Source organism: Sinohyriopsis cumingii, chromosome 6, assembly GCF_028554795.1.
Source record: "Sinohyriopsis cumingii isolate HCF-2022 chromosome 6, ASM2855479v2, whole genome shotgun sequence".
Lineage (NCBI taxonomy): Eukaryota > Metazoa > Mollusca > Bivalvia > Unionida > Unionidae > Sinohyriopsis > Sinohyriopsis cumingii.
Genome location: NC_142966.1, coordinates 66,129,081 through 66,273,259, shown reverse-complemented (window position 1 = coordinate 66,273,259; position 144,179 = coordinate 66,129,081). Strand labels below are relative to the sequence as shown.

General features: G+C 38.5%; 1 protein-coding gene across 2 annotated transcripts; it reads right to left on the bottom strand.

Moving 5' to 3' along the window:
- Positions 1–42,210: 42,210 nt before the first annotated feature.
- On the bottom strand, positions 42,211–116,925 carry LOC149797116 (uncharacterized). Of its 2 annotated transcripts, none has more exons than XM_089961790.1 (4): positions 116,695–116,925; positions 108,110–108,172; positions 101,665–101,733; positions 42,211–42,301 (listed from the first exon to the last, which is right to left on the bottom strand). In XM_089961790.1, exons 1-4 carry the CDS (start codon positions 116,729–116,731, stop codon positions 42,249–42,251), a joined length of 222 nt encoding a protein of 73 aa, XP_089817916.1. In that variant the 5' UTR covers positions 116,732–116,925; the 3' UTR covers positions 42,211–42,248. The 2 variants fall into 2 exon arrangements, with proteins under 2 accessions (XP_089817916.1, XP_089817915.1); XM_089961789.1 differs by lacking the exon at positions 42,211–42,301 and adding an exon at positions 80,240–84,622 and having other exon boundaries at positions 116,695–116,850.
- Positions 116,926–144,179: the final 27,254 nt, after the last annotated feature.

Genomic DNA, 144,179 nt, shown 5'->3' with positions numbered 1-144,179 from the left:
GTTACAGACCAATAGATACAAGATTACAAAATATCGACGTCGATATACCAGGACAGGGTAAAAAAAATCTTGTGTTGAATGATATCGTCGCTGTTGATATTAATTTCGTTAATGATATGATAAATGCAGAAAAATCACCCTGGAATCTGGGATATGCTATGACGATACATTCTTCACAGGGATCAACCATAACCGATATTCGAGTTTGGATTGTAGATGATAATATCGGATGGTCCAATTTGGTGTATTTAGCCGTATCTAGAGTGAGAAAAATATCTCAGTTGGGTAGAATAGTCTTAGATGGATCGGTTATTAATGACGAAACGAGCGAATACGTGATTAAAAAAAATTATTCGGTTATAAACAAACTGATAAGAAAAATAATCATGAATTCGACCTGGATATGGAATTCATTTTATCGCTAAAAGAAAAACAAAATAACCATTGTAGCGGTTGTAATTGTATTATGGCCTGGACGTATCAAAAGAATGATTCAAGACAATTCACCGTGGACAGAATAAATAACAATTTAGGGCATAACAGAAAAAATGTCACTCTAGTTTGTTTAGAATGTAGTAGACGCGGTGTAGATTATTTAAGTGACTGAGGTGGTAATTGGGTATCATCAGGAATTACAAGTAATTCTTCTCGTGTAAAACCTCGTTGAGGGGCGAAAACGTCTAGTTTGTATATTGCTGGTCTACCTGATGATCTCGTTACAGATGTTATTTTGTGTTTTGTTACACTCCAAATAGGATCTGTTGCTCTTTTTCTGCCACCCTCAGCCTCACCGTGTTTATATAAATACCTGACTAAAACATCACCTAGTACCGGTCGAATTGAAAAATCTTTCCTGATTATCGGTATAAAATTTTTTTGTATAGCTACTGCTGGTTTCATCTTTATTGTTCTTGTTATTTCGTTATTTATCGCTGAGATAACACTGGGTAGCCTAATGACCCAGTCGCTAGATCGTTTATCCTGAATTAATTCTCTCGCGTATTGATAACCAAATAATTTTTCAGCTAATGTTTTGTTGAATCGTTCAGCAATAGCCTGATCGTTGTGAATATTTACTTTTCCTCGTCGTATCGCTACATTCTTCTTGTTCATTATCTGAGTAACCGCACCAAGAAATTCTCGTCCGGGATCAACCTGAAGTAATCTGGCCACGTTAATGGACTTCGTTGATATATTTGTTCAAATGCATTAGCTACCTCAGTCGCTGTTTTCGTTGCTAATGGTTCAGCTTCTTTGTATCTGCTAGGGATATCTACAACGGTTAGTACGTATTTGTATGTTTTATCATTAACGGTATCGTGTGGCAGAAACATTATATCGGCCTGATGAACTTCATTTGGAATACTGACATCAAAGTGAGCGTATTCGATTCGTTTAGGCGGCGGTAGATATATTTGCCATATAGCTTGTTTAGATAACCACGCAGCAGCTACTGATGGTTTTACTTTGGCAGCCTTCGCTAGTTTCTTAATTGCTGATTTACCTCGCCAAAATCCAACAGGAGAATAATAAATCTCGTCCATATAATACTAACCAGCACCGAAAACTAATTTACTTTTCATTGCAGCCTTTATCGCCCAGCTAGCTAATCTTTCTTTGAGGGTCTTATCTTTTATGGAATTTATCGCATGAATTAAGTTTACATCAGCTAGATGTCGCTGTTGCAGATCCTTACTTCGATATGCGAGATCATGAATATAACATGCATGATCAATCGCATTTACAGGATCTTCACTAGGATTCGGTTAATTTTGATCATTTAGTCTGATATCGAGTCTTGTTCCTGGTCCGCAGTAATTATATCCGGGTAAATGTTTTTCTCCTGAATACTTGGACCAGAAGAATCCAGGCAGCGATGATAATCCTGAAGCAATGTCACCCCCGATTCTTCTTCTTTTTTTATCGTTTTTACTCTGGTCGGTCTTTCAACAGATGAGACGAATCTAAATTTCTTTGTGTTACATATTTCGCATTTACCGGTGGCGGCTGATCTATTATTCTTTGTGATGACATTAACCACGTCCACGGTTGGAGTTCGTTTTCTACATCGAACACAATATAAATCCATAATATAATTATATCATGAATGTAATTGATTTTTCGGCTACAAAAAAATCTACACCTGTGAAACATCACGCTGCGTTACCTAATTCGTTTAGAATGATCATAATAGGACCATCAGGGTCGGGAGAAACGCAGTTATTGTTGAATCTGATCATGAGATGGTTGAAATGGGACAAATTATAGTTGGTTGCCCCATCTGTAGATGATCAACGATGTTATCAGGTACTAAAGGAATTTAATGAAAACGCGGCGTTGTTGAATAACAGTGAGAATATAATTGATTTTATCACTGATGTAGAAGAAGCGCCATCAATAGATGTTCTTGATGGTTCGATAAATAATCTTGTCGTTTATGATGATGTCATGCTGGATAAACAATCTAATCCCGCCAGAATATTTTCTCGTGGACGACATAAGAACACCGATGTTGTTTATGTGACTCAAAGATATACTCAGATACCTAAGGTGATCAGAGATAACTGTAACATGTTGGCGATCTTTAACGGCGTGGATACACATACACTAAGAAATATTCAACAGACGTGGTGTAGCGGCGACATGGATATAAATAAATTCAAGAATTTCTTTGGGCGAGCTCAATCCACGCCGTATGGATTTGTCACTGTGAATTTATGTGACCCAAGAACAAGATATCGAGTCGGCCTAGACAGAATCTTTTGACAGAATAATCCTATAAAATTCATTTAAATACGACAGCAGCAGGGAGGGCGTCTCAGTATAGTCTGTCGACAAATAACCAAAAAAAAAAAAAACAAAAAAAAAATCATTGAACGTAATTAATACGCAGCTAGATCTTCGAGCAGGTGTTGCTAAGTGATTGCGGATCAATAACGACGTAACTAATCTTAGGAAGCTTTTATTCGGTAAATAAAATCTTTCTCTGGGTGATATTTTTCTGGTACTGTTTTTGGTCCGTCGAAATGTCAAGGTCTGTTCACCCTCCCTGCTGCTAACTGCGTGATTTTTTTCAGTAGTGGCCATGTCATTTATTTTTCAGATACCAATCCTTGGGATGTTGTAAATGTCCAGTGATTGTTAAAAGTGTGTAAGTACTTGTGTCAACTCAGAAGATAGTGCCTTTGATTTTATCATCTGCTCCTGAAGTGTTTGATAGGTTTAAACCATAAAGCAACTTTTTAAGTCCTAAACATGTCACAACTGTATTACTCGTTTTGCTACCTTTAGGAATATACAAGGCGAAGCCATATCACTATAGTAGTTAAAACAATGCAGACTTGTGTGTTCATTGTATCGGTTTCAACTAGTCTGGTGTCTGTCTTTAGTGAATGGCTGTCATGTGCGTCTTGTTTTTCTCCATGTATTTCCGGCATGATTTAGAATCTAATGTTAGGCTTTCACTCATGTTGTTGATGTAGTTGTGTGAAATTTGAATTTTAAACACACACACACACACACATAAAATCATTCAGCTCTTACCCGTTTCCATTTTGTTCTAAATGTTTCATTGCCGGCGAATTCATATATGGGTCACCCTTGAGCCAGATGAGAAGTTTGTTTTAAAAATTACGCCATACTGTAGGTTTACATAAGAATCACTCTAGACCCAAACAGGAATTTAACATTGTGTGTTTCTGAAGCCAAACGGGAATTTTGGGAATGATAATGTCATCTTTTTAAAGATTAAAATCTAATACGCCACATTTACAATCAATCTACCTGTTTTGTTTTTAGTGCCATACACGCGTCCCATAATCCTGCAACAGCTTTTTGATCACTATCCAAAGACACAGACTACAATCCAGCAATCTCAATAAGATCAAGTCTCCGCTGTCAAACGTGAGGATATGACGACGACCGTTTAAGGGTCATGTTCTGGTGACCTTTGAATTTGCCAATAGAGATGCAGCTTTAAAAATCTGACAGTGAATCAAATCGTTCCGTACACATTGTTATTCTTCATCCAAACTGCTCAGTCTCCAAACGCAAAGATATAAAGAGGGAGGAAGAACCCAGGAAAACCACAGGAAATACCACCGACCCACGAGAAGCTACTGGCAAGCTTTCTCACATACCCACATTGGCCGAATCCTAGACTCGAACCCACGCAGACAGAGATGAGATGGCAGTGATCCGTAACGGAGAGAGCTTTAGACCACTCGGCCACTCCGGGTCCCCATCTTTAGTTGAATATTCGCACGTTCATAGGTTCTATATTAAGATATCATTAACGTAAAATTGAATAGTTTCTATAAATAGATTCTGACACGCGTGTATACTGTTATTAATAATAAAATTAGCAAATGTATTGACAAGTTTTGGGTTGTTTCCTACTGGACAGGTCGGTTAGGTGGGTTCTTAGAAGAAATGTTATTTCCTATTTGATAGATTAGATTACGTAAACAGGTATTTTGAAATGTCAGATTAAGTAGTTAGATCTGTACCATGGGGTGTATTGCGACAAATAGTCATAATAAGACTCTTGAAGGTTCAAATAAGAGAACTGAACAAACAAATTCATTCCTATTTTCGATTATAATTTCATATATTAAAATGAGTTTGCAAACGAATTCTATGTCGTATTTAGCTATTATTTAAGAAGAAAAACAGTTGTTTGGATTATTCAGTAGGATAGTTGTTGTTGTTGTTGTTGTTGTTGTGGAGTTTAATGCCATTTTTCAGCACATGAAAGGCTATGCACGTCGGCCAGTATTAATGGTGGAGGAAGAACCCGGAAAAAAACCCGGGAAGAACCACCGACCCACGAGAAGCTACTGGCAAGCTTTCTCACATACCCACATTGGCTGAATCCTAGACTCGAACCCACGCAGGCAGAGGTGAGATGGCAGTGATCCGTAACGGAGAGCGCTTTAGACCACTCGGCCACTCGGGGCCCCCAGTGGAATAGAACGGGTACATTATTTATTAGTGCTAAAGAATAAAGACAGCTATTGGGAAAATTTATTTCTTTGAGGTCAAGGTCATTGTCATGTATTGGAAAAATACATTTGCTGGGTCAAATAAACACCGGTCAGATTATAAGGAGAATTTATAAACCATTTATGTCAAAACGTTCTTCATCACTCATTGGTGATTGGGTTAATCCTATCCCAATAAAATATTAACGGAAGCAGGAGCTTCTCACAATATTTTATTATCAGGTACTCTGCCTTTGTCTGAGAAGTCTTCTTCTGATGAAAGCGTTGTTGTTTAGGGAGTAGAGTGCGTTTTTCTTCGAATTCGACTCCATAACGTTAATTTGTATTCACATCTAGTTTCAGGACCAACGACTATCAGCGCTGTGAGTTCCTTGCCCATTGAGGATGTTCATTTATTGATAGGCAACTACTTACCTAGAGATAAGGTTGTGGTTAATCCACTTGTAAAAAATCTGATCATATTGAAAACGAAATCCCTTATGTATACCCTTCTTGTGCAGTTGCTAAAGCTATAGCAAAACACGCTCTTGGGAAAGATGTTTTTCAGGAAATTATTCCTTTGCCTGACACATGCGTTGATCAGACTTTTGATGAGAACACCTTTGCTCCTGTTACTGATCAATAAAAATGTATTGATCAATGTGATCATACTTTAACTACTCATTCTCTTATTTTTAATCAGTCTGGCAAATGACATTGACTTGTCGACGAAAAGGAAAATGATCCTGATAGCTCCTGTTTGTTTCAGAGGGTTATTAGTAAAGCTGTTTCTGCAAATGTAACAGCTTGATAGTTTTGGAAAATGGGTCGTTATGATAAAATCGAGACCACCTGAGGCACCCGCTGGCGAAGAGTAGTCAATGAGCTATCAAACTGTTGCTCTTGTGTCATATAGGCAGGACATTCATAGTTTAGCTCATGAAACTATCTCGGCTGGTACTTTATGAGTCAATGAAACCTATCAGAAGTTCTTGCATCATTTTTACATCTTCTTACATCATGTTTCCAAATATTGTAGATCTTCTTTAATTTGTTAATGTTTTCAGTGTCACCACTATCATCATCATTGCAGTATTTATTCATTTTTGGGTTCTCTAAATGTTAACTGCTTCAGTTCTTTCCTGTACAATATCAATGGACTTTCCAGGATTTTTTTCTTCTCCCAAGTCATGTTTACCGGTATATCATTGCTACTCCAAGACAATTTCTAAGTTTAATAAATTATCAATATGTCCAGGCTATGTCTTTAACAAGTCTCTGACTAATCTTTATGATACATTTATGTGAAACAGTTATTTAATCTTTAGCTGTAGCATTGTTCATCATTCACTGATCTGGTAAAATGAAACCACAATTTGATATGTCAATACATTCTTTCAAAATACTATGATATCAATCTGCGACTTTTTGCTATTTATACATAGTGGGGTAATTGTTTAATATATAAATATCCTCTGCTGCAGTTTGTATAAAATAATTTCAAACTACCTCTGCCACAGAAAACAAAATCATTGTAGTGGTGATCAATATTCGTATTTCTGCAGTCATACAAGAATTTTTAGTTTAGCCACAATCAATAATATAGGCCTGATTGAAAACTTCAGATATGTGTGTAATGCAGAAGGGTCACTTTCTTTACCACACATGTATTAATGCAGATCAGGGTCATAATGAAAAAAATGCTTATAAAAGTAAAGTCATGAAGGTCTTCTGTCCATCTTCTTCTGAATAAGACCTTGTCAGACCCTTTGCGTGTGTACATGGGCTCAACTGATCTACTTAATTTGTTTGTTTCATGAGTCAATGACTGGTGGTAAGACTAATGAAACCAAAATTTACATGGGAAAAGCACAGATGTAAACGAATACAACCTTCCGATTGAATTGATGAGACAGAAAACATAACCAAGACTGAAAGGAAGAAATGTGAATGAGCATGTCAATTTATTTTCAATAAATAAAAATAGCCTTTTCTTTTTTCCAAAATCACCATATTTAATAATAAAAATAAGCTTCTCTAACTCAAAACCGTAAAACAAACATTCACTGTTTTAAACCTGAACATGTTTACAAGGTTGACAAGTCTGGTTGAAATTAGTGTGTCAAGATTAATATAGCAGTTGCCGAGGAACACAAAATGATGCACGAAGGACGAAAGACAATACCAAAGCACAAAAAGGCGTTAATAGCAAAAGCTCACTTGGCTTTACAGCCAAGTTAAGTAAAACACGAGCTCCCTCAAACAATGATACTCCGCTTACCGAAATGAATTTCCATGAACCAACGACCGTTTCTTTCTGTTCACTCATGTGTGGAAACTATCTCTGATATTCTGGAGGAAAAAGCCAATTTCAAAATGGCCACCATGAGAACCATAATGGATGCAAGATTGGGGTAATTTTTTATGTGAAGTTTTCTGGTAAAATCCCTATGTTGTTATGACCATTCATTTAGGAAGAGTAGAGATACAATGTTTTTCAAGATAGTCATTGTAGCAATCATACTGTCTGTGCAGATTGGCATCATTAAAGACCAAGTCATAGGGCTTGACATTAGGTAACAAGACCAGGTAAAAGCAAACAAGCATTCAAGTCTTCCAAAATATAAGTTTACATAAATAAAATATAAAATCAAACAATGTGAGAGAAATAAAAATGCTTAAAATTTTATGATGGCTGTAATAGAGGCCATTGTGGATGTGACCAGTAAAAGCCTTTTGGTGAAAACCAAATGTCTATATTACTATCCATTCAGAAGAAACCAAAAAAAAAAAAAAAAAAAAAAAATTAAAGATGGCTACAATGGTAGCCATGCTGATTGGAAGATTGGAACCATTTTCATTTACTTTCATATAGGCTTGATAATAAATCATCTGGTGCAAAACCACATGTCAATATAATTTTCCATTGATGAGATGACATTAACAATATTTCTATGATGGCTGCCATAACAGTGACATCTGATGTCAGATCAACACCACAAGCAAAATAAACAAGTTGTTTGGTTGCTTTCACCAACTCTCGCTTAATGTGACCTATTTTTACCAGTTATGAATGAAAACGTATATACATGTAATGATGAGTGTCATGATTTTTTTTATACAGATAAATATGCATTACTGTTCAATAATATGTTACTTCGACCAACTCTTGCTAATAATTGGTTCAGTTAATAAACATAAAAATAAAAATGTTTCATATTTCAACAGGCAACAGTATCCAAGATCTCAGAAAGTCAGCTTAATGTAAACAAAGAACATAATTAACCAAATCTGAAATGTAGGTCACGGTCCTACCTTTGTTTGCAAATGGGTAATACAAACTCTTAAAATAAATAATCAAATTTCATGACTGTATAACAAAAATTGTGAGGAAATATTAACTAAAGGCATAGCGATATATGTAGTCATGGGAGGATGAGACCAGGTCACTGTGACTAACTTTGTCAGTTGATTACTGTACAACAAGAGTAAAATTGTTTCTGTGTATCCCCACTGTCGAACAAGTGGTTGCGAGTTTCATCTCAATTTTGTTTTTACTTTTTTGTATTTTTATCTTCAGCATCCCTATTTGTTAACTTATTCTTATACTTTTTCTTAAACTTCCATACCAGTACAGGCAATTAACCAAGGTTTGAAAATAAATGAAGCCAGTCACACTGACGAATATATGCCAGTAAATGCCCATATTGTTTCCTCAAACAATGCTGTTTAAAGACAGTACAACTTTCTAAACCTTAAGAATAGGAGCAATGCAGATATATTAATACTAAATTCCACCTCCACTTTAAGCATAATCTTCATTTCAGCTAATAATACAAATATTCAGTGTACAGTTGCTTAGTTATAATTTCTATAAAACTTTTTAAATGAACACAACACTATATGATAAAACAGTTAAAAGTTTTAAAGAATCATGTATAAAGCCTCATTTCATGTAGGACTAATAAAATGGTTACCAAGTGCAATGAATCTACTCAACTATTTTCAAATATTTTGTATGAAGAAATGAAAATATAATGTTCCTGGTCACATTATAAAACAGCAATGTTTTACCCTGCATACAAGAATTATGACATGGATGAACATGTTTCAATGAGGATAAATAGCCAGCTGTCTTTCCAAAAGGTGGAGCAAACAGAAAAACCTGGCCCCAATATTTGGTTTTCCTTGGACTTTATCATTCCTCAGAACAATCTATTATTGATCAGTCTAGATATGTTATTTTAATTAACTATTATAAGACAATTAAAAATGCAAAACAACTTTGAGAACAGTTTCGTATTTAAACCTTGATATAGTGTCAAAACATTGCATTTATTTTGGTGAACAAATGCGAAATACATGGTCATGGAGATGTAAATGAGACTTGGTATAAATTTACAATAAATACTTTTGACAGAGCCAGGCAACAATATCACCGATGCCTAGTTTACTTAACCTATTATTAACTCATTTTTTTTTTACATACATAACTAAGCTCGTCATTTAAACTCTCTGCCGATAATGTCCATGATCCATATGATTGAGAATTTTGCAAAGCAAAATGTAAATGCTACAGCAAGTATACCGCATATAATTTTGGACTGCTTTGTTCCATGCTGTCACCTATCAGTTGAAAGTGAAGATAACTAGCTATGATCCCTTATTATTTGATGCATATTTTAGGTTGAATCCATCTAGATCGAGATGATTTTCAACCCCAAACATTCCCCCCATCTCCTGGTATATCTTGTTACTGTAACAAAATACATTAATTTCTCTTGCTGATTATATTCAGACTTTGCAGTTAGATCCTAACAAGCATGCAAATTCTGTGTATCACTATTAAATGTAGTAAAGCACATGCCCCAAAAATAAGCATACACATAAGCACATAAAGGAATTCTAGGTTTGTACAATTTTAGGTAACACCATCAACAACTCTATGACGAAGCTTTTTGGGCAATACCAAATCACTAGAACTAGTTATGCAAACTTATGAAACTTGTAAGGAAGAGCAATCACCTTCCCGTTATTGGCATTTGTGGTGGTGTGGCAAGAGTGGTAGGGTAAAGGCCACCACATATTTCACACATATCTGAGTATAATTTAGCTCAACCAGTTTAACAGCCAATTTTTCCGCCCCCCCCCCCCCCCTCCGCTGGACTAATTGGTAATAAGCATAATGTCCACATGTGAAATATCATACATGTAATGGGTCACTTAACAAATGGGGGGGGCTGAATCAGCTAACCGACTTTTCCCCACTACAACTAATTGTTTTTTTTCATTAAAAGACTCTTTCTTAATCTGCTTAAGGGTGCACATGTGAAATATAATACATGCAATAAGTTCATGTAACAAACTCATTTAGGATTTATTTCAAATGAGCCATTACATTAAACTTAATACAGATTACAATTTCAGACTAATAACCTTTCACAAATCACCTACATGGAATGAAATACAGCTTTTAATTATCGTTCATACTTCTTCTTAGCAACCTAAAACTATATTAAAATGGTCACGTCCAATGTTTTGTAACTCTTTTCCCTGATCGATAGGACCAAGGCGACATATGATATTAAGTAGAATTTTTTTTTTACTTCATCATCACTTTTGTTGCGGAGACCTTCAATCTCAGACCATTTGAAAAAATTATCTGTGACTGCAAGAATATATTTGTTCCCACTGTCTGTTATTGGAAGACGACAGATAATATTGATTCCAACTAAACTCAAATTTTGATGGCACTGGTAAAGAATTCAGAGGAGGTACTGCTTGTATTGGCGTAGATTCGCTCTATAATATTTATTGCAGTCACTGACATATTTTATTACATGTTGTTTCATCCCTATCCAGTAATACCCTTCCTGGCATTTCTCATGTTTTCTTATGTCCACCATGTGTATTTACCTGCTAAAATGAAAATATAACAATTCAATTATATTCAAAAGTACAAGAAAAGAATGTTTACATTTAATAATTATGTGCTTTGTGTACCACAGAGAGAAAGAAAAGAGTAAGAGCAAGAGCTATAGAGAAAGAAGATGAAAGGAATTGAGATAGAAAAAGACAGGAAGGGAGAGACAAAGGGAGATAGAATGACAGGAAGAGGAGTATATGAGAGTTCTAGAGGCAGATGGTGAAAGGAGAGAGAAAGAGAGAGAAAAGGTGAGAGAGGAAGACAGAAAGAAAGAGATAGGAGAAGAAAGAGAGAGCGAGAGGAATAGACATAGAAGAAAAGTGAGAGAGAGATAGAGGAAATAGAAGACAGAGGAAGAAAGAGAATAGAGGAAGAGAAAGAAAGAGGAAGACAGACACAGAGGAAGTGGCAGAGAGAGAGGAAACAGGACAAGAGGAAGGAAGAAAGGGAAAGGGATTAAGAGGACAAGAGAGATGACAAAGAGGAAGACTTAAATGCGAGATTGAGGAAAGAAAGAATATAGAATGGAAAAGAGAGACAAGAGAACAGAAGAGAGGGGGAGAGAAAGGAAGATAGAGAGATTAAGAAAGAGATGACGAATGAGAAGACAACAGGCAGCAGACGGGGCGAACAGACCACTTTTCTGAAACGTCATTTGCTTAAAATATAAGCTTCTTCCGAAATAAAAAAATAAGGTCACTGCTAACCTGAATGAAAGTTTTTATCGAAATTTGTGTTTACTTACCGGACGTCTCATTGAGGTCCCGCCCCCTCTGCTGCTATTAATTAAAAATTATCATATTAATAATGCCACCAGCTAAGGAATCTCACACTGCTAGATTAGCTCTAGGGAGACTACTAGTAATCAAAACATTTCTTCCTGTTCGTGATTCTGTTTGACAAAATTGCAAGAACATCAAGAAGCCCAAGTTGAATTTACAGAAGGCACAGAACAGTTATTTAAACCCATTACAACAATTACTGAAAAAGCTGTATGGGGAGATTTTAAGGATGATGAGGATTACGAGGATGACGAGGACGAGGAGAAGAACAAGAAGAAGAAGGGTATTCTTCAAGTATTAAAACAAACCGCTGCGCAGACTAAAATAATAGCAGAAAGAACCAATAAAACATAAAAGATTTTACGAGACCTTCCAACTGACATAGCTGCAGCTCAACCTCAACCCGTCGATGAAGAAATACTTGAGGGTATTGGTAAAGTTCGTACTGAAATCGCCGACTTGAAAAAAGAACTTACGTCTAAACCAATAAAAGAAAACATTAATCAAAAAATTTAATGAAACATTTATCAGAGAAATTATAAATACTGAAGAAGATGACATACCTGAAAAAATAGTAACTGGTATGTTTGATAAATCCAGTATTTTAAAACCCGGTCGTGAAAAAGTAAACAATGATGATCTCATTAGGTGGATATATCGCATATATAAAAACAAAAGCAAGCCAGAAATGATAATTTGGAATATATAGGTGTTTGTGACGAAGTACAAATACTTTATGGAGAGAGAGAGAGAGTGAAACAAGCAGAACAACAACAATCTTCTCCACCGCAATCCCCCCAGCAAGAGCCTTCCTATCAGCTTCCTCAACCTCTGCAACAGATAGAACAACAACAATCTTCTTCACCGCAGAAAGAGATGTTGAAACCATCTAGATAGAAAAGGAAACAGATGGCAGAAGAAATAAAGCAAAAAGTAGAGGAAGAAGGGAAACGAAGAAAATAAATATTTAGAGATGTGGAAACTAAACAGCAGGAAAAATTACGTTCATGGGTAAAGAAAGATATCCTGGCGATGATCCTCCTGGCGCTACTGGAAGTGGTTTAGGAAGTGGTCTTATTGTTTGTCCTAACAGTGTTCGTTCTGACGTAGAACGACTAGAAATACTGATTGAAGGAAAACGTGCAGGAAATAATTCTTCAGAAATTGTTAATGAAATATCTGATATTTGTCGAAGATTATCTGCTGGCGATATTATGGATAGCAGCATTTATCGTTCTCTTATTGATGAAATTGGTGATGATTATCACAGCGACTAAACAATTAATTATTCAGTATATAAAAATGATTATACACACTGCTCAATGTGGACCGATCATGGCCAGGGTAGTAAACTCACGACTGCCAAATTGCAAAACAATTTACGGAGATGGACTTGTTGATGTTGTTCAAGGTCTATTTAGAAGGATGGCTCCAAAAGCAATACCGATTGCAAAACAATTAGGGATGAAGGCTATTGAGGCTGTTCGTGATAAAATTCCTGGCACTATTGGTAATCTTGCCAGTATAGCGTTCTCGACAGTCAAGGACAGACTAGCGCGATTAGTACGAAGAAAACGGCAGCAGCCAATGAAACTGGCCAGCACTGCAGTTATGCCCGCAAATGTCAGTAAAATAATAAATCAAGCCGCAAATAAAAAATCTAGCGGAATTATCTGAAGAAGCAGAAAAAAGTGTAGCTTCAAGTTTAGTAGCAGGAAGCGGTCTTCGTGTCCTTGGCAAGTCAAGGCGACCATGATTTAGATTATGGCAATTATAATAAAATGTTCAAACGTGTATCCGATCCAGCGTTTGATATAGACTCACCGGTTCTCAAAGACGAATCATTACGCGATTATCAATTTTATTCTTATGACGCACAACAACCAAATCAACGTGGTCGAATAGAATTACAAGTTCAGGATACAAGTAGATATTTCTTACCTGCCGAAGCGTTTATTGAAGTAGAAGGTGAAATTATAAAAGCAGATGATACTGAGTACGGAGGTGATGTTAGAATCGGTTTTGTTAACAACGTTATTATGGCGTTGTTTGACAGTGCCACATACATGATTAATGGAAGAAATATTGAATCGATTCAAAAAGACGTTGATGTTGCCACAGCGATAATAAGTCTAGCAAGATATTCAGATGATTATACAAGATCAGCCGGTCCGACAATGATGTTCGCCAAGGACACTTCTGATCACTCAGATCACAGACAGCATAGTATAAGACGACCAAGAAATTTTGCCATTAACGCTGATGCTGATGTGTGGCCAGTTGTTCATGATGCTAATTCAGAGTTCAACTTAGGATTTTCATCACGACGATCGATGTTAAGGGGTAATCGTAGAAATTTCTCATGCGTGATTCCATTATCCAATATCTTTGGATTTTGCAGAAATGTTAGAAAAGTTATCTTCGGGGCTAGACATACAATTGCACTGGTAAGAAAGGTTGATGATAACGATGCACTCTGGAGACCTGCTGGTGATGCTGGTAAAGTAATACTGACAAAACTTTCATTGTGGATGCCAGTAATGACTCCATCAATTGCTGAGGAACAAAAATTACTCTCTTTTATGGATTCAGGCGGTAAATCATTGTTATCATGGCTGACAGAGACCACAGACAGTATCCAAAGTTCTGTTAATGGTTTATTTACATGGCATATAGCTTCACAGCAGGCTGTTTTCAGGATTTTGCGCGAATGAGTTTACAAACACGCAGTCATATGATATTTGACAAACTTGGAGTTAATGAAGTTTCTTTGCGGATAAATGGACATCAAGAACCAGCTGAAGATATATTGTTAAATTTTGATCAAAATCACGTAGCGCGTGCATATCATCGTTTGATGTCATTTATGGGACGTGGTCAAAATATAGATACTGGTCTGCAAATATCACAACTAGATTTTACAACATTATATCCGATTTATTATTTTTCGTTGGAACATCTTGATTTATCTAGAAAATCTGTCGTCGATATTCACTTTCGAGCTCAGGTAACACAACCTCCTGTTGCCGTAGTTGGTCCACCAGCTATTTATGGCGCTTACAGAGTAGTTGCTGTTATATTTAGTGACAAATCAATGTTGCTTGATGGTGTTGGTGGGCGAATGAGGGTTATTGATGCGCCAGTGGAAAATCTTTAATCATGTTATTTAAAAACACGAGTATTATTATAAAATGTCATATCATCACGTTAGTGTCAGTCTGACTCCTGATCAGATTAGAAACCTTCAATCAAATTCAGCAAAAAACTGCGGAATGAAATTATCACTAAAGAGAGATCAGATCACGGATGGTCAAAATAAATTATCATTATCAGAACGTCAACTTAAACATTTCAACAGCGCTAAACAATCAAAGACAGGCGTCAAACTTAATCTCTCTGCGGGTGCGGTTAAAGACTCAGTTAAAACAGGTGGTATTTTTCCACTTCTCGTGGCTATTCCAGATTTAATTGCCGCAGCCGCACCTGCCGTAGCAAAAGCATCCGCATTAGGTGCTGTTGGAACCGCTGCTGGAATGGCATTAAAGAAAGCAACAGGGCGAGGATTAAAAAAGGAGGTACCGGATTAAGATTACCGGGATCTCGTTGGGGAAGAGGTCTGAGGCTTCGGGGATCACTTCTTTAATTATTCCAGCATCAAAGTTTGATTTACTTGATGCTGCTAAACAACTAAAAATAAAAAACTTCAGAGGTGTTTTTATGCGAGATCAATTGCCGGACCGACCAAACGGGTATCATCAATCTTGATGAGAATTCAGGACCCGGTACTCATTGGGTATCATACGCGGTTGATCCACGTGGAATCGTTTATTTCGATTCGTACAGGTTAGCTCCACCTCGTGAGTTTATCAAGTATGTCGCGCCACTTCACGCAGCGGTTTGGTATTCAACGCTACCAACACAAACAATGACGGATCCGCCAATATGCGGAAGTGAAGTAATTAATGTACTCGACGCTATATCAAAGTCCTCCGCGACACCTCATAAAGTCGTGCATGATTATACAAGTAACCACTTCGTTTTGAACGGATCTTAAATTATAATGGTTGATATTTACGGAAGATCTTCTACCAGTAAGAAAAAAATCTGACCTTAATTTGTCGAAGTACGCGACTAAAGATGAACTTGCTGATATTATGAACCTGGCTGGATTTGACCCAGATGAGGTTTTTATTTTTCAGGACCGATACGGAAAACTAAAAACGAGCAACATCAAATGGAATGATATAGTTCGACGAGTACTCGGTGCGGTCACGGATAACATCCCTTTGTTTACTGACGGCGGTAGTATCAGGGATTCAAGTATATCGTTTATAACCATCAGAGATGAAATTGCAAAAAGTGTTGCTAATCGCTTAAAAAATACCAGTGACATAATGACAGGTGAACTCAACATGAACGGAAACAAGATCACAGTGTTAAGAGATCCAACATCCGACGAAGATGCCGCGACGAAAAAATATGTGGACGTTAACTACAATACCGTTGACGGTAAATTATCCACGTTGCGGGCCGTGTATGATGTGCACGTAGGCTCTTTTGGAAGATTTCGAAGAAATTTTCAAAAAACCGATGAAGCAATAGATAAATTCTTCGGCACTCCGCACGCCGTTGACATAAAACTTTCTGATGTCAAAACTAACCTAGACACAACTAAAAAAACACTCAAAGATGTCGTAAGTGGAATTCCTGATATCGTTAACAAAATTAGTCTGATTACAATTGCAGCCGGAATAACTCCCAGGCATATTACCAATATCGTATGCACAGTATCATCTGGATTCGCAACATGGTCACAGCAAAATAAAACTATTAAATATACCGCAACAGTCACTGGCGTGTACAGGATGTCTGGTGTTCAGTGCTGAAAAATTCGAGATTTTCACAACGTACCCATGGCGTCATTCCACCGACAAGTTTTCTGGAGTTGTGTCTATCATATTAAATAGCGGAAACGAAGAAATATTTATTCTGGAAGCAGCTGATAAGAAATTAACCGCAACATCTTACTGGTGGTGTCTAGAATTTGTAGCTGAAACACCTCAATTGGTTACTGTATAAAATATAATGCGTACCTCAGCATCGCAACATTACAGGTACAATCAAGCACGTGAATGGCAAACTAACTTAAAAAATCGAGTCGAACAATACACGGTAAAAATAAAGAAATATCGACGACCATTAGTTATTGTCGACGTAATCGTTTATTCAGTATCCGCTGTTGTTGTGTCCACCGGCGTATAATTATCAACGATAACAATGATGGCGCCAGTGGTCGTAACAATTAGTATTTTAGCTGCAACATCAATTGCAGGTGTGCTCAATGTCATTGCAAAAAAGATAAGTACTTGCACGAATAAAAAATTATCCGATTACATGATAAAATTACACACAGTGACGGTATCATACTCAAAGTTATCTTCGTTGTTGTCAACAGGTCTTAATGATGGAACCATCTCCGATTTTGAGTTTACAGAAATGATTAAAATATATCACGATAGCGATGGTATTAGAGGTACAAATATATTAAATAATGACATCACTAGAGCTACACCAGCAGATCGTGACAAACACAACTCCACCTAAAACAGCTATGATATCAGTAAGTTCGACTAATACTGAATTTAACGTTAGTTTTCCAACTGCGATTCCAGCAAAAGAAATCGCACTGGCAGAATTACGAGTATATTACAGCTGGCCAAATATCAGATCGAAATCATTTAATGGTACACCAGCAAATAATTCGCTTGTATTTGCTAATAAAAATAAAGATGATGGAACATCTGACTGGAACTTTATTGGGATACCCACTGGCAGTTATGAGATTGAACAAATCAACGATGAATTTGCGCGTAGAATAAAATTAATAACCGGAAAAGAAGCAAAAATATCAATTAACGTTCATGAGCCGACGCTATCTTCTGCGGTTGAGATACATTCTCCTGATTATGCCGTTGATATTTATCAATCATCGATAAGATCCGTACTAGGTTGGCCTGATATTGCACCAGAATATCATGGACCACCAGAACCACGTCGGGATGATTTTATCACAGATGAAAAGAAATTTATAACAACTCCTAAATACCGAAATTTATATCATGTAATGGAACCGGTGCATATAAAGTTTATACTTTTAGTGGTGAAATAAGATATTTAGAAGTTTATGAAATGTATTCCGACCCTATTAATTCTGAAGTCAAACAATCAATCGACAATATGCAAAATTTGGTTTTATCGTTATAGCAACATTATAATGATGATATAAAACAACAGATCATTGAGTCAGTAAAACATCTAAATCGATTGGAATCAGATTATAATTATGTTAATGAAACTTTCACTGAGGAAGTACTTGTCCATGCTATTTCTTTTCCCCGCCCTAGAAAGCCATTTATTAATTATTATAGAATAACAGAAAAAGAATATGAAGGCGAAGGCGATTTTATATTTAAAGTACCAACATTAAAAAAGATGAACTAAAAAAAATTTTGATACAAATTTTCGTTAAATCATCGAATCATGGAGAAAAATAGCCCCACCTCCGCTTGTTCTCAGACATGACAATGATCCATACGGCGGCGGCAGAGATATTTCACCAGGAATCGTTAATATAACATCGACAATCGCGGTTAATCTAGTTTGTGACGTAGTCGATGGTATCTATCAAATAGATATTGGAAAATCAAATCAGGCTCAACAAGGATATATTTTATACACGTTCACAGCACAAGTACCCCCTGGAAGTTTAATCGTGCAAGTACCAACCAATCCTGTTTATCTGCGGTGTCATACTAATATGTTAACACGAATCAATAGGATGCCTTACAAACTCGTTGTTCATATTTTGCTCCATTTATATAATAATAGTATTTGTTTAAATCATAATTTGCCTGAAAACTTATTTAGATAGTCCTCTACGGATTTTATAGATCTGTCACTGTCATTCTTTTATCATAGTATCTTTTAAGCTCGCGATACTTTTTCCACCACACTTTGCGCATAATTGTGTTTTCTTCGTACTCCAACACCACATCGCAGGCACCTTATTGGTCCCAAGCTTCCACGGTGAACGCACTGCAAGTGTTGTCCGCAGAATTTATTTTTACAAGATTTATTACAAGGAGTCAATGAATCGATCATCAACCATTTGCATCGAGACATATACATAATATTTTGATTTAAATACTTGTTTGAAATATAATATGAACGAGTTAGATAGATTGTCCCGAATCAAGCCCTGGAGCGCAGATAAATTTAATCTCGACAGAATATCTCCCGACCTACCGATGCGAGATCTGGTTGATCCGAATAATAAAAGTTTGATTAATAAAATTCACGGCGCCAAGAAAGAATTTCACACAGATGGTGCATCTCATGTACGGTCAACGTTCAAGACTATACGCAACGGTGTCATCGACGCTACGATGAATGACGAACGAGCATCAGCTATCATTAATTATATTGATAATTGCAAATATCTTTTCAGAATAAAATTTGTCGTGCTAACAGAAACAGGTAATTGGATTATCCTTAACAAATATGATCCTGTACACAAGGGTGAAAAAACTGTCGTACTAAGTAAAGATTGCAAACCAGGTCTATTGACTAGCATTGACAAACAGTATTATGAGCGGGCGTATCCTGTAACAGCAGTTATTTATGGAATCTATGTGATAAATGAAAAACCCAGTGTTGATAAACTGGCGCCGTGAAATTTTCAAAAATAAACTGTGTGGCTGAACGAGTAACAGAACATTTTACCGTTTCGACTCGTGGAAACGGCTTAACGGATAAAAGACGTAAAATAATAAACATGTGGGGAGAAGTGGTTAAAGATACCGGGGCGTCAATCCAAGATGTAGCTGAGTTAGGAAAAAAACCGAAGTTCCCAATAACCGTAGCGACGATAACTGGAAAAATATTATATGAATCAAAATATAAATCAAAAGGAGCTTCGATTAAAGTTATTGATCATAACTCGCATGTATGGACCAGCGCAGTAACAGTGTTTCCACGAAATCGAACTGTTAAAATTTACCGCGGAGACATGTTTGATTTTATTAACAAAATAAGTAAAGACGATCCTGTGTCAGTATGGTTATTTCAGAGTTCTAACGACAAATCATGTGTGGAAGAAAAAAGTAAATTTAATCAGTTTGTACGACCTAATGGCGTTATTTATCGAAAAGATCTTCTCCACGAGAAAATGAAAAATCTTGCACTGCAATATACTGATGATACTGACGAACTATTGAGCAACTGTTTTACTGTTCCGTCAGTTGCGGCTCATTTTGCTAGAAAGAAAAATTCGTGGAAACCAACTAGATTTGATTTTCTCAATGACATAATATCCAGTTGTGTCAAATACGGACACGGTGGATTATGGAATACTAAATACGACCACAGAGATGTTATTTCGCTTGATATGGTCTCGTGTTATCCCGGAAGTTTTCTCGGGATGGGAGATTGTTCTGTAGACTTTAAAAGATTCGGTCATCTGACGCACGAAATGACACCAGTATCAATAAATGGAACATTACTGGATTTTGACCTGACTGGATTCGTTTGCATCGATTCATTCGAGTTTGCTATGGCTCTTCATCCAATTTGTTATGTTTGGTTTGGAAAACATTTTTGAGAAAAAATGTGGGTACCAATAGTACTGTTACGGTATATGCTTGATTGTTGATATCATTGATTGTAAACGAAGCAATTATATCATATCGGAAACAAACCGAAGTTTGGTTACCACAACAAAAACAGTATTCTGATGATGAAAACCCGGATAAAACAGATTACAAGAATAAAATTACGAAAGATCTTGGCAGAAAAATAATTGGCAAGTTCACTCAAGGAGGATCATACCATCATAAACGACATTGTGCAAGATTGATCGCGGACGATGCTGAGTTAGATTTTATAATCGCTGATACAACGAGTAGAAACACGTTTATAAATCGAGAAACAGCTTTCTTGCCAAATGGAAATAAACTAGGTACAATTGTGAACTATATGGACGGTGAGTCACCGAAGTTTACTCATTTAAGATCCTCAATGCTCGCATATGTTTCGATAAATCTATTATCGATGATAAATAAGGTTTCTAAATTTGCTGTCAGAGTTGCTACGGATTCGTTTAATATCAATAAAAAATGCTTAGAATTGCTAGAACAACTACATATCGATACTTGTGCACAGTGGGGTTCGTGGAGAATAAAAAAAGAAAACTTTCTCGATTATTTCGAATCCGCTGATGTTACGATTAAAGATATTTATTGTAAAAAATATCAAACATTAAAGCTATCTTCTGTACCATCGGTGTACGATCCAATAACCAGAAATTAAACGGTTTATCTGAACGGACCGGGAGGTTCTGGTAAGACGACTCGAGCAATCGAATTATTTCAGAACTCAGATATGATTGTTTTAACGCCTACACAAAGATTCGCGCGAGAGATGAAACAACGAGGAGTGCAGTCGTGCACCTATCACAGCTTCTTCCGATGGAAGGGTGATGCATGGACTTCTTCGAGGATGGGAGAGAAATATATTCCAAGGATTATCGTTTGGGATGAAATATGTACAGCGTCATTAGAAACATTAAAAACATTTCTTGATTGGCTATTAACAAAAAATACTGCTGTTATATTGTGTGGCGATCACGGTCAACCAACACCTTTTGTTGGACCATCTCCACATGATTGGCTGAAAGATTTTGTTGACCACTTCGAAGAAGTGGCTGATGATCATAGAGCACTTGATCCAGAATTAAGTGAGCTTAAAAAATTAATCAGACTACAGCCGAATAAAATTCAATGTGACGTATAGCGTGGAATAATTTCAGAAACACCCATGAAAGACTTTCTGCAAACGTGGAGACCAAACGATCTGATAGTTGCAAGTAGAAAGATGGTCAGAGACACACTTCAGCAGTGGTTGTTTCAGTTACATAAAGAAAAGTTTCCAACGTTGCCAGTGCCGTTGTGTTATCGACCAGATGATACACGGCGGCAGAATATTGATGTTGATATACCAGGACAGATCGAGAAACAGAATTTAGTATTAAATGATATTATCACAGTTGATGTCAATGTTGTTGAGGATGCACTAAAAACAAATAAATCCCCGTGTACGCTAGGATACGCTATGACGATTCATTCATCTCAAGGATTAACTATTACTGATACAGTTGTTTGCACCGTCGATCATCGTATCGAGTGGTCAAATTTGGTTTATCTCGCAGTGTCTCGAGTCAGAAGAATATCTCAACTACGAAGGATTATTACGAACGAGTCAGTGATCAATGATGATGATATTGACAGCGATATAATAAGAAAAAAATTAGCTGGTTATAAACAGTGTGATAAAAAAAATAAACACGATTTTGATCTTGACGTTGAATTTATTAATACGCTGAAACAACAGCAGAATAATCACTGTGCGAGTTGTAATTTGTAATGTTATGGCGGTACCTGAAAAATGATCCAAGACAATTTACCGTAGATAGGAAAATTAACCATCTTGGCCATACACGAGAAAACACGATGTTGACCTGTCTTGAGTGTAGGAGTGCTAGTTAAGTGATTGCGGTGGTAATTGTGTATCTTCAGGAATCACCTACAATTGTTCACGTGTAAAACCACGTTGAGGAGCAGTTGAATCCAGTCTGTTGATTGCGGGTCTACCAGTGGATCTTGTTACGCTAGATATCTTGTGTGTCGTAATACTCCAAATAGGATAAGTCGCTCTTTTTTACCACCTTCAAGTTCACCCGGCTCATATAAATATCTTACGGTGGTATTACCCAGTACTGGCTGCGCTGAAAAATCACGTCGTTGTATTGGTATATGTTTTTTAGTAATTGCATTAATAGGTTTCATATTGGTTGTTCGAGTAATCTCATTATTTAACGCAGTTATCACACTTGGTAATCTTGCAACCCATTCGCGAGATCCCTTGTCTTGAATGAATTCCCTCGCATATTGATATCCAAATAACCGCTCAGCAAGTGTTCGATTGAATCGTTCAACAATTGCCTGATCACGATGAATTGCAGTGTGTCCTCGTCTGATTTTGACATTATGTTGCTTCATTAACGATGATACTGGACCAAGAAATTCTTTGCCAGGATCAACCTGTAATAGTTGTGGCCATCGTAATTGTCCTCGTTGATAAATTCGTTCAAACGCATCGGCTACTTCAGATGTTTTGGTTGATAATGGTTCTGCCTCTTTATATCTACTTGCAACGTCAATGACAGTTAACGCGTATTTGTATGCTATTTCACGTCTACGTACTTTAATCGTATCATAAGGTAAAAACAGAATATCTGCTTGATGAACTTCATTAGGAACACTAACATCGAAATGTGCGTACTGAATTCGTTTCGGTGATGGTAGGTAAATTTGCCATATTGCTTGTTTGGAGAACCACGCTTTAGCAGTAGAATGTTTAACTGCTGCTGCATCAGCGAGTTTACTAATTGCTGCTTTACCCCTCCAGTATCCCCTTGGACTATAATAAATTGATTCCATTTATAATTAATTACCAGCTCCTAATACGAGTTTACCTTTCATTGCAGATTTTACTAACCAGTTAGCTAATGATTCTCTGATATTTTTATTTTTTATGGAATCTAGCGAATGAATCAACTTCACATCTGCAATATGCCTATGTTGTAGATCTTTATTTTTATAAGCCACATCATGAACGTGACATGCTTTATCAATATCATTTGTGGGATACTCACCTGGTTTTGGTTGAACCTGATTGTCAAGCCTGATATCAAGTCGAGTACCAGGACCACAATAATTATATCCTGGTAGATGTTTTTCTCCAAGGTATTTAGCCCATGGGGTTCCTGGGAACTTTGACATTAATGTAGCAATATCATCACCGTTATTTTTGGGTAAAAACGAAAACTTTTTTTCTGTTACATGCTGCACATATTCCACCATATGGTATTCTTTTATTTTTTGTTGTAACAGTAGATAGATCATTAGTTGAAGTTTTAGCTCTACAACGTAAACAATATAGATTCATATTATTTATGATATGGATATAATTGATTTCTCAGCGACACGAAAACAAGAGCCAGTTAAACACCATCCTGCGTTGCCAAATTCGATCAGAATGATAATAATAGGTCATTCTGGATCGGGTAAGACGCAATTATTATTTAATCTGATAATGAGATGGTTAAAGTGGGATAAGTTGTATTTGGTAGCACCATCAGTTGATGATCAAAGATGTTATGATGTACTGAAACATTTTAATGAAAACGCAAGATTACTGGACGAAGATAAAGATGTTATCGAGTTTATAACCGATATTAATGAAGCGCCGAGCGTTGATGTTTTAGATGGATTTTTTAATAGCTTAGTTCTATACGATGATGTGATGCTGGATAAACAATCAAATCCTGCTAGGGTTTTTTCTCGAGGTAGGCATAAAAATACTGATGTGATTTATGTTACTCAGAGATACACACAAATACCAAAAGTGATCAGAGATAACTGTAATATTTTAGTTATTTTTAATGGAGTCGATACGCACACGTTGCGAAATATTCATTAAATTTGGTGTATCGGTGACATGGATATAATTAAATTCAGGAATTTATTTTCACAAGCACAATCAACCCAGTGCGGGTTTATAACAATAAATTTACATGATCCTAGAACAAGATATCGTATTGGACTTGATACATTTTTGGATAAATTTATAGCAGCAGAGGGGCGGGACCTCAATGAGACGTCCAGTATGTAAACGCAAATTTCGATAAAAACTCTCGGTCAGGTTAGGTGACCTTATTTTTTATTTCGGAAGAAGCGTATATTTTAAGCAAATTACGTTTCAGACAAGTGGTCTGTTCGCCCCCTCTGCTGCTCAACAAGGAATACGGAGATATGAAGCTATGATGACAGGGAGGAAGAGTGAGAAAGACAGAGGGGAGACAAGAGAGAGAGAGAGAGAGAGAGAGAGAGAGAGAGAGAGAGAGAGAGAGAGAGAGAGAGAGAGAGAGAGAGTTATTAAGATAGAGAAAAACAGAGGAAGACAGAGAGCAGAGACAGATTCCACCCCCTGGAATAATGATGGATAATTGATTTTGATAGAATATGGATGTATCAATATATTTAGTAACTTAGCAAGTAGTGTTATATTGGGGGTTTTTGTGGACTACGGCCAATAAACCCAGGCTCTGCACATGTTATCTGAGTATCTCAGAACTGTGCATTAATATTATATCATGATTAATAATTTTTAAAGTACTACATACCAAAATGAAAGCTTACTAGAACTGCTGATACTTCATTTCTTCTAAGAAGTCATCTTTATAAAGCATACCACTGCTTGCAGTAGAGCCTTTAACCTCAATTCACTCTTTCTTTTACTGAGAGCTTTGATAGCCGCCAGGTTTGATAGGTAGGTGCCATCATTAGCATCCCATACGATATCAATGTATAACTTGCCATCCATGATTGTGAGTCAAGAAGTAATATTAAGGATATTCAACTTTATTTATATCAAGATTGTATGCCACCAGATGCTCTTATAAATGGGATTATAGACCAATTTCCTGGAGGGAACAGCTGGAATTACCTGTGATAAGTACTATGTAAAGAACATATGACATTTCTGGTGGGTTTTGCAATAGACAAGTTTTGTGGCTTTATTGGTTTTCAAAATCTGTCCACCCTTCCCTGATCTCCTGAACCCCCAAAATATCAGTTAGAACAATAACATTCACCTGTAATCATCACACCTGTGACAGTCATGAAATATACATAAGTAAGGAACACCTAGAATACTTACAACACTGGTTGCAGATTTTCTATTGTTTTCTTTTTAATTAGCAATTTCAATAAAATAAAAAATTTTATACATACTAATAAAAACTGACAAATTGGATCAATCATATTTCTTCCAAGTGAGACCTTACAAAAGTTATATTTCCTCATCTTATATTCTAATTATATATAAAATCAAAAAAAAAAAAAATAAGAAAAACTTATAACCCCCTCAATGAAAAATGGACATATATATATTTTTGTTAATATGGAAGGATGTACTATAAATATTATTTTAATATGATTGGCTTTAAAAACAAATATATTCATGGGGGGGGGCAGAGATTTGTTTTTATAAAATTTTTAAATTAAGTTAGTATCTGTTTTTATAAATTTAGTTTTGCTATTTAAATGTTCTAATGGTGTAATTGGCAGGGGGGATAATCACCTAGCCAATTCCTTCCCGGGAGTGGGTGTGGGGGTGGGTGGGCGCAGTTTCAGCTGGAAGGGGAAATAATTTGCTAGCCTGGCAAAACTTTCAGAGCTGAGTAAATATTACCACTATACCTGTACTTTGAAGTTTTTGTGCAAATGCATAATTGCGACAAATGGATCAAGGTTTCTTTCAAGCAAATTATACAGCACCTTTCGTGAACAGATCAGACAGGTAGCTTACAAGAGGGGCACAATCTTGATTTAGAGGGGAGCCTAGTCATTGTGCTATCAGGTTTCTTTTTTTCTTTAAGCTCTACATGAATCCTAAATACCTCTTGTGTGAAAAGTAAAGTCTGAGAAACTTGCAATGCAGTCTTCCATCATGGTACCTGAAGTTCTTCGATTAATGGCTACAAACACAGTTCACAGTGTAATAGATATTTCTATAACTCCATGCCACAGTGTTGTCTAGTGAGTTCAATCTGTTATAAACAGATAGATACAAACAAAACTTGCATGCATGTACTGTCAATCTGCACTGACATGCTTAAACTTTGGGCAAAGAATATTGCTAGTTACAAAACCATGCAAAAACAACTCAGTTAGAATTAATTTCATGGCCATAAACTGTTATAACAAGTTTGTAAGGGATCTTACCCTCCTTCCCCTTTCAACAATATGTTAAACCTGTTTAAGAGAAACTCAGTATCCATTCTTTTATTTCCAATTTAATCAAAGAACCAATATGACAATTTGCAACTAATGCAATCTAGCTGCATTTTTTGAATATAAATTCATAATTATAAAAAAGTATACAAGTACTAGGTTTTATGCAAAGAAAAACGGCACTATTATGCCAGTATTGTACATCTCCTTTACACCCCAAACCCCCAAAAACAGCACTGACTGGTGTTATGTCTCTATGGTCTTAAACTAAGTATCAGAATATAGTGAAAACCAACAAGTTTTTCATAAAACTCAATAGATAATTTATTTCCCAAGAACACAAAGAGAAAGTTTAACAGGAACTTACACTACTGTGAATTACATCCCAAATAGTCCCTAAACATTCTAATTTAAGTCCAATGAGTATCAAGTATTTCAAATGAAGTCCAGTAGTATTCCAAAAGAAATTCCATATTGAATGCACTGATGTGCCAGAAGTCTGCAATAGTGTGGATGTGCTGACAGTCTCGATGTAACACAACAATATAATCCAAAATATCCCTGAATAAAGTCACACTTATTCCAAGATAGTTATTTAGTCCTAAAATCAAAAAGCACTTTGAAATTACAGTCAATAATTGAAATAAATGAACTAAATCTTCACAAAATATAACTGAACACAACTAACTCCACTAGACTGATGTTAAGATATGGAATGAATCATTCTGAAGCAAAGAATATATGTATATATATATATATATATATATATATATATATATATATATATATATATATATATATATATATATATATATATATATATATATATATATATATATATATATATATATATATATATATATATATATATAAATATATATACATATATATATATATATCTATATATATCTCTATATATATATATATATATATAATAAAAGCCAAGACACAATAACAGAACCTAGATGAGGGTCAAAAGTTCATTTTCACCATTAAATTCACAATAAGTATACTAATAATGAGGACTTTGTATAGCGCCTAATCTTTAGACGCTCTAAGCGCTTTACAACATTAGACAACACCTATAAGATAAAAACATATATAATGATATGATTACAAACACAAACACCATAAATCAGAAAACATAAAAGATATGCTGTGAATATTTAAGGTAAGAAACATTATTAGGTCTTTAAGTTCCTCTTGCAGCCAAAATAAGTGAGTTTTGAGAGCACTCTTGAATGTGATCACTGTGTATTTGTATCTAAGTTCAGTTGGCAATTCATTCCACGTTGCAGAACCCTGGTATGCAAAAGAACGCTGTCCATATGACTTTGTTTTCATAGTGGGAATAATGAGTATAAGATTGTCAGAAGAGGAGCGTAAGTATCTTGCTGGTGTATACACATGGGTGAGGTCGGATAGGTATGTTGGACTAGAGTCCGTCAGTGAAATTTAGCACAGAGAACAAATTTTGTGTTTGATTCTGGATCGAATGGATAGCCAGTGTACGGTTCAGAGCAGCAGGGAGGTGTGCACTGATCATGGTACTCTAAGTATGATCCGAGCAGCTGTGTTTTGAACTTTTTGAAGGTTTCGGAGTAGATACTGAGATGAACCAGACATAACTGAATTAAAATAGTCCAGTCTTGAAAGTACTAATGAACACTCAAGTGTTTGAGTGGCATCAACTGAAAGATATCTGCGAATGGAGCTAATGCGTGTCAGCTCAAGCTATGCAGCCTTGCATATGTTCATGACCTGTTGTGAGAGTACTGTCCAGAGTAACACCTAGGTTTCGTACTGATTGTGTGAATTTAATGCTGGTGTTGCTGATATTCATTGTTTGAAGTAAAGGATGTGAATGAGAAAGTCTTTGTGTTTTAATCAGAATTGCCTCAGTTTTATCATCGTTCATCTGCAACTTGTTACATGTCATCCATGATTTTACATCAGAAATGCACCTCTCTACACCTTGGATGGTAGCATCAACTTCAGTTGGGTGACTAGATTTGTATATTTTGGTGTCATCAGCGTTCAATTGGTGAGACACTGGATGATGATCTATGACACTTGAGAGCGGCTGAGTGTATAGAATGAAGAGAACAGGTAAAAGAACAGACCACTGTGGAACACCAAAACATAGATCAACTGAGCTGGAGTATATTCCATTTCCAGACACAATTTATGTCCTTTTGACAAAGTAGGACTTGAACCACAGTAAGGCTGTATGATGAATGCCAAATACATGCTGGAGACGGTGAAGTCATATATTATGGTATATTGTGTCAAATGCTACAGACAAATCAATGAGGGTGATGACTGTAATCTTTCCGCTATCCAAAGCAGAGACTGTCATTAACTACGTTTAGAAGTGTATTTTCAGTATTGTGGCAAGGGCGATATGCAGATTGTACATTGCAAAAAAGACTGTTTGAATTCAGATGAGATACAAACTGGGATTGAACAACCTTCTCTAAGATTTTTTATATGAATGAGAGATTAGAAACTGGGCGGTAATGCTTTAAATCGTTATGGTCGAGTTTTGGTTTCTTCAGCACAGGCTTTACAGTGACAGTTTTGAAAACTGATGGAAATTCCCCTGATGAGAGAGAGGTATTAATAACATCAGTTAGTGAAAGCAATACTGGATCTAAGCACTCAAGCAGCAGTGATGTTGGAATTGGATCAAATTCACATGACTTTGGTACACTTTTCATCAGGATTGTACGTACGAAATCCATAGAGACAGGTCCAAATGCTGCTAATGGCTGCCGCTCAAATTCTGTATCCTAAATGCGTGATGAAGAGTCAATTGAAATTGTGGTGTCAAGCTGGTCTCTAATAGTTTGTACTTTGTCACGGAAGAAATTTGCAAACATGTCCAACAGGTCGCCTGGAGAGAAGGTAGTTGGAAGTGGTGTAGATTTGTTCCTTGACATTAGCTTGTTAGTAATCTCGAAGAGCTCTTTGCAGCTGGAACTTTCCATGATCTTAGTAGTGTAGTGGGCTGATGTCGCTGCATGGACTATATTAGTAAAATTCTTCTTAGCGGCTTCATAGATTTGCTTGAGAATAATGAGTCTGGTGGAAAGCCAAAGCCTTTCTGCTTTACGGCGGTCTCTAGCTTTTAGCAGTGCGAAGCTGGTAAACACTGATATACCATGGAGAACACGTTTGAATTGATAATCTGCACTTGGTAGCTGGAGCATGTTTGTCGAGCAATGAACGCAGGCAGTTATCGGGTTGTTCTGCTGTAGGAGGTAAGCAAGTTGTTAGGTTTGCTTGTATGTCATGCATTAGTTTGCTAAGTTGCTTCTAGAATATACTTCATTTTAAAAAGGAAACAGACCCTTAACTCAACATCTGTAAACATGTTTATCTATAAGTGTTAATTATCTTAGTATATAAACTTAAATCGCAAACAAAACTTAGTAATGTAATATGTTGTTTACAAAAGCAAAAACACAACAAACATTTCTGACAAAATTTGAAAACTGTCAGTAGTAACTGCATCACCCAAAGTCTTCCTAGCCATTTTATGTGCATCAAGAAGCCTCATTTTCCTGCACCAGACATCACGCTAAGCCTTTATTCCATCATCCTGAGTAGGCAAGATATTTTGTATGCCTTGGTTTGAATTCTATACGATCCTGATATTATGCAAAGAATGTTTCATATCGCAATGTGACAGATGTCCCATGCTATATTTTGTAAAAGTTTTCATGGAAACATCTCTAAATATGGCTGAAATTATACGACACTTTACTTTTTTCATTAGAAATGCAAAACTATTCTTAGCTCCTTAAAAGGCAATATCTTGCTTCTGACAAACAATAAAGCATGGTGGGTAGGACAAATCCACTTGATCATGTTCTGAGATACATGGTTTAAGTTTTGTTTTGCTATCACTACATGAGTACCATAAATGGTACTCTAAACAATCTTTCCCAAAATTATGAACATCATTCAGTGCATTCCCCAAGAATCAGTAGCAGCGCTTGTACCTACATTATGGTGGGTGGCACCTCAAAAGTCGTTACCTACTATATTATCAAATACCTCATCTTTCTCAACTCAAATGCAATCAAATGACACTTTTGGTCATGGAAATAAAGGAAGTTTTCCTTTTTTACACAGTCAACCCAGTTTTCTTCATGGAGTAACTGTGTCCATCTGACTCCAATATCAAAACAGATTTTTGTTTATATCATGAAATGGAAGCCAACAAAAATTCTGACCAGAGTATGGGATGCAGATCTCAAGTTCAAATGTGTCAAGACGGGTAATATATATTCTTTAAGTCAATGTGACTTTGGAGTTTGAGCTCAAAGCCACAAAATCAATAGATGTATTCCTTGTCTAAAATGTTAGTCATCCACACAATTTGGTCAAATTAGGTTATAGAGTACTTAAAATAATTTGTTGAAGCTGTATTTGGGGATCTTTGCCCCCAAATCAATAGGTGTCTATAGTCTCAAATGCATGATATCCGCAATCTTTGGTTTATAGTAGCTAACAAAGAACAGAATATATTGTCAGTAAACGATATTTTCCTAAATGGTCAATGACCCTGACTACAAATCAATGTAACAGTATGAATTTTGGAAGATGATTATTTACCATAACTAAGTGGAATCTTGTTGCACTCAAGGAGACATGTAACAATTAACTTTAGCGTATAGGCTTGACCCGCAATAAATAACTGCCTGTGAAAGATGGGGTGCTCTGCTGCATGGGATAGGCATGCTTGATTTTTAATTAGGACCTGCTGGAATAATGGTTAGAGATATAGAAGAGGCGACATTAACGTGGAGTTAAGTGGCAGGAAACGCAACGTAGAGACAATGCAGAGACAATTCTGTGTTATTTGGATTGTGTGCGTGTGATTTGGAATTTTAATGTAGCTTTCACAGTTTTACAGTCATATCGCTACAATTCTGCAGATGGAAGTTTATAGTGATGTCTAGCACTAGGTATCATGCCGCAGACATGTATCATGATGTCCCACCCAGTCACATTATAGTAGGCTGACCAGTCCTAACACTAACCTCTTAATGCTAAGCGCCAAGCAAATCGGCTGTTAGAAACATTTTTATAAGTCTTTGGTATGCCTCTGATGGGGTTCAATCCCTCAAACTCCCGCATCTGAGGCAGACATTCCAACTACTAGGCCACTGGAGCAATCTAGTGCCATTTGTAGACAAGTTTTAAAATTAGTTTTTCCTGAAGTGTTATTAATAAAGGCGGACTAGAGAGAATCATTTTAAATTAAATGAGGAGTGTGCTTCCATGACAAAATTCAATATTTTAAATATTTTTCCCCAAACGTTTTGGCAGTCCACAAGTTTTCTGAGGAAGTGGATGCTCCACTCCAAGAAAAAGAGCAAGTATCTTTTCTTATTAAAACATTGTCCATGGGATGGGTGTCTGGAAGTGAGGGACACGAAGACATTCAGTCATAGAAAAGAGAGCGTGTCTTGGAAAGCCTAAGGGGAAAAGAGCTCTATATGTAAAACAGTGGGGAAAGAGAACAGACAACCAGGTTATGGCAGAAGACCCAAATGAGGCTGGAGAGAGAGAAAAGAGGAAAAGGAATACATTGAGTCTGACCTCTCACAAACACTGAATTTGGAAGGAGACACAAACAGGTTATGCCGGCATGCTGAGCAGTGAATTTTATTGTTCACTCGACTCTATGATCAAATTTGTTTTATCGGTATAACAGAATGGATAACTGCATTTCTTATAAATTTTGAAATTCTATTTCTAAGAGAAAGTGTATCATTCAAATGTCATGTTCAATTTTATATTGTTTATGTAATTGATTAAAGTGTTATTTTTTAAATGGAGGGGTGGGGGGCTTTTGTTCTTCTATTCTATATCTCTCCTCAGATCTCTGTTATTGCATCCATTAATTTCATATCTGACATTGTTATTTACACAATCTGGGCAATAACACCACAGTCAACCGTCTCCTAAATAACAATAACCAACAAAAGCGCCATGTAACAGGTGGGGCATTCTCTCTCAATCAATTAGTGTCATTCTCATCACTTATGTGGGCCATTTACATGGTTTGGTCAAGGCAGTGAGTATTCACGTAGATAACCATCTTCAGTCTTTCAGTCCTAGTCACCTTGACTTTTGATACCTAAAATTAATCAGATTCTTCCCAAAGGCATGCTGATCAAATAGTTTGGTAACCACCGACTGTACGGAGCCTAATTTATTCCTAAGAAAATAAAGAACAAGCAGACTGACATCTGGAAAACAGGTTCATGACATCTGGAAAACAGGTACACATATAATATTATTACATGGTTGTTGTATAAAAACTAAGAAGAAACATTAAGGTTGCATGCATTACTAGAATGTACAGCTTACATGTTTCTTGTCCAGAGGTCTCAGACTGATGGCCCATGGAATTATTTCCTGCAGCCCGCAACGACACATGGAATTTGTTGTTGTTGTTATAGGGTTTAATGCCATTTTTCAACGCAAGATAGGCTATTGGTGGCAGCAGTATAAATGGTGGAGGAAGAACCTGGGAAAACCCCAGAAAAACCACCAACCCAAGAGAAGCTACCAGCAAGCTTTCTCACATACCCAGACTGGCCGTGCCTCAGACTCAAACCCACACCGACAGATGTGAGATGGCAGTGATCCATAACAGTGAGTGCTTTAGACCACTCTGCCACTTTGGGCCCCACGGAATTTGTAAATTAAAAAATAATGCAATTTTTTTTTACAGTCCGCCAGTTTGATACAAATTGGATTGTCACATCATTTACTTCTTGTTTCCAACATTTCAACTAGCTACCATTTTTGTTTATGTGAAACACTTTTGACATGTCAAAACTTATTAATCTTTGAATTTCAATAAATGTCGAAACTCATTAGCGTTTGAATTTAAATGTTGAAACTATCCAAGTTATATTTATTCCAAACGTCAGACATAATGTAGTTTTAAGTTCAGCTATGGTAGTCATAAAATGAAAATTGCAAATGCAGCTCAGTGGTTGAAGTTTTCGTGCTCACATTTGTGATTCTAACAAATGAAAGGATGATGTAAATTAATGCAGCAATATACTGATTAAACACTACCAATACTTAATTATCATTTAAAAGTTCCAATTGCAACTAGTGTATCATTGGAAAAATATTTCAATATAAATTAAGGAACAATCCCTCACTTTTTATTTGTGTTGTCAAAACCGGTGAATTGGAAGATCCAAATTTCACCTTTTCCTACTTGAACATACAAAAGTAAAATTCATAGTGCAGTACGCATTTCAGTTATGTTTTTTGATCTAAGTATTTTTGTCTCTTGCTGGGAGTATACTATGCAAAAATAAGAGCAACTCCTGAGTAACGTCTAACTTTCATGCACAAAATGCATTGTCATATTCCAGAAAATAACAACAACAACAATCTCCCAGCAATAACAACAAATACTACTTTTACTACAATAAAAATAGCAAGAGTCCCTAGAATGAATTGATGCTTTTCTGAGTGAGAAGAATTTCCAGGAATTTAATACAAAACCATTTTTTGGTAAAGACTAAGTAGACTATTATATATACTATATTAATGTTTTTAATGATTATACACTGTCATGTGTTATTTTGTAAAGAATATATTAAATAGTAATTTTGTCCTTGAATATGGGCTATTACTTTAAGATAATGTAATTTTGTTAGTAAAGATGTTAACTTGGATGTGAATTCAGGACATTGGTATTCCCCTCAGAAAAACATGATCTACCTGTTCTTTTCTTTACATCTTGTTAATATATTTCTAAACAGATCTTTTTTTACAAATTTGATGGAAATTCTACTAAGATGACAGACTATTTCCCAAAAATGGTTTATTGCAACATAGGTCAAGAAGGAAGGTATATACATCATACATGTTATGTTGTTTAAATCAGAATTACTATTCATATCTTAACATTTGTAATTGAATTGGTCTTTTAGAAGTGTTCAATTATTCTCTGAGGAGATTTATTTATTTTAATTACCAGTATTCATTGGAATTACAAAGTTGTCATTGACTTTAGGATAAAATCACTCTTTAAGGATAATTGTGAATTCATTCAAGGACATATTCTAGGTTACATCAAATTGAAAAAGCAAGACCATTTGCAAATTCAAGACTATTCACATACAAGAACATGCAAGATTGAAATTTATTTGGAACACCACTGGAAATCATTTGGAACATTTCACTTTTGGAAATGTGATAGAATTTATATGACTATTTAGGATTTAATTCACAATACTGTCGAGTTCCTTTTATTAAAATGAAATAAATTGTCTGTTGAATTTTACAAAACTTGATGATTTTTTATCATTTCTTTTACTTAGTTGAAGACCATAGAGTTGTAGCAAGACAACATTAAAAGTCTTTTAGTGAAATTCTGATGACAATATAACCATCCTTGCTTCTGGGGGGGGGGGGTAGTGACAGCAACATTTTCAAGACAGCCAATGTAACATCAATATTGGATCTACCAATGGCAACATTTGCACTTAAAAACAGCTAGGTATCATAAGAAGTCTGTTGGTGAAAACCCTATGTTGATATAGACATACATTTAGGAGGTGCAGAGATAATGACACTTTCAACATGGCCAGCACGGTGGTCATACTGTGAGTCAGTTTGTATTGTTTTCATTCAGGACTAACTAGACATCAGAAGAACTCTTCTGATGAATACCTATCTCAAAATGACTTTCCATTGAAGAGTAGAGCAAGAATCTCCAAATGACCATTTGGGTCATCAGTTTAGCAGCATTGTCATTTATGACCAACTAGACATCACAAAAAGTCTTTAAGTTAAAACACCATGCCGATATGACCATTAAATTGGTCACTGTGGTGGTCTGAGTGGCACCATTTTCATTAGACACCTTAAGTTTTTAGTAAAATCCACATGTTAATAAGAAATCCATTTAGCACAAGAAGTGATGACCAAGTTCTCAAAATGGCCACTATGATAGCGATATTGGATTTGTGAACAGCATCATTGTCACAAAACTATTTGCTATGGAGGAGTAATGATAAAAAGCTTTTAAGATCAATCAATACTGTGACAGCTATAATGAAAATCAGATCAGCACCCTTTTCATGTAAGACCAACTTGACAACATGAGAAGTCTTTTAGTTAAAACATTATATCACCATCCATTGAGAAGTAATGACAAGATTTTCAACTAGACCCTGAACTAGATGATACCTGTATGTTAAGACTTCTGGTGAAAACTCTGTTTTCATATTGGATGTCTGAGCAACAGCGTCTTCATTTAGGACCAACTAGACCATGAGATGAATGCGTGTATAAGAAAAGGTTCACTGCCATCCTCAATGTAGTTTAGGAGATTTGATAACAAATTAGCAGTAACATACAAATGGATGGATAACAAATAATGCATGATAGACAATCATATAACCTCTTCTGTTCTATGACAAGTAAAGCTAATAACAAGATTTAATAGTGCCTAAGGTAGTGTAAACCATGCCAACCCACCCCCTATCACCCATATGTAAATAAGCAGATCTAAACAAAAGTTTAGCAGTGATCCACCGATTTTCACTGAAGTAAATTAAATCTCCCATTCACTACTGAAAACTCTCTTTTCTTTATTATGATCTTTCTTCAGGTAATTTCCACTATCTGATTTGGAGTCACTAAAGTCTGATCATCAATGACAGATCTAGATGGGGCTAGCTGGAAAATTTTGTGCTTGTTCTGAAGGTGCAGTAATCATTTTTCAGAATGATCGCTCATCATTTGTTTAATTTGAAAATATATGTCACACGTTACGAGTTGATAATGGAAATCACTGAAATATATAGTACACGATACCAGTGGACTCCATCATGGCAGGCCAATCATGTGACTATGTCAGTGCAAATCCAAACACAAAGGTGGCAATGATCCGTAACGGAAAGCGCTTTAGACCACTCGGCCACTTGCGGCCTCATAACAAAAGAAAACAAACAGGTGTTATTTGAATGATGGGGTTTTAGTATTTGGTGATTGGGTGTTTAATTAACTGAGTACATTTTAATGGATGTCAGGAAAAATAAAGTATAACAGTGGGTTCTAAAGTGTCACATGGCTAAAATGATAGCGCAGTAGGAAAGCTACCATAATTTTGTGCCCAATGAGAATACACAATACTTTCAACTGTTCCATATATCAAGCAAATAAATTTACTGTACTTTTCCAATGATAAGCCCTGCTGTGATGGACATTTTGGTCATCAGATTAGCACAGCTTTCATTTAAGACCAACTGGACATCATACAAAGGCATATGGTGAAACCCCCAATTCATTATTACTTTCTTTTTAAGTAGAGATGCGATAACAGAAGTTTTAAGATGGATGCCATGGTGGCCATATTAGGTGTCAGATCGGAACCATTTTTATTTAAGATCAGCTAGACATCTTAAGTAGTCTTTTGGTGAATACCCCACGTGGACACAACCATCCATAATGGATGATTAGAAATAACAATAGTTTAAAAATGGCCACTGTAGTGGACATACTGAACTTATTATCAGTACCACTGTCATTTAAGCCCAAGAGGTTTTTTAGTTAAAGCTCCATGATGATATGACCATCCATTCAAAAGTAGCAATGACAAGACTTTCAAGATGTCTAATGTAGCAGCCATATTGGATATCAGATCAGTACCATTTTAGTTAGGACCAACTAGACATTATACAAAGTCTCTTAGTGAAAACCCCATGTTGATATGGACATACAATCAGAATTAGTAGCAGTAACAAGATTTCCATGATGGCTGTCGTTTGGGCCATACTGGAAGTCAGACTGGCACTATTTTATCAAGAATAACTTGCCAGCAACAGACTTCTTGTAGTGAAAACAACATGTTGATATGTCCATTCATTCAGGAGAAGTAACAGTAACAAGAATTTCTAGATGGTCAGAGGCAGCCATACTGGTGGTACCTTTTTCATTATGGACCAGCTAGACGTCATGTGAAAACAGAATGGTGATAAGATCATCCCTTTAGGAATAGTGATAACAATAGTTTTAAGATGGCCACTGTGGTCACCATATTGGATGTCAAAGCAGCACCATTTTTTAGACCCTGGGATGAATGTGATTGTAAAGATTCAGGACTATCCTAAAAGTAGTTTAGGAGATGCAGCAACACACAAACATTTGACTACTGAAGACAGTCAACAGACCATCCAAAATCACTTCTGGTATATGACCAGTAAAGCTAAGAAAAACAACATAATACACGTATCTATTATTTTAAAAACAAATTTAATTATTTTAAAAACAAATTTATCTTGAGTTAAAAGAAAACAAAATATCCTATTGAAAGCACCCTCCCCCCACTACTGGCTGGTTCCTTGTTGGATTTCAAAGATGGTCACAAATATTCAACAGTCAAACCATACCATCTTTTATGTAATGAACTGAAATTGTGGATCAACATTTTTATAACTAATGCGATCATTACTTTGTAAAGTAAAAGTTCAATTAAAAACAGTAATAATCAAAGGTTAAAAGCCTGAAGATATGCATGTAAACAACATAGATAAAAAGGTGGGGGCCAGTCAGTATGTGCATATAGTGGGCATTTTTATATTTAACAAAATTATATTGCAACTGCAGGTACTTGTAATTCCTCCTGGACATCCATCATATATGATATCATAATTTTGCATTTCAACTGAAATGCCTACTATTATGCAAGCTTAGTTGTGAAATGGGTATCTCAGATAGATACGATTGTATTTTTGTCATTGACGGAATAAACAAGCAACAGTCACATTCAGTCAAACTGCATGATCAACCAAACTCTTCCATACTTTGGAATATTCTTCCGACTGGCTACACTGCTAGATCCCTGTTAGGTCTACAAATCCATGCATTACATTTGCAATAATTACAATGTGCATTCGGTAAGGCAATTGCAAATCTGCGATTATTTTTGAAAATATTGAGACGGCTTTTCCGGAAATGTGTGTATTGTATAATAATTACTGAGATCGTTAAGTCATAGAGCCATAGTCTGTCTCACTTTCTCTCTCTGTCTCTCTCTATCTCTGTCTCTGTGTCTGTCTCTGTCTGTCTGTCTCTGACTGTCTCTCTCTCTCCCATCAAAGATCACGATTCGTGCGAAAATGTATGAAAAGACTTGCGTAGATGATTTTCTCTTGGATTTTCGCTCGTCATACGACGATGTCTCTGGACCTGTGAATTATGGTAAAAGTTAAGTCAAACGCACCAAAGGAAGACAGACAGAGACAGACAAACAGAGACAGAAAAACAGGTAGAGATAGGGACAGAGAAACAACTTTATGGTCAGTGGTAATGTTAATTAAAGCAGAATAATGACTTAGATCAATTGCAAATGTATCAAATATTTTAATTACCTCTTGCTGGTTTGTCATTTCAATTACTTTCTACGCTGAACTTTATGTACAACGTCTCACATAACATGTTTACTAACAAGTCAAGATGTGCAGTTGCTCGATATTCCCTTCAGAGGGTGTAACAAAATTATATCTATTTAAGTTTTGATGGTGTTCACAGCTGTGTGATTTCATGCGTAAAGCCACTTTGTCATTGTGCTGACGTTGTGAGTTTACATGTCTGGGAAAGCCATTTGGTAATTGTACTGACTTTGTGATATTCAATGTGTGGAACATCTACTTGGTAATGGTACTTACATCGTGTGATTACATATGTAGAACGGCCACTTGGTAATTGAACTGACGTCGTGTGAACTATATGTGTGGAACAACCACTGGTTAACTGAACTGAGGTTTTGTAAATTCTAAGTATTGAACAGTCAGTTTGGTAATTGTACTTAGGTTGTGTGATTCTATATGAATTTGTGGAACAGACACTTGGTAATTGTACTGACGTTGATATATATATATATATATATATATAAATATATATATATATATATATATATATATATATATATATATATATATATATATATATATATATATATATATATATATATATATACACACACTACATACATTTAAAAAAATAGCATTTTAAGTGTTGGTGTCAAGCAAATTGGATATACCAATACTATTGTTATATCAAATTGTGATCCGCCCATTGTGCAATAATACGAATATATACACATTCTTTCAACCGCAAACCTATAGATCAATGATGAATTTCTACTCATTCATTAATCATTAATGACATATGAAAATAACGATAAAAGGTTTTAATGGTCCCTGTCTTCTAATTGTATTAAAACGGTACACAATTTCATTGGCATCCTTATTTTGCCATTCCCTCGCGTAAATGACAAAATAAGCACAAATCTGGAGTGAGAGAGAAAAACATTGCGCTGGACGTAAACGTTAAAACTGAACTGAATATTTACGCTCTCCTTGGGATCTATTTACAGTGTTCATAATATTAATGATACATAGTGTCAATAGCTAGTGACACTAGGTCTATATTTTAAATTTGTCGGTTACAAGGCACTTATACTGTATTGTGTTTTAATCCTTTGTTGTTGTTTCTTAAACCTATTATTATGTTCTAAAAATCGATTATTAATTATTAAATATAACAACTTCCAAATGGTCGCTCTTTTTGGTTCGTCATTTCACTTAGTTTCTATTCCACGCTAATTTTCATGCGCCAGTACGAGAATGCCTGACAGTACCGGTTCAGTGTACAAGAGGGTAACCGTGTTCGCAGTGCACTACTTTCTTCATAAAAAAACACATTTCATGTTTAAATCATGAGTGTGTCTTATATTGATTTAATAAATGTGAATAAAAATAGAAACTGAAAAAGAAAACAATAAACTTATCAATTTACATATGTGTTTGTGAACAAGAAGAAAAATCGTAGAACTACATTTTGAAGCAGTCACACTCGTAGGGATGTGAGGAGTCCATTCACTCGGTCAATACACAGTTGTCAGGATCATATCGTAACTCCATTCAAAGTGCAAATACGTGTATTTGTATGTGATATAAATAAAATGTATATATAGCATATACGCTGTATCAATGATATACCACTCAATGTACAAAAGTGTCATTAATATATATATATATATATATATATATATATATATATATATATATATATATATATATATAGATATAGATATATAGATATATATATACAAATAATATTATCATACAGGTTAGATGATTTTTCATTCGTACTCTATGGGGATTCGAACCCACTTCCGCGGGTAAACGGAACCCATCGCCTTGTCTGCACACACGAGTCCATATTCCCTCACGACTAATCACGCATCACCTAAAAATGATGTTACTCAGTCGGTGTTACATGCAGGAGGCACACTCGCATGACGACCTAGCAATTAATTATCATGTATCTACACAGTCATTCTGGATTCCTATGAATGAAATCAAGGTATATAGAATTAATTCTAGAGAATTATAAATATACACCAGACAGAATGGAAAGTGGTTTTCTGTAGGATTTCGTCGGAATCCAGGGATAGCACTTTCAGTTCTGTCTGGTGTATATTTATAATTCTCTCTCTCTCTCTTTATCTCTCTCTCTCAGACAATTGTTTGGGGGTGTTTGCTAAAATGCAACATTCCTTTCAATAGTCATGATCCAAGACTTATTCTTTTACTAGCTACGACTAGTACTATCAACGTACCACCGAGTCCGTCTATGCTTTGGAAGAAGTAACAAATAAAAAATAATAGGTTTTTAAGCGTTACTAAGAATCATTCCCTCTGCCAGACTAATGTAGTTTGTTATTGTATGTACTCTTTTGTATGTATTTCATCCTGGCTTTTAATATAATGTTTACTTAATTACTGTAAAAATTGCATTATTGTGCTACTGTTTCATGAAATCTTTATTGAATTACATTCAGTTTAGATGATGCTTATTATCAATTATTATTAAATCTGATAACAATATGTTTTGGGTACGGTTATATGGTTTTATATGTTCACACATGAAAGCTGTACTAGATTACTACAAAATCATTGCATTTGCGGATTTCCACCAACAAAACATTGCATAAAGGAAAGAATGTTGCTCTGTTTTATTCGAATTAGTTACGTGGTTTTCACACGTATTGAGAAAATTTGACTTTCAAGATCCCGATTCATTATTCAGGGATGAAACATTCATCTTTCACGACAAAGATTGTTTTATAAAAAATGAAAGATTGAAATCCTTTAATAATTTTCCAATATACTATAGTTAGCATTTATCATGATACAAATATACTATAGTTAGCATTTATCATGATAAGTTAATTCCCCACTGGGCTGTGATTAGGATACATGCACGCTAATAAATGTCTATATCACATTGCCATATTAGGCTGTAATTGTGATACACATGGTAGCCGGATGCTAATTATTTGAAGTCTCGGACTACCGGGAAATGTATTTGTTACTGCTCTCTCTCTCTCTCTCTCTCTCTCTGTGTGTGTGTGTGTGCAAACTGTTTTGGGGATGAGCAATTACAGGATAATTCCCATGGAAATTTATAATCACGATTGTTGGAACATTAACAATATGTTAAATGTATGAGAAATATGAACACCATTGAGATTATCTTTTGTTTATGTTGGATTAGTTCTATTTCTTTCGGTGTCTAATGTGTTTCAGCCAAGCCTACTTTTAGAGGATTCTGCACTGGGATCTTCATTTGATGGAGCTGAAAAAGATGTGAAATTAATTTATAAATGTATACATCTTAGTTCAACTCATCGTGATGTAAATAGGTTATAATTTTTCAATAAATATTACTATTCAATAGTCAGTATGGCATTCTACGCATGCTGCACGCGTACTGTAAATATTTTTTTTAAACGTTTACAATTTTCCTTTTACTTGTACGATGGAATAATTATCCTAAATATTTTTTCTTCGTTTTGATGCTTCTGTACCAAATTTAGTTCAAGAAATATCACTACATATAAGGACAAATGAATAACCTAAATATCATCTTTGAAACCAACAGTTATACTTTGCAACAGAAAGTATGCTTGATATTCGAATCTCAAACAACCGAAAGAAATTATGAAATGTATCCATAGATACTGCCAAGAACTATATACTACACATAATACCAATGTTATAACTGACTATCTTAAAGATTCCAATGTGAGAACTTACTTCAGAATTCTATCAAAAATTCAGACAATTGTACTTGAGAAACCGAACGGATATATATAGAAACATCCTTCCTTAAAAAAAAATAGAAGTACCAAGACACTTTGGATGTATCAAAGAAATTATTCTAAAATTTAGAGACAAAAGGGAACTTTGGGAACTAGAAAACACTAAAACATATGAATGGGTTAATGATGATTTAACAAAACATGTTAGGTGTAAAGTGGAACAAGACAATTTGGGAATGAGATGGGAAAGAGTGTGGAAAATTGTGATTGGAACTGGTTGACTGCCTATTAGTGGCGGTACCAGCTAATACGTGGGCCAGAGTCCACCCTTCCCTGGAGGGAGAGAGGGTCTCTGGACAAGTTCTAAATAAATTGTAAATATTGTATGTATATTTTAATAAACTTAAATATAATACATCTTGAATGTACTAAAATATATCTAAATAACTGCGGAAGGAAGAGACCTAGTATGTATATATATATATATATATATATATATATATATATATATATATATATATATATATATATATATATATATATATAAGCATGCAACTACTTCAGACATAGTACATATGATAGAAATAAGCTGCATTGTTAGTAGTGAATAGGGATAGTATAGCGTCAGTTGGACTTAGCATTAAAAACACCCCCTGGGACAATATAGCGTCAATGGAAATTTAACATGGGAAAAAATCGTGGGACAATATAGCGTCAAGGGAAATTTAACATGGGAATAAATCGTGAGACTGTCTAGCGTCAAGGGAAAATGGAACAGGGTCGGGACCCTATTTTAATACGGTTACGACCTAATGGGTCTATGGAAATGGAACAGGCGAAAATTGAAACAGGAAGGGGTCTCTAGTTTTTTTAAATAAAAAAATATAAAAAAGGGGTAGGCAATTGAAAGTCTATCTCTTTTCGAGAGATTGGAGTGGCCCTGAAAAGGGCCTTTGGGTTTCTTCTTCTTCTTTTAACTCCTCCACTTCTTCAACCATCTTCTCACTTTTGTCACTATTCCTGTCTTCTTTTTCTCCTTTTCTGGCATCCAGTCAGGATGGCCCAATGCTCTGAATTTTTCCTGGACTTTGATCCAATTTTGACTGAGCCTCTCAAACTCTGCCTGTTTCTTTTTGTTTTCCTGATCTTTTCTTTCTTTACTCCATGTCTCTTTAATCTTCTCTACTTCTTCCTCCATCACTTTTCTCATCAGATCTTCCCCTTTCTTTATCTTGTCCAACCCCCATGTTACATTCCTCCACTCTGTCCAGTACAATATCTTTTCTAGGAAGCACCGGACTTGGATGACATGATCCAGTGCTTCCTTCAAACGTCCCACTCTGACATAAGGTGGGTCAATGAAGCCTCTTGACTTACTGACTTCTTCTTCTATCATCCCTGCGATGATATCTCTGGCTGCCTTTAGACCTTGAACTTGACTGGTTACCAAGTCTTTCATATCTCCATTCCTCCATTCCTTTTCTATTATTTCCACCACATATTCTACATTCATTATCCAAAAATAGATGTCTCTCATTAGACTAAATAAAGCTGATACTTGAGTCATTTTGTCTCAGTTATTCCGTAGAAAAGTGTGAACGACGAATTCTGTGGGTTCTTATACGAAAAGCGCGGACGTGAAGGAAAACATCCCCAAGACAAAAGTTATCTTACCTAGATCACGACCAAACAACGCGCGGACGTGAAGGAAAACATCCCCTACTTTTCTCATTTCATATTATCTACTATCCACATACGTGAAGCAGCAATAAACTAACCAAAAATCTACTATCACACACGCAAAGCATTAAAATAAAACCCAAATCTATTATCCACACAAACCAACTTAAGCGCTTCCAAAACCCAAAAATCTACTATTCACACAAACGTACGTGAGCGCTTACAAACATAAACACATACAATCACACCAGAAAAGAGTCAGTGTTTATATTCACACTACTCTACATACACACATTAGCAAATAGATTACTATATCTTTTCTAAAGGTTTGGATGTTTGTTTTGAACTCCAGGGCACCTGGTTAATGATGGCACCTTCCAGGCCTGGCACCACACACACATCTTCTACTCCAGTCTCTTTTTACTTTTTTTGTTGGGAGTGCAAAGGCGGGATAAGTGGCTTCAGAATTCCAATCTTCTGTCTCTGGGATTCTGAAATTTCCTCTCTCCTTTTCCTCTTCTTTTTTTCTTATTTCCTCCTCTTTCATCCTTCCCTCTTTTACTATGGCCTCCGCGGCCAGTTCATTTAGTATGCGCCTGGCATATTCCAGGTGAATCTGGAGTTCAAGAAGTTTGCTATTCTGGTATTCATTGTCTTGTTAACGAAGGAACAGGGTAGCGATTTTCAATTTATACTAAAAGCGCTTACGTGAAGGAAAACATCCCCTAAAACAACATTTATCTTCCCTAGATCATAACCAAACAACGCGCGGACCTAAAAGAAACACTCACTCACTTTGTTATACTACCCATCACTATTCTAAAAAAAATTTATTAAACAAAATCGTGAGTGCTTACAATGGCACAAACACACACACGCACTTTCTAAGCAAGATAAATAATTCATGTGCTTATACACGCACTTCTATATTTTAACTTATTATAGGCAATCGATTGTTATTTCTTTTCTAGAGATTGGGGTAGCCCTGAAAAGGACTGTTTTTTGTGTGCGAAGTTGAAGCTAGGGCGATCTTTTATATTCTAAGAATGCGACGTCCTCTGACGATAGGTCTGCTTCTTCGGAAAGAGAAGAAGAACTCTTTGGTGTCGATACGACAATCGACAAAGCCTCTGTCAGGTTCAGGTTGCTGCTGCTGCTGTTCTTGTTGCTGTTGCTGCTCTCTCTGTTGTTTCTGAAGTCTGTACTTCTCTGTCCATTTTTCTTTCTCCCTGTTCATTTCTTCTCTGAAGAGCTCTTCTATCAGGTCTTCAGTGACTTTTAACATTCTCATATTCTCTATCTCTTCTGGCTTCGGTATCAGACTGTATCTGACCCTATGCAAATTCACGTAGGCTTCGTTTAGCTTAGCTAGTCTGGAGCACATCTTCGTAGGAGGATGAGTCGACAATGGATGTTTAGACTGGAGGCTACCCCGCCTTTAAGGTCAAGGCGCGGACGTGAAGGAAAACATCCCTCCATGGTTTTCGAGCCGGAGCGTTCAATGAGTGTCATGAGAGGGATAGTAAGAAGTCAAAGAGCATGAATCAAGATTCCTATAGCCAAACAAACCACAAAGGCATTTTTTTCAAAACACAACATTTTTTATTCAAAATCACTTAACACTAACAAACAACTATAATATTTTTAACAATAACCCAACAATTTAACATCAAACATTTTTTTCTAATCACCAACATTTTTTCAACTAACACATTATTTTGGACAGGGTTGACAATGTTGTGAATGAAATTGTGATTTCCACTGTTGGAAGTCATTAGGTCATTGATGGACACTACGTTTCCTAGCTTGAGACAAAATATAAGCATAATGGTCACAAAACCATCGATCTACTTTCACATCGTTTCTAGAAGAAGAATGAGGATCAAAATGAGTCACTAAATGTTCTAAGGAATAGCCCAGGCTCCGATGATGCGGAAAATACACACAATATTGCCCACACACCAAGGAATCTGTGCCTTGTAATTTCACATTATTGAATCGGATGGTCTGAGCATTTCTTCTCATAAAGTTAATGATATCGTCTTCCAAAGGAGGCAATCCATAGGAATCGAAATATTCCACACATCCTTCTTGAGGAAAGTAGACGGCTACCCAGTGGGTTCCTGGGAGATGACTGTCGTCCGTGTTGATCACATAAGCTTGATGGTCTTGAGGTTTGCGATGAGGGAGTTCGTCTTTAGCACAGACGACAGGATTCCAAGAAGCCGTGTACGAGCTGTGGTTCAAAAGGTAATAAAGTTCCCAGGTATCCATGTTTTGTGTGTTTTTTTCTTCTTCTTCTTCTTCACAGGTAATAATAAGTGATCAATTCGATCCTGACTTTTTGCTTGAAAATGTCTGACAAATAACCGTTTCTTCGCTTCGTCTCCCCACTCTGATTCAGGAGCGTTTCGATACGATGGATCTCTTGAGTGGTTAATGGTGGACAAGAATGTTCACGCAAGTCTTTATACCACTGATGCAACACGACTTCGTCCGAGATGAGACTCCAAGCTTCGTCCAGATACCAGTCCAATTTTTCTTCTTGACTCAGCATCAGGTATTTATCGTGTTGAATTTGACTGGGATGATCGTTTTGACATCCATAGCAATCTTTCTTGATCAATTCCGTAATTTTTTCGACCAAGTGTTTGGCAAAACAGGAGACTAAATGGGCTTCTTGTTCTGGCCATCTTGACTTCATCATGATAACTTCTTCCACAGTCTCCTCACATTCCATCTCCAAAGTTTCTCCTCTAGGTAAAGAGGGATAACAGTCTTCCATAGCTTCTAATAATCTAGAATGACTTCTCTCAAACTGTTGATTTCTATCGTATTATCAAATTCTGCATACAGGATGACGTTCACCTTATCTGGTAGATTTGTAGTAAACTGAATTTCCACACGAACCTGGTAGGATTTTATAGGATGGAAATGACCCTCGTCGCTGCCTTGGTCTGGAGTGAAAACAAAAGCCCACAAACCATAGCCTCCTGCATAATCGTCGTACGAAATACCGTGATTGGTGTTGGTTCCTAATTGTCCCGTGGCTTCGTATAGGGACAAATAATATCTCAAGTAATTCTTCTTGTCAAAGTTAGGTTCGAAAGGTCGGGTACACAAGGTCTTGCCATCGCGACTGACTTCGATCTTGGACACGTTAAAGTGTTGAAAGTGGAAAGGATTTTTAGCAATAGTTCCGTTGAAGGCTGCATTCTCGACGATACCAACGATGAAACGTTTGGGTAACTGTCCTTGGAACAGATGACCTTCGATCATGGATCGTTGCCCCGTAGGAATGGTGAAGGTTTTCACTTCCACGCGTCGTATCGGATACTTAGCGGTCGTTCTGCTCAACGTCTGACTGATGTCGTTTCCCACTTTAGGTAACACTTCCACGCGTCGTACGTAGAGCCTGGCTTCCTCGATGACAGTTTTGCAAGCAGTAGTACCTATCAAATGGAAAGCGGCACTGCTACGATTCAGTCTCAGGCGGACATTCACCCCATTCAGCAATTATTTCTCTTGCAACCACATGTCCAAATGCAAACGATCCATCAGTTCTAAACTCTGTCCGTCTTTGATTTTGTCTCCTCGTTCTACAAATCCCTCATTGTGTGCTTTGCTTGTATTAATTTCGAATTCTTCAAACTGGCCTGCATCGTCAGCTTCCCATACCACGCAGGCATTGAGATGAGTGTTCTTGGCGTCTATTCCGTACGTCAAGAGATTTTCCAGGTACGCACGACAAGGGTAAGTATCGATGCTCCTACTGACTAGTTTGTTATTCAAGTACAAGTCCACTCCATTGAACAAGGAATGCATGAAATTGTTGACGGGAGCTATTACCTCATCACCTTCTAGGGGCGAATTGTCCTCATCGACAACTTTAACTTTCAGGTACAAGTAACTGCTATTCAGATCGATGTAACCTTCGGGCTGTCCTTTGATTTCAAACTCGATGGAAGCTGAGGCTGTAAAGGAAGAGACGGGGTGAAATTCCAACCACTGGGATTCTTGCATGGTCATCATGGTGGGTGGCATGGCAAACAGATCCAGTTCCGACTTGGAACAAGCGCAAGATTCTCGGTGCATCATTTTTTTATGTTTCTCAATAATCGAAAACGTCTAAGTCTCAAACGGTTCTTCTTTTGTTTGTCTTTCTAGCCTTAGAAGTGTGTAGTCTGGTGAAAGGGTGTTTTCTTCGTCGTCTCTTTCTGCATTGTCCTTGCTGAATGCCTGACTCGGTAGCGTGCAGGGCATTTATAGGTGTTTCTCGTCGGCCCAAAAGGTCTTTTCCCGTTTGCAGCAAGACATTTTTGCCTGCCCTCAGAAAGCTTGTTTGGGGTTTTGTTTGTCGATGATGACATTTTGGAGAAATTCTTTGCCTTGCGTCAGTGCAGCATCTTTCAAGGCGTGCAATCCTCGTGTCACCATCGGTTTCAACACCGGGGCCACCGAACCAAAGGCCGATTTTAACATATCTCCTAAACCGTTTCTTCGTTGTCGAGCAACACCTCGGTACACTGGATACATGACTTACGATTCGTGCGAGAACCGTTTTCGAAAATGGAGTTTCACCGTGACTTTACCTTTGGTGAATGGAATATTTTGTCCCAGATCTCCTTTTATAGCAATGTTGACCGTGTCCAAATAAGAATAATTGACAGGCAAATAGTGAGGATGTACAAATTCGCGGTGAACGTGATAAGTGTTTCCACTTTCCTCGTCAGCGTCCGTGGCAGAATCCACTTTGAAAGGAATGACACGCAGTAACGGCACAGAGGTGTGTCCCACCACGTTGTACTCCACTACATCTGAGTACACAAACATCAGATTCAGTCCTTGGTTCAGTTCTACCGGGGCACGAAATAACTTGCTAAAAGACTCGTTGTCGTAAATGATAGGTAATTCGTTTTTCTTGATCATGGCCATTCTCATGTTCATGCCTCCGCCCAACATGTCAAACAATTCAGGACAAAATAAGAAAGACATGATTTTATCCCCGTCAAATTTCATCAAGAAGCGACGAGCTGCTTCGTGGTATTCCATAATGACACTTTTTTTTTGACACTTTCCAAAGCTTTCATAAACACGACATTAAACCTGGAGGTTATGGTGCTCACCAGATGTTGACCACTAGAATAATAGCCTGGGGAATGAACAAGTGATAGGTGGTCCACTTTTGATTTTTTGTATCAGGGGTTTTCTTGTCATACTTGACATGGGTATCCAAGTACTGTTGCAATTGTTCGTCATGAACTTCCACCTCATAAAAATTTTGATTGGGAAGGACATTGAAGACTTTGGTTGGGTGAATGATTTCTACTAAAGCCACTTCCCAATGGGCTTCGTGATCTAATGGGATGGCCTGAGGTAATTTGGGCATGAAACAGCACAACGTGTTATGGGGAAACACCTCCATGGAACTGTCACTGGGTAAGGTTAAGTAAAATTGGTTTTGGTGACTCATAATTCCAGAGTTCTGTGGCTGTCCGAGGGGTCACTGGACGTCAGAGGAGTGTCTCCGCTCAAAATGGGGTTGTTGTTGTGGTTATTATTGGAGTGGTGACTGACACTGGCACTGGACACAAGGTTCCCGTTGTTCCCGTTGGAAGAGAATTTCAGGGAGGGATTGAGAAGCAGGTAACCGATGCAACTGCTCAATAAAATGGTCCACAATTGTTTGTCTCCTTGTTGCAAACTCAGATTGGCGATGGCTGCCCCGATGACACAATACACCACAAAGATTTGACAGAAAAAGACGATTTGCGTTTTAGGTACACGTTCTCCACACCACACCCACAAGGGTTGTTTTTGTAAATCTTGCAGAGAAGAACTGGATGAAGGAGTTGCCGCCGTAGCTGAGTCTGTGTGAAAGGGCATGATGGTCACTTCTTTTTATAGTCGGTGACTTGCGAAGCGTCGATCCAAGAATCAAAACTGGGTGGGTATTCTTTCCAACGTACTTTGACTTCTTTGACACGTCGTTTGCCCACTTTACGGGTTCTGCGTTCGAGAATGCTTTCGATGTCGTACACGTCGTCTTCTTTTTTGGTGACACGTTGTAACTCGGGCAAATAAAACGTTCCTTTGAGCACATCTCCGTTCATGTCTTCCAATTAAAGACGGCAGGATGACGGCCATGCACTCGTCCAGTGACACGAAACAATTCGGTAGTCCAGTTAGGTAAGTAACCTTTGTCGAAAGTGCGTTTTGTTTTGCCAATGCGTACCCAATCTCCTACGGTCGACACTCCACTTTTCTTGGGGACAGCCCTTGTCGGGGACGTACCAAACAGGCGCTCAAACACCAGCACTTCGTTCTCGGGAGTCATCTCTTGCGGGGAACGTCCGATGCTTCGATGGTAAGATTGGTTGTACGCTTGCACCATGTGCGGTAAGATGTCGATGTACTTCAGGGTGTGGTGATGCGTAAAATATTTCCACATGCGTTCTTTCAAAGTGCGTTGATTCGTTTTCGAACGATTGGTTCAGAAATTCGGTGCCTTTGTCCGTTTGCCATCGAAGAGGGTGACGACCGCTTTGTTTCAACACCCGTTGCAGGGCTCGCACTAACTCACTGCTCGATTTGGAAGTTAAGGGAATTACCCAGGCAAATTTGGAATAGACGTCGATGACACAAAACAAATATTTGTAGCCACGATTGTAGCTGGCCAAATGAGAGACATCGGCTAAATCGGCTTGCCATTGATGATCGATGCCTTCCACTCGGGTGCGACTTCTGGAAAACTTGCGTCGAATGGGTTTGTGTAAAGTGTAGGTAGCTTGTTCTTGTCACCATCGTTGGACTTGAGATAAACGGAGACTTTTCAGTCGAGTTTTGGCAGCACGATACAATTTTTGAACTCCTGCGTAACCTGCAGGATGGGAGGGATCGTAGTAAATGCTGGCTAACACTTTTTCCATTTTTTGTGTTTGTTTGTCAATAAGACACCCACTCTTGGAGGATGCTACTTTTTTTCTCTTGGGGTATTTTGTTGGATTGCAATGCTTTGCGTGTGCGACCTGCGATAGGTGTCGAGGAGGAGGATGTCTGAACAGGGGATATCGGTTCTTGTTTCACTTCTGTCTTCACCTTCTTTTTCTCTTGTGATGAAGAAGCGGTGGTCATCATCTTTTTAATCCATCCAATTCTGGAGGTAGGTGGTGTTGTTAATTTGCGTACTTTTTCTGGAGGAGTTTGAAACCCTTCTTCTTCTTCTCCTTTTTCTGTCTTGGTCACTGGTAGTGGTGGTGGTGGTAGTGATGATGATGCTGGACATTTCATCAAGGTCTTAAAATCTTTCAGAGTGGGAAGAGTTGTTTCGTCTGAGGCTTTCTGGTGAAAGAGTTGCAGTCGTTGCAAGAGTTGACCGTACTTTTGCGATTTTTCTGTTTCGAATAAATCTTGGCGATCCATCAAGGACTGCAATTCGTGTTGTAACTGGGACATCTCAGTCAAATGGGGATTGGGAGGTAAATGCGGGGTGCGTTGTTCTTGCCAACGATGGTATTTCATCCATCGTTTGTAAGGCACTAAAGCTAGTTTTCGTCCTTCCATGGGATGTCAGGGGTCAATTCTGAGATCTTGGGTCTCCAGAGGGCCTTTTTATCTTGCTCCCATCAGTCCTCCCAACATGGTTCCCAAGACTCCTTTCAGGAATGGGCCTAACAAGAGGGGTAAAATTCCTCCACGTTGGACTAACATCTTCTTCTTTTGACGAAGGGGGATTTTCTTTTGAACCATTTGGCGAAGAACGTGACGATGTTTGCCTAAGCATTGTTTCTGGTGTTTGGACAAAGGGATCGTGCCTTTCAAGACGTTCAAACAACATTCGTACACGGTATCGATGACCTCTTTGGAGGCTGATTGAATGAGTTTTTTTCGTAGGGGTGAAGAAGCTTTGGACAGGACAGATAACATGTCCCCATGTTTGACTGAACGTGGAGGCAGTCCTTTCCTTTTCTTTCCTTGGGGCTGTTTAGAAGAGGGATGTTTTCTTGAGGGTGACATCTTCAGGAGCACCAAAACACTGATACCCCTGCTTCGTCACACACCTTTTTATACTGGAACGCGTCGCCACTGATTGTCTTTACGTCGTATCAACTTCAGGACAGGCATGACACGTCGTGCAGGGGTACGTAACGGACTAAATCGAGCCAGTTCTTGCTTGGACAAATCCAGTAAACTTTGTAATATGCCCGATCTTTCTTGAACTTTGATTTTTGGAGCAGGTACTTTATGAGCAGGAGCCACTGCCACTAAATTGGAGGGTCCTGCCACTGGGGAAGTTCTTGGGGTCCTCAACGGAGAGGTTCTTGGTGTGATCAACGTCTCCAAGTACTCTTCAGTTCTTGGTGACATCAACGGGGAAGTGAATGAACCTGAGGCTGCCGGTGACGCGGTCACCGCCGTTGCAGGTCGTGGTTTGCGAGTGTAAGGTTGCGTCCTGGCCGAAGTGCCTCTCTTGCGACTAGTTTTTGTGGACTTTTCTTTTTCTGGGGACTTTTTCTCTGCTTCTTTTTCTGGGGGCTTCTTTTATTTTTTCGGGGTGGTGTCTGGTAAGAGGAGGGTCCCGCCACTAGAGCAGTTCTTGCAGACACGGGTCTCCTTGGGGACCTGCTCTTTTTCTTCTTGTTCTTGGAGCTTCCTTTGACTTTTTTCTTGGTGAGAACTTTGGGGGCATTAGGATCCCATCTTAAGAGAGAGCGAATGATGACCCCTCCTAGAGTACCGCTCCCTCCAGGTTTCAAAATGATTTGTTTTTTGGTTTGAGTGTCGATGCGAGGATCGGCCAGTTGGGTCAAAGCGACTTTGTTTCGATCAAAAAAGCGTTTAGTTTGATGAGGAATCTGAATGATCCCTTGTAGTAACTGACGTGCTGTCACCGTGAACCATCGTAAGACTTCTTTGAGACTAGCTTCTAAGACACGAGCCCGTATTTGTGGATTTTTTCTCGACTGATGCCATACAAGGCACGAATCAATTTGACGGGAAGATTCGACTGAAGGGACGTCATGTTCAAACTGTGTGAGACAGACGAAAAGTGTCTGAGGTTTTTATACATTTTTTTTGTTGAGTGAAGTTAAGTCGAGGACGGAGACGTGAACAGGACAGGCCCTCCGTCTTGGCACCAGTGGTGAAACAAGTGGGTACGAAATCGCAAATCATCGCGGGTCGTAGGTTTCAAATCGACGAGTAAATAGGCGTGTGGAGTTTGACTAGCATCGTCGTACGCCTGAGTCAGCCAAGGCGTTCCTAACTGTTTGCCTAAAACTTGCACTTGCGATTTATCTCGAGGGCTTTTAAACAAGATCACGTAATGCGCATTGAGACTGATGGTGCGATGGGCTTTACTTTGTTGAAACAAATTTTGAGTGATGTAAACGACACTGGCATTATGATGATGCCCTTTGCTCGTGAACCACAGTTTAATTTCTTCTTTGTCTTCTCCTAACATGTCGTCAAAAAGGACCAAATGGGTTTGACGGGAATCAGAGACGATGCCGTCGTCTTCTTTAGGAATGCCTTCCACAAACACAATGGAATCGCCTTGACATTCTCGCAAGAGGCTGTACGCCGATTGCCACTCTTTGTAACACCACACGCTGCGTTGAGGTGGTCGATCGATCAAATGATGTTTATGTTCGATGAAACGTTTGACGAATTCGGTTTTGCCTGAACCGCTAGGTCCAGCAATGAGCATGTTAAAGGGATGGCGAAGATACAAAGCCTCCCAACTGGCACGATCTAAGTGTTCGTCGATGACTTTGACAGTGGAGGAAGAGGGAGCACAGACAGCAGAGGTAGCCATAGTGTTAGGAATGTCACTTGTGACACGAAAACAGACAAGACAAGAGTTTATATACTTTTTCAGAACACGTTTATTGAACGTTTCGAACATGAACACGAAAGACAAAAATCCATAAAAGCCAAAGGCTTAAGTACAACGATAAAAGGCACATCAAAACCATTAACGTGGAATAAACACAAGTGTCTGTACAACATGTTTTGGGTAATGTTCTGACCAGTTATATAGGGGGTAAGGTCACACAAGTGTCTTCCCGAAAGGTTCTTTCAGGCATGTCCACAACAATCCTGTCCTGGGTGACGGGTTCTTCTTCTGGTACTGTCACTAACACAGGTTGAAAAGTAACTTTTTTCCTTAAACAACTCTCGTGCATACTGGGCCACTTCCTGGGTCCAAGCCTCAAAGCCCCCTTTTTTCCAGTCACGGACATCTGTCCAATGGGGATGTAAGTCACAAGCTACACACACATCGTTATACACGTCTTCGGTAGATAAAAGTTGACGAATCTTTTTTTCCCGTTGAGGTCGAGAAGAATCCAGATGAAAACGCAAGGCTTTGAGTAAAAGGAGTCTTTCGTGACCATTTAAGGACATTGGGGTGGTAAGTACTGTTCGTAAAGAGTCCACAAGGAATCGGCTGGTAAACGAAATCCTAGAAAACAAGTCACTAAGACACACACTATGCGTCGTCCCAAATTGATTGGATACAGTTCTTGTAATAAGTGATGGTAATGATCCACGGTTTGAATATGGTCATTGAGTTCCTGCCACGGAATCTGTTCAATTACATGTGATAAAAACCTCGGCATGACAGCCTGTTTTTATATTCTCTTTTTTTCGGATGCAATACACGTACTTTCTAGCCAGACATCTTCGTTCTCCAGTAGGAAATCTAAATCTTGCATACTCTAACCTACACTTCAGAGTTCGTTTAGGAGTTTCCTCTTCCGCTAAGTAGATTCCACGTAAAATATGTCGGTAATCCTTTAACTTGTCTTCCTCAATGCGTTGCTCTAGGTGAATCTCGAAGTAACCAAAATTATGAACATGTCGATCATTGGCGACCTCAAAGTTTTGAACAATGTCTGACCACTGAAACAATTTCTGACGAATCAGTTCTTTTATACCATTCAGGTACCAGTGGTTAAAGATGTGGTGACGTAACGGATGCAACTGTTCTTTACGCTTGACTTGTAATGTGACCAGCTCTTGGTAAATGCGTTCTCTCAACTCCACAGGCAAGCCCAAAATGTTCTCTTGTAAAGTATCCATAAGTATATACACTGTTTTTGGAATCCTTGGGTGGTGGCCAATAGCCTCGTTTACCTTTGTGCCTGATGTAATATCCACTCATAATCAGTCTTCTTATACGTTGGAACAGAGCATAATTTAAAAACGGATGAATAACTTTGCGTTTGCGTTTCACCTGCATTTTGATCAGTTCTCGGTAAATGCTTTCTCTTAACTCCACAGGCAAAGCACAAATGTTCTCTAGCAAAGTATCCATGAATAGGTCATACTAAATCCTCTTTCTGACACAAGAAATGTACCGTTTGCACAGACATGGTTTTACTTCAGTGTCGAATTTAAATCCTTTCATCACTAATTTACACATTACAATTCGTTCAGAAGTTTCCTCTTTCACTAAGTTGACATTGTGTAAAAGATGTTGGTAAGTCTTTAACTCTTCCTCTGGAATTCGATGCAGTAAGTTTACAATGTAGTAGATAGAATCATCAATAGCAAACCAATCCTTTTAAAAACTAGGGGGTCGTTGATCAATGTCTGTCCAATTTAACACTTTCAACTGAATCAGTCCTTGTATAGCATTCAGGTACCAGTGATTTAAAAATTGGTGACGTAACGGATGCAATTGTTCTTTACGTTTGACTTGTATTTTGACCAGCTCTCGGTAAATGCGTTTTCTCAACTCCACAGGCAAAGCACAAATGTTCTCTTGTAAAGTATCCATTTAAATATATTGTCCTACTAAGGGTAAGTAATGACAACTGGGAGACCATCGAGCATGTTCCAGGTAGGCTGAATCTTGCGGTTCCCAGTGGTGAAGTGACACACCGCAACTGAAACACTTGACTTTATCCCCTTCGCCCAAGTAGTAAAATCCGGCTCTGGCTAATTCTTCGGGGGTAGGTCCTCCCAGATACTTAGGCCATTTTCCTTTGAACGATTGAAAACGATTTTCAAAGTCGCAGTATTCCGACAAACGCACAGGGAACGAATATTCGTCTTTCACAGGTTCGTTTCGATGAGGGCTGGGTGACATGGACAGGAGTTTCCTCAGGGCTGGATGGCACTCGTAGGGAGGGAGACGTGAAGGTGGACATCCACATTGACCATGAAACCCAGTAAAGTGTCCAAGAGGACGAGCGGCATAGCTTTCGCATCGCTCAGGTTTGACACGCACAGCATCACTTTCCATGATAGGGGCAGTGAGAACAAAGTTCCCATGATGCTTTACGGCATCGCTAAGGTCACAGCGTACAGCATCGTTCCCACCGCATTCCACTTCAGAGCTCCCAAACTTGAATTGTACCTGTCTGAACTTGTTTTGTGTTTCTCTGAAAGTATTCATCTTGTTCACTTGGTCTTGGTAGTCACAATGAACTATCGATCTTGACCATAGCCCCTTTTTATACTAGTCGCAATGCAGTCTCAAGCTTGTACATCGTTCCTCTTTTGTGTCTAGTTTTGGAAGGTACCGTCTCTAAGGTACCGTCATAATTGTACCGTAGTGTGATGGGTGGAAAGGCCATAGAAAGGTAAGGGCAGTGCGGAGACCATCGAGTATGTTCCAGAATAGCTGAATCTTTATAGATACATAGATCCATTTGTAAGTTCAGTCCGCAAGCGAAACACTGTACTTCGTATCCCAATCCAGATTCAGGTCCCAAGTAGACAAATCCTGTTCTAGCTAAAACATGCGAGGTAGGTAATCCTTCCCTATCCGTAGGCCATGATTGAAACGTGTCCAATCGACGGGCACAAGCACAATAGTCAGGTAAGAAGACCGGAAAATGGTAGGGTTTGAACTTGGAGTTCTCACTGGATTCTTGCTGTGGTGAAGTCATCCTTCTGGTGGCTATCCTCTTACAGTCAATGTTTTGTACCGACATGTTAATACGGTAAGGTAAAATGATTGGGAAGTCACACTCGCTTCTGGTACACGATTTGATAGACTTTTTCCAAGGGTCGACTGACGATGTGGTGAGTGGGTAAACGTACAATCTTGTTCGGTTGATAGGTGATCACTTTAAAGTGTTCATCTTCTCTAGACTGCAAGCCTTCTTTCAATACCCCAAAGTTTACCACACGACTGGTACGATAATTCAGAGTCAATCCATTCACTTTACACGTCGTGTGCACTTTTCTTTGTTTGTCCCGGTATTCGTAGCCGTAATTTTTTGGACCACCACTGACGAAACTTAGAATCTTGTCGTCGGGATTCTCGTCTGTCCAGGCTCCTAAACGGTCTCCTTCGATATCAGGGTGATGTTGACTCGGGTGATCAATGTAAATGCAACTGTCCGTGTCAAAGTACAGGAAACGTTCCCCTAACAGTTCTAAAGCTTCGTACAGTTTTAAGCGAGCATGAGCTGTCACATAAGCCGCAATGATGACATTTCCAAAGGGGTCGTCTTGTACAAAGTCCAGATCTTCTTCGTAATTGACCAAAATCAAATCCTCGCGAAACGACGTCCACGTGTTTCATGAATTTGGTTTTGTCGTGAATCATCTGGAAGTAGCGAGAAGGTTCGGTCAAATACTCCGTCTTGGTTAAACACGGTCGTTGTGCCATTTTACCTCACAAGCAATTTGACATCACTTTGGCAAACGATCGCCTGCCTTCGTTTTTCTCGATGTAGTCTAAAGGAATGCCTTCTTGTGCCCGGTATTTCTCTTTGAATGTCTTTTGGTCTTCGGGAGTGTGACACCAGAAGGATAGCCGCTGGCTTCTTGCTTCAGTTTCAAAAAGGCATCCACGTAGTCTGCGAAAATGCCTTTCTGAGTGGGGTCACCCTTGTGATATTGTTCTGTCTTGGGAAAGTGGTAAAGTTCGTACACTTCTAACAGTTGGTATCCCATGTCCAGAGCTTTGAACAATTCTACGCTGACCCACGCCCCCGTCAAGGCCCGTTATTCCTGGGTGTGATGACAAGGTTGATCTTGGTTGCACGTTTCGGCACAAGTACTGCAGAAAGGAAACATCAGTTTGCCTTGGCAATGGTGAGGTAAGACGGGATGGTACAGGTTCGTGGGAGGCAAAACTTTGCACTTGATCAAGCCTTCGTATTGTCGAATGTTTTTCAGGTCGATGTGTTCCGTCAGCAATTACGGGTGCCCTGCAGTAAAGCGACAATATTTACACACCTAGGGATACAGCGAACACACGTCCAAGTATATGATTTCTTCTCCTTTCTCTTCGTCGGCTTGGTACAGCAAACAGGTGGCATTGGTCCTTCCTCCGTACAAACTGTCCCTCGCGTTCAGGGGGTCCATGAACTGGTAACTTTCCACGAGACGTTTAAACTCGAGATCGGTTTTCAAACGGTGATCGTATTCGTGTTCCCACATTTCCACCACTTGGTATCCTTGCTGTTCTAACTTTAGGCGTCGCTGACAAGTGTTCTGGTACAAGTCTTCTATGGTTCGTTGCAAAAACTGATTTTTAGTGCCACGGTCAGGGTAACAGACGGGACATCCGTGAAATAAGCAACCGTTAAACTCGTACACGATCTTTGGGTTTTCTAAGTCCCAGCCATCGACCGAATGCGTTCCGATGGTCTTTTCGCCTCCTCCGTTGCGGGCATGCTGTATCCACCTGTCTTCCTTGTCGCACAAGTAATGTAACCAGCGTAGGGCTTTGACTGAGTATTGACGTTTGACATAGTTGGTCGTTTGAGGACTGATGACAGCCACGGTGTTTTCAGGCATGAATCGTTGCCTTTACACTAAGGAACACGCTTTAGCAATGGTGCAAGCTTCTTTCAAAGGATCGACCCCTCCGTGTTCCATGAACAGTTCTCGAACTTTTCCACAGCAACGCCGTAAAATGTCCACGTCGGAACGACAATACTTTAGCATTTCTTCCTGAAAGTCGAAAGGGTCCGAGGCGTGAGCCTGGTACCAAGCGTAGAAAGCTTCTCGTTGTTCGGTACGCATGTTGTCGGGGTCGTAATAGTGAGCCTCAGGTAAATGGGGTAGAACGGCGTGTTGATTGGCTTCCGTATTGAAAAAGTGTGGAAAGTACCCTTTAGCCATTTCTGTCATTCCAAACATTTTAGGCATTCGACTCAAAGGCATGGCCAAATAGCTCATCGAATCTTTAAACTGTACTTGTCCCACTTGCATGAAAATGATTTTGGCTCCGTTCAAAGTAACTTTAAGACGTTCGGTGCCATGTTCTGTATAGTATTTGAGAAGAAACTGTCCATCGTATCCGGAGAAGTTGTGAGCCATCACTGTGGCATGGCGATGACAATCTCCGTAACGTTCGATGTCCTCTTGGCTCCACGTCTTGTCGATGGGGTCTAAGACCCATCGAGCGAAATCGGCTAGCGTGTTCGGTCTCCGAAAGATTTTTTCACGTCCTCCAGGAATCTTGCTGCAGTGAGAGCAATGACTGAAGATAGGTTCTTGAATGCACTTCTCGCACGCTCGATGAGCCACGCAGAAATTAGGAATGTGAATGCCAGTCTCTTGCATGCATTCGAAATCGAAAAAGATGAAATTGCCTTTCTTCTTGTGACCATCTTCTTTCTCTGGTTGGGGTTGGTATTTTTGCACGTAGCATCCGTGTTCCAAGTCCACGATGTGGTGACAAATGTGACATTTTTTCTTTCCTCGACATACGTGTGCCTTGGTACTGTTGGTACATAGGCCTTGTCCACACGTAGGGCACAATCTCAGCAGTTGACAAGCACATTTCTTCTGTGAACCTTGTGTTTTCAAATGTTGTTGGTAACAGGCAGGGCTGACAAACGTGCGCAGACAAGCAGGACAATGCACTGGTTCTTGCCCTTCGTTCAGACACGGTGGAGAGGCCAAACATCCTGAGCATTTCGATCCACAATGCTTGTGTTGCTCTCGATTGTTATAGCCATAGTCACATTTCTCACAGTAATAACCGTATCCCAGGAATCCGGTGATACTGGTATCGAAATGGTCATCGTGATAATAGACATGAATGTATTTTCCGTCCTTAAAGTCTTTCCCTCGAAACAACAGAGGTCCGCGCACTTCTTGAGGGTGCACTTTCAAGGTGTATCGTGGAGCTAGGACATCTTGCAATTTTTGCATTTCAGGAATGCCACAGGGTTTGTCTTTGGGCAAGTCGGCTTGTTGCAACAGGAGTTCTGCTTCGTTTCGTTGTTTGGCTCGGTCAGATTGTTGAATAGTTTTCCAGGTTCTTTTCCATTCTACCGTGTCGTTCTTGTTGGCATAGGTTCATCCCACCACGATAGCCCTGGCTAAACACATCTGGTCTTGAGAATTGTGAATTTTGACGAGGCTACGCTTAATGCTGCGAAGCTCGTTCATCAATAACATCTTTTTGCGTCCAGTCCCTTGAGGAGGACAGACGTGGGTCATGTCCAGTGTGGCTTTTCCATCGGTTATGTCAAACTGGTCATTGGATTGTTGTACGTGTTGAATTTTGTCCATGACTTTGGAAGCGGTCAGTTCTGCAGGGCTGCTAAACTCGATCCAAACAGGGGATTTCAAGCCGTCGTGTTGTATGGAAAGTCTCAAGCGATCGTCTTCTTTGGGTTGACATTGTCGCTTGAGTGTGGTGAGCAAAGAATCCCACATCTCGGTGATGAACCCTTCTGCTTTCTTTAACGGTACTTCGGACTTGAAATCTTTAAACTTCACCGTGTATTTGTAAGCCGTAGTTCTAAATTTTCTAGAGGGACGCTTTTCTGTCTCTCGAATGTCATAGTACTTTTCAGGGTTGACTAAGGGTGATGAACTTTGTTTAGAGGGTTCGGATTCTGGTTCACTCATGTCCTCTTCAAAATCACTGGCATGAATTTGTGCCAAGACTTCAGCCCTGGTACGAGGCGATAGATCACGTTTCTGCCTCTTACTTTCTTCGTCTTTCTTCTCAAATGAATTGGATCGTTTCATCTTGATAGCAAAATGTCAAATGACTAAAGTTTGAACACCATGGGCTAATTTATAGTCCTGGCAGACCAGCATATATAGAAGGGTATGTGTCTTGTCCTTTCACTATTCATTTCACTCTCAAGCCGAGCACAACGATGGAAGAGACTACCCAGATCGAACGTTTCATCAGAGCTTTGCGAGGGGTCATTAGAAAATTCTCTTCAGACCAACCGACGGACTACTCTCCTTCCTTGCGAGATAAAAGTCAAGATACTTGCTATATCTGTCAGAAGAAAGGGCATTGGTCTTCAGAGTGTCCAGACCGTCAAAAAAGAAAAACGGGTTAGAAAAGACAAAAGTCAAGATACCTGTTATTATTGTCAAGAAAAAGGACATTGGTCTCCAGATTGCCCAAATAAGAAACAAGAGGAGTCAGAAGAAGAGAGGGATTCTTCAGAAGAAGAGAGGGATTGTTCAGAGGAAGAAAGCAGACAAGTGAAGAAAAAGAAAGAGGAGAAGAAAAGAAGAAGGGAAGAAAGTGAGGAGGAAGAGGAGGAAAAGACTGTGACGGTGAAGAAATTCAAATAACAGAGAGAGTAAAAAGATGAGAAAAAAGTGAATGAATTTTTTAAAGTGCTCTGTTGTGAATTGTGAATTGAATTGTTAATATTTATAAAAGAATAAATTAAGTATTAAAAGGTAAGTGTCTTTGGGTTTTGATTTTGAAATAAGAACGTACACTCATACACTCATACACACGTACTATAGAGGTAAAATGGTTTTTTTGAGTTATTGGCAATTGAAAGTCTATCTCTTTTCGAGAGACATGGGTGGCCCTGAAAAGGGCCTTTGGTTTTTGGTGTAGGGGTGAGTTTAACCAATCAACTTTAACTGTCTTAAGCCTTTGCCACGGCCATAGCCTACTTCTGGACTGCGTACTGTTGATGATGATGATTTGGTTGAAATCACTAAGGGTGGTACGATAATCTTAGTCACAGGGTTGGAGTGTTTAGCTCAGGAAGGTCGTATTCTCTTCGGTCGTAATAAAGAAGTCTGATACATTTGTTTCAGACTTCTTAACTCCGCTAAAATGTCTAGCAGTACCGTGACCGTTTGATTTTCACACCCTTGTTTCTTTGCTGCTGCTTCTTCTTTTTGTTGTTTTTTTCTTACCTCTTCTTCTTTCTGTTGTTGCTGTAAAAGAAAAGCTTGTTCCGCTTCCTTTTTGCTGTTGTATTAATTTCTCCAATTCTTCTTTCTGTCTCTGTCTAAAATTCTCCACGTGCGGTAATGAAGAAGGTGACGAAGGTTCCGGAACAAATTCTTGCGAGGTAAGAAAATCCACAAAATCCCAATTCACCTCTTCTGAAAGTAAGTCCGGGTTCCCTTGGGTGGTCTCCACTGCTGGTGCACCCCAATTTATCGTTTTCTGAGTTTCCGTCATGTTGAATTACTGTCGCATGAATTGACTGCGCACAGGCGCTAGCGAATCTATATAGACCACGTGACGTCACAGACTGCTCTCTTCGGATTGGATGCGGGCTGACTGAATTTTGTAACGCGTGTTTGGATTGGTAAACAAACTCAATCCGTTTCAATCCTACCTCTACCTATAAATAAGCGCAGTTCACTGCATTGATTCACCTGTTCTCGGCGACTCAACATGTGGACCGACGTACAATCTTCCACGCTTGTGTCTTCGATGATGTTCCGGACGGACATACCAATGTATGTCCGATCCAACTGGACAGTTGTCCATAGGACAGACACCAGCCTATGGATACGTAGGATCTATGTAGAACGTCAAGGATGCCTCAAAAGAGTCCTGATTTACGGTCCTGCAGTCAGGCGCAGCCTAAGGACAAGAAGACCAATGCGGTGCCATTTATGTTAATATATCTTAATATTAACATAAAACCCAAAGGCCCTTTCCAGGGCCACTCCAATCTCTCGAAAAACGATAGACTTTCAATTGCCTACCCCTTTTTTATATTTTTTTAATTGAAAAAACTAGAGACCCCTTCCTGTTTCAATTTTCGCCTGTTCCATTTCCATAGACCCATCAGTTCGGGACCATATTAAAATAGGGTCCCGACCCTGTTCCATTTTCCCTTCACGCTAGACAGTCCCACGATTTATTCCCATGTTAAATTTCCCTTGACGCTATATTGTCCCAGGGGGTGTTTTTAATGCTAAGTCCCATTGACGCTATACTATCCCTATTCACTACTATTGTTGATATTTAAGTCTTAAATAAAAAAGTTTCAATAAAAGCATTGTAATTCCACTACTGTTGCTCATCGGGATGTATTATATTTGTAAGATGTAAAAACGATTTAGTGATAGATTACTTAATGTACCTTTGGGGACAGAACAGACTATTGATGTGACGACTCCGCCTGATAGAAGTGCGGCACAAACAGAAACAAAAATAATTAATGTTCTATTGCATTTCCTTTCCTTTTTCACAGCGTTGAGTCGGACACCTATGTTGTTTATACATGGTGCTGGTGATTGCATTCCATTTCTGCCATTAGAGACACCCGGATAAGCCTGGTTTTTATACCCTTGGAGATATCTCTGTTGACGTGCGCCAGCAGATTTCTGTACATAGAAACCTCCTTCAGATGGAACCTTTAACCGCTCCTTTTTCTCAGAGTGGGTTCGCATTCCGATGCTGTTCATACGTGGTGCTGGTGATTGCATTCCAATTATAATATTAGAGCCAGCCGGGTAAACTGGGTTTATATGCGCATGGAGATAACCCTGTGTAAATGGAAACCTTCTTCATATGGAACCTTTAATGTAATTATGAGTAAATAAATTTAAACAAACAAATAATTGTCTGTCTGTCCGTCTGTCTGTTTGCATACATACATGTATGTATGTATGTATGTATGTATGTATGTCACACGAAGACTGACTTTTCGAGTTTTAAAAATTCTCATACGTATGGTGTATTTAGGTGCCATTTCATTTTATTTTCTCTATAGTGAATCCTGCAATGCTGAGAACGTAGTTTTAAAAATAGCATTCACATAAAATGAGTCTCTGTAAAATCCATTCTGGAACATTTTTTTAATAAGTTATGATATAAAGAACACTAACAGTTTTTAAAAGACACTATACTGTGTGTACAACATAATTCGTAAAAGAGTTTAATTCAGGGCACGTCATGCAAATATGAAGTAAATCATCCTTTTCCAACTGGCAAACTGATATAAATAATGTCAATTTAGCAATCTTCTAAAATTGTATGATAGTGCATTTTCGCTGTTCTCCATATATACACAATATGGAGTCCTGAAGGTCAAAAGTATTAAGTTCCATTTATTCCATTTTTCCAATCTAAATTTCTACAACAAAATAATAAAAATAAAAAACAGTGGTGATTCATGGGGAAAAAATACGTAAGAGAGTGTAAGATATTTGTGTTATATATGTACAGAAATGTTAAGGTTCGGTATGCTTTTTTCTGAGATACATAGCAGTTCTTCTACTAGACACAATGAGTTTCGATTCTATTATAACAGTACTTTTTCAATCTAATGTTAGTCTATAATACAATTGTTTTCCTTTTCAATCTCTCCTGTTTTGAAACCCAAGACATGTGCCCGAATCAACCGTAACGTTTACTTGAGAAGGTTTTCTTCACATAATACTTGCCTAAAAGTATCCGCTACAAACGCTTAAAGTGTAAGAGTTTCAGTGTCCACTCAAGGAGCTGCGTCACACAGACCAGATGCCTACATGTGTACGACACCTCGCCCTCAAAACGATAATCCTATATCCGCCGCTCCTATTGTTATTATTATTATTATATCTCATGTTCAGTGTCCAGCTACAACATTGTCAGAACATTTCCATTATATTTCCATTATAAATTCTTCCACACAAATACTTAACCGGGAAAAAATATTATATTCAGCACATATTGTGGTATCTCATCTAAGGTGGTGTTGATTTTGGAATGCATTGCTTCTGCACTTTATCCAAAGACTCTTCACTTTTGTGTTTAGCGTTTGCTTAGTGGGTGTCGTTTGCCTCTCCCAATGACGGGGAGCTCTCGAATCATTCAGTAACTGTCTTGTAACTGCACCTTAACCATTTCACTCCTCGGTCTCTATTTCATCCTAACAAAAACAGTATATTATCGCACAAAGCTCTTGCTCGTTCTGCTCTGGATTAATCAAATCAAGAATGTACTATAACTAACAATGTGTTGATTTGCATCTCGGTTATGTCCAGTATTCATGATTACAAGTTTTGTATTATTATTATTATTATTATTATTATTATTAAATTTTGAGGGAAGGGAATCGTTTTGGAGAATACTCGAGGATGGGATGGTGGTAAAGTGTCTGGAGGTATATAGGGGAAGTAGAGTAAGAAGAAGTGTATTGCCATTAGGCGCACTGGCTCTTCAGTATAGTTATATAACTTCACTAAGGCAACCAATTCGAATTCTCCAATCGATTCGTCTCGCAGATGGTTCAAAACGTTATGTGAATTAAACTATAAGTAACGATCGAGGATGTCTTTTGTATTGAACATCTATACTTTATACTATTTCAGTGCGTGAACAGCTCTGGTTGGTGTATTGCCTTTACAATGTTACACAATCTGTAACTTGAAAATATTAATGCAAGAAAAACATCGTTGCCTTTCCAATGCGCATGTTATGGCGGTTATTTAGGTTGCAGTATCAGTTTATTATTCATGTACATTTGAGTAACTCTCTCATGCAATATCGCCAAGATCCCAATGCTGTTTTACTTACATAGTAAGATATGGTCAGCCATTCATTTTCATGAGCTGAATCATGTGATAATGTATCAAACATATTAAGTTTTGTTTCTGTTAGTTTTGTGCAACTTTTTAAACAAATTATTAGCTATATCAAGTCTCGAAAATGTCTTCCAAAAGACACACAGAGGCATCTAACACAAGCTGACCTGCGTAGATATGGAACGCGCGATATTAGATTGCAAGTTCTATTCTTTGGTACATGAGGTAACGCCACTCCACTTTAATTTAGATAAATACTTCATTCAATGACATTGTTACGGTAACAGAAAGCATATAAATAGTCAAGCAAGGACATACACTCGATTGTATCCAATATAATCAATGGTGTCAGCGCAACGGGTGTTCATCGATAAAATGCGTTCCTCAGTCTCTATTTGTCCATAGGGATTGTTAGATTTAAAAACGGAGCTTAATGCTCCATACCACAAATAAGCTGAACAAAAATCGATACTGTTTGCACGTATATTTGTACAGATTTGGGTTTTTAAAAAAGAACCTATTTTGGTGAGCTCTTGAGGCTATAGGAATTTCTTTCACATGTAAAGACAAATACATTTAATAAACCCGGTCCTCTTGCTGGTCGAAATAAAGGAGTCATTAAAAGTAAAATGTACTTAGTGAACTCCTGTCTGTTGTTAACATTTTTTAAAGTGAAAGTTGTCTCCGGTATAAGCGATGTATGAATCATACTAATTATTATCACGAGAAATTTCTAAATTTATTACACTAACATCTCAAATATGTATAGATAACATAAATGCTAGAAATACTGACTTTGTTGTATGTAATGCAAGAGTCAGCTAAGAAGGTTAGGCTCACGTGGAGACCCGTGCAGCGGTGGCAGGAGTATGCTGCTTCCCTTTTGTTAAACTTGTAGATTTGTGTGGGTGTTGGACAGTGGAGCTATCGGGTTGGATTTTTACTATAGCCACATAAATATCCAAAATCAGCATCAGTGTTTACGCTGGCAACCGGCGGTATATCTTTGCCAATGAAATGTATATGTACATTAGTGGGGACGAATTCAAGCTGAAACGTCCAGGGGTAAAAAGTCAGTATATATTCGAGGCTAGTAAAATGAATCCTCAGTGGATGGAGCAATCCTGATGCATTTAAATAATACCATGCTACGTCAACATATCGCAGAACGTGTGAAAAAAGTTTCTACATGGGTAGGAAATTTTAAACTATACCAGACGAATCTTATTAGGTTTATTGCTTCTGTACTGATTTGTTTTGTTTGCTAAGACTGAGGATGGGTATTGGTGTTCAGCAGTGAAGAAACCGGTTTAGATGTTTCTTTCAGTTAAATAAGTGTCTGAAATCTGCATCAATTTTAAGATGGGGGTGAAATGTGTCTGTTTTTTTTTGTTTTTTTTTTTTGTACTTGAGTAGGGACCATACCAGGTCACGGGTCCAGTTGCAGAGCCTCAAAATGAAATCAAGAAGGTAAGACATATACCAAGGCTACACTTATACGGTAGCCATCTAAATAATACCCAAATTCATGAAACTACTGCAGAACGTGGGAAGCACTCGCAAAATACTTATTTACATAATTCCTACCCCACGTAATCCATTTTGTAGAACCCAGCGAGTAGAATGTTATGTCCTAATCAGGAACGAAGAATGACTAACAATCCAGGTATTACATTCGATAAAGAGCGAACCAATACAATATTAGACTTCCCGGTTGCACAATAGTAGTGAATAGGGATTCCCTATTCACTACTCACAATGCTGTAGATTAAAATAAGGTGGGGTGCTAAACGCTTGCCAGTTGCAAACATTTTCATATCGATAAAAAATACATTTCAACTAATAACGTTCAACTGGGCGGAAAAGGTGGAAAGCTGATGGTGTACAATATATAATGTCTGATAAGGTGTGAACTTCAATATAGAAAATGTAATTACTGGCTCGAACTATGTACTTTAATGCGCTGTTATAATGTATGCACGTCTTTGTTATCTGATTTAATGTGCGACGTATTTGGACATTTTTAACCTGTTTAAGATACATTGTGCTACTATTACTGAGTGAACATGCCCATAACGGGACTAACGTATGTTTCTTTCACTTGTGTTCTTTATTAGTGTCTTTGATAAGCCTGCTAGGAAACGCAAGCCTAAACAGAAATAGCCAATTATATATATATATATATATATATATATATATATATATATATATATATATATATATATATATATATATATATATATATATATATATATATATATATATATATATATGTGTGTGTGTGTGTGTGTGTGTGTTTCTGTTTAGACTATGAATTTGTTACGGGGTACGAAGCTGCAAACAATAAAATCGAGCACAAAAGTAGATTCCCGGGCAGAATAGATTTTACCACAGACAAACTAAATCCTGGAATAGAGAGTTGAAGTAAGAAGTACGAGCAAACTAATAATCCAAGGTAGTATAGAAACAGGTATGGGAACTACATAGACTCAACCAAATACGGACAGAAATAATCAATCAACAGAGAGACTTACGAGATCTAGTTGGTGTTGTATTTAAATGCCAGAAAAATAAAGATCCACATACATTATAATTAGCATTATAAACAACAGTAATCATAGGCTGTGCAGTAAAATAGAACATTATGGAGCATCTTGTTGGTAGATACTGTGGCTAGTGTTAATCTAATTAGTAATAGTTTTGAAGAGAAATAATGTTCAGTGGGAAAACTAGATCGGATCAGTGTCATTAAATTATGGTGACTGCAGCTGGGAACAGGAAACCTATCTGAGGAAAATGCTGTCTTCATCTTTCCCCATAAGTATAATACTGCATAATATGCAACCGTGCCAGTCTCTGGTGATGTTAATATTCCTCCTCAAAGCAACATTATTGTCTCTTGAAACCGTAATGGCCCAGTGTGTGAAGAAACAACTCAATTGGTGGAACCAACACCTAAATTTATCTAAAGACATGACATATTATTTTCTAAAACTGTCGTCAATCCTACTTTTGTTATTGTACCTTTGTGGTTTCTGAATATAACTGATTCTGCTGTGGGTACAGTTAATATGGCAAGATGCATATTGGGCAGGAGTCTACTGTTAATTAGGTAAAAGTTGCTGAACCTTGCCAAATAAAAACAATAGATCATTGTTCCGGAAGTCAAGTGAAGAACTGCATGAGATTGAGTATGGATGTCTTAAATATCTACTAAGGCAGAATTAGGAACCTTTATCACACTCAAATAATGATATGGATTACCGGGTCGGGCTGATCATCCTATTAAAACAGATCTCACATGTGTAGGCTCAAATAAACAGTAACACAGGAAAGAGTGAAAACAACAAGCTTTAAAAAAATACAATAATTTATTTCCCTGGAAAAATTCTGACACATTAATAAAATATGAACTTACGGTTTTATAGAATGACATCCAAAATAATCCAAGAATAATCCAAGATTAAAATTTCTGAAGTCCTAATAACGAAATTTCAGGCTCGAATACCGACGAAGAAATCAAGATGGAAGACGATAATTTAAGCTGCAATTGTTAGTGTTGAAGTCTACAGTTCTTTGTAGAAACAAGAATTATCACTCCTGTTTCGGTTATTTGAATACATTTTAATGAAAAATTGTCCTTGTTAAACAATTTCACATGAGCACACGTATTTTCCAGAGAAATAACATAATTAATCCTTTTGAATCCAAGTAATTTGAAATACTCCAAACAGAACAACACTCAACTTCCAGTGAAATAGAACGCCCAGCTGCAACTGAGAATAATTCTCCAAAACAGAGGTTATATCTTCTCCTAAAACGGAAACAAGTGGTCACGTGATCATGTTCTAGAAGCTTATAGAAATTATGTACTTGTTAAAGATCACTTATACCCAGCGTGGCCCTGACGAAAACCAATCATTTTACTCTAAGAAATAAAAATAACCCTTGTTTACATCTTAAACACGAACATCCCATCATGACCTCGACAAAAACCAATGATGTAAAAATACAAAAAGAACTTGTTTACGTGCTTGTTACAAAATTTGAAAAATGGTCAGGATTTAGATCAACACCTGGCGTTTATAAAACGAACGGTCAAGGTCAAACTAATTTTAAAAAAAGTTTCATCTCTAGTGAATAAAGTTACATTACAATATCATGTAATTAAAAATAATTTTTTGTTAGACTGACAAACAAATAAATTGAAATAAATAAATATTAAATCAGGTATAATTAAATCAATATACATAACACATGTGATACATACATATTTGGTAGCAACCCTGTATTGTTTTATTAGCTTGTGGGGAAGACGCAGAGAAATTGGAGTTTTGGCAGCAAAGGGGCTTATTAAAGACAAATCTTTAAGATTTTGCATTGACTATATAACACTGAATGATGTTAAAATAAACGATACCACCTTCTCCCCAAAATTTATTTCACACTCACGCATAAAGTGGTTCTTCACTCATTAGCTTCAAAGATGTTACAGACACGTTAACATGGCGAATGAAAACAGATCCTAAACTGAAACATTTGAAAAATTAATGTAAATGGTCTCATCTAACTAGTCCTTTCTCTAAGAGGTTTGATGATGGTGGATGGACAAATAAATGCGAAAACTGCAAACATTATGATGAAGACAATAAACTGTGTGTCGTCTTCCTTGGATACATTATTGTTTACAATGGCATTGCGATTGATTATGATGAAATGGATGCCGTGAAAACGTGCTGAAAATCTACACCTCTTAGGAATATATTCACACTGCGGAACGTTTGTTTATGGATTCACTTATATAGCACGACCTGTACACAAAGTTGACGAGCAAGGTTAAATATTGACTGAAGACTGTCAGACTGCTCTTGACATATTGAAAAGACACTGACAAAATCTCCAATGCAGACAGTGTGAACGTCAGTGCCATCATGACTATATTGGGGAAGCGGAAAGGACATTGCAAGCGATATTTAATGACCATGGAAGACTAACTTTAAGTTCGTCTGAAGTATCACGGCGCATCAGACGTATTTGCCAAGGCCATGCTGTAACTTGGAACTCAGTAAAAATAATAAGCCTAGTGTGAACGTCACTGAACAGGAACGGGTTCCGTTACAACTTGCCGTACATCTGTTAACATCGCCCAACATAGATATTAAATCGGTCTGCCGATAAAGTCCTTAGTGTGTGGACGAAAGCTTCCGGTTAGCCTTCACTCTTCTTTTTGTGTATGTGACTGAACAGTTAAAACATCGTCAAATATAAATAATAATAATACACAGTTAAGTTTTCACCAAACTATATCAGCAAGCTGACGTCGGATGATTGGTACGCATGACCGTGGCGATAACATGAAGCTTCATCAGGTTTTGATTGGGTGTTAGAAAAGTGTCGCATAACAAGACGAGTAGCAGGCTCATGGTAGTTATGTCAAGGATGTAATTTCCCCAGGGTATTTGCTCCAAGTTGTCCCCGGTAATTTAGAGCACCCACTAACGATATCACCTTCGCCAAGTTCCTTTCTAAAACTGCAAGTAAGGCACGTTTTGCGTTGATTGATTTACCTGGCCGTCCTTACAAAGTGAACATTTTTGCACCATTGCGGTTACGAGTTTGAACACTATCTTGATTTGCGGTAAGTGTTTTCATGCGACGTCTTAATAAAATAAAGATATGATGGCATTATGCAACAATTATATAGACTTTTAACATGTCATCAAGAAAACACGGGCACGGCCCAAACAACACAAGCGTTTTTACGATATATCTAGATACTCCTTATTTCCAAATTCAGTTCACGCAACAATCATTGGGTCAGGCTTAATCAAGGAAAAGAAACTAAAGTAATTCGTGATAATTATAGTATGTTGATGATATTGTGTGGCATTGATGATCATGGTGTCGCAAACATTCAATGGGCTCAGTGTGTTGCCGACGATTCGTATGAAAAATGTATGAATATGATTGTGGTGGTCACCAAGGACTCATATAGTTTACTCACGATTGATTTCACCGATCGGCTGCGCAAGTATCGCGCAAGTTTAATCAAATGTATATGATAATAAAAGAAGCACGGCCGATATCATCATAGTTGGGTATACAAAGCCGCTCCAACTTGACTAAAGCTTCTTCGCAGTTGTAACAATGTCGAATACGTCAAAGATATATTTACTTAACGACAGGCCGAACGGGAAGGCTCACAGTGGGTTTTGAACAAATATTTGCAGTTGAGGAAGCAACCAACCATAATGATGTTACGTAGGATGAAGCTGGTCCGATTGTAAGAATAATCCTATCAATCGAACAGCTGTAGCATGAGATTAACCAATAATGCAGCGCTGATTTGGATCTGACCAGGCCTAAATACCAGAGGGGTTTTGGCTAAGTTTAGCAACCAGTTTGTTTTTATGTTGACCGTGACTTTAGTGGGATTTTTGAGGATCGAACTAGAAAATTGAGAACATCGAATATTGTCATTCACGAAGTTGGTATGAGACTGCGGCGGCGCTCTGTCGCGGTCAATCTGTCAGTGATCTGTGAATTCGGGAATACTAATGACTTGTGATGAGGTTGCCGATGTGTTGGTTTAGCTCATCAATAGCAATTTAGTTATACTTGTTTATTAATATATATTTCACACCTGTGACACTAAAGACCCAGATATAAACGCAAACACAATATTGTTAAGGGCCAAGTAGAAATCAACCGTTGGGAACACCCTGATAAGCCAATACCAACTCAATGGCAGATTGTAATTATTGCATTAACACGTGAAAGCGTTCAGTCGTTAACTGCACAATAAGGCATACAAATACTCACGGATTGTTTCTCCAACGAGGGAGTGTAATTCGTCGCTGAACACACCACAGTTAAAGTTTACAACAGATATGTTACACAAAATATAAATCAGCTAAGATAAAAATACTTCTACTGATGTTCAACAAGGATGCACTTGTTTGGTTAACAGTTCTTGAGCAAGGACGAGACCGGTGGTTTCAAGTTATTATTAAATATTTTCCTCTTCACGAATTTACGTGAACGTGATGCTATGCCCCAAGAAATCACAATCACTGGAAAAGTAAATATTCCTCAAGTAGATAGCTTCTATATTTTTATGAGATTTCTTTTTTCAAGGAAAAATAATATTTGGTTAGCAGAGCGTGTGCGTGTTGCACCTGGTCAAGGTCGGCATATGAAATAATTATATAAGCAATTATATTTTTTTTGAAAAACTATAATGGGTCCTCAATGTTACCCGTGCGAGAAAATAAGCCCAACTGAACAACAATTGCTAGATGAAGTCGTCAAGAGAACCGCGCTGATTGTTAAATACACTGTCATATGTGGTCATAGATGCTATTGGCGGCATCGCCGGAGAAGCCACTTTGCTCTTGGTTTATTTGCAATCGTTATTATAGGAATTGTATGTCTGCATGGTTCCATTTCTTCAAACCGAATCCAAGAAATGTATGGCTCAACCAGACTAATCCATATATGGTACTGACAAAAAAGTATCTACGGCCTGTTATTGACAGTATTAAGTTTATACATTATCTGATATCAGTCTAAAACCTATTGATAGTATTAAGCCAGTGAAATTATATGGAAACGTGAAGAACGATCTACCGCCCATAAAAGACAGTATTTGTTAAAGGAAACACCTGATATCGGCAAGGCAGATTTACTGCTCATAATTAAAACTATTTGGATAATAGTGGCTGTATTGGTGATCTAAGAAATAAAATGGATGATACAGACTAAAACAATATTTGGCTGAAAAATTCTAATCACATTAGCTTCATATATAAGTAAATGATAGCAAAGCAAACATCCGGATTTTAACATTTATGACTCCACAGTTTCCCAGTATGCTCCTGGAGCACATTTAACATCCTGTAAGTATTAGTTTTAAATATGCCTCCATATTCTGCATACAGTCAGTCATATTTACTAGTATATAATTACTATTATTTACAGTATTTTATAAGGTTTGTTCCTGATATGAACCTTAAACTTGAGCCAAAATGCGTTTTTGTTGTTTTTCACAAGAATATGTTTTGTTTTCATTTATTAAAGTTTCATTTTGGCTTTGTACATTATTTGACTTTATTTCATCCTGAGGATGTTTGCTTTTCCCTTATGCTGCAAATGAATGTGTCATTGAAAGTAACGTGTCTGTTGATGCAATTTAAGTATCAATCTGCATTTCATTATGGATTAAAAGTTAGTCATAAGTAGCACAGTGTAAGTATTTATCATTAGAGTGTATCCAATTAAGGAAGATTATTCGCCGTGAGAAGTCATCAACACATTAGTAATACTACGATAAATGTGCTCTGTATGATGTAGATGGATTTAAAACAATTACAGTTTTAGTGTATGGCTGATTTCGTATTTTATTTCCCATTTGTGTAATTTTGCAACACTCTAATCAGTGCCAGAAATAAACATAACATCTAGCATTAGCCAATCTTTACTCCCAGTGTGACGACACGAACTTAAATATTTTGTGCATGGTTGACTCTGAGAAGTAACATCAAATCTCAAACAGCGGTCCTTCATTGCAGCAGGAATTCTTTTCGAGCAATCCTTTTATAGAGAGTCGCTAGTCGTTTCATGCGTGGTATAGTTTAAATATGTAATGATGCGTCTTTCAAACAAGTTTTAAACCTCTAGGGGAGGCGGCGACCATGATATTCCTTCAGCCGTGTAGTCTATAGTCGTTAATTGTGCCGTTTTGTACTCGGGCAATAAAATGCATGTTCACAACTGAAGAAGTCAGTGTATTCCATGCTGGCGCACGTATTTCGGTCGGAAATGTCTTGTCCTCGGCTAGTGCCAACTGTCTAATAATTTTACGTGACGCTTCCACAGGAGTGCAGGATGAGCTTCCTTTGCCTGTCTAACGACGGCTATCTTGCACGCGCGGCTACGGTACTAGTGGCCGGGGCAACGACTTTGGTTAGTGTATTGGTTTCAGCGTTTGCAGCTGACTATGACCTGAAAGATATAACCCAGCCTACTACCATATTATATAAGAATAGTCTCCGGGCTGGACTCGTATCATGCGTTTCGTCCATTACATTTTTGTCCATTTTCTCTTCCACCAGCACAGTCCTCTCCTCTAACACATTTGTGCGTCCTCTCGTTGCTTTCTACACCTGCTCTGGACACCATGAATCTCTCCTGGTGCGGCGCTTTGCGGACCTGCACTGTTAAAACAGCTATACGCACCAGCTGATGACAGTCGGGACGATTGGAGCATTAGACTCGTGATAGCGAATCTCCTATATGTGCCAGCTACTCATTCTTTATTGGACTGCCTGTTTTACGCATGTTTATCTTCGTCGTGTCTGTCATTGCTTCAGACTATATTTTCCTGTTTACAATATACATTTTAATCATTGTCATTGTAGTAATCACTTGTTTACCCTCTAGATGTAGCACCTAATAGTTTTGTAGTTGCTAGCACCTAGTAGTTTTTCGCTCTGCTAGAAACTGTCCTGTTCTGCACATATTAGGTGTTTTTTCTGCCCTACGACGGCTAAACGAACCAGTTCACACATTACCAGACTTGTCAGGGTCTGATCAGGTAAGGTCTATAGTGGTAATGCTGGAGGATGATAACATTGCTTCGTCAAAGTAACGACTAAACTCTCACCAGTCTATGTTGGTGGCACAACATGTAAAGTGCACTTTCCTCATGCAGTTGACGTCTTTGGCGCTGAAAAAAAGATCATATTAACGGAATTGCGGGTCATATCAGGTATATATGCATAGCGCAGATCCAAGAACAGAACGTCGGCGTTGTTGTGCCACCCACGGCTATAGTGTCATGTAAGATTCAGTTTAGGTTTCACGTCGTCATACATGATGACGTTGTCCATCTTGTGGCCTAGGTCATCATGGACTGAGACCTCTTTGACAAAGGAGACAAACACTACAGGGTTCTCAATTGTGGTAAGTGGATAATCGCTAGATGAATCAGCCGTGACAGCGCTGCCTATGGTATGCGACAAAAATTGATGTCATGCTGAGGCTGATAGTGGTGGAGGGGCTTGACTATTTGAGTAGTCTTTGTAAATGGGAAGGCAATGATGTCCATGCTAACCGAAGAATGTCTTTGTTTGGTTCTTACTACGACTCGAGCAGTTGATAAAGGGCCTTTCCATCTGTGCTGTTGACAAAAAGCTTGAAACAGCAGTCAGCCATTGGGGATACATTATCTTAAGAATTTGCGTAGTACGCGAGGTGAAATTGTCAACTATCATCTTGCCATAACGAGGTGCACCAGATTTAGATCTTGTTTCTGGTCGACTACAATGTCTTGCAATCCACCTACAAGTGTGCACTGATCGTAGTTAATGTCGCCAGAAATTGGAAGGATGCGACCTCAATGCGCCGTGGATTGTGGAGGGGCTCATCCTTACACATGCCTAACACATCTTTGGGCACTAGTACGCACATAATATATTGCTAGGGGCAACCAGAGAGAGTGAGAGAGAGAGGGAGAGAGAGAGAGAGAGAGAGAGAGAGAGAGAGAGAGAGAGAGAGAGAGAGAGAGAGACACAAAGAGAGAACTCCAAGGGCATTACTATGTTTGGCTGCTGTCTGGAGTATTGGTTTACCAATACGGAATAGTAAAGCGGCTCACACGAAATTGACCAACCGATGCCATTCGTTCTACGTCTGTGTGGGCTAGCGGTGAAGTAGCAGAGACAAGGCAGGCCGGTCTGCAAGAGAAGCGCTTGACTTCAAATACATTTGTTTGATTCCTATATGTGCATACAGTGCTGAAATGCGTGCAACGCCTTGCCATCAACGTCGTGCGGCTTCTCTTCGTATTCTCCCTGGCTAACAGGTTTAACGTTTTATGACACCGGTCTTCGTACTATATTTCAGGTACTGTTACTCCGCGCAGAAACGTCCTTTGCAAGGATTTACATATTGTGCCTGAAGGTACCCAGCTACACTTGTAGATGTTTTCAGCCTGACCTGAGGAACCGAAGAACTCGTTGAGGTAACTTCCTCTATGGCAAAGTATTGTTCCAGCTACTCAGTGCGGCAGAGATTGTATTCCCGTATGTCCGTTCGGTACGATCTACTTTCTTTTGTCATCATTGTGTTAGGTCGCTGATAATAGACACAATCTGATGATGGATCTTCTTCCCGCTGAAAAGATCATCAGAATACAGTTCGTGACGCAGGTCGTGCCTTGCGACAGCCTTTGACATTCCCTTAGCCCTCGTTACATCCTTTCTGTCCTGAGGTAGATTTTCTACGTGCTATTCCATCGCTTGGTGGACTTGTTTCTCTGAGTTTGGCATGGTTTTCATTTTTATTAAATTATCAAATACTATGAAAATTCATGTAACCCATTCTAAATCAAGTCACATGTCACATCAAACCACATTCAAAGTTTTATCCCCCTTTCTTGCGTCTATGTTTTACCTCTCCTTATGAATGACCTCACCTATATAGGTAACATTGATCAGTCTGTGGGGGCAGGTACCTGATAAAGAGAGGTTGTTTCTGAAACCATTGTGTATGTATTTGATCTGCGTTCACTAATTATTTCTTGTTATTTGTCAATTTCAAAACTAAAGCGCATAACGGTATCTGTTGGTGGATATATATTGTACGATTGAGTAATAACTAGAAATGTTTAATAAAAAAGTACTGAGAAGTAAAGGATGTTTCATGCAGAATTGGTTATGCACTTTATGAGAATTGCTTGGTAATAATGCTATTTTTATTACAAGAATACGAAACGAGTGTGTTCCTTTCCAGTTTATTTACTGATAAATGTCACAGAAAGTACGAAATGATACACGTAATCACTATTGCTGAAAACACGATTCGCGGCTAAAGCTGTCAGGCATAATATAATTTCGGTTCCTTGTTTTGAAATTTGGTGCTAAACAATAAACTGCTATGAGGTGTACGTCGAATATTCCTGTGTGTTTTATTCCATGTCACATATTTAATGATTGTACTCAATGAAGTTATAGGTGTCAGCAATATATTACGTAACAAATGTAACACTCACGCTGAGAAATGGCATAAAACCTCAAAACACTACCACCACCAACAAAATATGTAACTGAAATTACAACGCCAATCGATATTACTTCATTAATCGCCACAAAATTTGTTATCATACATTTACAGGAAATCTTTTAAAAGCATTGTAATATTTAGAGTTTTAATTATTGTGCTGTTCAATTACTTTTGCTCCATATTTTCCGTGATATTTGTAAACAAATATTTCAGTAGCAAATTTTTTCCTTATCCTTGGATAATTGTGATATTAATGTTGGGAACAATATCTGATTTAAATGTCATATTTCGTTATAATACACTGAGTGGATGCTAATTGGCTAATATAGGTTACTGTGATTTGGGTCGTCACAGTTATTGCAAGTTTGTCACACAGTTCTTGTAAGGAACAAACGAGATATGGACTTGGAATACTAAAGCTCAGCTCTCTCTTCCCTATACAAGCGTTTACTAAATGCAATATTCCGAAAATAATATTCCATATTTTATATAGATCAATAGTATCCTTTGTGTTTTGAAAAGACATTTTTTATAATCTGAAGGAGACTGTTCGCAGCTGCACATGTTGAATTTACCAAGACTTCGCAGTCGATACGTAATAAACGTTACCAATAATTTTGGATCGTTGATTATTTCAGTACTGTAGTTGCAGTGAGTTGACATTAGTGATGGAACGCATCTCCTATTGCAATCATCACATTGTTTATCATGATCTAAATATCCCGCTGTTCTAGATTTGTACGTTCTCAAATGTTTCATTGTTTCTTTAGACAATCTGGTCTCCGCTACACACAGTGATAGAGACCTTATATGTGATTTCTACTCATACATTAGACATTAATTAACATGAAACAGTTACATATGATTATTCATTATTTTTAATTAATGTAACATACTGTGTTGGGCCAGGGGTATAGTGGTAAACAGAATCGATACTGTTGCTGTTAATTGACTAGGTCACACACCCTGTGTGCTTATAGAGTGAACCCACGTTTATGCAGAAGTGCAGCTTATATTTCATGTCTCTCTCTCTCTCACGCACGCACACACACACACACACACACACATATATATATATATATATATATATATATATATATATATATATATATATATATATATATATATATATATATATATATATAAACATGATGCAATTAAGTTATTTTATAAATGTCTATCAGATATAAGTCACCAACAGCAATAAAGTCTTCTGAATAAATATTTATTACATCTTAATAATATACCATGTTCATCAGCAATCATATAAAAATACATTTCCCAGTATGTGCATCTAGGATATTCATACACTATCGTCAAATCAATAAAACCACATATGTTTATGATTAAAAGTCATACATATTAATCCTTTTAGAGTATCTTGAAAAAAGTTGCGCTTTATGTTACCTTGAATTGATTGTAGGAAATAACTGATAATTTAAAACATGTGTACAGTCCTCTTTCGGACCTGGTGGTTGAAAACAAAATATAATTTATTGAGTCCGATAAATGGAATTATTTAATATGCCCGCCATATTTATTAATTCTTAAAATATAACGACAAAATATATGCATTTAATTATGATCTGACAAAAAGATATAAAATATAATTGTCAAATATAAATATTAACCAGTTCTTTTGAAAGAATGTAAGAATGTTCAAAGTCACATGCACGTTTGTGTTAAGCATTACCCTTCTTGTGTGTGTGTGTACACATACATACATACATACATATATATATATATATATATATATATATATATATATATATATATATATATATATATATATATATATATATATATATATATATATATATATATATATATATTAGTTAAAAGTTAGTCGTAAATATTATTCAGTGGAATGCATTATGCAACTAATGTAAATATAACATGTTTTTCCTGTACATACCTATATTAAGATATGCTGATTAATAACACGTGTATTAATGAGGCATGTAATCATACATAATACATTATTCACAATGTACAGTCGTAAATTGAATATAATGATTCCATTGTTTATTATCAAATAAGATAATATTCAACTTATGATATAATTTGTTACTATATATCTTTCAACCAATTATACATATAAGCACACTGAAACAAATAAGTAATGTTACCTAACCTACATTTCATTTGCAATACATATGCAATTCATTTACAGTGCAACTGCGCTCATTTTGCATTCCAAATCCTTTTTAATTGTTGTGTTCTAGATATAATTTTTAATTTTCTTTACGGTCTTAGAAATACATTCTGATTGTGCGTTCGATTCATTGTTTTCTTTCAGTTTTGTTTATTTTTGCAAACTGCAATGTCCCAAGCAGTGATTTTTGATTTATATGGTAATAAGTGAAACGGCTGATATATTGGTATATTGTCTTAATAAATGTGTACTTTAAAATGTAGATTAAAGTATAGATTTATTATAAATAAGATATGACCGAAATTGAAATACATGTACAAACATAGTTATATAATAAATTATCAGTCTTTTCGTTAAAAACAAAATTGCACAAATGCAACCACCAGTAATAATTTCATCACATTAATATCCATTGTTAGGACAATTTTACGGCTTTTAAGCTTAGAATGAATGTATGTTACAACGAATCTAATTGGCGTTCAGTCTGCATTTCAGCTTTTGTTTTAAAGGTAAAATTGCAATTATAGTGTATGTGCATGTGACGAGAATTACAAGGAATTGAACGTGTCTTCCATTCAGATATAGGTTTAATTTCATGTGATCTATAACTTGTTTGATAGGTAAATAGAAATTAAAGTTTTAGATCAAAGGACACATATTACATATTCTACAATCCAAATGTGCTATCGGTTCCCCTCATGATGTAGGATTTATGACCTTCCTCCACAAAAGCTTTAATCACGAGAAGTAACCGGGAAAGCCGGAAAGGACAAGCAACGCTTGCTAGCTGATGAAAGACGATCGCAGAGGAAGAAGAAGCAGCTTCAACCAACACCTGACACAACCTTCAAGTGCAGCAAGTGCAGCAGGGACTGCCACTCCCGCATTGGACTACTTAGCCACAGCAGATGCTGCACAACCACCAACCAGGACATCTCTCATGGGCGTAGTTCCATCGTCTCTCGAGACTAACGGATGCCAACTAACTAACTAACTAACTAACCGGGATTGTTAAACAACCGAACGTTTGCTGTTACCCGATGTTAATCTGAGGTTAGGGATTCCAAAATATAAAAGGGAAAGCAATTTAATTATAAATTGATGTATGACTATTTTCCTTTCCTAAGGTTATGGAATATATGACCAAGCAGAAAAAGGAGCTTTGTAAAACTTTAAAACGCACTTGATATTGCCAGGAGGATGTAGGAGGTGTACGTGTGAATTATAATGAAATGGTACAGAATACTAACTCTGCCGTCCAGAAAATGTTTGACCTAAACCATAAGCCATATTTTACGTCACCATGATATCAATCGATGGTCATAAGGAGTATAGGAGTGCTTGAATATGGACTGCTGATCTGCGGTCTAAGCTTTTCAGACTTAGGTAGATACAGTTAACATAAATTCATCTCAACCGTTGTTGACCCTGTATTACATCTGTTAAGTCAGATTATACCAAAATGAATATGCGCATGAAATAATTGTCTTGTTTAAGAGATGAAAGTGTTGCTATTTTGGTTTTGTGGGTATAACGCCATTTTTCAGCACATGATAGGCTGTACATCTCAGCCTATATATTTAGTAGTGGAAGAACCCCGAAAGCCCTGGAAGAACTATTGAATACTAGCAAGTCTTCTCACATACCCACTTTGATCGAGCCGCGTCTTGAACACACGCGGACAAATTTGAAATGCCAATAATCTTTGAAGGCGAGTGCCTTTTAAATCTCGGCCATCCGGGGCCCCGATAAAATGGCTATTATACTATTCATATAAACAATCTCAAAGATTTTGAGAGTTAAGGACTTTCATTGTCACGAGAATGATACTTTACATTATTAGACATCATGCTGATTAAGATGTTGACTATCGCTCCGAATAATATTAGCACAAAATGGACATAGACCAGACAGAGTTAGTCATTATTTACTACCTTAACGCAATGTTTCCTAACAAATTGTCGGTTAAGGTTTGCAGAACGATTCAATTAGCAAATATAAATCAGTGAAACTATTATATAGAGAGTATATGTCTAATAATTAGCTATAGTAAAACATCATGCTGTTGAGTAACATTGAGAGGGTATTTTTAAATGAAATTAAATTAGAACATGCAACAGTGGCTCATGTTAATCAAATGGAGCAGAAACGAGTTTTAGAAATGCATATTCCAGCAACCCAATTCATTTTTGAAAGCATGAAACCTGAAGAACATGTATTTTAGGCTAGAACAATATCCCAACTTACTGCTCCAAATGTTTCCAGGCAGTCAACAGTTTCACTAAGTGTATAAATATTCTTTCACCCTCTTGACGTTCGTTCTCAGTTTTAGAGGTGATACACGTGTTGAAGGTCTATCTGGACATCTTCTAGTCTTATTCTATTCAAAATGTGTCTTCTTCTTTCATGAGGCTCAATTCCATTCATGGGTGTTAGGATTGTTTTACAATCTAATTTCACTCTCAAGTGTCCCTTCCCAATTGACTTTGTTTTGGGTATCCTTCCTGATTTGGACGTTGAGGAAATATTAGTAACGTCTATTTATATTTTAGGAAGTTACTACAGTCAAGTAAATAGACATACAGAAAAACGTGTATGTTAACTATCACAATTGGTGATATATATTAACCTCCAACAATTCTTTACAACTAGCTGAATATTAAAATAATTGAATACAAATTCGTGTTTCTAGTACTGCTCCAACCATACAAGACCACACGCTTTGTATCAGCAGTATATTCGTATTTGAAACTAAACAAAAATAGTCTTTGCAACATGTTTTGCAATTGCTCATTAAATTTCTAACAGATTAACTCACATCCCATTTCTATGAGCATTTCTGCAGACTGCCACTGGAAGAAAATTCCAGCTGGAAGCAGAGTGTTTTGCAAAATATGCCAGTAAGGGTGGTATGCTTCCCTGGACTTCCGTGTCGTGCATATATTCTTTTCTAAGCAATTCAAGAACCAAGCTTCAATATTCATGACAATGATTATCCAATAAAGAACGGTCAATACACAAGACCTACCCAGCTTTTTTTCTTGTCTATTAAGTTTCAGAACAAAATATGTCTGAATAACAATGTAAATGATAGTTAATAGTGACCTTGCAAATTCCCACCCTGCTTGCCTATACAATGGATCATCCATACTTTTATTTTTTAGGAAAGATAATTCTGGAATTAGTACGGCCATTTGATACATACTAAAGAAAACAGCACATGCAGTCAGCAAGACTTCATTGGGCTTTAGAGAATGTTGAAACTTAGAACTTACAGTTTCATGTTTCAACAGAATCTTTAACAATATCGCGATTTCAAAACAAACAACAAAACCTGAAGAAATGATGCCTGCAAGTGGAAATAAATACTCAAATTGTATACTGTTGTCGGATGTTGTGTTAGTAGCATTTGAAGAGTTGTATTTATCAGAATGCGTGGCACATAAATTTGAACCTAAAACGTTTAGTATCAAATGACCTAGGAGAGGAATGGCTGCTATTACCATACAAATTTTAAGACACATGGACTTGCCGCAATTACAATTTGCATTCTCGCTGTAACCAGAGTTACCTACACATTTAGTGTTTGGAAGTAATTTGAGCCACAAGGAAATACAAAACAGCAAAAATTCAAAACGGAATGGAAGCATATATTCCCAAAACGATTTAACTTCTGTTTCCTCTTTTAATTCTTCAATAAAGATGTCTATGCATATGGCCACGTTAGATGGTATCGCAAGCGCTATTTGGAGGTACAGATGCACGACGCCTTTTGACTTTGAATATTGAACAAGTCTATGACAACAACTATGATACATAAAGAAAAAAAACATTTGCAAAAATGCAAATATTGTATGTACAATCAGAATCAAGCGTTCCGCACCATGAGCGTCTTCAGATTTATAAATGAAGGACGCAATGGCAACAACACCCATGATAAGAAGTGGAAACACCTTCCATCCGTCATATAAAAACCTAGAACAGTGGCTATTAGGTGAATTTTCCTGTCGTTGAGTTTGATCCGCTTTGTAGCGCGCAATTTTTACTATTTCAAAAATAAAGATAAGTGTACTAGCTGATATGATTAGTCCAACTTTCACTTGATCTGAAATGTCTTTGTCTTTCGTTCCTCTTATGTCCTGTGTGAATTCCATTACAACTCCAGGAGAAACAACAGCGACGAACATTACTAATATTATTATCACAAATGATGCTATCGGTGCAGCTTTAACTGAAAAATAAAATACATTCGTGTTGACGAAGTTACAGTATTCCAATGGTTTACAAAATATAGCTGCCGACATTTTTAGCGTAACCCTTAAAAACTTACAGCAGTGGCTTCTAAAGGAATTCTCCGGTACAACAACATATCAGTTTAATTCGTGAAATTGTATTAATAATAATAATAATAATAATGAGGACTTTGTATAGAGCCTAATCTTTAGAAGCTCTAAGCGCTTAACAACATTAGACAACACCTATAAGATAAAAAACATATATAATGATATGATTACAAAAACAAACACCATGAAATTAGAAAACATAAAAAACATGCTGAGAATATTTAAGGTAAGAAACAGTATTAGGTCTTTAAGTTTGTTCTTGCAGTCGAAATAAGTGAGTTTTGAGAGCACACTTGAATGGTATCACTGTGTCTTTGTGTCTAAGTTCATTGGGCAATTCATTCCACGTTGCTGGGCCCTGGTATGCAAAAGAACGCTGTCCATATGACTTTGTTTTCATAGTGGGAATAATGAGTATACGATTGTCAGAAGAGGAGCGTAAGTATATTGCTGGTGTTTACACATGGGTGAGGTCGGATAGGTAAGTTGGACTAGAGTCCGTCAATGAAACGTAGCACAGAGAACATATTTTGTGTTTGATTCTGGATTGAATGGATAGCCAGTGTAGGGTACAGAGCAGCGGGGAGGTGTGCTCTGATCGTGGTACTCTAAGTATGATCCGAGCAGCTGTGTTTTGAACTTTTTGAAGTTTCTGGAGTAGATATTGAGGTGAACCAGACCGAACTGATTTACAATAGTCCAGTCTTGAAAGTACTAATTAACACACAAGTATTTTAGTGGCATCAACTGAAAGATATTTGCTAAATATTAATGGTGTGGTACTCTTGATATTTTTTCCCTTACAGGTTACCAAGTTAAGAGAGTAGGAAAAATAAAGCGAAATAATAATTTAGAAAAGATCCAGTGTTGAAAGGAGAACTATTCTATTACAAACGACTTGTCCTTCACATTATGAACATAAGAATGAGGAAACTGCTTTTGCAAGATAGACGCTGTTCATGAGATAGTCAGAATTAACATTAAATTAGTCTCAGTTAATTTTATATCGAAGATATACCTTTGCAAAAATTAGACGTGCAACGTTCAAGGTCGCATGAGTTGAAAACTTTCATTGACATTATTCGAACACCTATAGACAAATAAAATCTAATTCGCCTCTATATGATAATTATGACTAATTCACAACACTGAGCCTCACATTTCCATGAGAGCACCAACTACAAATGAGCTCACAGTCAATCATACAAAAGAACATACTACCACAGCTACCATTGCAGCTACAGTGTAACCGAGAAAACGAAAATAATAGGGCTTAACCAGTGACTGAAGGTGAATATTAAAGGTTACCAGGTTAAGGTGAGGCCAGTGGAGGATAAGGGTCAATGATAAAAGCCTATATAAAATTCACTATGAGATAGTAATAAGTTACCAGCCAATTATAGGTTTAAGAATGATTTGTGTTGAAATATAAGATAGTATATGATACTTGTTTAAGCAATGACTGACTAGTATAATGGCACGGACAAATTTACAACCTATGATGCAGTCGCTAGCTTAGGTTTGTAGCTGGATGCACTATTCAAAAGAACATATAAGTAGTCCTTGAGGTAATGAATCACACATTTATCATAGGCACACACACTTTAAGATACAAATATGTGTATGTATGTATGTATGCATGCATGTATGTATGTATGTATGTATGTATGTATGTATGTATGTATGTATGTATGTATGTATGTATGTATACATGCATGCATGTATGTATGTATGTATGGATGTATGCATGCATGCATGCATGCATAGCAGCAGAGGGGGCGAATCGGACATTTTGTCCAATCGTTATTTTGCTTAATTATTACTTTCTGCACTCAACGATCTAGTGTCGTCAGCGCCTGGTAAAAAAAAAAACGACGACGTCGTTGGGGGATCGTCGCGTCGTCATTTGGTTTAATTAACACTTTCTGCGCGTCGATCCCCAGCGTCGTCAGCGTCCGGTAAGCACATCGACGACCGCGTCGATGTCATCGCCCCCTCTGCTGCTTACAATGAAAATTATTTACAACTAACCGAATATTTGGTCAAGTCCGATACGATATCGTGTCCGAGGATCATGTAAATTTATCGTTACGAATCCATGTGGGGTCGACTGAGCATGACTAAAAAAGTTTCGAAAAACATTAAAGTCCATGTCACCGCCGCACCATGTCTGCCAAATATTTCGTAGCGTGTGTGTATCAACGCCGTTGAACACAGCAAGAATATTACAGTTGTCTCTAATTACTTTTGGAATCTGAGTGTATCGTTGAGTGACATATATCACGTCAGTGTTTTTATGCCTGCCTCTGGAAAATATCCTAGCTTTGTTTTTTTGATTGTCTAACATAACATCATCGTACACGACTAGATTGTTAACGTCGCCATCAATATCATCAATACCCGGTGCATCATTGATATCTGTAATAAACTCGATGACATTTTTTTTAGCGATCGCTGATGCATTCTCGTTGAAATCTTTCAACACCTCGTAGCATCGTTGATCATCTACGCTAGGAGCAACCAAATACAACTTATCCCACTTCATCCATCTCATTATTAAATTGAGTAACAATTGCGTCTTGCCGGATCCAGATGGTCCGATGATAATCATCCGGATCGAGTTTGGTAACGCTGCAACATGCTTAACTGATTCTCTTGTTTTAGTCGCCGAAAAATCAATTATATTCATATTTCTATACATAAATTATGGATCTATATTGTGTGAAGTGTAGAGTACGTACTGGCACAAATGATATGACAACCGCTACAACAAGAAATAACAGATCGGCGCTTACTGGTAAGTGTGTACAATGCGGTACAAAGAAATTTAGATTTATTTCTATTAAACCCGGGGATGTTTTAAAAAAAAGCGAGGAGGTGATATTGCAGCCAAGTTATCAAAACTCCCCGGAACACCGTGGGCAAAGTATCCAGGAGAAAAACACCTCCCAGGATATAACTACTGTGGCCCCGGAACACGATTAGATATCAGACTCGATGATCAAAATCAGCCGCGACCCGGTGAGTATCCAATAAACGCTATCGATAAGGCGTGTCATGTTCATGATGTTGCTTACAAAAGTAGCGATCTGCAACAGCGTCATATCGCGGACGTAAAATTAATTCACGCATTAAATGCTATTCCTGATAAATCCGTCAAAGAAAAATTGGCCTCATGGTTGGTAAAATCGGCTATGAAAGGTAAATTAATGATTGGAAGCGGAGCTTCTCGCGCTGGTAATTGAAAACGCTAGCGTTTATAATAACAACATGGAATCCATCTATTATTCTCCGAGAGGATACTGGAAGGGGAAGGCCGCAATTGGTAAGCTTGCAAGCGCTGCAAAGGTAACAAAGACCACTGCGGCTAATTGGTTATCCAAACAGGCTATATGGCAAATCTATCTACCACCGCCTAAACAAATCAACTTCTCGCGCTTTGATGTCAGCGTACCTAATGAGGTTCATCAAGCTGATATACTATTTTTGCCGCATGACAACGGTTACAAATACGCGCTAACCGTAGTTGATGTTGCGAGTCGATACAAACAAGCGGAGCCGTTAAAAACAAAGTCGGCAACTGAAGTAGCCGCTGCGTTTGAAAGAATTTATCGAAGAGGCCCTCTGCGCTGGCCAAATCTATTACAAGTTGATCCCGGTAGTGAATTTCGCGGTGCTGTTTTATCAACGCTGAAACATCATAGCGTCGCGATACGACGAGGTCATACTGCGCTACATCGTGATCAGGCAATTGTTGAACGATTCAATCGGACTGAACGGTTATTTGGATATCAATACGCGAAGGAATTCATCCAAGAAAAACGATCTCGTGAATGGGTTAAAAGGTTGCCAGGTGTAATTGCAGCGTTAAATAACGAGATTACCCGAGCAATCAACATGAAGCCCAGCGACGCGATTAAATACGAGTATATACCCGGAAAATCAAAAATAAATAGCGTTTCCAAGCCGATTCTTGGCGATGTCACTGTTAGATATCTATATGAACCAGGAGAGCTTGAAGGCGGTAAAAAAAGAGCTACTGATCCTATTTGGAGTGTTACCACGCATAACATATCAACGATAACACGATCAACTGGTAGACCACCGATCTATAGACTGGATTCAACTGCTCCTCAGCGCGGATTTACACGCGAGCAACTACAAGTGATACCTGACGATACTCAATTACCCCCGCGTGGTCTTAACTAGCGCCGTTGCGTCTATTGCACTCAAGACATGTCAACCTCACATTGTTTTTGACATGACCGAGACTGTTATCGATCCTGTCCACGGTAAATTGGCGAGCGTCTTTATCCGAATAACGCCAGCGCATTACACAATTACAACTCGCGCAGTGATTATTCTGTTGTTGTCGTAACGCAATTATTAATTCAGCATCAATATCAAAACGCCGCTGTTTTTTTTTATCCTGTTGGCGGTAACCCGAGAGTTTTCTATCAATGACGGTTACATCGATGATGTCGTTGTCGTCACTGGCTTCGTCACTGACTCCGTCAATAACAATTCTTCGAAGCTGATTCATTCTCCGTACTCTGGACACTGCAAGATAGACTAGATTTGACCATTCGATGCGATTATCAACTATCCAAACAATTGTATCCGTGATAGTCAATCCTTGCGAGGAATGTATTGTCGTTGCGTATCCTAGCGTCCACGGGGATTTATCAGCACGTAGCGCGTCCTCGACGACGCTGATATCAACGAGCACAATATCATTCAGCACAAGAATTTGTTTTTTTATCCCTGACGCTGTCGGGCCCGGGATTTCAACTTCAATGTTCTGCCGCCGTGTATCCGCGGGTCTATAACATAACGGCACTGGACGCGTTGGAAACTTTTCCTTATGCAACGTAAACAACCTCCGCTGAAGTGTGTCTCTGACTATCTTTCTACTTGCTACAATCAAATCGTTTGGTCTCCATGTTTCCCAGAATTCATTTAACGGCGTTTCCGGAATCACCTCGCGAATTATTTCACATTGAACTCTATCCGGCTGTAATCTGATTAATTTTTTAACCTCGCGCAGTTGTTCATCAAGTGCTCGATAATCAGTATCGGTTTCTTCATAATAGTCTACGAACCCGCTCAACCAATCATGTGGACCCTCGCCGACAAATGGTGGTGGTTGACCATGGTCGCCACACATGATCACCGCTGTATTCGCGAGCACCAACCAATCAAGAAACATTTGTAAAACGTCTAACGAAACAGTACATATCTCATCCCAGATGATAATGTCGGGAATAAATTTTTCACCCATTCGATCAGGAGTCCACTCACCGCCGCTGTATCGAAAAAAGCTGTGATAAGTAACGGCGTCAACATTTCGTTGTTTTATTTCTCGCGCTAGTCTATGGGTCGGTGTAAGCACGATTATACTTGCCCGCGTTCGAAATAATTCAATTGCCCGAGTCGTCTTTCCTGACCCGCCACAGCCGCTTAAATAAACCGTCTTGTGTCTACAAATTGGATCAGAACACGATGGTGCATTAGACCATTCTGATAAATTATCACCGCGTAGGTAATTGTTCTCAACGATGACATCTGCTGACGGGGAATAATCGCGTCGTATTTCATTTTTAATTCTCCATGTACCCCAACTCTCGTCCGGACTAGTAAACTCGGCTACGTTTTCCTTATACGCTACGTCAACATAAAACGAATCAACGGCTACTCTAACCGCGGTATCGGGGAATCTATTTATCATCGAGAATAAATTGATAGCGGCATAACCCAGCATAGACGCCCTCAAATGTGGATACGCCGGGCTGTCTCCGTCGCTGTAGGTAACAACTGTACCCAACCTTGTTCCATTGGACAAGAAAGCTGTTTTGCAGTTCACGTATCTATTTTTTGCCACTGCGTCCTTGATTACGAAATGATATTCTGCGTCATCTATAATCAGCCGTGAGCAATATCGTTTGTAATCGCAGTTTTTTCCACCTTGTGTGAACTTACCAATTATTCTTCTACCGAGATCTTTTGCCTCGCGGTTTCGTTGGTTGAATATCTTTTTGGACCATTCGATGATATATTCCTCGTCGGCATCAATGTGTGCTCTGGACTCGTCAATTATACTATCTAGACGCTCTGGTTCTGGTAACCAGACTTCAGTCTGCGCCCGATATGATATAATCGCGTCACTGACAATCAACGATACAAGCATGCTACAATCAATCATATACCGTAGCAGCGCTATTGGCAACCACTTCTTTTCAGCTATGTGTCTACCGATCCAAATATAACAACAGCGATGAAGTCCTGCCGCGAATTCAAATGATACTATGCGAGCGAATCCGGTTAAATCAAAATCAGGCAGTGGTCCATTAATAGCAACACGAGTCATTTCATGTTTGGGGTGTCCAAATCGTCTAAAGTACTCAGCGGCGGATCCATACCCGAGAAAACTCGCTGGATAACAGGCAACCATATCAACGGAAATCATAGCGTCGCGGTTGTATTCAGTGTTCCATAGTCCACCGTGATAGTATTCCAAACAACTGGATTGTACATCTGGTAAAAATTCCTTGCGCGTTGGTCTCCACGCATTTTTCCTTGCTGCAACATGAGCTACAACCGATGGAATCGTAAAACAATTTGTTAGCAGTTGTTCATCATGCTCTTCAAATTCCATGGCGGTTTTTTTCATCCTGTTGTGAAATGCTTCAGTGCGATATAATTCGCCGTTTGGTCTTACAAACTGATCAAAGGTATCCGCATCGTTTTCAGCGCTGCGAAGTAACCACACTGATACAGGGTCGTTTTTACACAAGTAGGCAATAGCATCAAATAGTTTCCTCTCCGCGAGAAAACCATCCCTGGAGAATTGTTCTCCCAGGAATTCTTCGGGTATATACTTTACTGTTCTATCCCGTGGAAATATTGTGATCGCGGGCGTCCATGCGTGTTCGTTATGATCAATAATTTTGATTGGGGCTCCCTTCGATTTGTACTTCGATTCGTATAATACTTCACCAGTTATCGTTGTAACGGTTATTGGGAATCTCAACGACGTTTCCAATCTCGCTATGTCGCTGATGGTTGCTCCTCGCTCTTTTACGGTTAGTTCCCACTGGTTGATTTTGCTGCGTCGTAAATCAGTTAATTTGTTTCCTCGACACGCATTTGTAAAATGCTCTATTATTCGTTCTGCTACACAATTTATCCCCGTTGACTGTCTCATTGGTTTCAGTTTTCCGATATCAGGTTTCTTATTTAACGGGTATATTCCATAAACAACTGCTGTTTCAGGATACGCTCGTTCATAGTATGGTCTGTCAATTCCGGTTAACAACCCCGGCTTGGAGTCGCGGCTGACAATGACTGTTTTCTTGTCGCTGAGAACTGGTTCAAATTTATCACGTATGATCCAATCACCTGATTTCACCCGGACAATAAATTTTACTCTGAAGAAATACCTTTTACCGTCAAGTTGTGATATTATCGTTGCTGCGCGGTTGTCGTTCATGGTAGCATCAACAACACCATCAATTCGAAATGTTGACCAACTATGAGATGCACCATCACGCTTGAATTCATTGATACAATCGCGTATTTTATTCAACAGGGTTCTATCGTTTATTAACGCTTTTGGTGTGTCCTTGAGGACTCTATCGAGATTGAACTTAATATTTTTCCGGGGCTTAATTGCTGCTAATCTCTCGAACTCATCCATATAATTAAAACAAGTATTTAAATGAAAGAATATAGTATAATGAATCACTGCAAATGGTTGATGATTGGGTCGACAACCCCGTGCAATAAATCATGTAGAGGTGAATTCTGCGGATATCATTTACAAAGCGTTCGTAATGGTTCTCTTGGGCCCCTCCCGTGCTTGGTTTGCCACGTCGGTGTAAGAGGAAAATCCCAGTTGTGTATCAATTGTGGCGGAAAGCGATACAGGGAACTAAAACGCTATTATGACAAGCGAATTAAAAACGCCGTCATTGACCCCACCGCTGACTTCGTCATTAAAACCCCCCAAGACTACGTTGAAAGATTCATAATTAAACCAAATAATAAATTAGACAAGTAGTATTATTATATAAATGGACCAAGAATTTCAGCCGCATCCTGTGCTCGTCAATTACGAGGCATCTCGCGACGGTATTGTTAGAAACCGCAAACTGAAGAAGCCGATTGGTACCGTGAATAATCACGGGTATTTGATGTTTGGTGCCGGGGGAAAAAAATATTATGTTCACAGGATTGTATTTGAAGCATTCAACGGATTAATCGAAAATGGGCTTGTGATTGATCATATTAATAATAATAAGACTGATAATTCTCTTATAAACTTGCAAGCTATCTCGCAAAGTCAGAATACCAAAAAAGGCCAAACTGGTAAATGCTCAAAAAAAGCAAAAAGCGTAAAGTCATTTGATACAACAACTCACGAGGAAAAAACATTTCACTCCATGCATGCGGCAGGAAAATATTTCGATATTTGTAGAGCCTCAATACAATTTGTTGCAGAACGAGTATATCAAACAGCAATCTCAAAAAAGACCGGGCATAGAATTCGATTTTCATATATAACAGAAATTAGCGAGTGACGAAGTCACCGGCGCCTATGGCGCTGACAAGGCCACCATGACAGTGTGAAACGTTATTGTCTGTTCCGGAAGAAAACAAAGTATGAACACCTCGGGATTGATACACGGGTTTTCATTTTTTTTATTTAAAAACAAGATGTTTTATAAGAATAATGAATATCGAAGACATCAATAATATATTAGCCGAGATTTCAAAATTAAAAAATCAAGGAATTGAATTATCTGATGGTCTCGACAGTGAAAAAATATTATCCGATTATGAAATTATTAACGAACAATCGAAACGGGGGCGTTTTACCCTGGCCCGCGAGTACTTTTTTATAAAACGATTACAACATACGATCAATGAAAACTTGTACCACAATGACTCAAATGCATTCATTGGACTATTTACTGCCGTTGAAATAATACGAAAAAAACTTGGACGTGTTTATGAACGACGCCGGGAGATTTCTAGTAAGATCAAAAACATTAGAAGGATTATAGACGAAAACTCCGGCGAGAAATTAGAAATTGCTTCGCAATTGAAATAATGGTAGGCGAATCACTTACTACTCGGCTAGCCAGAGAGCGGCTAGCGGCGCTTAAAAAGTTCATACCGTTACGAGACAGGGTCCGAGAACAACTTCAAACGCGGCAGCAACTACAAACCGATTTTACTGTTGGAAGCGAACAACTCTTTACCCCGGTAACTAAAGCGACCAAAGATGTTACGGCGGCAACTGTACCCGTCCTCGATGCGCTTGAAAAGATAGCGGCTCAGACCGAACAAACAAAAAAGTCTTTAGAAACACTAGCGGCTGCTACAACACGGAGGCTACCACCACTCGCTATAACCGAACCACAAGAACCCTATGTTACAATGGCCGACGAGGAAGAATTAGGTGCTACTGCGAAAGAACCAGAAGAAGAAATACCCGAAGAAACACCCGAAGAAACATCGAAAGAAAAAAAGAAAGAGGGAAATATACCCCGTAATGTTCTTAAAAAGTCCGCAATAGATCAAATTAGAGACATCGACGACGATGAAGAATTAGTTAATTTTGTTGCTACAACATCAACTAAGAACATTCGAGATGAGTATATCAATGAAGGTTACAAGAAAAAAATAACCTCGACGGAGAACTGGGCAAGAATAGTGTATTTAGCGAGTAAACATAGAGAAGCATTACCACATCGTGGTGATCCCGATTACGATAAATTCCTCGAGAAAGTTAAGAGTAGAACACCAAAAAAAGGAAAAGGATACTCTGTTGGTAAAGAATCCTACGGCGTTACCTGTCCTGGTAGTGTTCTCAGTGATATATCACGGCTAGAGGTACTAATTGGAGGAAAACGAGCCGGAAATAACTCTACGGAAATAATCAATGAGGCCGCCGATATTTGCAAGCGTTTATTTGCAGGCGGTATCATGGACATTAATGCATATCGAACGCTCATAGACGAACTCGTGGATGATTAATTGGAAAACTGGTGTTTTTAATAAGGATGATCATACACTACAACCATGATAAACCAGTACTCGTCTACGTGGTAAACTCGCGATTGCCTGTTTACCGCGCATGGTACGGAGATGGTCTCGGTAGCACCATTGCGGGGTTATTTGCAAGAATGGCTCCAAAAGTAGCGCCGTTAGCCAAACAATTAGGAATGAAGGCTATTGATGTTATTCGTGATAAGGGAATTAGTGCCATTGGAGATGTTGCCGGAAGGGCGTTTTCAGCCGCGCGGGACAAACTAATGTCGTTGGTGAAATCCAGGAGAAAAAAACAGAAACCACCGGTAATGCCATCAACGACAGTGATGCCTGCAAATGTCAGTAAAGTAATAAATAACGCCGTGGAAGAAAAACTAGAGTCGTTGGCGACGATTCAGTCGTTGGCGACGAAGCCATCAATGGCTGAGCCATCCGCCGATGCGGCAACCAACGCGCTCATGAACGCGATAGCGGGGAGTGGTTTAAATTCAAAGAATTTACGACGAAAAAATCGCAATTGAAAACATCAACATGATAAATAATAAAATGTTTGCGCGAACCGCTGATCCCGCGTTTGATATGGACGCCCCAGTGCACAGGGATGATTCTGTCCGCGATTATCAATATTATTCTTATTATGCAGCGCAACCCGACCTACGATCGCGAATTGAACTTCAAGTCCAAGATACCAGTAAATACTTTCTACCGTGTGAAGCGTTTATCGAAATTGAGGGAGAACTCGTGACAAATGCCGCCGATAATGCACCATACGCAGAAGACCATCGTGTTCGAGTTGGCTTCGTCAACAACGGTATCATGGCGTTATTTGAGAGCGCCAGATATCTTATTGACGGGCGAGAAATTGAATCAATAGAACGCGAGGTTGATGTTGCAACGACGATAATTGGGTTAGCGAGGTATTCAGATGATTATACAAGATCGGCGGGCCCATCTATAATGTTCGCAAAGGACTCCACCGATAACGCTGACCATCTTCAGTACGTTAACGTGCTGACACCACAAGATACTTCAGTTGCTAATCAAGCTGAAGCAGCCAACCCAGACCGCAGGGCAAGACCAGGCGCTGATTTTACTATTATGAAAAGTATCAACAATGATTACAATCTGGGATTCGCAACACGAGTAGGGATGTTGCAAGGACCACGCCGAAAGTTTTCATGCGCGATTCCACTCCATCACATATTTGGATTCTGCAGAAATGTTAGAAAAGTCATCTATGGGGCTAAGCATACAATTGCGCTGACGCGAAGGGGCGATGATAACAATGCAATATGGCATGCTGCTGGCGTCGCTGCCGGTAAAGTCGTTTTAACTAAAATGGCATTGTGGATGACGGTGCTGACTCCATCAGTTACCACGGAAGCACGATTGTTAGCATTTATGGAACAGGGGGGGAAATCGTTGTTGAGTTGGCTAGCGGTAACAACTGATGCTAAAGAGGATAACGTCGCCGATACGTTTACATGGCACCTAGCATCAAAACAGAGTGTTTCAGCCCCGCGTCATATATTCATAGCGCTACAGAATAGGGAACGATTGGGTAATCAAGAACGCAGCCATATGATATTTGATCGATTAGGAGTCATGGAGGTTTCGCTGAGAATAAACGGACAACAGGAACCATCCGAGGATATACAGCTTAATTACGGCGACAACCATATCGCACGTGTGTATCATCGATTGCTGTCATATATGGGTCGTGATCAAAACGTCGACACTGGTTTGCAAATATCACAACTTGATTTTAAAAACCTGTATCCGATTTATTACTTTTCGTTGGAACATCTTGATTTAACGAGACAGTCCGTCGTTGATATACACTTCAGAGCTCGTATAGCCCCGGCTGGTGCCAATTATAGAGCGGTTGCTGTCATTCTCAGCGATAAATCAATGCTGCTAGAAGGTGTTGGTGGACGAATGAGAATCGTTGATGCGCCAGTGGAAAACATGTAATTGAAAGCACAAAACGCGTTTACAATAAAATGTCGTATAGTGTCGTCAGTGTAGAGTTGACTGATGGTCAAGTTAAGAAATTACGATCAAAGTCGGCTAAACAATGCGGGACCACAATAACGCTGAAGCCGTCGCAGATGGCGGGTGGTAATCATAAGATATCGTTGACGGCGCGTCAAATAAAACATTTCAATAATGCGATGGAGAATAAAAAGGGAGTTCAAATAGATTTTTCAGCTGCAGCAATTAAAAACATGGAAAAGACCGGTGGGATATTTCCGCTGTTAGCTGCGATTCCAGCGTTGATTGCCGCGGCCGCACCAGCAGTGGCTAAGGCGGCGGCGTTGGGGGCCGTTGGTACCGCGGCGGGAATGGCATTGAAGAAGGCAACCGGGAAAGGCTACAAAAAAAAACGACCCGTGGCCGGAAAGGGTCTAAGACTACCGGGGAACCCCGTATTCATGGTATTCGGGAAAGGGTCTAAGACTACCGGGAACCGTTTATTGACTCAGGAGTCAATGACTCCCATGTCTAATTTTGATTTAATAGACGCCGCAAACGCGCTAGCGATAAAAAACTTCAGAGGTGTTTTTATGAGGGATCAATTACCGGCGGCCCCAAGGAATACTGAAACAGGCATAATTAACCTCGATGGGTCCTCCGGAGCGGGAACTCATTGGGTTGCATACGCGATTGATCCGCGTGCAATCGTCTATTTTGATTCATACGGGTTAGCCCCGCCGAAAGAGTTCATGCGGTATATCCGGGCGTGTTCAGCCCGGGCGTGTTCAGCCCGGGTTTTTTATTCCACGCTGCCAACACAGCAATTGAGTGACCCGCCGATATGCGGTCGTGAAGTATTGAACGTACTTGCGGCGATTTCATCATCGCGGAAACCACCTCATGTGGTTGTAAACGAATACACTAGTGGGGTCGTAGAAGCTCAACGGATTTTAGAGAATAACAATTTACAATAATAATGATTGATATCTGGGGACGACTGGTTTCGGCGCTGAAAAAACCCACGGAAACGGCCGCCGCCGACATAAAAAAACTAATCGAGGATGAAATCGCTGATACGTTGAATTTAACCAGTGTTGACCCGGGCGAAATAGTTGTATTTCAAGACCGCCAGGGTAAATTGAAATCCAGTAATGTGTCGCTGAATGACGTTTTAATACGACAGCGTGATACCGCCGAGGACACTATCGCGCTGTATACCAGCGACGGACGACTCAGACCGGGTCGACATATAGTGGAGATAGAGAGAATGATAGAATTAATCCGAGACAGTGCTATAAGGTTGAATGAATCCGTGATCGAACTTGACGCGCATGTGAAAAAATCTATCACCGATATACAGCTCACTACCGCTAGTTTTTTCGGGACCCCGACGGTAACCGAACCAAATCTTGAAACAATAAAAAATGCTATTTTGGAGTTTACGATACTGTCGGCCAATTTACCCTCGTTACGAAAAAATGTTAACAGGATTGATAGCGCCGTTGATAAATTCTTTGGTAAAAAAAATATCAAACCGGATGAAATCACAATAACCATAAATGATATCACTGCGTATGGACAGGAAATAAGAATAATCAAACTTATTGTTGAAGTGATTAGAGACGGAATACCGAGAATGGCAGAGCAACTCGAAAAAATAAAAATCCCTCATAAGAACTTCATCAACACAGTATACACAATTCAGCATGGATCATTCGATTGGACTCCTACACAGAATACAGTAGATATCACCGCAACTGTTAAGGGCATTTATCGATTGACATTGATTTCGGCGATGCAGTTTAGTATATCATCGTCGAGTTCATCCGGGTTTAACAATATAATATCAACAATTATAGACAAGGACACAATTGAACGGTTTGTGATTAAGGCCGTTGATAGCGGTCTATTTAGGACAAACATTACATGGTATGTGGAATTTGTAGCGGATCTAAGTAATTAAAAACACTAGCTCTTTTAAAATAAAAATGACCACCAAGGAAATTGAATCAGAGGTATCACCGACGTCACATCAATATCGATTCGATACCGCAAAAGAATTCTCCGCGAATTTGAAAACGCTTTCCGAACAATACCGCGCAAAAATAAAAAAATACCGCAGAAAAATAACCGCCATCGACGCGGTCGTGTACTCGATGTCGGGTATAGTGGCCGGTACCGGCGTCGTTTTATCCACGGTGACCACGATAGCCCCGATCGCTGTTCCAATCGCCGTCTCCGCGATGACAACAATTGCTGGAGTCACCAACGCAATCACTAGGAAGATATCATCGTGTTTTCAGAAAAAACTCAACGAGTATACAGTAAAACATCAAATAGTATCCGACGCGTACTCGAAATTATCCGGGTTGATCTCGTTGTCAATTGATAATTTGTTCGTATCCGATGTTGAATTCTCCACGATGGTCCAGTTGTATAGCTCCGCGATGTCAAAAATCGAGGATTTTCAACTAGAAGCCGGAACCACCTGGTTGTTGAAATTAGACACTAAAGACAACGAATAATAATAATGTCGCTGAACCCCGAAGGGTCTCAATTACTTCAGCGGATCGCGGAGAACACCACTCCGGTACAAACAAATATGATATCAATAACGTCAACGAAACCCGAATTCAGTGTGAACTTCCCATCGCCGGTTCCAGTAAAGGAAATAGCGCTGGCAAAATTGCGAGTATATCACAGTTGGCCTAATATCCGAGCGAACGCATTTAACGGACAACAACCTAATAACTCGCTGGTTTTTGCATGGACAAATAAACCCGATGGGACCCCAGACTGGAATGAGGTTACAATACCAACTGGGTCATACCAAATAGAACAAATCAATAAAGAATTTCAACGCAGGATAAAATCGATCACAGGAAAAGAATCAAAAATCGCTATTACGGTTCATGAACCGACGTTATCGTCGACGATTGAAATAAGCACACCGGGGTATATGGTTGATATTTATAACAGTTCAATAAGAACCATACTAGGATGGCCCAAAAATCCACCTCATGAAATCCCCGCGGACTTGCACACAAATGCGCAATCGTATCATGAAATTAATCCCAGTTATCGAGATGATTTGTCTATTATAAAAAACACGTTATTACCCAGTAGGTTTATATTTCAAAACAGGAATACCATGCAATGGTATTTTCCGTATAAGGAAACTCCTGAATCATCCGCCGTGGTCACAGTTAGTTTAAATGATATTAATAGGTATTTTGCCGAGATTAATCGTAATTACCAATTGCAACTAGAACAACTACGGAAAACAAAAGCACGAAAACACGTTGAGGTGTTAAATCAACTCATATCAGACATGGAATATATCAATGAACGAATCGTCGGGACAATATTCACTAACAGCGATGATAATAAACAAAAATTCCTAACCGAGTATAATATCACAGAAGCCGATTTACCCTATTTCAAGTTTCCAGGATACAACGCGCCAGAACTAAGAAAGTCTCTTAATGATTTTCTCGGTCCATCAACTTATTTCCTCAAACACGATAACGGAGATGGTGGTAGGCATATTGCCCCGTACAACGTAAATATCGCATCGGTGATAGCAATCAATCTAGTGTGCGATGTTATCGAAGGGAGTTACCAGGTAGATACCAAGCAATCAAATCAAGCTCAACAGGGGTATATCCTTTATTCATTTTCACCAACAGCCCCTCCCGGATTCTTAATCATTGAGAATCCGATTAATCCGGTCTATATGCGATGCCATAATCGGTTTTTAAAGAGAATTAATTTTAGACTTACCGATCAGTCAAATAACCTAATTGATCTACAAGAGGAGGAGTTAGTGATCACTCTGTTTGTAAGATCATAGCAGCAGAGGGGGCGATGACATCGACGCGGTCGTCGATGTGCTTACCGGACGCTGACGACGCTGGGGATCGACGCGCAGAAAGTGTTAATTAAACCAAATGACGACGCGACGATCCCCCAACGACGTCGTCGTTTTTTTTTTACCAGGCGCTGACGACACTAGATCGTTGAGTGCAGAAAGTAATAATTAAGCAAAATAACGATTGGACAAAATGTCCGATTCGCCCCCTCTGCTGCTTGCATGTATGTATGTATGTATGTATGTGTATGTATGTATGTATGTATGTATGTATGTATGTATGTATGTATGTATGTATGTATGTATGTGTGTGTGTGTATGCATGCATGGATGTATGTATGCATGTATGTATGTATATATATATGTATGGATGTATGTATGTGTGTGTGTGTGTCTGTATGTATGCATGAATGCATGCATGCATGTATGAATGTATGTATGTATGTGTGTGTGTATGTATTCATGTATGCATGCATGCATGCATGCATGTATGTATGTATGTATGTATGTATGTATGTGTGTGTGTATGTATGCATGCATGCATGTATGTATGTATGTTTGTATGTATGTATGTATGTATGTATGTATGTATGTATGTATGTATGTATGTATGTATGTATGTATGTATGTATGTATGTATGTAACCACTAATTACTAAGGCAGCTGCTGTTGACATAATCTAAAGCACTATAATTCGAGTTTTTCATCGAAATTATTGTTCGATTAACATTACACTGTTTATCTATTACAGGCTCCCAGACAGATACATCCTTGTTTTTTTCTACACTGTTCGGATCACTGAATGTCATTATTTGTATCGAAATTGGAAGTTCAAATTAATCAATTCGTAATTTATTACCTTCAATTACATCTACCACGGATGTCCGGAGTGGATAATTCAGTGTAGTTCATGCTCTACGATTAAATTCAATACGATATGGCAAAACAATGCTTTGCATGACCTCTTGTTGAAAACGGTAATATGGGTGGTTGAGATGCGGAAAAAATGTAATGTATCCTACTTACCAAATTCAGTTTTTTTCTTCATGATGCTATGAGAGGAACTGGAATCACGTGATTCATCGCCCCTTGTGCCTATGGGTGAATGAAAGAAAGACATAACATTTGATTTATCAAGCATTCTCCTATATAATCCAGGGATAGCGCTTTCCGTTCTGTCTGGTGCATATTTATAATTCTCTATAAAATTATCCTATACACGTTGATATATTTTATAAGAATCATGAATGACGGTGTAGATAGATGAGAACATATTACTAAATTGTCATGCGAGTGTCTGCTACACACGAGTGCACATAACATCGATTATGTATCATCATGTTTTGGTGATGTGTGCTTAGTCGTGGCGGAATATTGGATGGTGTGTGCAGGAAAGACAATGGGTGTCATTAGTAGTAGAGAAGAATGGGGATTCTGGATTGTATGATGAGGAGTGGCTCAGTGCAGAAGGGTTAATTGTTATGAGCGTCTTGGAAATGGGATGGATACTCCAGATGGACTTCGGCAAAATAGCCCCATGAGTCATCCTGATATCCTGCTTGTCTTTCATTGAGGAATTTTTCTCTAGTGATAAAGTGCAAATCACCAATGGGAAGAGAATGTGACATGGCCCAACCAGAGAGATTATTGACAAAATTGCAGAGGATGTATTTAGATGGTTGAGTGGGATCGTAGTTGGACATGTATTTGTTATTGTCGAAAGCTTGGTTTTGACTTACAGTGCAGATGTCTCCTCGAATCATGCTTTCAGTGAATATGAACATATCTGGATCTCGGAAACATTCAACTTTACACTTGACTCTTCTTGAGAAGATCTTCCCAGGAGAGACCTATGAGGTGAAATACCAGAGCAGATCGAGCAGAAAATGATCTAGAGACATGTGTCTGAAATTTTCGAAGACATCCATGAGTAGAAGCAAGGCTGTTTTCATGTACAGGTAATGAAAATCTCCTAGAGTGTGACATCCGAGCTCGCTCCATATCTTATTCGCAAACTGATAATCTTCCTACGTGATACTGGAAAGATCTGAGAATAGAAGGTCTCCAGAGCTGGTAATGAGGTTTCATCGAATCTGGACCAAGCATTGATGTGTTCATAGGGATAAATTCCTTTTTGTTGCAGAAGCGGAGCACGATCTTAAAATTCTTCTTTTAGTTGCATGAACTTAGGAAAGATTTGAGCGAGTTCTCCTAGCGACGACTACATATACCGGAAGGACTCAATGAATCGAAAGAGACCAATCGAAAACAACATGTATTTTTCAAACTTTTTGGTAATGCATCCTACTTATTAAAGCATTGGCATCCGGGGGTTGATATCGAGCAGCCCTTCTAGGCATTGCCGCCAAAGCCGCCCTCATCGCAATCGAGGCTGCCTAATCGGGGCCCCCGGTGCAGCCTCTGCAGCAGGGACGGCCGTATCACAAAAATCAGCAAGCAAAATCATGGCCCTATCAACTCCTCAGCGAGAGATCTGAAAGTATTTTACAGGATCTGAATAGAAAGGTCAGGACGCCAGCACAGAGTACGCCCGTTGTAGGAGCATCATGTTATGGTAAGGCTTAAAATGGTTATGGTAAGTTTTTCATGGTACTATTATAGCATATAATCATGTATTTGTGATTTACTCCCGATTTTCGGTCTCTTAACGATGATTCTCCAGTGGATGACTCCACCACCGATTACGAATTCGTGGAGTATCTTGATAAAAATCTCATCAATCTCAACTCAAGCACCCATCGAAACATAAAGACGCGCGATGAAGATTTGTGCCTGATTTCCCATAAGGCAATTCTGGAGGTCAGTATCAAAATACAAACTGCAGTGGGCGGTGACCATCATGCGAATGACCAAATCACGCTTCAAGTTAACGGATGGTCGTTAGTCAAGTTGGCTGAATATCAACTGAATAAGCAAACCGTCGACGAAATCAGTGACTACTTGACTCAAGCACGCACCATCATGAACTTGATAATGTACAGCGATGATGACATGCGATCGTGCGCGACCAACATATGAGAGTTCAGAGATGCCAACCCAGGAGGGACCTTTGGCATGGAGTTTCATACAGGTGCCGTTACAGCCAAACCCCCTGAGCCGACGGACAGAGAAGCCTCTAACGCTATAATCTACACAACAGCTGGTGCATGAGCCAAGAGGTACACTTTAGCCTATATGATAGCCAACGCAGGAGGGTCAACCATGGTGACAGGTGCCCTTCTCTTCCTTTTAACACAGCTGTGCACTACAGACTATAACGTGGGACGAGCTCTGACTGATAGTGCACTCTAGATCTGCATGTTTCTAAGTAGAATATTTAGCGTCTGTCGAGATATACGTACCATATTCATAGGTGACAAACACACGCTTATACTGGAAAGAGACTCGTCCGCTCAATACATAAACAGAGCAGCCTCAGCAGCGGATGGTAACTTAACCTTTACGTGGTTGTCGCTGAGGATGCCCAAAGTCACATCTTCCGCCACGCGCATGCTCGAACTGGAAACGACGTTAGCCCAATTCACCAAAAAACTGCACTTCGAACAAGACCGTATCTACGTGCAGCATTTTGCCAGAGAACAGGTGACCACCTCGTGGTGAGTTGCCACCAATCAAGGCAGCGATCTTCCCAGACTTGTCTTCATCGCCGTTGAGCAGGAAGACCAGCGCACGAACAGGAAAGAAGCACATCTTCAAACATTTCAATCTGTCTGGCATTCATGCCCCATTAACACCAGACAATATCAAGAGCGAGAACTCGAATGAAACTTCGTTGTAGGTACACGAAATTACTCTCGAGCCTGCATGACGCTGATGGTGTCCCCGCAGAAAAATCAAAACGTAGATATAGAAACAGATTGCGTTCGAAGGTTTTCTAACATATATCCCATTATCCACTTCGAAGTCTCCAAATATACCGAACGTCTCAAAGACTCTCCTGATGACATAGAATTCTAATGGACTTTTGGAGATCCAGGTGGTGATTACACCTGCAACGCCCTGGTCACCTCAGACCGATTCATGACTATGGACTCCTCAATGGAAAAATGAATATCCTTATAAAGACAGGCCTAGGAAAAAGACATCTCAGCAACGAAGACACTGGAATGGAGGCTACCTTCTAACCGTCATTGTTCCCTTCATCTCAACCAAGGCTCCCAATTTATTCGCTAACGTCCTAGCGCCGTTAGGACTGCTGCAGGCCGAAAGGCCTTATTTGTTAGATCCAAATTCAAAAGTAGGGGATCGCGTCAGAATCAGCAGACAAAAGTCAACCTTCGAATGAGGATACACACAATACTAAACGGTACCGTTCAAAAACCATACAAGTCACCTACACACTCAAAGATTCTTCAGGAGAACCCATTCAAGGGTATTTTGACGAAAAGGGATTACAAGAAAGCAAGCCAGGAAGTCTTCAGGATTGAAAAGGTAATGTCTGCTCTTCCCAAACTCGGTCTTACATTTTGCATTATGCTCGTCAAGATCCATCTTCTCAAAGATACCCTTAAATACATACGCAAATTTTATGAATTGTGCGCGATCCACCAACTTCACTCGAGTCACCTTATTCAGCCAATACTAAAATTAATTTCGCTAGGGCTCCGACAAATGAACAGATTTCGATGTAGTACTGCTGTAATACTGCTGACAGTAGCGCTGCATTGGACGCTGATGACTGTTACTATGCTTCGCCAACTCCTCCTCTACCTCATCTTCACTCTCTTCACAATAAATCATCTAAGGTACTTAACTTGCTTAAGCTAACAACTCCTTCGCACTTTTTGTCCACTCCTGAGACAACTCCTCTCTTAATTCTTCCTCTGGATTAGCGCTTTTCTCACTCCGACACAGCTTGTCTACACGCCAGGGATAACACGGAGGAAATATATTCACTCTGCTACAAGCGTCCATCTAATACATTGGGCCAGAACACCCCTTCGATGAAAAATGAGCCAGAACTCCACTTCGAGCACAGGTGAGCCAGAAACTTCATAGCACAGCTGTAGAGTTCTATGAGCGTTCCACTACTACAGCTGCTTGGCCGCCAACCTGGGTTCGAATCTCCGTAGATTACGAATTAAAAATTATCTAATCTGTATGATAATATTATTTGTATTAAATATAATTTCTGCGTACTATTATCAAGCAATCTTCTATAGAATCCAGGGATAGCACTTTCTTTTCTGTCTTGTGTATAGTTACAATTCTTTCACTCTCACTTTCTCTCTCTGTCTTTCTATGTTTCTCTGTCTCTGTCTGTCTGTCTGTATACCTGTCTGTCTGTCTGTCTGTCTGTCTGTCTCTCTCTCTCTCTCTCTCTCTCTCTCTCTCTCTCTCTCTCTATATATATATATATATATATATATATATATATATATATATATATATATAATCATACAGTTAATGATGTTGTGGTACACTAAAGTGACGAGGATGGAATCCTGATTCTCTCACAATAAATTAACCATTTGTGTTAAACATTTATACACATGTTAAAACAAAACGCATATTTGAGACACGTTTGCGTCAAAACTAAGTAGAAATATACGTGTATAATTATGTAAGTCACCTATGTAAGAAGTGAAGGAATATGCACAACTTCCACTTATCTGGCAATTTCATCTCATCATAAAATAACAAAATAGACACACAAAATATTATGTTTAAAGGTGTCGCTTCTTATCTCAGTAGAAGGTTAAAAGCTTTTAAAGAAATTAGTATGAGAATAGTATGCTATACACACTATCGTTACAACTATTTATTACTGGGGTATAGTAACCTCAGTCCACATATATTTCATGTCAGCCAAAGTTCGTATCATTCAGGCAAATGGCAGTTACTTTATCAGTAACGTACACTGTTGTACCTCTTTCATGACAGTTTTTGTCTTGCCTACAATATTATTTAAAACTATTCTACACGATGAAGAATTCAAATTGGTTTCACTAATATATCAAGATGAAAAGTCTTTAGCTACACCTTCCCAGTAAGCAAATTGTTTGTTTTCCTTTGGTTTCACTTTTATTTTAATGTTTTCATCTAATGCTACTTATATTTAAATATATATATATATATATATATATATATATATATATATATATATATATATATATATATATATATATATATTTAAAAATAAAAGTAATTTTCCTCCGTTGGTCCGTGTTGCTAATATCCCCGCATAATGTCAATTGAATTGACATCAATAAGACGGATGAGATATTCTTCGTTAGTGTTACTACAGCAATATTTTATTATTTCCTCTTTTAACACATCCGTCATAATTTTGACGTTCTTTTTTATACCTTAATCACCAAGGAAGACAAGCAATAGTTGTAAATATATCCTGGGAGAGATTCTGTGCTACAATATCGTCTTATCCGTAATCAGTAAGACGTTTATTATGTTCAGACTGTTCTTCACTGGAAGTATTCGTCAGCAAGATGAGATGGTGACAAGTCAAATATAAAAGTGGAAATGAATTAACCCGTGGAACTTGTGATGCCTTTGCAAAGGTTCAGTGCATCAAACAAATTATGTCGTAAGAAATTCTGGAAACGTGATTCTTCGCCTCAAAACGATATATATTATCTATACTCCAGGAACCATAAATTTTACATTCAACCCTCAAATAAATATGCAGGTACCTTTAAAGATGTATGATCTAACTTGACGTTTGATAACATTGGAGTGCAGCAACGTGAAATACTACATGCATTTATAAATCTAGCTCAATGCATTCATTTCAATAATCTTGACCATTGCCCCACCACATTTAATTCTCTCTTGGACTCAGTCAATTGGTCGAAAACAGAAACGGACCCTGTAACTGAAATGTAATGTTACAAAGCTACATCGTCCATAGTACGGGAGAAAAACGAAAGTTAACAAATGGTTTATACCATCAGTGTTATGTTAAGCCAATGGTAAATTACGTTATGATCAGTTCCATATAATTGTACAGACTACCTCTCCATCTGTACCCGAGGGAATATCTTTGTGCTAGATACTTTCCAAGATAATGATAATGGTAGCATTTGATTGATATATTGCAAGAGTCATAATGTACACTGTGATAAGTAGGAACAGACACTTCTGAAGTAATAAGGTTTTAACGTCTAAAGTAGATGTCTACCACTAATTTCCTGGAGACATTTAAACTAATTATTTCATTCTCTGATTCATTCATGTATTGATTTGTACAAACAAGACGGGAACATGCTGTGATGAACATTAACATGTGACCCAAATCGTTTTATCAGATGCATTCTGTACAGTAAATGAAAATGTCAGATGATAAATTATGTTGAATACTTATTCATAGCTTACTGTTTATAGAGAAAAATTGCACGCAAGGTCATGTGTCTTAGAATGTAATAGCTGTTACCAGTAACGTGATAACCAATCTGCTAAACTTCATATAAAAGCTCGTTTTCGTGGTACTTACCTAAATCAACGGATGGCAAGGAGTTTAAGCCAAGTCCTGGTTCTGCATTCTTTGTTCGTAGTTCTGTTCGTTAGAAAAGAGTATTTAATGACTTGTACATTTTAAATCATTTATTAATTACATTTTCCCATTTACCTAAAATTTGTCACTGAATTGTGTTTAACAAAACATATATGCATTATGCATTGCTTCTTGGCCGTTCGACGAGGGCTGTGGAACCGGAAATATTTCTTCCTGGTCAACTGGGTACCACAAGATGTATAAATCATACGTTCCATGTTTGAATCAATATAATTGATCATCAATATATATGGGTGAAAACTTCATTCAGTATCGCTATATCAGTGAGAATAAATTAGATGTGCATCGTTTTTGTCGATAAACCACAGCTGATTCATATTTGTCTGTAAATTCTATACTTTTATCATCCTTGGAGATAAATTTATGTATCAGTCATATTTCTTAACTCTGTTATATGCATTTAACGTACCTGGTGATAAGTGCATATGTCAATCATTTGTTTATAAATTGCATACATTTATTCTTTTTAGATCATTTTTTAATATCCCAATGCCTAATTATTTCCAGTCAGGACCGATATATATTTCCTATAGCTCTTCAATTTTATGCTCATCGTTATACAAAATCCATTTTTGGACATTATGGGCATTAAAATCTGACCGATTAATTCATCATCCATTTACATTCTATTCTTAAACATCTCATTCACGAAACTGTTAAATATCTTATCTTTATTTATTTACTTATTTATTTATTTATTTATTTATTTATTTCAAACATTTTTTATTCGGTCCTTCGTTTGCTATAGGATATTATCAGGAAAGAAGAAGGGTACGATGTAAATTGGAGAATAAACCAATTATTTAATCCTTAAATCTTCAATGTGTTTCAAAAAAATATTTTTCAACGGTAACTATCTTGATGAACTATAATGGTTGTCATGTAATATACAGTAAATAAATGTGTATGAAAATCTATATTTATTCATATTAGGAAGATGTAGATCATTGCCAAAAAAAAAAAGGAATACAAATAACAGCACAATTTACATTTTTAACACAACTACATTGCCAGGCTGTGGCATCTCACTTTTTTCTTGTTTACGAGATTTTGTTTATATTATAGATGTAAAATCTTGAGATCTGTTTTGTGCAAATGAACAAAAAACGTTTATTTAATATTGGTTGTTACTTTACGATTTACATAAGTAATATATATACTGTTACCCACGTATCACTTTGTGCCCCCCTCTCTTGCAGAGTAAATTTTATTACGATTTTGGCAGAGAACTAACTCTCTTACAAAGGAATCTCGTCAAATTTTCTCAGAGAAAATATCTTTGTAAGTCAAAATGATACCTTCGTTGAAAACAATTTAAATTGGTGTAGTGCTTTTGGATCATTCATACTATTTATTATGGGTCCATTCGGTTAATTTACTTGTTTATGATAGAGTGACTTTATGAGTAACACGTATATGCTGGTATAGCGTTCAGGAATTGTTTATGTGTACGGTATTTGATGGGAGGACAGAGATGAAAACTTTATATGAAAACCTACTTAAGTTGTCTACTAAATCATGTCAAAATGTCAAAGAACAACATATAGTTCTTAGAAATAAAATATATTTTTATATGTACCCTTGGATGTAAGACAGCAGCAAAATTATGTAAGTTGAACACAAAATGCATTCCATTTTATTGTTCAGTTTGGTTAAGGTATTGTAGTGCGGGATTGTGGCTTAAGCTGATATTATGGAAATTCTAATGAACCATTGTATTGTATGCATTATTAATTACTAATAATCATTAACCGACACTCTACAGATTACACGAGAAATATTGAAACATATTGTTTGAATTTTATTTTGTACAACTGATCTTAACATGGTTACATAGCCTGCGTGAGCAAATATCCATATATTTTAGAATGTCTTAGATCAAACGTTCACATTCAGTACATCATTTAGGCTGTCACTGTACCAATAGTAATTCTGTAAGGCATACATCTGGCTTTGTGCACTAAAAATATCACACATCGTTATTTTCATCATGAATATGCTTATTTATGGTAACATATTTTAATTTAGTACTTTAGCAGAGTGCGGTATTATAGTATCGGCTGATATCACATACCAACGACTCATTCAGCTAAATAATTGTTAACCAACACTCTTACAAATGCAAGAAAACTGTTTAAATGGATCATTTGAATTATATTTCCATCTTTGATCTTCACAAGTACATTGTACATGTCCCACATATGCATATGTCCATGTTTGGTAACAAGTTTTGTTAATCAGAATTTCATATTTAGTTTTTGATATAGGATCAATTGGTACCTATGTTTGTTCTTTGTGGCCACATTTGTCTACATTCTCTTAAAATATACAAACTTTTTCTTTCCATTATGAATAAGGTTGCTTATAGCAATATATTTTAATTTAGTACATTGTCACTTGACGTTCTTATATACTGGCATGCACTAATATTTGCACCTCCCCATATTGCCTAATACGTGATGATACATAGTCTACTTGATTAGTTATTTAGGGTGTACATGGCTAAATATACTTCTAGATACCTCATTTATTTTGTGGGTTGAACACATCATTTTCATACATCCCATTTATTCATATTTATGAATCTCACTATGCTTAGTTTAATATTTTCCGCGTGCTTGTAACCTTAATGTCATTTTCAAATCTCAGTATCAAACACATTTTAAATTCATTTACCTACCTATTACTGTTTTCTAGAATTAAATGACACATGCTATATCTATTCAAGTCTAGTCTGGTATCTGGAACAGATTGTTAGAGTTGGATTATTTTGGAAGCTCTCCAGTAGTCAGGTGATGATATGAAGGTTTCATAAGGACATGTGTAATGTACCGCTATAAATGATCTAGATTAGTTCGCATCACCACACTGATATAAAACACCTATAATACATGACTTAGGTCATCATGAGAGAGAGTAGCACTATTGTTCAATAAGCTAGAGCCTCCCTCGGACTGTATTGTCCTATCACATGGTCAATTCTTCAAATGGGGCGCATTTGCATTGTAAAACATGGTACTGGTCACATACAATATTTTAATTTAAGTGCACTATTCTTTATATGAACACCTTCCTTAGTACCTGGCACAATAAATTCGGAACATAAAATATGTCATTGTTTCTTTAGTGTGTACACCTATGTGCATTTGGACAGGCATATTGCAATTTGTTGCAAAAAACATTGCGTACTATCCTGCTTCACTACCCCTGAGAAAAATGTTGCCACTTGTACAGAACAAAGATACCATTTATTTTGATTAGTATTCATTAGTCAACTTAACTGTCTAAACTTTAAGACGTTTAATTTTAAAACTTGTTTGAATATTTAATTTTTCATTAAATTTAATTTCTTAAATTTAAATGTTTATTTAAATTTCCATTAAAATTGAATTTACCAATGATTTAATATTTCAAACATATTTGCAGACAAGCCTTTCCTTGTATTACGATTAAGGATTTAATGCATTGAAAAGTTCCCACAACTAAGGAAGATATAGCAAATTTAGTTTTGGTTTTTCAAGGGCACTTGGGAAAAAACTTGCATCTTGTGGAACACCGGCAGTACACACCTTCTGAGAGCTGTAACATATCTTGTTTGCTAGAAAACTCAAAACGACTTCTTTTTTAAAGTTGAAATAGGCGTGGCATGCACATATGAACTCTTGTTTAAAATTGGCATAAATAAGTTTGCCTGTTAGGAATCAGATAACAATTATTAATTACAATTCAGTACCACGAATGTAGTCTCGGTCTATGATTAGAGCATTTTTTGTTGTCTCCTTTTTGAGTGATGCAAGAGTTAAGATTTATGAATTCTTGGTATGGATTTAAAAGGCAATTGTCTATTCTTTAGAATATGTGCTTTAGGTGTGGTTTTCTGTGCTTGTGTGTGTGTGTCTCTGTGTCTGTGTGTGTCTTTCGGCGACAGTGCACAGTGAGTAATAAAGACTTGGTGATAAACCGGATGTGAAATATGTATTTCATTGCAAGCTGCTTTGTTCAAAGTCCATGCGCTCAAGGACATAGCGGTGAAACTATCACAAGAACATCAACATGAAGTTATCTTTGAAGGTATTTTATATTAACATATGATTTATATTGATTCTCACACAGTGGAAATAAATGTGGAGAAAATATATCAAATTAGTTGTGTTAAAGTCGATTAGGACAATCATGGTCACTTATTCTTTTATCAATTATTTCAAACGATAGTGTGTGTGTGTAGTATAGTTGTACCACAGCTAAAAAAAATAGATAGATTCAGGTCTTTAGATCAGAGATAATTGTAGGGTTTATTATCACATTGCGTCTAGTATATTTTATCATAACAACATTTAATTTAGCAGAAATATAAGAGCTGAATAAACGAATGTTATCTCCATACAACTGATAAATTTACAGTTGTCACTTATGATATAGAACCTTTCCCACAAACCCATTGTAGCTTGTTCTATACGTTGCCATTATAGTTTCTTAATCCACGCAAGTTTATTGTCATTTCAGTCAGAAGGACAGATAGAGCTCGATTTGTCCAGTCAGGATGACAGAAAGATCTTGATTTGTCCAGTAAGGATAACAGATCGAGCTTGATTTGTCCAGTAAGGATGACAGGTAGACCTTGACCTGTCTAGTCCGGATGACATATAGAGTTCGCTTTGTCCAGTTAGGATGACAGATAGAACTTCATTTGTCCAGTAAGGATGACAGATAGAGCTTGATTTGTCCACTCAGAATGACAGTTGGAGCTTGATTTGTCCAGTCAGGATGACAGATTGAGCCTGATTTGTCCAGTAAGGATAGACAGAGCTTAATTTGTCCAGTAAGGATGACAGACTGAGCTTGATTAGTCCAGTCAGGATGACAGTTGGAGCTTGAGTTGTCCAGTCCGGATGATAGATAGAACCTGATCTGGTCAGCTCTTTGAGGTAGATTTACTTTATCCAGGTTAGAATTATCAGTATAATCATTTTTGGGGTATCTTACCTCCAGAGTAACTTCCTGGGTGAACACTTTTAGTGTAATATGCTTTCTATAGGATAGAATTATCAATACAGTGTGACCCAACAATAGCGCGCTCCGTTATAACACAAATTCTGATATAACACGGTCGTGGCATGGCTCCCAAAATTTCATATACATGCATTTTTCTTGTGCACAAAAAATACTTTAAAAGTTCGAAGAAAACCGTGAAACGTTTGTTATCATTTTTGGAAAGAGGTCGCGTATGAATAATATAAGATGATTGTGGCTTGGTTCCTGGAATAAGAGATGTATTTTTCCAGTACAGAAAAAAATATTTTCTTTTTCATCTAAAAAGTACCAAAAAAAAAAACGCATGAAAAGTATATTCTGGGATCGCGTAGATCTTCACTAATGTGGCAAACTTGGATTGTTTTTCCTTATTGGCTGCAAAAACATACCATATGGCTTTTTATTTTTTCGGTGAAATTTTTGGTTAATTAAGCTTTTTTTTATACAAGCATTTGTTGGGAGTGCAGAAATTCAGAGGCCCCATGAAAGGAAGCCGCAAACTGGATATAAAATGCACTGAAATTTATTTATTCTTACATAAATAAATTCTTTGTCCATATTAACAACCCATCTAAACAGTGCAATGTTATATCATAATCCACTCATCTTGACATCTAGCATGAGTTCTGTATGTTGCGAAATATCCGCTTTTTTGTTGTTGACATTTCTGACAACGGAGATCACCCGGACGAAGCATTGTCTCATGATCTATCTTGCATGGGATTTTTGAGATGTTTGCTAATTAATTTATGGCAAAAGTATGCCATGATTACATTTTTAGGGAGTTATTTTTGTAAACGTTATTTAAAACGTGGGAATTTATAACGTACCGTGTATATGTTAGAATTTAAACGCATTTATCGAAACATACGATTGAAAAATATTCATCAAGACTGTTCAAATAATGAACTTCTTCTGATACGTTCGTATAAATATATTTAGTGTAAAGAAGATTTTTCATCCTGACAAGTTTTGGACTCTGTTTCAAAGTCCCTAAAACAAAGTCAATAAAAGGGAACTCGGCGAGAAAGAAAGGAATATTTTTTGATGAGTGTCAATACAGTCAAAATATGTAATTGCTGATATAACATATTGCGAGACGTATTTATGGCTCTCATTTAGTGTACCTTTATAGAAAGGAAACAATAATCTATTATTGAACATACAGAAGGAGTTTCTGTTCTGCATTACGGAGTTATCCAAAGTTGTTAAGAATTTTAATGATTAATCTTTTCAGATTATTCTTCACTTTTTGCCATTAGGACAAAATATGGAAAAACCAGATATAAAGGTTTATATGTAATTGCAGTACTGATTATGAACTTTCAAAAGCATAGTTCGTGGAACGATTTGTTTCGCGATAGCATGCAAGAAACCAGATCCTTCCCGTAGAGGCATAAATAGAATTTGCATTGTAGTGATCGTGCTATTTTACCTTTAGTCCACAAATCAATATACAGCTGAGCCTACCCATACAGATCACTAGCATGAAGTTAAATAACAATGGCGTGAAGGGAACTGGAATTAATACAAGTATTTAGAAATCAAGTTGAAATCATGTGTTTGATTGATCATTACCTTTGGTTCCACAGCATCAATATGATAAGTCTCTATATGATTGTAGTATATTTAATGTATACAGCAAGGATTGCTGCAAACAATGCATAAACTATCGAGGCGATAGTCTTGAACATTTTACCTAAGTTGATCAAGTATATTCCGCTTACTTGACATCCCTACTACATTTCCAGAAGAAAATGAACTCATCAGTTTAAATACTTCATTCACTAATTTATTCATTCATTTAAATTTGTGTGGGTTTTATACTTCCAATAGGGTGCTGTAGACGGATATATATTATCTTGAAAATAAATTGGAATTTCCAATTGAACAGAAAACGTTGATCAGATGCTTTTCCATGAAAGTTATCTCTATTTGCAATGATTGATTGATTTGAATGATTATTACAAGGTATGGAATGGAAATATAACGCGATAACTTATTAACTGATATTCTCTCTCTCTCTCTCTCTCTCTCTCTCTCTCTCTCTCTCTCTCTCTCTCTCCAGGTGATAAGCCTTCATTGGCATCTCCATCTCTTTCGACACGTTCATATGCCCATTTTTCTTAGCGCAAAATAAACTAGCACGTGAATGCATAGGCATATTATTATTATTATTATTATTATTATTATTATTATTCAATATACTATTGGCATAAGGCTACTCACAAGCAGTCTCTAACTTTAGAAAATGTACAATATATACAATATTGGCCATTAAAAAAATTAGTCATGTAATGTATCAGTGTTTATAGATAATATCATGCACTATGCGATTATAAAATTCTACATCTGCTTTAAAACGTAATGTTATTTTCTACATTTATTTCGTATTAAAAGCAAACAATTCAAAACCATTTATAAATTTTACATGCAAAAATATATCTTTTGAAAATGTGCTTTGAAATAATCCGTTGTTATGGACATGTGTGCGAATAGCTTCGTTTCATATATATATATATATATATATATATATATATATATATATATATATATATATATATATATATATAATGTGAAAAAGTATTATTATTATTATTATTATTATTATTGGTGATGGTAGTTGTGTTATGTGGTAATAACATCTCGTTACAAATAGCGATAGTACCAAATTCGGTTAAAAAATCATTTAACATATGTAAGTAAGAATCGATTTTCAGCTCTTCAGCAAGCACATTTTAGCAATAGGATAAAGAGAATTTAACAATGATCCCCAGAAAATATGATCTGCAAAGTCTTTCATCCTAGCAAACACCTGAAATTGATTAAAACATGTTTTTTATAATTTCATTTATTGTTTTCTGCCAGTGGATAGCATAATACCTGTATATATAATACACCAAGTGTAATGTTTGTAGGTTTTAGTTTTTCTTCTTCTTCCCACTTACTACAAATTTTTGCGATGAATGATGCATATTGTATTTCGGAGTCTGCGGCATTCTTTTATTTTTTCTGGCTACAAATCACCTGTACTAGAAGCCATATACTCATATTCTTGATTAAAGTCACACAAAATTAAGTATTTATGGCTCCTTTACAACTTTGCGTTGAGATACTATTGATCCACTAATTACAAACGTAATGAAGCGAATCTGGTTACACGGTACCTGGCACCCTTACACACCGACAGTTACTAATAATATACAGAACGAAGTACACTTTGACACCCCAGACACGGATCACTCGAATAAGCTGCGTCACTCGTTTGCCCTGTGACTGTCACTGTCATACGTTTCCTTGGTATAAACGCTTGACGTGGACGTATACCTTGACTGTTTTGTGCATTATCTATAGTATGACATAAATCACCAAAGAATAAACCAATGTTGACTTGAAACTGTTTAAGAACCATCGCTATGCATCCAAATAAAAGAGAAATTAAAATAGCGTAGTCACATAAAGTTTGCACTTACCTCCTAGAGCATGTTCTCTGTCACCTCTTTCAGCCATGCTAGTTAATGTTTTGATCTATCTCTATCTTTCTATTGCAACCCCACTTTACTGAGAAGTCCTTAGCGATTGGTGCAATTAATATGATGTAGGAGATCAACCTATAAAGAAATCTACCAGGTATGACCTAAATATGAATGCGTATGAAATGATAAGACTTCGATATTAACACCATATACGATGAAAAGGAAGACAGAAAGAACGAAATAAAAAAAAAAAAACAAACTACAAACCACTTCAAAGCAGGAAATACCGAATACATATGAACTAAATAAAGAATACAATATCAGCTGTGCAAAGCAATTACTTCTTTTCGAAACTAAAGTGTACGATTTTCTTTTTTACCGACCTTTTTATGGAAGTGTAGTGCGTTTTTAATCCTTGCTGATCTAGGTTGCGATATACCATAGCTTAAATTCCCATTGTAACTGTTACACCATAAATCTGTCAGGAACTAGTCCGTTGGTGGTCTCGTGCATATAATGCGAATTATTTTTAAAACTGTTAGGGTAAAACTGATAGATAGGTAAGTAAAACAATCTGGATACTTTTCTGATTTCATATAATAAATTTTAACATTCGACAGAATATGACAGCAATAATTGGTTCAATAGTTCTTAATCTAAACTATGGAAGTTGAATACATATTTCTTATTCCCGAGTAATTAGCCCTCTCCAGCTTCTATCCAGCTAAAGTGTACTAGCAAATACTGTATTACTCGAGCTTGTTGATATGGGCGAATTGAATTTATATCTAGTTGTACGTGGAGAAAAAAATAATGATTTACTGTTTTATTTCTATGTGTGAACATATGTGTGTTATGATATCAACATCTTTGTTTTTAGGGGTCGAGGTGAATATTAAAGAAATCTTTTAAATGTCAGTTTATTATCATCCTGTTTTAAATATGTTAATCTACATTAAAGCGAGATATAGCTCTGATATCTTCTGCTTTTGAAACAGTGTTGCATCTTGACATCTGGATGTGATCTCTTCATTCATATGAGGTGAACAACTCGGTCTTTATATTTCATCATCGGAGATAACCGTACACATTGCGGATCCATGGACTGTGCCAGTGGTACGCTCAGGTTATCCGGGATGTAGATACATGCTGGTAAAGGTCAATTTTCCCTATTTTCTTCTTCAGGCCCTATAATTTGTGCAAGGGTTGTTGCCCATTGAACATTAGTCACTCTGGTCAACCAAAACAAGATCACTTGTGATGCATTCGTTGTAATGTTTGCAACTACTACGATATTATATGACTGAGGTGTGCAAGAATTTCATTACGATTCTCTAATATACATCGATGACTAGAATGTTTCAATTTCTGAGAGATAGCTGGGACAGGTAACAAGTAGTTTTCTTTGTTTCTTTCCAGCTTCGCTTTTACAAACGAAATTGTATAACTTATAACCTAACGTTGAGTAATACGTTGGACAACTTATAAAGGGAATACAGTCAAATGGCAATTTCCTGCAGTGCGATTATTTCTTTCCTCATTTGATCCAGGAGACATGAGGCTCTGATAGTATAGTGGGGCGGTATATCGACAAGGGGAATTAACATTACAGAACCCGCATATCGAATATAGCGACAAGGGGAATTGAACATGGGGAATTTAAACATGGATGGGCCTGTAGAGCGACAAGGGGAATGAACATGGATGGGCCTGTAGAGCAACAAGGGGAATTAACATGTCAAACAGGGTATATCCACTATAGCGTCAAGGGGAATTTAACATGGGAATTTTAACTTGGATGGGTCTGAAAAGCGACAAAAAGGAATGAGCCTGTCTAGCGACAAGAGTATGGGCCTGCATAGCGACAAGGGAAATTTAACATCGGAATATATCGTGGGCCTGTATAGCGTCAAGAGAAAATGAATAGGGGAGATGGAGATAACACAGACAACAGGCAAGAGACAAACACTGATACCACAGATTAAACAAAATGTGAGGCAAGAAAGTCATGTCTCTTCGAGACGTATGAGGGGCCCTGAAAAGGGCCATTGTTTTTATGTTCACATGATTCCGTTAAAACAGAGGGCATGACATTGGTCTTCATCTTTTCCTCAAACTTTGTCTGACTTCTGGTCCGCAGATCATCACTTTCTTTAAACAGCCTTGTCTCTCCACATAAATTCTTCTTTTCCAAACGCTTGTATCTATCATCCTAATAATGACCCACGATGATCTAACATACATGGGTAAGTCCGTACGGAGCACCATTGAAGATACGAGAATAGAGGATTCTACGTCGGTCCACATGTTGTTGACGAGAACAGGTGAAAGAATGCAGCAAACTGCGGTTATATATAGGGGAAGGGAGGATCGAAACGGATTGAGTTGGTTGACCAATCCAAACACGCGTTACAAAATTCAGTCACCCCACGTCCAATTAGAAGAGAGCAGTCTGTGACGTCACATTCCCTATATAGAGACGCTAGCGTTTGTACGCAGTCAGTCCATGCGACACCGTTTTCAATCATGAAGCAAACTCAGAAGACAATGAATGGAGTTGCATCGGTCGTGGAGACGAGAAGTGATGAAATAGCAGTCACTACCCAAGTGAACACGGAGCTTCTTCCAGAAGAGGCTACTTTTCATTGGGATTTTGTGGATTTTCTTACCTCGCAAGAATTTGTTCCTGTACCAGTACCTTTGCCAGTACCTTCTCCTTCTTTACCACACGTGGATAATTTTAAACAGAGACAGAAAAAGAATTGGAGAAATTTATGCAGCAGCAAAAGGAAGCAGAACAAGCTTTTCTTCTTCAACAACAGCGAAAAGAAGAGGCAAGAAGAAAACGACAGGAACAAGAAGAGGCAGCGAAGAAACAAGGGTGTGAAAGTCAATCAGTCACGGTACTTTCAGACATTTTAGCAGAGTTATGAAGTCTGAAACAAATGTATCAGACTTCTTTATCACGACCGAAGAGAATAAGACCTTCCCGATCTAAACAACCCAACCCTGTGACTACGCCTGTCGAACCACCTTTAGTGATTTCTACCAAATCATCATCGACCGAGGCAAACCAGAAGTAGGCCTTGGCCATGGCAAAGGCTTAAGACAGTTGAAGTTGATTTAAACCCATTTCTCTCGAAAAGAGATAGTATTTCAATTGCCAATATCAATTAAAACTCAAAAAGCCCTTTTTTACCCCTAGGGTAGGTGTGAGTGTAGGTTCTTATTATAGAACTAAGAGACACTTACGTTTTATGCCTGGTCTATTCTGATCCAATGAGAGTAAAATGAATAGTGGAAGGGCAAGACACACACCCTTTATTTAGACGTTGGTCTGCCATAGCTATAAAGTGACCCATGGTGTTTCAAAAGTAGTCATTTGACTTTTTGCAGTCAAGATGAAACGATCACATTCATTCGTGAAGAAAGGAGAAGAAAGTAAAAGGCAGAAACCTGATCTATCGCCTCGTACCATCGCTGAAGTCTTGGCGCAAATTCATGCCAGTGATTTTGAAGATGACATGAGTGAACCAGAATCCAGGTCCACAGAGTCTGCACCTAACCAAAGTTCACCAGTAAACCCTGAAAAGTGCTATCACATTCGAGAGACGGAAAAGCGCTCCTCTAGAAAATTTAGAACCACGGCTTACACTTACAGGGTGAACTTTAAAGATTTCACGTCCGACGTACCGTTGGAGAAAGCAGAAGGGTACATCACCAAGGTGTGGGATTCTTTGTTAACCGCACTAAAGCGACAATGTCAAGCCAAAGAAGACGATGGCTTGAGACTTTCCATAGATCACGACAGCTTGAAATCCCCTGTTTTGATCGAGTTTAGCAGACCCGCAAAACTGACACCTTCCAAAGTCATGGACAAGATTCAACAGGTACAACAATCCAATGACCAGTTTCACATCACCGCTGGTAAAGCTACACCATCTATGACCCACGTCTCTCCTCCTCAAGGGACCGGACAACGCAGAAAGGTGTTATTGGTGAACGACCTTCGTAGCATTAAGCGTAACCTCGTCCGAAATAACAATCCTCAAGACCAGATGTGTTTAGCCAGGGCTATCGTGGTGGGACGAACCTATGCCAACAAGAACGACACGGCAGAATGAAAAAGAGCCTGGAAAACTATTCAACGATCGGACCGAGCCAAACAACGAAATGAAGCAGAACTCCTGTTACAACAAGCTGGCCTGTCCAAAGACACACCCTGTGGCATTCCTGAAATGCAGACATTGCAAGATGTCCTAGCTCCACACTACACCTTGAAAGTGCACCCTCAAGACGTGCGCGGGCCTCTGTTGTTTCGAGGCCAAGATTTTAAAGATGGAAAATACATTCACCTCTATCATCACGATGAACATTTCGATGCAATTGCCAATATCACTGGATTCCTGGGATACAGTTTATTACTGTGAGAAATGTGACTATGGCTATAACAATCGAGAGCAACACAAACATTGTGGATCGAAATGCTCAGGATGTTTGGCCTCTCAACCCTGTCTGGACGAAGGAAAAGAACGAGTGCATTGCCCAGTTTGTCAGCGCACGTTTGTCAGCCCTACCTGTTACCAACAACATCTAACAACACAAGGTTCACAGAAGAAATATGCTTGTCAACCGCTGAGATTGTGCCCTACCTGTGGACAAGGCATACGTACCAATAATGCCAAGGCACACGTATTTTCAGGAAAGAAAAAATGTCACATTTGTCACCAAATCGTGGACTTGGAACATCACTGCTACATGCAAAAGTACCAACTCCAACAAGAGGAAAATGAGGACCACAAGAAGAAAGAGAATTTCATATTTTTCGATTTCGAATGCAAACAAGAGACTGGCATTCACATTCCTAATTTCTATGTGGCTCATCGAGCGTGTGAAAAGTGTATCCAAGAACCTATCTTTAGTCATTGCCCTCACTGCAGCAAGATTCCTGGAGAACGTGAAAACATCTTTCGTGGACCCAACACGCTAGCCAATTTCGCCCGATGGATCTTAGACCACATCGACGAGACGTGGAGCCAAGAGGACATTGAACGTGATGGGGATTGTCATCGCCATGCCACAGTTATAGCCCACAATTTCTCGGGATACGATGGACAGTTTCTTTTGAGGTAATATACGGAACAATGCAACGAACGTCCTAAAGTCACTTTGAAGGGAGCCAAAATCATTTCCATGCAAGTGGGGCAAGTACAGTTTAAAGATTCGATGAGTTACTTGGCCATGCCTTTGAGTCGAATGCCTAAAACGTTTGGAATGACAGAAATGACTAAAGGCTACTTTCCACACTTTTTCAATACGGAAGCCAATCAACATGCCATTCTACCCCATTTGCCTGAGGCTCAAGACTACGACCCCGACGACATGCGCACCGAACGAGAAACTTTCTACGCTTGGTACCAGACTCACGCCTCGGACCCTTTCGACTTTCAGGAAGAAATGTAAAAGTATTGCCGTTCCGACGTGGACATTTTACGGCGTTACTGTGGAAAATTTCGAGAACTGTTCATGGAAAACGGAGGGGTCGATCGTTTGAAAGAAGCCTGTACCATTGCCAAAGCGTGTTCCTTAGTCTACCGACAACGATTCATGCCTGATAACACCGTGGCTGTCATCAGCCCTCAAACGACCAATTATGTCAAACGTGAATACTCGGTCAAAGCCCTACGCTGGTTACATTACTTGTGCGACAAGGAAGACAAATGGAGTTAACATGCCCGCAACGGAGGGGGCAAAAAAACCATCGGAACGTATTGGGTAGTTGGCTGGGACTTAGAAAACCCCAAGATCGTGCACGATTTTAACGGTTTCTTATTTCACGGATGTCCCGTCTGCTACTCTGATCGTGACACTAAAAATCAGTTTTTACAACGAACCATGGAAGACTTGTACCAGGCCACTTGTCAGCGACGCCTAAAGTTAGAACAGGAAGGATACCAAGTGGTGGAAATGTGGGAACACGAGTACGATCACCGTTTGAAAACCGATCCCGAGTTTAAACGTCTCGTGGAAAGTTACCAGTGGGTGGACCCTTTGAACCCGAGGGATAGTTTGTATGGAGGAAGGACCAATGGAACCGTTTGCGGTACCAAGCCAACAAAGAGAAAGGAGAAGAAATCAAATACTTGGACGTGTGCTCACTGTATCACTACGTGTGGAAATATTGTCATTTCCTGCAGGGCACCCACAATTGGTGACGGAACACATTCACCTGAACCACATTCGACAATACGAAGGCTTGATCAAGTGCAAAGTTTTGCCTCCCACGGACTTGTACCATCCCGTGTTACTTCACCATTGCCAAGACAAACTGATGTTTCCCTTGTGCCGATCTTGTGCCGAAATGTGCAAACATGACGAGCCTTGTCAGCACATCCAGGAAGAACGCGCCTTGACGGGAAAGTGGGTCAGCGTGGAATTGTTCAAAGCACTGGACATGGGATACCAACTGTTAGAAGTGTAAGAAATTTACCACTTTTCCAAGACACAGCACTACGAACAAGGGCGACCCCACTCAGAAAGGCATTTTTGCAGACTATGTGGATGCCTTTTTGAAACTGCAACAAGAAGCCAGCGGCTATCCTTCCTGGTGTCACACTCCCGAAGACCAAAATGCATTCAAAGAGAAATACTGGGAACAAGAAGGCATCACTTTGGACCACATCGAGAAAAACGCAGGCATGCGATCGTTCGCCAAAGTGATGTTACTTTGTTTGTGGGGCAAAATGGCACAACGACCGTGTTTACCCAAGATGGAATATTTGACAGAACCTTCCCGCTACTTCAGATGATTCACGACAAAACCAAATTCATGAATCACGTGGACGTCGTTCGCGAGGATTTGATCTTAGTCAATTACGAAGAAGATTTGGACTTTGTCCATGCCGACGCATTTGGAAATGTCATCATTGCAGCTTACGTGACAGCCCATGCGCGCCTAAAATTGTACGAAGCTTTAGAACTGTTAGGGGATTGCGTCCTGTACTTTGACACGGACAGTTGCATCTACATTGATCGACCGGGTCAGCAACACCCTAACATCGAAGGAGACCGTTTAGGAGCCTGGACAGACGAACATCCTGACGACAAGATTCTAAGTTTTGCTAGTAGCGGTCCTAAAAATTACGACTACGAATACCGGGACCCACAAGGAGAAGTGCACATGGAGTGTAAAGTGAAAGGACTGACTCTCAATTATCGTACCAGTCGAGTGGTCAACTTTGGCGTATTGAAAGAAGCCTTGCAGTCTAGAGAGGATGAAAACTTTTAAGTGACCACTCATCAACCGAACACGATTGTACGTTTACCCACTCACCACATCGTCAGTCGACCCTTGGAAAAAGTCTAACAAATTGTGCACCAGAAGCGAGTGCGACTTCCCAACCACTTTACTTTGCCGTACGATCGCATCGATATTGGTCAGTATATATAAAGGGACCATGTGCAAGATCTATAGTTCATTGGGACTACCAAGACCAAGCGAACAAGATGAATACTTTCAGAGAAACACAAAACAAGTTCAGACAGACATAGTTCAAGTTTGGGGCCTCTGAAGTGGAATCCGATGCTCAGCCTTGCGATGTGAGCGATACTGTACGTTGTGACATCACTGATGCAGTAAAGCATCATGGGAACATTAGTATCACTACCCCTATCATGGAAAGTGATTCGATGCATGTAAAACCTGAAGGATGCGAAAACGATGCCACTGGTTACTGTGGACACTTTACTGCGTTTCCTTGTCAATGTGGATGTCAACCTTCACGTCTACCACCCTACGGATGTCATCCAGCCCTGAGCAAACTCCTGTCCACGTCACCCTACCTTCATCGAGATCCTGTGAAAGACGAATATTCGTTCCCTGTGCGTTTGCCTGAATACTGCAACTTTGAAAATCGTCTTCAATCGTTCAAAGGAAAATGGCCTAAGTATCTGGGAGGACCAACCCCCGAAGATTTAGCCAGAGCCGGATTTTTCTTCTTGGGCGAAGAGGATAAAGTTAAGTGCTTCAGTTGCAGTGTGTCACTTCACCACTGGGAACCACAAGATTCGGCAAACCTGGAACATGCTTGATGGTCTCACAATTGTTACTATTTACCTTTAGTGGGACGATATCAGTAATCCCTGAATGGATACTTTACAAGAGAACATTCGTGGTTTGCCTGTGGATCCAACATTTCAACGTCCAAGGAAAAAAGTCACTTTTCAACCTGTGTTAGTGACAGTGCCAGAAGAACCCGTCACCGAGGACAGGACTGTCGTGGGCATTCCTGAATGGCCTTTCAGGAGGACACTTGTGTGACATTACCTCATGTAAAGACTGTCAGAACATTACACCCTGTCCCTAAGACATCTTAGTGACCAAACACATATTGTACAGAGACTTGTTTCTCTTCCACGTTGATCGTTTTCATGTGCATGTTATCGTTGTACATAACTATTTGACTTTGATGCATTTTAGTCTTTCGTGTTTATTTTTGAAACATCAATAAACGTGTCCTGAAAAAAGTATAAAAACTCTTGTCTTGTCTGTTTTCGTGTCACAAGTGACATTCCTGACACAATGACTACCTCTAGTGTCTCTGCTCCCTCTTCCACCACTTTCAAAGTCATCGACGAACACTTAGATCGTGCCAGTTGGGAGGCTTTGTATCTTCGCCATCCCTTTAACATGCCCATTGCTGGACCTAGCGGTTCAGGCAAAACCGAATTTGTCAAACGTTTGATCGAACATAAACATCATATGATCGATCGTCCACCTCAATGCATCGTGTGGTTTTACAGAGTGGCAATCGGCGTACAACCTCGTCAGATTCCTCATCAGGCGTCATTCACATTCCTCATCAAACCAAACGCTTTTTGATAGAAACAAAGTAGCTTTGACCCAGCTGGCCGATTCCCGCATCGACACTCAAACCAAAAAGCAAATCATTTTGAAACCTGGAGGGAGCGGTACTCTTGGAGGTGTCATCATTCGCTTCCTCTCAGATGGGATCCTAATGCCCCCAAAGTTCTCCCCAAGAAAAAGTACTTGTTCCCAAAGTCAAAATCCAAGAGAGATCGGGCATGTTACAGAGTTTACTGGATTTTTTCAACGTGTGATGCCTGCCCTCAAGTTGATACGACGTCAAGACAATCAGTGGCGACGCGTTCCAGTATAAAAAAGACCTGAGACAAAATAGGGGTATAAGTGATTTTGTGCTCCTGAACTCCCAAAAGATGTCACCTCAAAGAAGTGCACACCGTCACCATCATCATTCTCCTGTCCAAAAAAGAAAGAGACAAAGACAGTCTCGTCATCCGACAAAGCCCCGAGCCAAGCATCGTCGTTACCACAAGAAAAGATTCTTTGGCAATTTTGGAAAACACATTGTCACTTTTTTGACGAAGCGATAGTCCAAAAACAAAAAGATTAAAGGGCGTGTGCTTATTCATCGACGCCAGTGTATTTTTGGTGTGTGTCCCGGAACCCACAAGCAAAGATGTCACCCTCCAGAAAACATCCATCTTCTAAACCCCAAGAAAAGAAAAGGAAAGGACTACCTCATCGTTTAGTCAAACATGGGGACATGTTGTCTGTCCTGTCCAAAGCTTCTCCACCCCTGCGATAAAAACTCATTCAAACGGCCTCCAAAGATGTCGTCGATACCGTGTGCGAATGTTGTTTGAACGTCTTGAAAGGCACAATCCCTTTGTCGCAACACCGGAAACAATGCTTATGCAAACATCGTCACGTTCTTCGCCAAATGGTTCAAAAGAAAATCCCCATTCGTCAAAAGAAGAAGATGTGATCCAACGTGGGGGAATTTTGCCACTCTTGTTAGGCTCTTTGCTGAAAGGAGTCTTGGGAACCATGTTTCGAGGACTGGTGGGAGCAAGATTAAAAGGACATCTGTAGGCCCAAGATCCCACACGTGATCCGTGACATCGAATGGAAGGACGAAAACTAGCTTTAGTGCCTTACAAACGATGGATGGAATACCATCGTTGGCAAGAACAGCGGACACCTCATTTACCTCCCAATCCTAATTTGAGTGAGATGTCCCAGTTACAACACGAATTGCAGTCGTTGATGGATCGCCACGATTTGTCCGAAACAGAAAAATCGCAAAAAGTAAGGTCAACTCTTGCAACTACTGCAACTCTTCCACCAGAAAGTTTTAGACGAAACAGCTGTACCCACTCTGAAAGATTTCGAGACCTTGATGAAAAGTCCATTCCCCACACCACCACCAATACCATCCCCAGGGGGTCATGAGAAACGCCACCCCACGAAAGCCCGAGGAAGAGGAGATACGAGACGTTTTTCAAACACCGTTAGCAGCTCCCATTTCTATTAAGACTGCAGCGTCCTTGTTGACCCCTTCCCCCACACCCCAACGAGAAGAAATTAAGGCTTGGATTAAAAAGATGACGTCCACTCCTCCTTCGATAGAAGTGAAAAAGAAAGAAGGGAAACCAAAAGTGAAAGAAGAAAAGAATACCAAAGTTATTACATTACCACCTTCACCACTAGCTTCGACTTCTACTCCCGTGGCCCATCGGACATCGTTTCCAAACCACCCTTTCGCCCCGCCCATAGTAGCATCAGCGAGGAGTGGGTGCCTTATCAACAAACAAACAAAAAAAATGGAGAAGGTCTTATCCATCATTTATTGCGACCCATTCCATCCTGCAGATTACGGAGGAGTTCAGAAATTGTATCGTGCTGCCAAAACTCTACTGAAAAGTCTACGTTTAACACAAGTGCAACGATGGTTACAAGAACAAGCTACCTACACATTACATAAACCTATTCGACGCAAGTTTTCCAGAAGTCGTACCCAAGTGGAAGGCATCGATCATCAATGGCAAGCCGATTTAGCCGACGTATCTCATTTGGCCAGCTACAATCATGGCTACAAATATTTGTTTTGTGTCACCGACGTCTTTTCCAAATTTGCCTGGGTCGAGCCATTGACTTCCAAATCGAGCAACGAGTTAGTACGAGCCCTGCAAATGGTGCTGAAACAAAGCGGTCGTCACCCTCTTCGATGGCAAACGGAGAAAGGCACCGAATTTCTGAACCAAGCTTTCCAGAAAGAATTAAAGAAACGTGAGATTCATTTTTTCACCACAGAGAATCCCGAAACCAAAGCCATCATTGTGGGACGTTTTCAACGTACCTTGAAAGAACGCATGTGGAAATATTTTACGCATCACCACACTCTGAAGTACATCGACATCTTACCTTACATGGTACAAGCGTTCAACCAATGTTACCATCGAAGCGTTGGATGTGCCCCGCAAGAGGTGACTCCCGACAATGAAGTGCTGGTTTCTGATCGCCTGTTTGGCACGTCCCCGACGGTCGCTATCCCCGAGAAAGTAAAGTGTTGACCGTAGGAGATTTGGTGCGCATTTGCAAAACCAAACGCACTTTTGACAAAGGTTACTTGCCTAACTGGAAGACCGAATTGTTTCGTGTCACTGGACGAGTGCATGGCCGTCATCCTACGTCTATAAATTGGAAGACATGAACGGAGAAGTGCTCAAAAGGAACGTTTTACTTACCCGAGTTACAACGTGTCACCAAAAAAGAAGACGACGTGTACGACATCGAAAGCATTCTCGAACGCAGAACCCGAAAAATGAGCCAACGACGTGTCAAAGAAGTCAAAGTACGTTGGAAAGGATATCCTCCCAGTTTTGATTCTTGGATCGACGCTTCGCAAGTCATCGACTATAAAAAGAAGTGACCATAATACCCTTCCACACAGACGCAGCTACCGCTAATACTGCAGCGACCATTCCTTCGCCCAGTTCTTCTCTGCAAGATTTACAGAAACAACCCTTGTGGGTGTGGTGTGGAGAACGTGTGCGTAAAACGCAAATCATGTTTTTCTGCCAAATCTGTGTGGTGTATTGTGTCATCGGTGCAACCATTGCCAATCGGAGTTTGCAATAAGGAGACAAACAATTGTGGACCATTTTATTGAGCAGTTCCATCGGTTACCTGCTTCCCAATCCCTCCCTGAAATTCTCCTAGATCGTTAACAACGGGAATCTTGCGTCCAGTGCCAGTCACCACTCCAACAGCAATAACAACCCGATTTTGGGTGGAGACACACCTCTGACTTCCAGTAACCCATCGGACAGCCACAGAACTCTGGAATTATGAACAATAACAACCAATTTTACTTAACCTTACCCAGTGACAGTTCCATGGAGGTGTTTCCCCACAGCACTTTGTGCTGTTACACGGCCAAATTACCTCAGGCCATCCAATTAGATCACGAAGCCCATTGGGAAGTGGCTTTGGTGGAAATTATTCACCCGACGCAAATCAAAAACATCACTGAAAAGCAAAACACTTTCCAGGTGGAAATCATAAATGCCCAATTGCAAGAAGAAATCAATAAAATCGGGTTTTCAGGGGACACAAGACGAGCCAGCAATCCTGCCTTCAGTATCAACACCTTGAAAATTCCTCCAGGGTTTTATTTTAGTGGTGAACATTTGGTGGACACTATTGCGGACAGGTTTGACTTAGCCTTTGGCAAAGCCCTGAACAGAGTCAAAAGAAGTGTGAAGATTGAGTACCATTAAGTGGCTCATCGCCTCATGATCAAATTTCAGGATACGGACACAATGTCCCTCAGGTTAATGGCAGTTTGTTTGAAATTCTGTGTGGACATGAACCGATGGTAGCAAACAATTTGAGTCCCAAGAACAACAGTAATATGGATTTTTACAGGGCTTTTGGAAACCCGGTAGAACTGAACCAAGGACTGAATTTGATCTTTGTGCACTCCTATGTGGAGTAGTATAACGTGGTGGGACACACCTCCGTACCGTTACTGCGTGTCATTCCTTTCAAATAGGATAGCACCACGGCCAATGACCAGGAAGGTGCCAACACCTATCACGTACACCGTGAATTTGCACTATTTGCCCGTCAGTAGGTCGTATTTTGACACTGTCAACATTGCTATGAAAGGATATCTGGGACGAAATATTCCATTCTCCAAAGGGAACGTCACGGTAAAATTCCATTTTCCAAAACGATTCTCAAACAAATTGTAAGACATGTATCCAGTTTACCGAGGCGTTGCTCGACAGCGAGGACACGGTTTAGGAGATATGTTAAAATCAGCCTTTCGTTCGGTGGCTCCGGTGTTGAAACTGATGGTGACACGAGGATTACGTGCCTTCAGAGATGCGGCATTGATCCAAGCAAAGAATTTCTCCAAAATGTCATCATTGACAAACAAAACCCGAAAGAAGCATTCTTGAGGGCAGGCAAAAATGCCTTGCTGCAAACGGGCAAAGACATTTTGGGCCGACGAGAAACTCCTATAAATACCCTGAACGCAAACGAGTCAGACATTCCTACTTCCCTGACGAATCAGCAAGGACAAGGCAGAAAGAGACGACGAAGGAAACACCCTTTCACTAGACTTCACACTTCTAAACCAAGAAAGACAAAGAAAAGAAGAACTGTTGGAGACTTAGACGTTTTTGATTATAAGAAACAAAAAAAAAATGATGCACCAAGAGTCTTGCGCCTGTTCCAAGTCGGAACTGGATCTGTTTGCCATGCCACCCACCATGATGACGATGCAAGAATCCCACTGAGTCTAATTTCATCCCGTTTCCTCATTAAGGGATTCAGCTCCCATCGAGTTTGAAATCAAACGACAACCCGAAGATTACATCGATCTGAATAGCAGTTACTTGTACCTGAAAGTCAAAGTGATCAAAACGGACGACACTGCACGAGGAGCCGATGCTAGAGTAGCTCCTGTCAACAATTTCATGCATTCCTTGTTCAGCGAAGTGGACTTGTACTTAAATAACAAACTGATCAGCAGCAGCATGGAAACTTACCCTTATCGAGCGTACCTGGAAAATTTCTTAACGTACGGAAAAGAAGCCAAGAATACGCTCTGGATGCTTGCGTGGTATGGAAACCTGGCACAGCGGGTGAGAACACGTTTAACGACACCGTCCTGACAGGAGATGACGATCCTCACAATGTGGGGTTTAACGACCGTAGAAAGAAAATCCTGCAAGGACGAAGTTCAGAACTGATGGAACGTTTACATTTGGACATGTGGTTGCAAGAGAAGTATTTGCTGAACGGTGTGGATATCTGCCTGAGACTGAATCATAGCAGTACCGCATTCCATTTGATGGCTCATGCTGCCGAATACAAAACCATCATTCAAGAAGCCAGACTGTACGTACGTCGCATGGAAGTGTTACCTAAAGTGGGAAACGACATCAGTCACACTTTGGGGCAGAACGAACGCCAAGTATCTGATACGACGTATGGAAGTAAAAACTTTCACTATTCCTGCTGGACTCCGATCCAAGATCGAAGATCATCTGTTCCAAGGACAGTTACCCAAACGTTTAATCGCTGTCATCGTGAGCAATGCAGCACTCAACGGAGTCCACGATCAAAATCCATTCCAGTTTAAGCACTACAAAGTGTCCAAAATCGAAGTAAGTCGCAATGTCAAGGCCTTGTGTACCCGACTTTTGGTGACAGGAATTACTTGAGATCGTACTTGTCCCTGTACGAAGCCTCCTGGCAGTTAAAAGCCAGCACCAGTCACGGCATTTTGTACGATGATTATGCAGGAGGCTGTGCTTTGTGGGCTTTTAATTTCACTCCAGACGAAGGCAGCGACGAGGAACATTTCCACCCTATCAAATCTGGTCAACTGCGTGTGGAACTTCAGTTTGCAGAACCTTTACCCCAGACGGTCAATGTCCTCCTGTATGCCGAATTCGATAATACCCTAGAAATTAACAGTTTGAGAGAAGTCATTTTAGACTGTTAGAAGCCATGGGAGACTGTTATCCCTCTTTACATAGGTCATTATGATTATCTTTTGTCTTTAGCTAGGAAACGTAGTGTACATCCATGACCCAATGACTTCCAACAGTGGAAATCTCAATGTCATTCACCATGGTGTCAACCATGTCCAAAATAGAGTGTTAATTGAAAAAATGTTTGTTAATTGTTTGAATGGTTAATTTTTAAAAATTTATTACTTGTTAGTTGTGAGTTATTTTTAAATAAAAAATGTTGTGTTTAGAAAAAAATGCGTTTGTTGTTTGTTTTTTTGCTACGGGAATCATGAACCATGCTCTTTGACTTCTCTCTATCCCTCAAATGACACTATTTGACCGTTCCGACTCGAAACCGTGTAGGGATGTTCTCCCTCGCGTCCGTGCTTTTACCATAAAAGAGGGGAAGTCTCCAGTCTGAACTTCCATTGTCGACTTATCCTCCTATGAAGATGTGCTCAAGATTAGCCAAGTTGAACGAAGACTGCGTGAATTTGCATCGGGTCAGACAAAGTCTGATACCAAAGCCTGAAGAGATAGAGAATGTCAGAATGTTACAAGTCACTCAAGACCTGATAGAAGAACTCTTCAGAGATGAAATCAACAGGGAAAAAGAAGAATGGACGGAGAAGTACAGACTTCAAAAACAGCAGAGAGAGAGTGGCAGCAACAACAGTAGCAGTAGCAACAGCAACAGGAACCTGACAGAGGCTTTGTCGACTGTCGTGTCGACTCCAAAGAGTTCTGCTTCTCTTTCCGAAGAAGCAGACCTTATCCTGTGAGAAAGTCTGCCAATAGAGGAGGTTGCTATCTTAGATCCTAAAAGATTGCCATCTCCCTTCGTTCACAAAAAAAGCCCTTTCAGGGCTACCCCATCCTCTCGAAAAGAAATAATCATTTCATTGCCTATGGTATGTTAGAAAAAAGATAGAAGTGCGTCTATAAGCACATGATTTCTTTATCTTGGTTAGAAAGTGTGACTGCGTCCTTCATTTCAATCACTAGTCAAAAAATGTTTAAAATAGTGCTTATCAGTATAAAAAGTGAGTGAGTGTTTATTTTAGGTCCGCGCGTTTTGGGCTGATTATATAGATAATGTAAGTCTGGGTCTTAGGGATGTTTTCCTTCACGTGCGTGCTTCAAGTATATACACGGATCACTCGTCAGTCGGGCTACCCATCGTTGACCTGTCAACAGTGCAAAATGAGTAGAATGAGCAGCAGACTGACTAAGTTAATCGAACTTCAGATGCATCTGGAGTATGCTAGGCGACTCCTGGATGAACTGGCAGCAGAGGTTGTTGTTGAAGAAGCCAGGATAGAGCAGGAGGAGGAAGGGAGAAGACAGAAAGATGAGGAGGAAAAGAAGAGGGGAATCAGGTCTCGCATAATGATGAGACCAAGTTGTGAGGTGAAGCCCTTGGTGAGGGAACCTCCACAGGCTATGGCTGCACTACAACCAGTAGCTACACCACGACCACAACAACCACAGCCGGTAACAAGAGCTGCTGTCCCCCAAATGGAAAACTTTGAGGAGAGAGAGCGGGAACCACGGCAAGGACGACATCCTCGGGTGTGGCACAGAAGAAGAGAGAGGGAAATCTTCAGAATCCAAGAAACTGAAGATTGGGGTGCTGAGACTAACCATCAGGCATCTGCACTCCCAGCCACAAGAGTGAACTGGGAGAATGACTGGAGTAGACGTTGTGTCTTTGGTGCCAGACCCTGAAGGTGTCGTCATTAGATAGGTACCTCTGGAGTTCCAGAGAAAAACAGCCCTTTTCAGGGCTAATAAAAAATGTAGGAAATAAACACTATTCAATTTGCCAATGTGTGAATGTGAAGTAGTGTGATTATAAACATTCACTCTTTTTCGTGGTGAAGTGTGTGTGTGTGTGTGTGTGTGTGTGTGTGTGTGTGTGTGTGTGTGTTTGTGTTTGTAAGCGCACACGTACGTTTGTGTGGATGATGAATTATTGGGTTTTGTATGTGCTCTCGTACGTTTGTGTGAATAGTAGAGTGTGTGGTTATTTATCCTTCCCTTCTGTGTGAATGGTATGTTTGCTTTTCTGTTTTTTTTTTTGTTTTGTTTTTCTTTGCTACTTCGCGTGTGTGGATAGTAGATTTTGGGTTTGATTTGGCTTCTTCGCGTGTGTGGATAGTAGATTTTGGTGATGTTATTTGCTGCTTCGTGTGTATGGATGGTAGATTTTGGGGTTTAATTTGGCTTCTCGGCGTGTGTGGATAGTAGATTGTGGTTATTATTTTGGCTTCTCCGCGTGTGTGGATAGCAAATTATGGTTATGATTAGGCATCTCTGCGTGTGTGGATGGTAGAGTTTGGGGTTTGATTTGGTATATCTGCGTGTGTGAATAGCATACTGTGGTTATGTTTTTACCTTCTCCCGTGTGTGGATGGTAGAGTTTGGAGTTTGATTTGGTTTCTAAGTGTGTGTGGATAGTAGATTGTGGTTATGTTTAAGCTTCTCCCGTGTGTGGACGGTAGATTTTGGGGTTTGAGTTGGCTTGTCAAGGTGTGTGAATAGTAGAGTTTGGGTTTGATTTGGCTTCTTGGCGTGTGTGGATAGTAGATTGTAGTTATGTTTTAGCTGCTTCGCATGTGTGGTTAGTAGATTTTGGGTTTAATTTGGCATCTCTGTGTGTGTGGATATTAGATGAGCATTTAGTTTTGGCTACTTCGCGTGTGTGAATAGTACATAATGGGGTTTGTGGATAGTAAAGTAAGAGTTTGTTTAGCTTCTTTGCGTGTGTGGATAGTAGATAATATGAGAAGAGAAAAGTAGGGGGATGTGTTCCTTCACGTCCGTGCTTTACATATAAAAATCACAGCGTTCGTCATTCGCGCCATTCTACGGAATAAAGAAAAGGAAGATGGTGGCAGTGACGGAGTTATTTAACAATTTGAGAGATAGCTATTTCTGGATAATAGATGGAATATATGTAATGGAAAAGTTAGAAAAGGAATTGAAGTATGATGGAATTGAAGATTATGTGACTAGTTTGAAAATATCTAAAGACCTGGTACAAGGAATGATTGAGGAGGAAGTGGAAAGAATTACGCACTGTGGAAAGATGACTGCATTTTATTCATTGACTCCCTTTATATCAGAGTGGGAAGATTAAAGGAAGCACTTGAGAATGTAATCCAAGTCAGGTGCTTCTTAAAAGAAAATATTGTATTGGACGGAGTTGTCTTATGTGACGAGGGGCCTGGACAGGCTGAAAATAGGAGAAGAATTAATGAGACAAGTGATGACCCAAGAGGTGAATAACATCAAAGAAAAACGGTCAAAAGAAAGGAAAAAGAGAATAGAAAGACAAAAGAAAGCTTTGAGAAATTAATAAGAACTGGATCAAGATCCAACAGAAATTCAGATCGATGGGTCATCCTGACTGGATGCCAGAGTCTGAAAAGAAGGAGAAGAAGAAATGAGCATTAGGAAAAGTCAGGAGCTGGTGGAAAAAATGGAGAAAGTAGAAGAAGAAGCAGAAGAAGAAGAAGAACCCAAAGGCCCTTTTTCAGGGCCCCTCGTACGTCTCGAAGGGACATGACTTTCTTGCCTCAAATTTTTTAAACTGTGGTATCCGTGTTTGTCTGTTGTCTGTTGTCTGTGTTTTCTGCATCTCCCCCGTTCATTTTCCTTTGACACTATACAGGCCCATACTCTTGTCGCTAGACAGGCTCATTTTTTTTTGTCGCTCTACAGACCCATCCAAGTTAAAATTCCCATGTTAAATTCTCCTTGACGCTATAGTGGATATACCCTGTTTGACATGTTAATTCCCCTTGTCGCTCTACAGGCCCATCCATGTTCATTCCCCTTGTCGCTCTACAGGCCCATCCATGTTCAAATTCCCCATGTTCAATTCCCCTTGTCGCTATATTCGATATGGGGGTTTTGTAATGTTAATTCCCCTTCTCGCTATACCGCCCCACTATACTGTTGGCTCTTAAGCGCGGGATTCGTGTTACACATTATGAAGTAATTAAAGTGCGTCGTAATCACACCGTCATGTGAAGACATTAGTCAACGTACAAGATAACCAATCAGAGACAACGAATCCAAAATGAGAAAAGCCACGATAGCGTACCCTGAGATTACAATTAATTTGCATTCTAAAAGCGAGACTTACCCAAATGGCTAATATCAATTCGTTAACCAGTCCACGGTCACAGTTCGAAGCTGAATCTGAATGTAAAATCTATGTGCAATCTCGATATAAAATTTGCAGAAATGCACAGAAGGAACGTATCTTTATTTTACTTTTTATGTATTAGTTATACTCGTCGGGTATAGTTCTTTTGTATTTATGTAACATTTATTTTACGCACTGTGGAAAGATGACTGCATTTTATTTATTGATTTGATTTTTCGTTTCACAAGATTTCAATGGGGCTGCAGGGTGATCGTGTTTGTGTCATACCAACACAATTTTCTTTTAGAACAAACCATATTAATTATTTTCCTAAATTTTGCTCTGTTGAAAATGTCGTCCACTAAGGAAAAGCGATGACAAGATTTTTTAAGGATGCAGCCATTTCGGACATGTTAATCATGCATGATGTTGGACCATCACATTTTTTTAAATATATTTAAGACCGATTACCTGTCGTATAAAGTGTTCAAGTGAGAAACCATATATCGATGTTACTGTCTGTTCAAACGGTGAGGCGATAGCACGGCCTTATGGATTCTACGAAGGCCATACTATTGGATATTAGATCAGGACGATTTTTATTTATTTATTTTACTGGCAATGCATTGTAAGAAGTGTTATTGGAAAAGAGAAAGTTTCGTGTTGATATGACCATCCATCCAGTAGGAGTAACGACTAAAAACTTTCAAGATGACTGCATCGAGTTGAATGCCAGAAAAGCAAAATCATTTTCATTTAGCACCCATTAGACCTCAATACAAAGGTATTTGCCTTGTTTCTTGACCACCAGCTGTGGAGGAGTGAGAAATAAAAACCCAGGTGCAAAGCGGGCAACCTATTGACAGCGACATATCTTCGCCTAACCTCTGTTAACCTTAATGCCTACAGAGCTAATAAAACTGCGAAGTAATTTGATAGCATATTACAGTCAAAATCAGTTAGAAGAATCTATTTTTTAGTAGAACTTACATCAATGATATGACTTTAATCGAATAGGACAGCAAACATAAACACCTTTATATCGCCTCCCCGAAATAACCCTCTGTTACGAACTGTTTGACACATGCATTGAGGAAGATTTTTTGTGACAAATTAAGATGTACAGAAATTGCTATATCTGGCATCAAACCGGTCATAGTTGTGTTAAAAGCCAGTTGCGATGGCGCAAATATAAGTCTATTGCCTAGGTGATAGCTTTCGGTAGATTCTAGTTGTTTTCCTCCATATGGAGACAACAAAGTTCGAATAATTCTTCCTCACAAGGATATATCGTTTCCACAGCACATTCCATGCGGCACACTTCTATCTCTTCTTCTGAAACGTCACACAAATGATCTTCTACATTCTCCATATCCGGCAAAAAGTGTAGAATCAGTGGCCTACCCGAGAGACAGTTGTTCCGGTTTGCTCTTATTCTGTGTGTATTCCAAACAATCATAACGTTGTCTAATTCATCCTGAAATAAAAACAGGTACCGTACTTGTTATGGCATAGTGATATTGGTACACAGAAGAACATGTCATTCCTTCAGATAGACATTAGTTATAAAAGAAGGAAACGTCCTATAAATTGAGCAAAGAAAAGCTGTTAAAAATTTTCAATGAAGAAGTTAAAACTGGACGAGCAAATAGGTTAAAATTCCATAAGAAGAACAAGACAAGAGTGCGGAGTATGAATTTTTCCTTGCGTTTGAATGTACACAATTTGATATGAAGGTTTCTAAAATACGTCCTCTGGAATGGAACCATTCGCCTAATAGCTATATCTCTCGTTGTAAAACTAAGTGTGTAATTATAACTATTTAATTTGTATTCATTTTTATGGGTTTTTTTTCGTTCGTGGATCCTATTTTTGTACTGTGTTTTATGTGTTGAGATTGCACGTAATTTGTTTTCAAATCTGGTGAAATGTATTCAATACTCAAAGTCAACTTAAACTAAACAATTATATTTTGCTAAATCAGGTGATACTAATGACAAACGTTATAACATTATCACCACATAAATATGCATTGCGTGTGTTCTTTATATGTTGGAAACAATTTTGACATTAGTAACTTTGGTTTTTCCCCAAAGACATTTGTTTATGAAAGACATTTATTAAGTATGATGCTGGGGTAGATTATTCCTATAGGATGTTTAAATATTCGTCTCGAAGTTTTATATTTTAGGAGAAATGGAGACACATACCTACCTACCTACCCACACCCACCCACACACCCACACATACACCCCCCGCACACATACACATAAATACATACATACAAACATAGATGCATACATACATACATACATACATACATACATACATACATACATACATACATACATACATACATACATACATACATACATACATATACTGTACCTGCAATAACCTCATAAGGCAAAATTGTACGAGGTTGATGCCTAGTGCATTCCCTGAGAATAACCCACTATCGCGAAGTACCTTTAGTTCTTCCATCCAAATCTGACAGCACTCTTTTCTAAGTATTCCCCACCATGACTCAGTCCTGGTGTTCTAAGTATTCCCCACCATGACTCAGTCCTGGTGTTCTAAGTATTCCCCACCATAACTCAGTCCTGGTGTTCTAAGTATTCCCCACCATGACTCAATCCTGGTGTTCTAAGTATTCCCCACCATGGCTCAATCCTGGTGTTCTAAGTATTCCCCACCATGACTCAATGTTGGTGTTCAGAGTGCTTTTGCCGTATACGAAAGTTTTATCATTGTCAATATCCAGACCATCAGATCGTCGAAGGAATCTTTGCATAGCTGCAACTCTGGTGTTTTCTGTACCCATATTGCCACGCATAAACGTTGGGCATCCTCCATATACTTCAACAGTATCAAGTAAATATTTTGCAGTGACTTTTGGGTCACTGTTAGATCTTCCAGCCTTTAACCAGATTAATTTCCTGGAACATCCGTCAATGCAGCCATTTATGCACAATCCATAAGGTTTAAGTTTGTCATATGATCAATGTGCCAGCAGTAGTTTGGGCATTCGGAGAAGTATTGTCGGCGTCGTAAGCATCGTCTTTGTCTTAACTCAACTCTTTGTGGATCCAGTATCTTAAGCACGAGTCTAATATCTTCCTTCTTCACTTTCAAACCATTTAAAAGGCACTTTTGACACATCCATCTGTATCATGCATCTGTCCAGATGTTGTTAACTGATATTCAATAAATGAAAGCACAATATCTAAATCAGAATAGCCTTTCCTCCTTGTCAATTTAAGTCCCCGCAATTTCCTTTTTTAGACGACGCACAGAGATCTTGAAATTGTGCTTTATCGCTAAAATCATCGTTATTTTGTCATATGTGAAGCCATATAGAAATACAGCTCAATTAAATGCCTTGTGTACATCTGAAACATGAAAAACTTAATTTAAAATTAGTAACTTTTTAACCCCATTTCCTACATACAAATATGTAGCTTTCTGCAGTCGTTGAACTTTGGTTCTTACTCAGATACGAGAAATAGTCTGGTCATGTTTTCTGCTTCCACCAAATGTCACATTCATGAAATCAACTTCCACGAAAACTATATGAATAAGAGACTTTACCGATATAATGGAAAGTGATCACAAAATATAGCTTTTCTTCCTGATTTTAGGCTCTGAAACGAGGTGGTTGTATCACATTTATCGTTTATAGGTCTTTTATTATTGTAGGCCGATGAGGTATACACTAACCTTTCCAAAGCGTTAGCTTTTCCATTTCTAATGTATTTTTGGGTGAAGTTCAGTTTTTAATCCGATAATAAACGTGCGTCTTTCTCCAGTCATGAACTCGGGTTCTTACGGATATACGATATCACTATACTAACCGAGCCATTCAGCTTTTTATGTGTCCTACTGTAATCTCGAAGAAAATAATTGACATTTATTCTATGTTTTTTCCCTCTGGAAATTTGCTAAACAGTTAACAATTTGATTTGCATTGAATCGAAAGCGGTAATAAAGTCTAAACAGAAAAAAAACAATGTTTATTTTAGTTCAGCCCACGGTTTGTACATAGGAAGATCAAACAAACAAGTGTTGGTCAACCGGTTTTGAAAAGGTTTATCGCAGTAGAAAGTCCAGTGATTTAAGTCAGATGTAGCTATTTCCATAAAATGCCACGTAACCTAAACCGATTTTTGGATAGGGTGCCTCACATAAGCAAAATAGTCTTGATGCACCTGAAGTTCTAATTATATGACTGGGTTTCATAAAAAAAATATGTGGAAAAATGAAAGAAAAGTGTAAGGAACTTAAATCGCTATACCTATAGAAACATTTGTGAAAAAATTTATCAAAGTCACTCTTCCACGACCTTTAAATAACATCATATCAGCTTTGCAGGACCTGGTGAAGTCCTTTTTTTTCATAAAGATAACTCTTTACTCTATTGCTGTGGAAAACTCTGTTTTGAAAAGACCACTCTCCCAATAAAAACACACACTTTTATCAGTTTCCGTGTGCCGTAAGCATCTTGAAAAATTCGATTCAAATTCTGCAAAAATATTTTGACCATTTGATCTTTAAGCCTTCTCTATGAATTGCTTGAGGTAAAATAAAAAACCAAGATCTAATTGTTTAAGCCATATACACCTCATCTAATTTTTGTGTGTCTGCGTTTTGGATTTTGAACATAGCTTTAACAGGTTTGCAGTCATGTCGCTACGATGTCTGCACTGTGACAGTTAATAGTGATGTCTAGCACTGGGGCATCATGCCTGCAGACATGTAGCATGATATCCCACCCAGTCACATTATCCTGACACCAGGCCGACCAGTCCCAACACTAACCTCTTTACGCTGAGCGCCTAGCGAGGCAGCTGTTGGTACCATTTTTATAAGTCTTTGAGATGACTTGGCCGGGATCGAACCCGCGACCTTCTGCATACGAAGCGGACGCCGGATCTGTCTTCTAATTCGAAAACAAAGCTATCGAAGTGTAGACTTTTCTATATTAAATAAGACAAGTACTCTTTAGATCTTTTAACCCGAACAAGGGTCCCCTATGATCAAACCTGAATCCGAAATCCACATATTGTTAACAAGTCCTAAGGAACCTACCTACACACTTGGTGCTTCAAGAGACTATAAAGAACGATGGACGTGCAGACGGACCAGTTGACAAAAACTCAGCTACCGTGACAATACAAATATACATGATTTTTCGTACAAGCAGGTATTATGAAAGCATTATCTCAAACGCAATAATCATGAACACTTAAATGCTTTAGAAGTATACTGTGGGGCTTTACCACAGGATCACCGACAGTGAGAAGGAATGGCTTACTTGATACAGCAAAGAATACTTTCTTATCTATCGTCGACACTTCACGAGTAGCATTTTATGTTAATTGTACTAAACGCCCTTATAACAAACTCTACAGATACAACTTACCTCAGATGCTTGAATATTTCGCCTCCAACCTACATCAGTCTATCCACAATAAGCGCATCCAGTCAAAACGAGGCACACAGATGACCAATTCATCAATTTAAATTTCCATATAGTAAATCGAGATGTCGGATTACTAAATCGAGATCTCGAATTAGTAAATCGAGATCTCGGATTAGTAAACCGAGATCTCGGATTAGTAAATCGAGATCTCGGATTAGTAAACAGAGATCTCGGATTACTAAATCGAGATCTCGGATTAGTAAATCAAGATCTCGGATTGCTAAAGCTAGATCTCGGAAAGTAAACCAAGATCTCGGATTCGTAAATGGAGATCTCGGATTAGTAAGCCGAGACCTCGGATTACTAAATCGAGATCTCGGATTAGTAAACCGAGATCTCGGATTACAAAAGAATCTGAAGTGTGTTCCTTCACGGGCTCCGTAGAATGTCTATAATTTCGCATAAATTAAAATTCCTGGAAATATGAGATAACCTATACTGACGAGTAAAGGACTTTAAAGCTGAAAACATGTAAAAAAAAATTTAAATAGCATGGAACAAAATGTCACGTTGGCGATTGATCCATTTAGAATGCTTGGTCATTATGTAGCGAAATCTTTGTCATGTTATCTTATGATCGTATTGATGTAATGTGGCATTGTTACATTAGGTTTTTGTGCTTTTATTCTGCAGTTACGTCACTTAGTCGCGCTTCTTTGGGAGTGCTATCAATTTATCATAATAACATTTTGCATTTTGAAGCGCTTACCAAACGACTATACGAGACATCAACAAATCAAATTTGTTTTTTCTTAAATGTTTATGTCTGATTAACTAACTTCGTCCATAAAGACCATGTGATATAATTATTCAATGGATCTGGAAAAGGGAGGATAGGAACCATGTTATACTATACACAAATTTCAACGTGCTATTTGGTCATGGATCACCTTGTCACAGAGTAGCATGATGTTTAGGATGACATGTTTGTGTGTTTCAATTGTTCAAACTAACATTTCACGAGCCCCACTTCTTATTATGAAACTTTTTCTTCGCTTACTTTTCTATTCTTATTCCATCACATAATATTCTTGTTGCCATTTTCCTTCCGTACGTATATACGCAGAAAATCAATTGTCGGGTGAAACATTAGCATGATATACGCCAGCAGTTGTTCTGTGTTTCCTTTTCAACTCAATCGTCTTTTTTTCTTAGATTCTCCATGTAAAACGTTGCATGCGTGAGTTCGACCTTACGATTTTGTGTGGGCTTATCATAAAAACTTCACTGTTCGGTGTCAATATTTTCGATGTAACCTCTATCTCGAACTGACAGTTTTAGACCTCGAGGTCACGTGTCTATATTATCTTAGGAATGAATTATTGCGAAACGTTTTGCCCTCTTAACTTTTGAATGTAAAGACGACTTTCAATTCTTTTTCCATTTGGTCATTTAGAACAGTTATTATACGTCTAACGATGCAGGGTGCTAAGATTTTACGATTTTGTACTATATTCGAGTAGTGCTTTGGAGCGAAACATTTAGCGATCTAATGCTGATAATGAAGAAAGTAGATAGTAACATACGTTTATATTAATACTGCATTTAACAGAATATTCTTTTTGATACAAATTAACCTGCAGTTGACTTTTTATCACTAACACAGAACATTACAATAATAATGAGTCACTGAAAATCTGAAATACATTGGCGAAAAAGTAATAATTGCACGAGCAGGGATTAAGTGAAGAATGCAAGAGATAAAACATAGAATTTCCAGCAGCATCAGCGAGACCGTTACGACTGTTTGATGAAGACAAAATATTTATCACAGTTTGTACAAAGAACAAAGCAAGAAAGAAATAAAAGTATTGTCCTGTTGTAAAGTTCATCACTTATGTCATTTATATATCAAATTAAATGATAGCGAAGCTGTAGGTCTTTAATGTATTAAAAGTCCCTTGCGCCACACACGTTCAAATGCTTCAGGAATATCACAGAAGACTACACATATACATACTGTAACGCCCGTCCGACTCTTCAGAATTCTTTAGTACTGTTTTGGGTAGTATGTGAATGGATGGTTATTTTAGTTTAAAACTGGAAGAGCAAGGGCAACATCATAATGTGTTCGACTGTTTGGTGCAACCACATAAACAGCTATGACCAAAGTCAGTATATCTTCAACAAGAAGAATATTTTATTAAACAATGAAGCTCACGCTTAGAGATTGTGAAAGTGAATCAAATCGTTCGGTACACATTCGTGTTCTTCCTCTACACTGCATTGTGTCCAAACGCGAAGATATAATACTTCATCTCAATGGCTGATATAGTTAGCGCTTCTGATAATAAATAATTTACCAGAATATCACCCAAAAGTGGTCGCTGTCAGATCTTCACGTATGACAATGGAGATCTGATTTTAATCAAACTGAGGTCAATGCGTAAAGCAGGAAACTTCAGCAAATATACATGAAAAACGTACAAATGAGTTTGACGATTCCATAGTAGTGAAGTGGGGCGATAGGGCCTCAAGGGGAAATAGCATTACAGACACACACACCCCGGCCTGTATAGCCTCTATGTAAATTTAACATTAACCACCCTGGGCCTGTATAGCCTCTATGTAAATTTAGCATGGGCAAAAACCCTGGGCCTGTATAGCCTCAAGGGAATTTAACATGGAAAAAAATCTTGGGCCTGTTGAGCCTCAAGGGGAAATGAAACAGGGTCGGGACCCTATTTTAATAAGGTCCCGACCTGATGGGTCTATGAAAATAGAACAGGGAAGAGGGATAGAACACACACACACACACACACACACACACACACAAATAAAATAAAATATAGGGTAGGCAATGAAAGTCAAGGTCTTTTCGACATACAGGAGTGGCCCTGAAAAGGGCCTTTAGGTTTATGTCAATATTAAGGGTATATTAACATAAAGGGCACCTCATTGGTCGTCTTCTTGTCCTTAGATTGCGCCTGACTGCAGAACCGTAAATCAGGACTCTTCTGAGGCATCCTTGACGCTCCACATATA

Coding starts and splice junctions, on each gene's coding strand:
- LOC149797116 (XM_089961789.1), bottom strand. CDS start 116,731: ATGGCTGAAAGAGGTGACAGAGAACATGCTCTAGGAG. Junction 108,173..116,694: donor CAGAGAACATGCTCTAGGAG/GTAAGTGCAAAC, acceptor TCTAACGAACAG/AACTACGAACAAAGAATGCA. Junction 101,734..108,109: donor CTTGCCATCCGTTGATTTAG/GTAAGTACCACG, acceptor ATTCACCCATAG/GCACAAGGGGCGATGAATCA.